This window comes from Trichosurus vulpecula, chromosome 2 (assembly GCF_011100635.1).
Source record: "Trichosurus vulpecula isolate mTriVul1 chromosome 2, mTriVul1.pri, whole genome shotgun sequence".
Lineage (NCBI taxonomy): Eukaryota > Metazoa > Chordata > Mammalia > Diprotodontia > Phalangeridae > Trichosurus > Trichosurus vulpecula.
Window position 1 is genome coordinate 366,403,944 of NC_050574.1, and position 127,606 is coordinate 366,531,549.

General features: G+C 39.7%; 1 protein-coding gene and 2 pseudogenes across 2 annotated transcripts; 2 read left to right on the forward strand and 1 right to left on the reverse strand.

The window, feature by feature from the left end:
* The first annotated feature begins 23,502 nt into the window (after positions 1-23,502).
* EVA1C (eva-1 homolog C) lies at positions 23,503-121,634 on the forward strand. 2 transcript variants are annotated; one of them, XM_036745617.1, is made up of 8 exons: positions 23,503-23,770; positions 60,499-60,695; positions 64,611-64,734; positions 72,496-72,648; positions 89,108-89,251; positions 102,169-102,249; positions 104,315-104,404; positions 121,082-121,634. In XM_036745617.1, exons 1-8 carry the CDS (start codon positions 23,623-23,625, stop codon positions 121,453-121,455), a joined length of 1,311 nt encoding a protein of 436 aa, XP_036601512.1. In that variant the 5' UTR covers positions 23,503-23,622; the 3' UTR covers positions 121,456-121,634. The 2 variants fall into 2 exon arrangements, with proteins under 2 accessions (XP_036601512.1, XP_036601511.1); XM_036745616.1 differs by lacking the exons at positions 60,499-60,695; positions 64,611-64,734.
* Positions 84,384-85,283, forward strand: LOC118840174 (annotated as a pseudogene).
* LOC118840520 lies at positions 105,538-105,636 on the reverse strand (annotated as a pseudogene).
* Positions 121,635-127,606: the final 5,972 nt, after the last annotated feature.

Here is a 127,606-nt window from a genome sequence, read left to right on the forward strand (position 1 = left end):
AGCTATGTGTGATGGTGCTCAGCGACCACAGGATGAAACAGATATTTGTGTAATAGGCCTCGAGTTTCTCCCCACTTTAATCCACCCTCCATTCAGCTACCAAAGCCATTTTCCTAAAGCACAGGGAGTTGAACATGTTACCCACTACTTAATAAACTACAGTGACTCCCTATTTGCCTCCAGGATAAAATGCAAAATCCACTGTCCCTCATAACCTAGCCCATTTCTACCTTTTCTGTCTTTTTACACTTTATTCTCCACCACAGTGACACTGGCCTGCTGCCTGTTCCACAAACAAGCCACTCCAACTCTTGGTTCAGTATATTATCTTTGATCATTCTCCAAGTCTAGAATGCTATCCCTCTTCATCTCTACCTATTGGCTTCCCTTCCATGTTCAAGAATTCTGAAATCCCCTTATCCTGCCAAACTTTACCAGCTTTTCACCTCTTCCTTTGCCCTCCTTTACAAAACCCTCCTTTTCAGGTGATGCTATGACTTGCAAGTGAATCGGCCTCACTTTCTCCTCCAGTCATCTGGGTCCGATGGCAAGATATAAATCAGGATGACTGGAGATGGCCCTGGCTCTATCCTGAAGGTATTTTTTTAAAAAAATCCTAAGATGGGGAAGGGTATAAGCAATTACATAGCACCTTGACCAGGATCACACAGTTAGCACGTCTCTGAAGTCAGATTTAAATTCATGTCTTCTTGACTCCAGGCTTAGTGCTTCATTCACTGTGTCACCCAGCTGACTAGGATCACGGATTCAGTGCTTGAAGGGACCTTCACACTAGAAGGACTTGGATTTAAGAATGCCTCACAGGAAGGACAACAAGGACCAAGCTGCTGTCAACTGGTACAGCGCATATGTGCATACTAGAGATAGATGGCACTGATCACCAGTTCTAACCACCTCATTTTATAGATCATAAAACTGAATTTCAGAGAGGTTAAATGATTTGAGTCAGCCCTACAAGTAAAGAAGAAAATCTCAGAATTAGGTGGCTTTTTTGTTGTTTTTGTTTAGTCATTTTCAGTCATGTCTTTTGGGGTTTTCTTGGCAAATATATTGGAATGGCTTGCCATTTTCTTCTCCAGCTCTTTTTTACAGATGAGGAAACTTAAGCAAACAGGGTTAGGTGACTTGCCCAGGGTTGTACAGCTAGTACGTGTCTGAGGTCAAATTTGAACTCAGGTCTTCCTGACTCCAGCCTCAGAACCCTATCCACTGCACCACCTAGCTGCCCCAGCCTAGCAGCTTAGTCTAATTCAATTCAACAAATGATTATTAAACATCTCCTATATGCAAGGCACTATATTACTGGTTGGTCTGTGTTTCCTATATTTGCTCAAGAGGAGTGCTGATTAATGGAGACTTGCCAGAATGTCATATTGTAGGAGTGGAGAGGGAACCTCGTTATGAGCACTGGTATGATACACACTTTCCAAGACCTTTAGGAATCATATTGGTGGTTCGTTCCTAAAGGGGTTGATATTTTTATTATTTATACACATTGATGAATAAAGTTTAATTGTATTCATTGAGAAGTATAAGCAATGGTGTGCTGGTAAATATTTAATAACTGGTTCTCCAAGGGTAAAAAAAAAACCTCAGCTTTATTCAGGTCATACTTTTAAGTTTGATCTGTATTCTTAACATTTTCTTCATCACGTTATTAAGACTAGACAATCAATAAAACAAATCAGTCTCACAATTCTTCCCTCCTCCCCAACTCTTGCCTTCATACTTGGGGACTTCAACGTACATATTGACTCTCCCTCAAACATCCTAAGCATTCACTCCTTCAACCTATTCACTTTCCATGACCTACTCTTCCACTCTACTGCAGCCACACAGAGATGGTCATATCCTTCAGACTGCCATCATTCACAAGCGTACCACTTCCATGTCCAATCCTTCAGTCTCTCAGTTCTTCCTAGACCATCACTCCTGCACTGGTCACTCTCTCCTTCCTGACCCCTTGATGAAAAAGTTCAACTCTACATTGTCCTCCTCTCTTGTGTCCCTAGCCCTGTGAAGCCTCAGCCTTGGATCACTCCCACCATTTACCACCATTACGTCATTAAGTCTCTCTGAAACTCAATTTTTTCTCACCTCTAATTAAAATGGGGATGCTAATTTCTGTGATTGCTTCTTAGAAGATAACTGTGAAGATAAATTGTAAAGATATATGCATGTATATCCTCTCATCTTCCTATGTATATATGTATGTATCCATCTGTCTCAGACTTTTTTACCCTTAAAGTGCTACATAAATGCCAGCAGTATTAGCCTCTTAACTGGTCCAGTGCTCATTCTACAACATCATAGTGTTTCTCAGCAATGTCATAGTTTCCAAATATCTCATTATTGTCCTCTTCTTCTGTAGCTGAGCTAAGGACATTGTGTAACCATTAAGTCACTTTTCTTCTTTTGTGAAACAAAGGAACCAGACTAGGAGTTCCCTTCCACTTGGATATTCTAATTCTAGGAAATTCCCTTGGGGAGGGGGATAGTACAGTGAAGTTGCAAATGTATTCTTGGTATTCTGACTAGGACAGAGAACAACTGTGACCAATAAACAACAACTAAAGTTTACATCGTAAAAGTTGGGAGCATGAATTAGTTGGTCAGAATACTTTCTTCCCCAACCCAAGATCCAAATAGGCTAAAAGTTCCAAATGCCTGAAGAGGGCAGATACAGTGAAGAAGACCAGGGCAAAACATTAGAAAATTAGTACTGTTGGAAATATATTTCTTTTGCCTCAGGCAGGCATAATCAGTATTCACATAGGCCAGCAATAATAACTTATACGACATATAGTATTTGATTTACAGTTTATAAGGAAATTTCATATCCATTAAATTTAAATTTATTAGCCACCAACTAATAAATTTAAATTTATTAACCAATTAAATTGGCTTTGTTAGGTGGAGCAGTGGATAGATTACTAGATGTGGAATTATTAAACTTGAGTTTAAATCTAGCCTCAGACCCTCAGTAGCTATATGACCCTGGGCAAGTCATATAATCTCTGTTTGCTTCAGTTTCCTCATGTATAAAATGGGGTGATAATAAAAGCACCTGTCTCCCAGGATTGTTTTGTAGTATCTAGCTCTTTTAACCAGTCACTTATTTGTTCCCTGCCTACAAGTCTTATTCTTTGTTCTGTATTCCCCCAAACTGTCGTTCCTCATCATTTAGGATTTTAACTTTGCTGAAGAAGCTGAGATCCTATTTATTGATAAATTTGAATTTTACTAATAAACTAATCATGCTCAGAACTTTTGCCTCATTTTACCTTATTTTGACAATAATCCTCTCCCCCACCCCCATCATCACCTAGCTAAAAACTGGCTCTGGGTTCACTAAAAGCAGTTGGTGAGTAAGCCTGTTCCTTCCCCTATAATTTTTGTGAGAGGGAGGGAATGGCAAAGGATTAGTAGGTATGGAAGGATTGTTGGGTGGCTAGGTGGGGGCAAGAGAGTGCTGGGCTTAGAGTCGGAAAAACTTATCTTCCAAAAAGTTCAAATCTGCCTTCAGACACTAGCTATAAGTCCCTGGGCAAGTCACTTAACCCTGTTTGCCTCGGTTTCCTCATTTGTAAAATGATCTGGAGCAGGACCCCTCCAGTTTCTTTGCCAAGAAAACCCCAAATGGGGCCACAAAGAGTCAGACATGACTGAAAAAGATTGCACAACAGAAGGATTGTCATCTGTCTCGTACAGTACTTACTTTCTATCCCCCCAAACCTACCCCTCTTCTAAATTTTCCTATTACCGTCAGTCATCTTCAGCTTCCCAATTACCCATATTGCCATCCTAGACTCTTCACACTCATAGCCAATCCATTGACAAAATGTATTGTTTTAACTTCTACAACATCTCTAGTATTTTTTCCCTTCTTTCTACTTAAGCAACCGTTACCCTAGTTTAGTCCCTTCAGCACTTTTTACCTCAACTATTCAACAGTCTTCTGATTGGTCTACCTGCCTTGAGTCTCTTCACTTTCTAACCCAGCTTCTATGCGGCTGCCAATGTCATTTTCCTGAAGAGTAGATCCGACCCTGTCACTCCCCTACTTGATAAATTGCTGAGGCTCCTTGTCGACTCTGTGATCAAATGTATACTTCTCTTCTTAAAATTGAAGGCCCTTCACGACCTAGACCTCTCTTTCCAGTTTCATTTCACATTAGTCCCTTTCCTGTACTCTGTGGTTTAGCTAAACTGGTTCTCTTGCTGTTCCCCACATAGGACACTTTGGCTGTCTCCCATGCCTGGAAAGCACTCCCTACTCTTCTCTGCTTCTTAGAATCCTTCTCCCAGAACTACCTTCCCACATGAAGCTTTTCCTAATTCTTCTGGGGCTGCCAGAACTGCCCCCTCCTATCCCCAAATTACCTTATATTTATTTTGTAGCTATTCTGTATGTAGGCAGCAAGTGGTGCTAGTGAGCAAGGCAGGTTAAAGAGATATTGTGCAGAAGAAGGAACTTCCTCCTTTGTAGAGATGTGGCTTTCTTTCAGATCCCTCCTCCCTCATGAGAATGGCTTTCCTTTCAAACCTGTCCTGCCAAGAATGATAGCCAGGTGTTCAAAAGTGAAGGGAAAGGGAAGAAGCATTTACATAGGGCCTACTATGTGCCGGACACCAAGCTAAGCTCTTTTCTAAGTATTACCTTATTTGATCCTCACAACAACCCACCAAGGCAGGTGCACCAGGTAAAGCCTTTCCCGTAACATGTTTTCCTTCCCTTTCCTTTCCTCCCTCTTGGCTTGATGCTGCATCCTACTTGCCAGCTGCAGTCCTACAGGAAGGAGATTCCTCCAGACCTTGCTGTCTATTCTGTCACTGCATCCTCCTGCCCATTAGGTCATAAGCTCCTTGAAGGTAGGACCTGGCTTTTGCCACTTTTTGGACCTAGTGCTTATTAAATGTTTATCGAATTGACTTGAATTCCCAGCTACCTTCCTGCTACCCACTCCTGACAACCAGGAATTGCTGTCTTGCCTTTCCTTAGCTTAGGGTTGGATCCCAAGTATAGTTGGAGGCAGACTTTTACACATTAAAAACGGTCAAATAAGGCCAATTAATTAAAAGGAAATAATACATTAGGTAATCTGATTTCTAATTGGAGGAAAGATTGGGAACTTTCCAAGTTGGGAGGGGGAGAATAAACAGCTACAATTCCTTGAATTCAGAAAAAGACGTGTCTCACTCTCCCCAAGGGTCTGTAAATAAAGGAATGTGGAAATAACGATTGTTGATCAGAATGGGGCCAGTTTCCAGATAAAATATATAGGTTGCCTGATAAGTACAATTGTGAGAAAACTCCTTGTATCAATCTTTGGGTCTGACTGGGTTCCCGGTCAGCATAGCCCAGGTCCTTGGTTAATGGATTCTAAACAACAGGTAGGGCTGCTCCAGTTTCCCAGCCATGCAGAACCAGGTCCAAACAATGCAATGTTTTCTCCCAATTCCTACAACTGAATACAAGTTTTCTCACAAGACAGAATTTAGACTAGACCCATAATTGAATACAAAGGAAAGTGAGCTAGTTCCAGAACTGAGTCACAAGATGGAGTCAGTGTGGTTTACTCAATTCCTACAATTAACACCTTGCTGTCCTAATCCCCTCAGTTCCCTCACTGATACATCATAGCACACAATCAGTACACATCTCATGGCTTAGGTCTTGGCAGTTGGTAGCTTCCATGGTCAGCTTTCAAGCGCCCTCTTTCTGTTTGCCCAGCTCTGATGTCTTCTAGCCATAACATCTTGTTGTTTTTTCCCAAAGGTGAGGGGAGATCTTGAGAGTTATGGTCAGTCCATCCAATATTCAGCCATTCCTCCACATCTCTCTGCCCCAAAGGCAGGTTATTTGCTTATATATATGGCTGCTGTCTCCTGCAACAGAACGTAAGCTCCTTGAGGTCAGGGACTATAATTCCAATCACAGCAGCACACCTGAGGACTGCTGCTGTGAATGATTTTAAGGGTCTAATTGCATAGTATAATGAATTCTCTATTTTTTCAGAACTAAACCTTGTTTAGTAAACTAAATCATAACATTCATAGCAACATTGTTAAGCAAAACATATCACTCAATATATATCTCATAACACTCAGTATGCCATATGACACATGGCATATATCATTGCATTCAGTAGCATTCCCCAAAATTCTTATTTACAAAAGCAGGGGATCCCAGGTCAGGGTCTTCCCTAGTACAACATACCATCCTTAAGGAGTAGCAGAAAATACAAACACCATCCACCCCTAGGTGACAGTTAGTGACAATCTCTTCAGTCAATACAGAGTGTGCAAGTAAAGTCCTCTTTCATCTTGACTCGGGGCTGACTTCCAAATCCCACGGTTCCTTCTCCAAGGGCCAACTGCTCCCGACTCTTGCCTGGATTCACATGCAGGCAGTTCTCTGCTCCTGCTCCTTGTCTCAGCTCACAAGGACTGTTCCACTCCAAGCTCTTCCTGCTGCTGCCTGACAGCAGGCTCTAGGGGCTTCTGCCCATACCTCCTGTTTCTGGGAAAGCAAAGCTTAACAAGGTTACAACAATATTTACACACATTACCAGCACCATCATTAATTCAAATCAACATATTAACACCTTAACAGATTAACACATTAACACAGATCAACAAACGGGGCTTCTGTCTGAGAAATTAATATCAACAGACAGGGCACCAACATCACAAACATTCTTTCTATTAGCCTTCTCCGCAAGCAAGTTCCCCCAGCCTGCTCATGCTTGCTTCTCTCTCTCAGCTCTGCTTCTTTCTCTACCCACACCTCTCCCTCCAAACAACATATACTGTTTCCAATCAAAGACTCTTGATTCAGTCAAAGACAAGACTCAAAGGCACTTGATTGGCTTAGTGCTGAGAAGAATTCCAAAAGAAAAAACAGCAAAAAAATTCCATCTTGCTTACCCTTACAGGGACTGTTTAATTTTTGTCTTTGTATTCTCAGGACTTAGCACAGTATCTGGCACATAGAAGGGACTTCTTGACTGATTTATTGATTGGTCACTGCAGGGAACTTCTAAATTGATGAGATCACAGATCTATCTGAGAGATTCAACTCCTTGGTTTCAACATCTACAAACAAGTGAATCCTCAGACTCATGAAACAACTCACAGCATGAATAATATACGTGTGTATGTATGTATGTATACACACATACATGTGAGTATAATACATACTATGACATACATATGAAAAAGATGTTAGAAAATATGTAATAATACAGCACAAACATATACAGAATTCTAGTATTAGAAAAATACTCCAGACTCAAGTATTCATTATGAAATTTTTTTTTTTGCAAGGGCTACCAAAAGAAACAAGCAAAAAAAAGAAACCCTTTACTCCAAAAAGTTTAATTATGTCTATATTTTCTCTCCTGGCAAAGTAATATAATTATTGACCTTAAAGATGTTATGTATTTTTTTCTTACAAAAAGACAAGTGTCTTTAATTTTCTGACTTTTTCTGTGTGGACAACTAGCTGTCAGTCATGTACTACTAAGGAGACATTTTAACACTAACACACACACGCGCACACACACACACACACACACACACACACACGCATCTAATCTGCACCTTCGAGATAAAGGTGAAATTGCAAGCTAGTCGGTGTAGTGGATAGCTCACTGGACCTGGAGCCAGGAAGACCTGAGTTCAGATCTAGCCTCAGACCTTCACTAGGTGTGTGACCATGAGGAAGTAATTTAATAGCCTCAGTTTCCTTATTTATAATATGCAGATAATAATAGCATCTATTTCCCCAGAGGTTGTAAGGATAAAATGAGATAGTATTCATAAAGTGTTTTGCAAATCTTTAAGTGATAGGTAAATGCTTGCTATTACTATTTAAAATTTTTGACATCTTTTGTTTTTATACATCACTTTCTTTTTCCAGTCTGTCCCTCTCCCTTCCTTTGCACAGAAAGCCATTCATTAAGACAAGAAATAAAATAAGAAGAAGGAATAAAAAAAGTAGTTCAGTAAAACTAACCAACATCAATCATGTCTGCCATCTGGTACAATGTTCCCTATCCATACCTACCTACCTCTGCAAAGAATGCAGGGAGATGCTTTCTAATATCTTTTTGGGGGACCAAGTTTGGTCATTATTATTACACAACATTCAGATTAGATGCTTTGCTGTTTTTCATATTTACATTGTTGCTGTCATCATTTATGTCGTCTTCCCGTCTCTGCTTACTTCCCTTCGTATAAGTTCGCTCCTTGCATTATTTCATGTTCATTATTTCTTATAGTGCAGTAATATTCCTTCACATTCACATGCCACCATCTCTTTAGCCATTCTGCAATCAATGAGCATCTATCTACTTTGTTTCCAGCACTTTGCTACCACAAAAAAGTGCTGCTATAAATATTTTGGTGTGTATTAGCACTTTCTTTCCTTGACATCCTTGGGGTAAGTGCTTAGCAGTGGGAGCTCTAAATTATATATATATATATATATATATATATATATATATATTAATCATTGTCTTAGCATGATTCCAAATTACTTTCCAGAATGGCTGGACTAATTCACAGATCCACAAACAGTATCAGTATACCTATCTTTCCAGGACCCTTACAACATTTACCATTCACATCATCTGTCATCTTTGCTAAGTTGCTGTATGTTAACTGAAAACTCAGTTGATTTGAATTGCATTTCTCTTATTAGTAGTGATTTAGAGCACTCTTTCATATATTTGTTAATAGTTTGCAGTTCTTTTTTTAAATAAATTTTTGTTGGTCTTTCAAAAAATGCATTACCAAAATTTCCCACCAGTTCCCTTCTCTTCCCCCTCAACAATTTGCAATTCTTTTGAAAACTGTTTGTTCATATTCTTTGATCACTTGTCTACTGGGGAATGATTTTTGGTGTTACATATTTGTTAGTTCCCTACATATACTAGAAATTAGAAACAAGGTGATGTTTTGGTACTCACTGAGAAAGTAAATGTTTTTTGAAAGAAGGTCATGTTATCAAAAGAGCTTTTTGGAAATAGATGTTTGGAAGTATTGATATCATTATAATTTTGTTGCCAAAAATGATGCGTCACCTATAAAAACTCTCATATGTGCATACTTTAAAATCCTGTAAACAGAATTTTCTAACCAATTTTAAAACTTTTCAAATGAAGAATTCCAGTAGGTTTTGCACCCATTTGTTAACAATGTTAAAATGCAACATCTTTGGGTTCATTTTTAAGACTAACTGACCAATATCAGAGAAGATACTATTAGCCAAATTTCAACCAAAACCTCCATTGCACAATTGGTAGATGAAATTGAAAATGACTATCTCTATTTAGTAAGTATAGCTGTTGGTACATTTCTTCCATATGAAGCTATGAATCTTTGTGATGCAGCTATTTTTTTTTAGCAATAACATTCAATAAATTGAATTCAGAACCATATACATAAATCTGTAAATAAGCGAACATGCACATATGTTTGAGGTACATGCTAATTTTTTTTAATCAGCAGGAATACAGAACCCCAAAATTTTGGAGACCATTGTGGAAGGGGAATGAGACATGCACAAATAATTATAATGCACAATAATATGTGACAGTTGTGCACAAAGGATATCACGTCAAAATACAGTCAAAAGGAACAAAAAGATTTTATTAGCTGGTAAGATGAAAGAAGGCTTCATAAAGAAGTATCACTTTAAATTATAGGTAGGATTTTAACAGATGACACAGGGAAAGGATGCAAAGACACAGTATAGAGGAATAGAAAGAGGATTGGACTTGGTGTCGGGAGACTGAGTTCAAATCCCAGTGCTGACACTAATCTCTGTGGCCCTGAACAAGTCACTTAACTTTTCTGACCTTGGTTTTTCTTTTATGTAAAATAGAAATAATAGCCGTACTCGTATTCCTTACTTTATCACTATTACAGTGATATCGGCTAAATGCTAGTTAGCAAAGGAAGGAATATGCAGAAGTGGTAAGCTATGATCTCTCAATCCTAAAACTATATCATAGCTCATGACCCCCTTCCAGTACACTTAATTTTAAAAGTCCACCAGATACACAGTAAGTACAAAACAAAAGCTAAATTTTACTAAGATGGCATAATAACAAGAATAGCTATGAAATACTTGTCTTCCTCACCAATCCTGGGGTACGCTCTTCAGTAGATATATACATTGCCTGTGTAAAGATTGTGCACAGACTTAGAATACAATGGCAGTGGAGCACATCTTTGTGGAACATGTGTGGCCATATACAATTCATACTTCTGTTACTACCGTGTCCCAATGTCCTTTCTCTTGGAATCCTGCTCCCCCCATGCCCTCCCCCCTGCATCAGTGCAGTGTCTCTGGTGGGTGTCATTCCCTGGCTCTGCCCCTCTTTGCAACTTTCAACTTTTTTCCCCTCATGACATTATAGTTAGCTCTCTTCTCTGCTGCCAGAGGTTTGCTCTTTAAACCTGCTTCCTCCCTTGAAAATTGTGCTTTTCTGTCCATGTGTCTCTCTTCCCTACTGGATGTGGCTCCATTGTGCCATGAATTCTCTCAGACTGTTGGATTCAAGGTCTCTCACTGGACAAGGAGTTCTGCTGCTCGATGTCACAGCTGATGGAAAATCCCCTTCCCCTACCTACTATCTTCCATTAGCAGTGCAGTGGTCACATTCCACAGAGCTGATATCTGCCATGAAATCTCAGCTAACTTTAGAGTCTGGAACATTCTTTTTAAAGGCCTCCAGGAATAGCACACTGCTACAGGAATTAGTTTACTACAAGGCACATAAAGACAAACACCCTGTTCCTCACGGTTATTGATCATCCCTTCCTCAAATTCAGTTGTTTTTTTTTCTCCTGGTCTGGCCAGCTAATGCTAATGCAGGTCCACTTCTGCCCCTCTCACCAGAGTAGGCTGCCTGAAATTGATGTGGCTGGGCAGTGCCTGCTTGATAAACAAACCACCATTTGTTACTTGCTAAAACTAAGTCTTTTTAGCTCTGTGGAACATTATGTCCCATTCCTCAGAGCTAGAAGGTTTTATTTTTTTAGGCTAACAGACGGTGGTTTATAACTCCCCAGAGCTGTTACAATCTCCTTAGTCTCTATCAGCAGCCAACAGCCTCAACCTGATTTGCTATGGCAAATACATTGGACTTGATATCTCTTTTTGGAGATGCCACCAGAACTGGGCTTTAGTTTAGCAAATGACGTGGTAAATAACATGGAGTTGGAGAATCTTAGAAGATAAGAAACTCCTTGAACTTGTCCATGATAAATATCTAAGAAGAATGATAACAAGAATATTTGTTTAAAATGATTGTCTATAGCCTTTATAAGAAACTAAGCTCTTTATCCCAATTTTTATTCTCATTGGTGAGTTGGATCCCCAAGCAAGCCTACATCTCCTCTTAGGGATCCAGGGGTACCCCAAAAGGTTATGGGTATCTTAATGTTATTAGCTGAAGCCCCCTTCTCAATATCAATTGCCAGTCACAGTATCTCTCTTATATCATCAATACCTTCCAGTGATTAGTTCCTCAAGCACCATTTAAACAATATTAATAGCTTTTACAAAGGGATATTTGAGACGAAGAGAAGTAGGAATAAAAATACAAACATTTCTAGCCTCACATTCAGGGGTACGCTCTTCCCTATGCTATTGTGGCCTCTAGGGAGAGTGGGCTCAAATTTAAAGCAGTTTTCTCCAAAGCATCTTCCCCCATTAAGATCCATATCCTTCCCAAGGCAGGACAGCTGGTGCTATTGCTCCCTCTTGGCTGCCTTCAGTCTGCTGCTAGGCTGGGTCTTTGCTTCTTATTAGGCTTGGCTGTTAGCAAAATCTGGCATGGAGTTAAGCTCCCACATTTCTGGTGGCTCACTCTCCTGTCCTTTTAAAGCTTGCAGAGTCACAGCCTAATTGAATATTCTTTCATCTAAGAGCAGGAAAGAGCAAATGTAAAGAGGCAATGAATAGAGACCCATATTCACAGGCCACATGCCATCTCGGTTGAAGTATCTCTCCCCTCTCAGAAGCTTATAGCTTGTTTTCCTTACTTGCATCAGCCAATCAGAAAAGAGGGCTGAATCATCTACTCCAATGCTGTAAATACTTATTAAGCTCCTACTATGTGCTAGACACTGCGTTAAGTGCTGGGGATACAATTAATAAAAAGAAAGACAATCCCTACCCTAAAAGAACTTGCAATCTAAAGGATTACAAAAAAAGGAGGCAGGAAAGGAGGAGGAGGGGGACCAGACACTAGAGGGTATCTTGTTCCTGTGGGGTTGAAACCAGGCAGGCCAACAGATGCAAAGTGGAATGACCGGAGTCCTGTTTCTGCCTTCCATGAAGGAAGGCACTGAAAGGAGTTTGGTATCCTACCCTACAGCCCTCCACTCAGAGAGAAGAGGAGGCTGAGGGAGGTGGTGTCAATCAAGGTTTGAGTTAGCAGCTTGCTGAGATTAGAAGTGCTGACTTTCTCCCAGGAGGGGCATCTCACTACATAGAGTTGAAACTAGTCAGGGCTTTGATGTTGTTCAGTCCTTTCAGTTGTTTCTGACTCTTCATGACCTCATTTGGGGTTTTCTTGGCAGGGATACTGGGGTGGTTTGCCAGTTCATTTTAGAAATGAGGAACTGAGGTAAACAGGGTTAAATGACTTGCCCAGGGTCACCCAGCTAGCAAATATCTAAGGCCAGATTCGAACTCAGGAAGACAAGTCTTTCAACTTCCAAGCCCAGTAGCACCATGCACCATCTAGCTACCCCCAAAGGTACAAAGTCAGTGGGTGTTTTTTTTTAAAGCATTTTCAGTCTAACTCAACAACTATTTGAAAATATCCTTTTCTTCACATGGTATGCAGACCAGAAACAATACTTACACACGTTCTGAAGCATATGTTGGGGTTGCATTAGCAGTGTATGCTATACATGTTCATAAAGACTGGGCTTATTGTCATTCCTTATTATACATGCATATCTTCCATTAAAGTTCTACTCCAATAAATCACCCAGGAAGATGTGATCTTGAATTTTGAAGGCGGTAACAGCAGAGCACTAATTCTAACAAGTTTTGCCTGTCTGGAATAGCACTGAGCATGGGTCTAGTGACAGATTATCAGTTAACCGAAAGACCATAGAGGTTTGTCACTAGGTGGGTCTCAAGGTGATGAATTTTTCAATCACAATAATTTTTTTTGCAGGGGGGAAAGGCAGGGCAATTGGGGTTAAGTGACTTGCCCAAGGTCACACAGATAGTAAGTGTGTCAAGTATCTGAGGCCAAATTTGAACTCAGGTCCTCCTGACTCCAGAGCCAGTGCTCTTTTCACTGCACCACCTAGTTGCCCCAATCATGACAATTCTTGAAGACAATCTTCTGAGTTATAGAGGAATTGCAGTTTTTGTCATTGGATGTAACATAACAATGAAATTGTAGATCCTTGAAATATTTCAAATTTTGCAATATTTATTGGTATATAATATAACTCTTGAATCAAAGGTCTAAGCCTCTCCTCATTGGTGGAGATTCAGTTCTCCTGCTGACATGAGGGATGGAATCGAAAGAGGAGGACTCTTAGTCTTCTGGCTTCCAGCTATGAGAGAAAAATCACCCTGGCAGAGAAAGACTCTTGGTTCACCAACATGTAGAGAAACCCAGTTGGCTTCTTCCCATGGTTTTTCTCTCCCTTCAGGCACCTAAAGAGAATCTGGCACTTTAAGCCTTCTTTCTAGAAGCTGAAAACTAGAAAACCAGATCTCTCTTCCTTTAATTCCACCCTCATGTCAGTAGGAGCATTGATTAATCAATCTCCACCAACGAAGAGAGTCTTATGCAAATATTCCTTTAAGCCAAGGGCTACAATTATATGTTTTCCCTTCCAGATATACAGAATGAGAGCATCAGATAACTGTTTTTTCAAACTCAAGCAACAGAATCAATGAACAAGAATTTATTAGGTGCCAAGCACCTACTATGTGCTGGGCACTATGCTAATTGTTAGGGATACAAATACAAAAGCAAGACAATTCCTGCCTTCAAAAAGCTTACCCTGTACAAAAGGAAAAGGGAAAGGATAGGCAGACCACAGGGTCATAAATTTAGAATTGGAAAGAACCTTAGAGGCCATTTAGTTCAAACACCTAATTTTACAGATGAGGAAACTGAAGTCCACTTTAGTTAAGTGATGTGCCCAAAGTTATTAAGTGCAGAGTTAAGGTTCAAACTTGGGAAAGGAGGGGTTTAGAAATCACAACGTATGGCATCTTCCTAACTATTGGGCATACTTCCACAAGGTCTAGACCGGTGGGAAAAATTCAGTGTTGGATGGTCATTTCACACTGAGACAAAAGCTAGTTTCTGGAATGCCTCCAATTAAAACTAATGTTATCTACTGTTGAATTCTGGGCAGTGACACTGTGCTAGATAGCAGAGGTTCCATTAGGAAGCCTGTAGGAAGATTATAGAGGGAGTAGATGCTGTTAGCTTATTGTTGACCTATATGGTATGTTGATCAATGTGTTTCAGAAATTGAGTCTGAAAATAGCTCAGAGGTGAGTAACTATAATGATAAAAAAGCTAATAGATAGATCCTATGAGAAAAGTTAGTGTAATTAATGTTATTTATCATGGGGAAAAAAGAGACTGAGAAGTTATTGAACAAATATATCTTTATGTATATGAAGAACTAGATAGAAAATGAATACCAGTTACTTCCCATCTCTACTGAGAATTTAATAAGAACATAAAGCTAAAATTTAAGGAGCAAGGATTTTGTCCCAGGGAAAATTTTTTTCTCATATTAACTGTTAAGTATAATTTAGTTGTCCAAAGAGTTTTTTTTTAAATCCCTTTTCTTTCTTTTTTAAATTTACTTTTAAAATTTTTTATTTTTTATGTAGAAAACTGAGTAAACTTTATAAGAATACAAGTCATTCCCCAACTGATAAATGCTCAAAGGATATGAACAAGCAGTTTTCAGATGAAGACATTAAAGCTATCTGTAGTCACATAAAAATGCTCTCAATCACTATTGATTAGAAATGCAAATCAAAACAACTCTCAGGTACCACATCATACTATCAGATTGGCTAACATGACAAACAGGGAAATTATAAATGCTAGAGAAGATGTGGGAAAATTGGAACACTAATGCATTGTTGGTAGAGTTGTGACCTGATCCAACCATTCTGAAGAGTAATTTGGGACTATGCCCAAAGGGCTATAAAAATGTGCATATCATTTGACCCAGCAATACCACTGCAAACAGATCATATAAATGGAAAAAGGACCCACATAGACAAAAATATTTGTAGCAGCTCTTTTTGTGGTGGCAAGGAATTAGAAATTTGAGGGGATGCCCATCAGTTGGGCAATGGCTGAATAAGCTGTGATATATGAATGTAATGGAATACTATTGTGCTATAAGAAATGATGAGTAGGCAGACATCAGAAAAACCTGGAAAGACTTGAATGAACTGATGCTGAGTAAAGTGAGCAGAACCAGGAGAACATTACACAGAGTAACAGCCACAATGTGCGATAACTAACTTTGATAGACTTATCTCTTCTTAGCTATGCAAGAATCCAAGACAACTCCAAAGGACTTATGATGGGAAATGCTGCCCACATCCAGAAAAAAAGAACTGTGGAGTCTGAATGCAGATTGAAGAATACTATTTGCTCCCTCTTTTTTCTCTTTTTTTTTGTTTGTTTCTTCTTTCTTGTGGTTTCTCCCATTGATTCTAATTCTTCTGTACAACATGACTAATGTGAAAAGAGGTTCAATTTGAATATATATGTACAGCCTATATCAAATTACATGGTGTCTTGGGGTAGGGGGAGGGGAGAGGTGGGGAGAAAATTTGGAACTTAAAATCTTATGGAAGTGAATGTTGAAAACTAAAAATAAATGAACAAATCAAACATTTTTATTTTTTCCAAGTATATATAAAAAACAATTTTTTAACTTTAACTTTTTTTTGTTTTTTTGGCAGGGCAATTGGGGTTAAGTGACTTGCCCAAGGTCACACAGCTAGTACATGTGTCAAGTGTCTGTGGCCGGATTTGAACTCAGGTCCTCCTGACTCCAGGGCCGGTGCTCTATTCACTGTGCCACCTAGCTGCCCCTTAACTTTAACTTTTAAAAAAAAAATTGAGTTTCAAATTCTCTCCATTCCCTCTCTCCCCTCATTGAGAAGGCAAACAATTTGACATAGGTTATACATGTGCAATCATACAAAACATTTCTATATTAGTCAAATTATGAAAGAAAATGGACCATTACCTCCCCGCAAAAGAAAGTTTTTAAAAGTATGCTTTGATTTGCATTCAGACTTCATCACTTCTTTCTTTGCAGGTGGATAGCATTTTTTCATCATAAGTCTTTGAAATTGTCTTAGATCATTGTATTGCTGAAAATTGCTAAGTCATTCACAGCTATTCAGCATTGCTGTTACTGTTTACACTGTTCTCCTGGTTCCACTCACTTTACTTTGCATCAGTTCATGTAAGTCTTTCCAGGTTTTTCTGAGAGCATCCTGCTTGTCATTTTTTATAGCACAATAGTATTCTACCATAATCATATACCCCAGCTTGTCCAGCCATTCCTCAATTGATAGGTACCCCCTTCAAATCCCAATTTTTTGCCACCACAAAAAGAACTATAAATATTTTTCATACATAAAGGTCCTTTTCTTTCCTTTTTAAAAATCTCTTGTCCAAAGTGTTTTTTTAAAGGAAAACACCAGTACCCAGATGTGGTTTAATACTGTTCTGCTTGAGAGATGGGGTGTAGAATGTTCAGGGAAGACTAGTACTTCTAGTGTGAGGGCTCCTGAGCCCTTTTCAGGGCTGTTTTCCATCTTTGATGGAAACCAATTCACCCGATTCTTACCTGTGGCTCCAAGAAGCTGTAGAATGCACAGGAACCACACCCCGGTAAACCATTTCAGCAGACAGGCTAAACCAGGTTGAAGGTAATTGAGGGGTCTCAGATCCATCAGTGAGTTAGGGGAGTGTCTGTCTATCTGAAGCACGTGAATACTTCTCCCAGTAAAGTGGTTAGATGTGAATGATTTGTTCCAACTGCCATGGAGGCAGCTGAAGCAGGCACTATGGAGCACTTAGAGCTTGGTTAGACATTGAAGATGCCAGGGTCAACCACTGTATCCTGAGCCATTGTCAATCATATTGACTTTTGTCTTCCCACTTGTTGGATGACTCTGAAAGAGAAAGTGAGGCCAATGACTTCATGCAACTCTGCCTTTCTGAAATCTAATTTATGCATGAGCCAAAAGACATCACCCATACCATTTTACCATTTTTACCTAACTCAAAGTCCTGTGGCAACAGACAAGTGACAGAGCAGCAGGTGTGGATACAGTGGGAGCTGTAATCACAACCCTGCATACAGGTGACTGAACTGAAACAGCAGTGGGACTTGGAAGCCCCTTGAATGTCTGAGCGGCTATTTTAAGAGCTGTACTGCTCACCTCCTGGCATGAGGAAGTGGATAGAAAAGGTGCCCCCAAAATTATGCTTCACCCAACCCTGGCCTTCTTGCCACTACAGGTGGGAATCCTACTCAGTGGCTGAAATACACACACGCACACCACACACACACACACACACACACAAATGTACAAAAACTTTTGCAAAAATTATTCCACTCACCATCGGTACATGGAATGTGTACACACTTATGGACAGCACAAACTCCGGTAGATCTGAAAGATGAACAGCTCTTGTGAGAGAACTCAATAGGTATGTCATCCAAATAGAAGCTCTGGGTGAAACAAAGCTTACTGAGTTGGAACTGGATACATATTTTTCTAGAGTGGCTATAGTGATAGAGAGTGCCATGAAATTGGCTGGTGCAATCAAAACTAATCTAGTCAACAAGCTTGTCTGCCTCCCAAAAGGAGTGAATGACAAAGTTGGTGACAATATAATTTCCCCTTGCAGGAAAGTGCTATGCTACCATCATCAGTTCATTTGCTCTTACCATGATGAACCCTGATAAGGTCAAAGAAAAACTTTATGAACACCTGGACACCCTCACCATCAATATGCTGAAAGAAGACAAGCTTGTAATTCTAGGTGACTTTAATGCCAGATTAGGCACAAATTATCAGATATGGCAGAGTCCTGGGGAGGAATGGCGTCAGAAGTAACAACAGCAACGATCACTTACTACTGAAGACTTTTATGTCTCATGACTTTCTCATCACAACACCATCTTGTTTACCTAAATACAAAAAAATTGATTGATGCATCCTTGTAGCAAAGACTGGCATGTAATGGACTATGTCATTGCAAAGAGAAGAAACAGAATCTATTCCAGCTGAGTTTACAAGGCAAGGGGTCTGCTGTTCATACAAAAGCTGATAGCTGCTTTCATTTCACATACCAGCAAGATTATGCTTAAAATTCTGCAGACTAGGCTTCAGCAATATATGAACCAAGAATTACCAGAAGAACAGACTGATTTTCAGAGGCAGAGGAACTAGAGACCAAATTGCCAACATTCGCTGCTGGATTATGGAGAAATCAAGGGAGATCCAGAAAAATATCTACTTCTGCTTCATTAACTACACTAAAGCTTTTGACTATGTGGATCACAACAAAATGTGGCAAGTCCTCAAAGAGATAGGAGTACCAGATGATCTTATTTGTTTCCTGAGGATCTTGTATGCCAGTCAAGAAGCTACAGTCGGAACTGAACGTAAAACAAACGACAGGTTTGAGATTGGGAAAGCAGTGCGGTAAGGTTGTATATTGTCACCTTATTTATTTAACTTATTGCAGAATACATGATGTGAAATGTCAGACAGGATAAATCAAAAGCTAGAATTATGGCTGTTGGGAGAAATATCAACATTCTCAGATATGCAAATGATACCACTCTAATGGCAGAAAGTGAAGAGGGATTGAGAAGCGTTTTGATGAGGGTGGAAGAGAAGAATGTCAAAGCTGGCTTGAAGCTTAACATAAAAAAATAAAGATCTTGGCAACTGCTCCCATGACTTCCTGGCAAGTAGAGGAGAAGAAATGGAAGCAGTGTCAGATTTTATCCTCTTGGGCTCAAAGGTCACTGCAGATAGTGACTACGGCCATGAAATTAAAAGATGCTTGCTCCTTGGAAGGAAAGCTATGACAAGTCTGGACAGCATCCTAAAAAGCAGAGACATCACCTTTCTGAAAAGGTCCATGTAGTCGAGGCTATGGTTTTTTCAGTTGCAATATATAACTGTGAGAGTTCAGCTATAAGGCAAGCTAAGCACCTCAGAACTGACACTTTCAAATTTTGCTGGAGAAGATTTTCGAGAGTCCCTTAGAAAGCAAGGAGATCAAATCAGTCAATATTTAAAGAAATTAATTCACGCTCTACACCGGAAGATCAAATGCCGAAGCTGAAGCTTAAATACTCTGGCCACATAATGAGAAGATGGGACTCATTGGAAAAAACCCTGATGTTGGGAAAGTTTGAAGGCAAAAGGAAAAGAAGTTAGCAGAGGATAAGATGGATAGATACTGTCATGAAAACAATGAACATGAACTTGCACAGACTTCAAGAGATATAGTAGAGGATAGAAGGGCCTGGTGTACTATGATCTATTGAAGTATGAAGAATTGGACATGACTGAACAACAAAAACATTTTCTTTAGTATTTTTTGTGCCTCTTTTACCAAGCTGTTAATTCTCTTTTCATAATTTTCTTGCATCGCTCTCATTTATTAATTTTTTTTCTCTACCACTCTTATCTTTCTCTTTTTAAAACTCTTTCAGGAATTCTTGTTGGCCTTGGGTCCAATGAGCATTTTTCTTTGAGGTTTTGGTTGTAGTTGTTTTCATATTGATTTTTTTTTGGAGGGGGGGAAGGCAGGGCAATTGGGGTTAAGTGACTTGCCCAAGGACACACAGCTAGTCAGTGTGTGAAGTGTTTGAAGCTGGATTTGAACTCAGGTCTTCCTGACTCCAGGGCCAGCGCTCTACTTACTATGCCATCTAGCTGCCCATTTTCATAAATTTATGTCTTGGTTTTCCCTGCCACCACAGAGCTTTTTATGTTAAAGTTCTTTTTTGTTGTTGTTTGCTCATTTTTCCAGCCTGTTTCTTGACTTTGAACTTAATGTTAAGGTTGGGCTCTGCTCATCTTGGGGTGGATAGGCATTGTACCAAGCTTTAGCCCTTTTTTGTGATGCTATTTTCAGAGTTAATTCTGAGGGTCTGCAAGTTTTCAGTGCTTCCAAGGTGGTATGGTCTGGAGCAAGGTGTTGTCACTGCTCTTCTGGTTTGCACTCTGGTCTTTACCCAGGAAGGGTCCTTGATCCCCTGTAACCACAAGTACTAGCCTCCTCTTTGCCTTGGAACTGAGACCAAGGCCCTTGCTTCTTTGTGACTGACCCTCCAGCATTCCTGTCTACCCTAGAACTTTGACCCAGAGAGCTCCAGAAGCAGCTGCTGATGCTGCTAAGGCCACTGTTGCCACCACTACATGTGTGGCTTCAGGACAGGCCTATACCCTGTTGTCACAAACTTCTCCTGTTGACCTCCTAAGTTTTCTTAGGCCAGAAAATGCCTTACCCTGACCTTTTGTTGGCTCTGCCACTCCAAAATTTGATGTGAGGCATTATTTTAAAGTTGTTTGTAGTGGAATGTTGGGAGAGTTCAGCTGGGTTGCCTCTAACCCGCCATCTTTGCTCTGCCCTCCCTTCACTTGGAGGGTTTTCATTGGCTGTTCCCCATGCCTGGAACTATCTCTTCATGGTCCCCACCTTCTGCCTTCCTTTAAACTTCTGCTAAAAGTCTTACCTTCTGCAAGAAACCTGTCCCAGTCCTCTTTAATCTTAGTGCCCTCCCTCTGAAACTACCTCCAATATACCCTGCATTTCTATTGTTTGCACAAAGTTGTCTGCATGTTGTCTTCCCCTTTAAACTGTGAGTTCCTTGAGAACAAGGACTGTTTTTTGTTTTTTTACCTTTCTTTGTATCCCTGCTGCTTAACACAGTGCCTGACAGGTAGAAGGTACTTAATAAATGCCTGTTCATTGAATGAGTGCCATCTGTTGGAAGCTGCAGAGTATTTCAGGTACAGTGATGAATTACACAGAGCACATAATTAAAGACCTTTTGAAAGGGAACCCCCGGTGAAAATGACCACAAAAATCCAGGTAACAGACATTATACTCAGGAGTCACAACAGGAGCAGCTCCAGCTGGGACTCTATCCAGGACTTGCTTCTAGTGACTGCATTGCTCATAGTTAATTAAGTAGCATTATTCCCCATAAACTCTGCTTAAGCCCCAGACAAACTGTAAATCAGTATATTCATTCTCCAAGCTTTGTGAACTGGGTGTTTTCAAGGGCAGTTGGTGACAGCCCTCTAGGTGGTGTCAGGTTGTGAAATTCCCGGATGATCTGTATGAGGGCAACCACTCAGAAGTGAGAAGGGTGCTGATGTCTTTTTCTGTCACGCAAGAGTTTCTGAGCCAAGGGGAACATCCATAATTTTAGGATTTTCAAGATTAGTGGTGATGGAGTGATCACAATATCGTAAGATTTAGAGCTGGAAGGCACCTGAGATAGAGCCACCTTATTTTAAAGATTAGGAAACAGGCCCAGAGAAGAAGACAAGCGATGGTGTTTATTAGTTTAAAACCCCAACTCCATTAGGACATAAAGAATAAGCAGGATAATGGAATGAGCAGAGAGGAAGCACCAGAGATTTTTGTTCATTTGAAAAGTTTCTAAAAATCCTTAAAGGATATTTTTAAACTGAGAGAAGTAATTAGTATTGTATTTTATTTGGCCCGCTCTGTTTTCCTCAATTGAAGTGGGGTGGGGGTGGGGCGGGGTGGTAGGGGGTGGGAGCTAGTCAAAAGTACGGGAATCATAATTTCAACAAGAAATAACCACTAGCCATAACATGATGTGTGTGACTGAACCATCCATCTCTTCTGGGCTGCACACCAGCATAAACAGAGAGAACAACAGGGGACTACTGGTCCGGAAAACAAGGCCTCAATGAGTTCTGAAACTTTCCCTTCCTCCCTCCTCCTCCCCACCTCTGTTCCCTCTGTCCTGCCAGTTACTTGAATCGGTGAGTCTGCAACAAACTCTCATCGGCTTAGGCATACAGTCCTCCCTCCTGGGCTTGGACACTCGCTCCCAGGTCTCCTCCCTTTTCATTTTAGCCAAGTTCTCCCTACTGTGGACTCGGTGAAGCTGCAGAAACAGCGGCAGCAGCCCTGGGACTAGGCACCTTACAAACTTGGCGGCCTTTCTTATTGCACATTGTGTGCTAGAACACAATGTTTTGAAACCCTCTTCTCAGCGGCCTATACATACGTCCCAGTAGAACTAGTTCTGCGCCAAAAAGGCTGAGGTCTATATGGTTGGATGATGGTCCGAACCACAAAACACACCTACATTTCCATCTGTAAAATACACAACAGTATCGTACTGCCGTTTCCGTACATTGAATTTACCGATACTGGGGCTAATGCACTATATACACAGTGTGTGTGTGTGTGTGTGTGTGTGTGTGTGTGTGTGTGTGTGTGCAGAGGCATCGAATGAACCAGGTGTTTGACACTTTACGAAATGGCCCATTTAAAAGGAAAGTTCTTTTAAAGCGCCTTTAGCATTATTATGAGTCCTTCCTCGGAGGAAACATAAACACAGCGTCTACTGCTTTTTAGCGAATACAGCATGTCTCTCGAACCGTTCGTCGGTCAACTCCCTGCGTTTAGCTCTGGGATCGTTCGCGACGTATGAACCCCAATTGTCCCCTATCTCCATCACCCAAAGACGGGCGAGCATGCGCCTGAATCTCCAGTCTTCAGCGTTCTCCTCTAGATGGGTCCCGCGGACTTGCAGATAAGTGCGTCACAGCTCCCCATGCTCCTGCAAAAGAGTGGGCGCATTTCTCTGGGGAAGGGAAGGAAGGTGAGTGTAGTACGGGCCAGTGCTCCGATGCCTCTGGCGGGGGGTGGGGGGAGGAGAGCAAGCCGAGTGTTCTAGGGGCGGAGACGCCCAGGCTGGGGGACCCAGGGCACTATAGGCGCTCAAGTTGCCCAGCCCACCCAGAGCTGGGGCAGCTTGCTAGGAGCTTGCCTCTCTCCTTGCGGCTTGGGGAAATGCTGGTTTCGCTTGGTTCGTACAGTAAAAGAGTTATTCTCTTTTTTCTTTACTCTCCCTCTCCTTTTCTTCCTCTCCTCTTCCCCTTGCCTTTTCAAACTCCTCTTCTTCTTCACTACCTCTCCACACCCCCCACAACCTTAGTTTCCTCTACCGCAACAGCAAATAGCCGCGATTTCCTCTTGGGGAAACTACGTGGATCCTTCCCTAGGCTCCTCGCTCCGCCCTGGTGTCCTTTCCCCTCTCCTCGGATGAGACCCTAGCCAGGGTCTGAAGTGAGAAGAGAGGTTCCCTAACTCCCGGCGGGGAGCAAGCAGGGAGAGTGGTGGGAGGAGAGCAACTGGCATCTGACCCATCTCCGCCATGTGACTCTGTCTTCCACCCACCTACCCCCCGCCCGGGCGCGCCCTCCCTCCCAGCGCCCGGGTCCCCATTCTCCGCTCGCCCCGCACCATGTTTCAGCGGGATCGGGGGCAGCTAACGTCGCCCCTGCAGCATCCCAGCCTCCGGAGACAGGTAGAGCCCGTGCTACTATTTCGCCTCTTCTACTGTACCTTCTTGGTGTGCACCAAAGAGATCGCAGCCCTCACTGACTTCTCCGGTAAGAGGCGCCCTCCGTCATTCTCTGTTCACCTGCCTCCCCTCTGAGAGCCACAGGTGGGCCAGGAGAGACAGCAGTGGTGGCAGCAGCGGTGGCCGCCGCCAAAATGGGTATGGCTGAATGGGTTTCTGGGTGGTTGGACTGACGCTTTTCAAGGCTGTTACCTCCCTCATGTTCTTAGCCCTTAGTTTAGGAGGCTATCAGAGAAGGGAGGTAGAATTCCCTTAGAAAGGTGAGATAAAAGATTAAAGAATTTCTAGACTTACGGTAATGTGGAACCCTCCAGGTATGTGTTCTGCCTCATCTCCAAGCTGGGCAACACTAGAGCAAATTTGTTGACTCTTGCTGTTAGGGCGTTAAACACACATATTCTGGTCCAGAAAATTTGTCTGTTGTCAAAGACCGTGGATTTTACTGGGAGAACCCTTGTTCTCCCACCCAGTACCTGCACGTACTCACTTGCCATAGAGGATAGATAGTTTGAACTGGAGACTGGACTGAGAGCGAAGCAAACAGTGGGAGAGACACAAACCCATTTTAGGAAGTTCACGGTTACAGTTCATTACTGGGAAAGTCAAGAAGAGTGGGGGTGGGGGGAGGCAGGTATTCTTCAGACCATCGATCTGTGCACGTAGGGGACAGGAGAAACAATGGGGAAGGAGGGAAAAAGCAATGGACATAATTTTATAACTAAGCTGCACCAACCCTCTGTCTTTTCCTATCCCTCTCCTCTCTTTCGAGCTTAGTGATTAGGCAGTTTAATGGATTTGGGGGATTCTGGTCAAGTCTGGTTGTAGTTACTGTCAGAGCGTTTCTTCTATGCAGGTGCAGCATGTTTATCAAAAGAAAAACATTCCTAAGGTTGGTTGTAGAAACAACACTGTTGTCAATGTGCTAGTTGAGAGAACATACTATAGTATTATTGTTACAGACTTGTGTCCATTTAACTTACTTTTGAGTCTCTGACTTCCTGGAGCTCCTAACTTAGCCGCTATGGTAAATACATAGCATCTGTCTGGAGTTTTGCACAGGGCTTTATACTAGGCGTGGATGGTTGATGTACCCAGCAGCCAGGTCTGGTTGCAGTGGGATATATATAATGTATTTCAGAGGACTTACTGAAAAACATTTCTTGTGTACTGAAAGTCAAGACTTAGGTATCTTATTTACTTATAGAGAATATGTCATTGTTAAATGAGAGAACTTAGGTCAGTGGTTCTTTGCTTTGAATATTTAATACCAACTTAATGTTCCCACGTGGCAGTAACCCTGGCAAAGCAAGCCAAGATATGCCTATTTGGCAAGAAAACCATGGCCCTCAAAATCAAACAAAAAGGCAAGATAGCTTCACTAAATGTCTTGGGAAAATGTACTGTACTTTTTCAAGAATTATTGACTTAAAAAAAACCTCTCAGTTGCAAGAGAAGTTCAGTATCTGTTGTTGGTTTGATCTGTGGTAAGCACTTAGTTTTAAAAAAAGGTGAAAAAGAACTAGTAGGTTCTTCAAGTAAAAACTTAAAAAAAAATAAGTGGCATAACTAATAAACCCCACTGTGTTGACATCATTGAAACTGAACAAATGTTTTAGGTAAACTGGGTTTCAAACCTTAGATTGTTCCCATAGGTTACAGTTAAAGATTGTTTTCTTGGTGTTTTTCTACATCATCAAATTAATGGCATATAAAAATTATATTAATAGGAGACCCATATACCTGAGCAGTAAAGTTCTGAACAGTAATGATTATCAGATTCACTAACAAAAAACCTCTATTGAAGAGAACTTTAAATAAAATAGAGAATATGTTCTGTCAGAGCCATAACCAGGGTACCATGACTGGAACTTTGATAAAGGAAGCCAAAATTTAGAGGGTACAGAATTTGATATCATGATTTTAAAAGATTGAGCAATTTAAAAGCTTGTTACATTTAGATTTTTATAGCATATTCACTCCTTCAGCAGAGTGGAAAGTATTTAGCAAGAATAATTTGTTAAAGTTTTACCCCAAAGAAGTGTGTTGGGAGGGAGCAGATTTGTTTCCCTGTCTCCCCCAGCTAGTTGAGGTAATCACAGAAAGTAAGGGGCATATGACAGATATGCCAGCAAAGTGCAAAGGCACTATATGCCCTGTTTATCCCTTTACAATGTGTGACAAAGCTCTCTGAGTGAATTGGAAGGGGAGCTTGGCCATCGGTTTGGCCATTGATTGGTTATGTCCTTGGTGGGCTTTAAAAAGCTAAGCCTGCTAGACGTAGGGACAGTTTGAGAGTTCAGAGTAGGGAGCAGTTTTGTGGAGTGTGAACCTAGTGCTTCTACCACAAGGTTAGAAAGTGGAGACTTTTCTCTTTTGTCCATCCCATCTCTTTAAGCAGAGCCCTTTACCCATTAGGAAACACTGTGTCCAACATGGAACAGTTTGGAGAGTCAAGCAATTTGAGGTAGGGAGCAGAGACATCCACTCCCCAGACACATGAAGACTACATTCAGAGGGGGTGGAGGATATGAGTACTCTTCTCCTCCAACTTAGCATTCACAGGTTCATAAGTAATTGTTTTCACATTGTCTGTGAGCTCCTTTAGAGTAGGGACTGTCTTTTGCCTTCCTTTGTATCCCCAGAGCTTAGCACAGTGCCTGGCATATAGTGGATTATAAAAGCATATTGACTGACAGCAGGGTGACTGCTCCTATTTGGGGTTCGAGGTTAGTCTGTTGGTTCACCCTCTTTGAACTATATTCCACGAGCTCCCACTGGTGAGTTGGTTGTTGCTGCATCATTTTTCAGTCCTGCCCAATTCTTTGTGACCTCATATGGGATTTTCTTGGTAAAGATGCTAGAATGCTTTGCCATTTCCTGCGCCAGCTCATTTCACAGATGAAAAATAAAGGCAAACAGGGTTAAGTGACTTGCCCAGGGTCACACAGCTAGTATGTGCCTGAGTCTGCATTTGAACCCACAGTCTTCCTAACACCTTGCCTGGCATGCTATCTACTGTGGCACCTAGTTGCTCCTAAATTGGTGAGTTTAGTAGTCAGCCAGTGTCAGGAAATAGACACAATTAGTTCAAAACAAAGGCATTTGCTAAAGAATGCTATTCACAGTGCAAAGAGTAGGCATGAACTTAGACAACAGTAGCAGATATCATAACATTTTAAAATAATAATTTGGTACACCAGGAAGCTACTAGTGATGCCCTCCTCACCCTCTCTCCAAGTAACACCAAATGAAGTCCCTACCCTGTCCCTCCATGTCCTCCCACGGGGAAATGTCTAGCATTTCTCAAGGTAGCTCCCTATGGGCCAACATCAGGATCTCCCCTCTACACCCTGCCCCCTTTCTGCCCTGTCAGTTGATTCAGGGGTTAGTTTAGTGTTGTTTACCCAGGCCTCATTTCTTCCTTTTAGCTCCAGGTGCTGAAAATGGTATTTATGGCTCTATATCATGCAAAGAAACTTGAGCTGTGACTCATTCATCTAAATCACATGGTTTTCCTTCCCCATCATATCCCAACTTTTGCTGTGAAATATGTGTTGGTTCAGGGTACACAGTTCTGTAACTAAGTTGAAGCAGATAAACTCTAGCAGCCCAGGCTGGGTCATAATACTGTTAGACCTTGTTATTATCTGTTCACATTTCTTTCTCAACACATTGGGACAATCCAGGGATCTGCAGACAAGTGAAAAGGTTTTTAGTGATCCTTTTAGGAGTAGGTGGGAAAACTGATTCCCTATGAGGAGTGGCCTCGAGGTCACCTGAGGCCCACTAAGTTCTTGGGTGTGGCCTTTTGATTGAGTACAAATTTTACAGAATAAATCCTTTTATTAAGGGGATTAGTTCTGTGAAGTTTCAATTCAGCCAAAGGGCTGCACTAGAGGACCTAGGGGGCCACATGTGGTGGCCCATATGCCCCAGGTTCCCCACCCCTGAGCCTAAACCATGTAAGTAAATTTAAAAGCAGTTTGTGTGAAATACCCAGAAAATAGAGTGGAGGAAGAAAGTTCTTAGAAAACATCAAGGAATAAGATTAAGCCTCTTGAAATTGTCCTGTTCTGGCCTATTCTAATATCTATACTGATCATAATTTTTAATGACACCTGTGTCACCACAGAGGATAGCAAGGAAAACCAACCTTGTCTTAAGATAAGAATTTGAGTATTTTGGGGGAAGGTTTTATTTGATTCTGACCCAAGAACTCCAAACCCGCTTGAACTTCAAAGCTGTCCAGTCATTGTTCAGGGCAGGCCCTCTGGTTTGCTTTTTATAAGCTTGGCAGGGTTTATGCAGTAACAAAGCTGTATGCTATAAAGAACCCTCGCAGCCTTCCCTACCGAGAGCCTTGCAATAATAACTGTATGTAAGAGTTCAGTCTTTTGTGATGTACTTATACATTTGTTTTGCTAAATAAGGACAACATTAAAAAAAGAGTCAGAAAGAGGGAGGAGGACAGAGGGAACTCCATGCTGTCCTTTATCTTTTTTTCCCCAGGGGTGGAAAAACCACATAAAAAGGCAGCAGCAGAATGTCAAGAGGTCACAACCATCTTTGTGCAGTATAAAATCCAGCAGCAAGACATTAGCAATGCAGGGTATTGGAAGGAAATTTGCTTAAAGTTTTTTCTCTTTCTTGCTGCTCTTTCTTGAAGTTCGGTGACTGTCAACTGGCATGTTTTTTCCTGTTATTTCTGCTTTGGGTGATTCTAGCATCAGATTCCAGATCCCTGCCTTTTCCTTCTTATGCCTCCCCCAGCCCCTCAATTAGTTTTTATTTCCCTCGATTTCTCCACATAGCCTCACATGCTGGTAACTTACTCTAACCATCCCTGAGTTTGTTTTGAGACCCTGTGTGAAACCCTTCACGTACTTTTCTTTTCTGAACATGTTATAGAGGTGCTGCCGGAGTTGACTGGAAGACTTTCACCACTACATTAAAAAAATATCCCAGGGAATCCCAGAGAATTTCATGCAAAATTGGTACTTCTCTTCTTTAATCCTATACTCAAATGTATTTGGACTTCATCCATTTTCCTCTTCCCAGACTAATTCTATCCTTTTGAACACATTCCTAATCTGAGAACTGAGCTCAAGAAGTACAAATTTTTCAGTGACTTTATCTGTAAGACAGGAATAACATCATTTCCAAAAATCTTTTCTGTTGAGAGAGCAGTACGATGAAGGAAGGTCCAAGTTATAGCATGAGAGAGAAAGATAATGAAGACCCACCATTTTGTGCATTGTAAGAAGAGCATAAAACAGTAGGGTCTTTTGGCATCCTCTAAGGATGCTTTTAAGACATTCCACTCCTGAAGCCTGAGATTGTGACAGCGCTTCCATGCTTGGGGCCCCTAGGGGGAGCATATAAAGAAAGGAAGCTGTTGATGGCTTAAATTACCACTGTCCTTTGGAGGGAGCAAACTTCCTTATCTCCCTTATGTACCTCTTCTCATCCCTTTCCCAGTTGCCTTACCAAAACCGCAAGTAGTTGGTGAGATTGTGAGGTCTAGGGGGAGAGAAGAGGAAGGGGAGAGTTTTTCCAGGTCCTCCTTCCTCTCCTTCACAAACACTTTTATTTCTGCCCCACCCTCACCCCATCTGTAGGCAGATAAATTATGGTCATGCATGGTCCTCAGCCTCCACTGTCTCTCTTTTCTTCAGTCAGTTGCCATGTGTTGTCAGTTCTACATCCACAACATGTCTTGTATCTGTCTCTCTCCTCTCCATTCATATGGACACCACTATACTTCAGGCCCTCGTCACCTCTCACCTTCACTGTTACAATACCCTCTTAATGGGTCTGCCTGCCTCAAGTCTCTTCCCTCTCCAATATAGCATAGCTATTCTCCACAGAGCTGCCAAAGTGATATTCCCAAAATGGTGGTCCGACCGTGGCATTGCCCTACTCAATAAACTAGTGATTTTTTACTTCTTCTAGGATCAAAAACAATCTCTTCTCTTTGGCATTTAAAACACTTCACATCCAGGCTCCAACCTATCCTTCCAATCATATTCTACATGATTGCTCTTCACATAGAGGTAACTAAGCGGTGCAGTGGATCAATCCCTGGGTTTGGAGTCAAGAAGCTCTGAATTAAAATATGGCCTCAGATACTTACTAGCAGTGTAACCCTGGGCAAGTCACCTTATTTGTCTCAGTTTCCTCACCTTTAAAATGGGGATAATGATGGCAGTTGCCTTCCATCCAGGGTTATTATGAGGTAGAAGTGAAATTATAGGGTTTTTTTATGTAGTTTGCATTTACTTAAGTATACTTACTTGTCTCCCCCTTTGGAACGTAGGTTCCTTAAAGGCAGGAACTGATTCATTATTGTCTCCATATCACCACTGCCTAGTATAACACCCAACACGTGATAGGTTTCTTAACTAACTGATTCAATATTGATGTAGGATTCATGGGGTATGGTAGACAGGGGACTGTACGATTGTTGAAGCCCTCATTTTGCAAAGATGGTTCCCTCTAACTCAAAGAAAGGTTTCTAGATGGTAGTAGTGATTTGTCAGGCCCAAGCAAATGATACTTAATGTAGCAGGAGCTGATAAGGGAACCCCAGATCAATTAGGCTTAGTCATCTGATTGATAAAATTAAAGTGTCAAATCTTGAGTACATTGGTTGTATTTGAAGGGGTTAGCCAAATGCTAGTGACTATTGTCAGGGATAATAGACAATAGATTTGCCCCTGGGTACATTTTTTGCACCTTTTCATTGACTTGGGCAAACTGGTCAGACTGGGAGTTTTAAAGTAGTGAAACTGATCCTGGTCCAAGACTGAAGACAGTGAGTTCTTAGGATCACTTTTAAAAGCATCAACAAGAGAATAGGGAGGGGATTTGGTTTTTTTCCTCCCCTCTGAGGCAAGAGCATTTTGCTGCATGAATTCTCCTTACACAGTATATGCAAACTTTTGTTTCCTATAGACATATACTTCTGCTGTATGTGGACCTGAAAATTATATTCATTTCCAAATACATAGCTATGCAAACTCAATAAACAAAAAATAATTACAAAATTCTCAGAAGTTTCCATGTGTCTTTGTAGATGTAAAGTTTGCCCCAACCAAAAGACAATTAGAAACTTTTTAAAAGTAAAATAAAAAGCAAAAAGAAAAAGGGGGTAGATGGGAAATAACCTTTTCCTCAAAGGGAAAATCTGGTCCCAAGTGAGCTCCTAGAGCACGTGATGCTCTTCCAAGGCATAATAGGGACGTGAGATCAACTAGAAGTCACCTCTCTCTCCTTCAACCGAGAATATAAATTATCCTGGGGGAAAATCCCCAATAGCTTAGCACCTTTTTCTGGCTGCTGGACCACTCTGGTCCAGACTTTCATCATCTCATGCCTAGACTACTGCAACAACTTGCTGGTGGATCTGATTGCCTCAAGTCTCTCCCCACTCTAATCCATTCTCCATTAAGCCACCAAAGTGATTTTCCTAAAGCACAATTCTTACCATGTCCCTCCCCTACTCAGTAAACTCCAATGGCTCCCTTTTGCCTCCAGGATAAAATACAAAATCCTGTGTTTGACATTCGAAGCCCTTCAAAACTTAGCCCTCTCTTACTTTCCGGTCTTTTGACATCTTATTTTCCACCATGTACTCATTGATCCAGTGAAACTGGTCTCCTTTTCGCACAAACAAGACCATAACTTGATTCTGGGCATTTTATCTTGCTGTCTCCCATCTGTGGAATGTTCTCCCTTCTTGTCTTTTGCCTACTGGTGGCTTCCATGACTTCCTTTAAGTCCCAACTAAAATCCCACAGGAAGCTTTTCCCAACCCTTCTCACTTCTAGTGCCTTCCCTCTCTTAATTATTTCCTGTTTATCTTGTACGAAGCTTATTTATACATATCTATTTGTTATCTCCTCTGTTAAACTTCGAGCTCCTTGACAGCAAGGTCAGTCTTCTGTCTCCTTTTGTAGCCTCAGTGCTTAGCTCAGTGCCTTGCACATAGTAGGTGCTTAACAAATGGTTATTGACTAATTGACTATCTCCCCCATTCACTTTCTAGTTAAATATCCCTGGAGGCAGGGGTATTCCGGTGAGTACTTTTTGAGACCCAGAATTGCTCCTCACTAGGTAAGATGTTGTGACTCATTGAATCTCTTTGCTGGATTTAGCTTTGCCAACTAGTCCTAATTTCCATGGTACTGGCTAAACTGAACTCTGACTAAGCACATAGAACTAGAACCCTTACCTAAGGATCAGTGGAAAGCCTTCTCAGTCCCTCAGAGTCTCAATGCTGAGGTTTGCCATCTCCCAGGTAGTAGAATTTCAGTTTCTGGTTGGTGCCAAGCCCTCTCTCTCTCTCTCTCTCTCTCTCTCTCTCTCTCGCTGTCTCCATATCTCTCTGTCTCTGTCTCTGTCTCTGTATCAGTAATTAAGGTGGGACTTTTTTTCTGTTTTTCCTTTTGGAGCACTAAAGTAATCAAGTGCCTTTGTTTTTTTGATTAAGTCCCAGAGTTTTTGATGACCTGCTTAAGAAACAAGAAAGCCTAGTTCACATAGGTTTGAGTCACATGGTTGTGATGCCTGAAGAAGTGTCACATGGTTTTGAGTCGCATGGTGGTGATGCCCTTTGATCCTGAACAGGGTAGATAAACTCAGAGGTTAGCGTTTTGTTTGGGCTCTCACTCACTGGAAGAGCATCACGTGATTTGATCAGACAAGACTCTGGGTAGCCTTTGTTAAGGAGCCTCCTGGCTTGAAAACCCAGATATTGGTGCTTTCCTAGTAACTATATACTGAGATGTTGGACAGAAAGTTAGAAGCCTGTCCACTGGTTTGCATTATTTGATCTTTTCCCCCTGAACTAAGTGAACGCTATAATACATTTAATTAAAATAGGATTGTTAACCTCTTAAAGTTGCTTTCCTTAGAGAAGCAGATCAAAGGACCTGTGTTAGCAGCCTTCCTATGTGCTGGTGGTGTTGTCCTTATACAGCCACAGTAGCTGCAAGAAGCATTGTTGTTACACTCTCTCTGTCCCTCTCTCTCTGTGTGTCTCTCTCTGTCTCTGTCTCTCTCTGTCCCTCCCTCTGAACCTCTCCCAATGCAGGAGACTGTGTTTCAGGAAGCAATGTCCTTGAATTCCCCTCGCATGCTGCATATAAGCAGGTCTTTTACTGTTTCCTGCTTCTGCTACAAGATGCTGTTGCATGCGAAAGTGTGAGAAATCCCCTTTCCCTCTTTGCTGCTCTTTGCTCTGCTTTTCAGCCAGGGTCAGTTTCACCATTTTAAGACTCTGTCGCTTTCTTTAATTTGCCTATCTCCATGAGTAGGTGGACAAAAATCCCCATGGTCATCCATAGGACAAATCTATTGTTTCTGTCAGTCCCCAGTGGTGTTTTCTGATCCCTTAATATGCAAAAAGACTACCAAAATCTAACACCCTTAATTTCCTCAAGCAGCTCAGATCCTTTGATCAGACTCACCCTCCCCACTACAAACATAGTCATAGTCTACATTATGAATTTCAACAAGTCTCTAGGTCTCAATTTCTCCGTCTGTAAGATGTTACCAACAATCTCTTAATTTCCAGCTCTGTTGGCCTTTTCTCAATCCTCATCCTTCACTTTTCTTCAGCATTTGATATTATTAATCACTCTTGTGTCCTGTACTCTCTCCTCTCTGGATTTTTGTGACACCTAACCTCACTAGCTCTCCTGCATATCTGACAGCTCCTTCACAGTTTTCCTTTGCACCTTCATTCTTTTTTTTTATACCATCTAACTGTAAGACTATATCCTGAGTCTTCTTTTTTTCCTCTGTACTCACTCATTTGGTGACCTCATTCAGGTCTGATTAGTTCCATTACTCCCAGATCTATATATCCTGTTCTAGTCTCTCTCCTGAATTCCAGTCACCTAATAGAAACTTCCTACTGGACATTTTGAACAGAATGTATTATAGTTATGTCAAATTCAACATACCCAAAACAGAACTCATATTTTCCATAAAACTCATCCCACTTCCTAACTTCCCTGTTACTGCTGAGGGCACCACTATCATTCCAGTCAGCCATGCTCCCAACCTTGGTGTCACCCTTGGCTCCTCACTTTCATTCAACCCACAGACCAGCCAGTTGCCTAACTTAGCTTTTCTATGGCCATATCTCTTGCATACATCCTTTCCCCTCCACTCATACAGCCACCATGCTCTTTCAGGTCCTCTTGGTTGGACTATTGCAGTTGTTCTCGCTACCTCCACACGGCTGCCAAAATGATTTATCCAAAGGTTAGGTCTTATACCCTAAATCTGTCTCTTCTCTCAATTTGACTATTTTTGTTGATGGTACCACCAGCTTTCCAGTCCTTTACATAGCTTCCAAAATAATCTTCCTAAAGCCACATTCTCATGTTCAAAAACCTGCAGTGGTTTTGAACATGTTGTTCCTTGTTACTTCCGGAAATAATATAAGATTTTCTGACTTCGACCTACCTTTTGAGCCTTAATTCACATTACTTTCTTCACATACTCTTCTATCCAGCTAAGTTGAACTATTATTTTTTGAAATAGCATTTCAAAAAATTTTTAAGTTAGCAAACATTTGTTTTATTACTCTCTCTCACTCAACCCTCATTGGAAAAAAGAAACAAAGCTCTAATAACAAATATGGATAGTCAAGCAAAACAAATCTCCACATTGATCCTATCCAATGTCTCATTCAGTATCTTGAATCTATCACTCTTTTCACAAGGTAGGTAGCATGATTCATCAACAGTCGTCCAGAATCATGCTTGGTCATCACACTGATCAGAATTAAGTCTTTCAAAGTTGTCTTCATAATATTGTCATTGTACAAATTGTTCTGCTGGTCCTCCTCACTTCATTCTTTATCAGTTTATACAAGTCTTCCCAGGTTTCTATGAAGTCATACCTTTTGTCATTTCTTATGGTATAATAGAATTCTCTTATATTAGCCATTTCCCAATTGATGGACAGTTCTTTGTCACTACAAAAATGGCTGCTATGAATATTTTTTCCATCTGGCTCTTTTTCCCTTTTCTTTAATCTCTTTGGAGTATGGGCCAAGTAAAGGTATTTCTGGGACAAAGGGTATAGACAGTAAAGTGGCTTTGGGGGCATAATTCCAATCTAATCACTGTTTTTGGAACCTACTGCTATCTCCTGTCTCCATGCATTGGCACAAATCATCACCATGCCTGCCATACACTCCTTCCTCATCTCTCATTTTCAGAATCTTTATCCTATTTCAAGGCTAAGTTCAGGTTTCAGGTCTTGTGTGTAGTTTTCCTTGGTACCTCTATATATTGTCTCATTCCCTATATCGGTGTTCCCTCCTTCTCTATATATTCGTAGAGTATCTTGTCTGTACCTCTTCCTACCTTCTTTGTACTTTGTATATAGGGGCGGAGCCAAGATGGTGGCTGGAAAGCAGGGACTTGCCTAAAGCTCTCCCCCAGGACCCTCTAAACACCTATAAAAATGGCTCTGAACAAATTCTAGAACTGCAGAACCCACAAAATAGCAGAGGGAAGCAGGGTTACAGCCCAGGAAAGCCTAGATGGTCACTGGGTAAGGTCTATCGCACCATGCTGGGAACGGAGTGGAGCAGAGCCCAGCGTGGGCTGCATCCAGACGAACCAGACCAGGAGCCAGGCAGAACAGGCCCTAGCCCCTTGAATCACTGAGCTGTGGCAGTTACCAGACTTCTCAACCCACAAACACCAAAGACAACAGAGAAGGTTAGTGGGAAAAGCTGCTGGGACAGAGTGAAAGGAGTTCAAGGTTCGGCCACCACCCCAGGGATGGCGGAAGTGGTGCAGCTCTGAGGCTGCTTACAGAGCTACAGCTGCAGTTGCTTCTGGCCCCAGGCCCACCTGGTGGGAGGAATTAAGTGGTGGATTAGAGCAGGAGCGCAGAGCCTGCTTAGATCTGAGTCATGGTCAGGTTGGCGGTTCTTGGGGGAGGAGGAGTGCTGCTGTGGTAGAGCTTGCTGTGTAGGAATAGCTCTGAAAACAACAGCACAGCCCCTCAAGCTGGGGACAAAGTATTCTCTACAAGCAGTAATACCCCGACGAAAAACTCAAGCGTCAAGTAAGTTGGCTGAGAATATGGCCAGGCAGCGAAAACGCACTCAGATTCAGTCTCAGACTTTGGAATTTTTCTTTGGTGACAAAGGAGACCAAAACATACAGCCAGAAGAAGTCAACAAAGTCAAAGAGCCTACATAAAAAGCCTCCAAGAAAAACATGAACTGGCCTCAGGCCATGGAAGAGCTCAAAAAGGATTTGGAAAAGCAGGTTAGAGAAGTAGAGGAAAAATTGGGAAGAGAAATAAGAGTGATGCAAGAAAACCATGAAAAACAAGTCAATGACTTGCTAAAGGAGACCCCAAAAAATACAGAAGAAAATAACACCTTAAAAAATAGACTAACTCAAATGGCAAAAGAGCTCCAAAAAGCCAATGAGGAGAAGAATGCCTTGAAAGGTAGAATTAGCCAAATGGAAAAGGAGTTCCAAAAGACCACTGAAGAAAATACCACCTTAAAAGTTAGATTGCAGCAAGTGGATGCTAGTGACTTTATGAGAAAGCAAGATATTATAAAACAGAACCAAAGGAATGAAAAATGGAAGACAATGTGAAATATCTCATTGGAAAAACCACTGACCTGGAAAATAGATCCAGGAGAGATAATTTTAAAATTATTGGACTACCTGAAGGCTGTGATCCAAAAAAGCCTAGATACCATCTTTCAAGAAATTATCAAGGAGAACTGCCTTGATGTTCTAGAGCCAGAGGGTAAAATAGAAATTGAAAGAATCCACCGATCACCTCTTGAAAAAGATCCCAAAAAGAAAACTCCTAGGAATATTATCACCAAATTTCAGAGCTCCCAGATCAAGGAGAAAATATTGCAAGCAGCCAGAAAGAAACAATTTGAGTATTGTGGAAACACAATCAGGATAACACAAGATCTAGCAGCTTCTACATTAAGGAATTGGGCTTGGAATATGATATTCCAGAGGTCAATGGAGTTAGGATTAAAACCAAGAATCACCTACCCAGCAAAACTGAGTATAATGCTCCAAGGCAAAATATGGACTTTAAATAAAATAGAGGACTTTCAAGCTTTCTCAGTGAAAAGACCAGAGCTGAATAGAAAATTTGACTTTCAAACACAAGAATCAAGAGAAGCATGAAAAGATAATCAAGAAAGAGAAATCAGGGACTTACTAAAGTTGACCTGTTTTGTTTACATTCCTACATGGAAAGATGATGTGTGTATTTCATGAGACCTCAGTATTAGGGTAGCTGAAGGGAATATATATATATATATATATATATATATATATATATATATATGTGTGTGTGTGTGTGTGTATGTGTGTGTGTGTGTATGTATGTATGTATTTGTATGTATATATCATATATATAGAGACAGAGGGCACAGGGTGACTTGGATATGAAGGGATGATATCTAAAAAAAACAAGAGATGAGAGAGGAATATATTGAGAGAGGGAGAAAGGGAGAGATAGAATAGGATAAATTATCTCACATAAAAGTGGCAAGAAAAATCAGTTCTGTAGGAAGGGAAGAGGGGGCAGGTGAGGGGGAATGAGTGAATCTTGCTCTCATCAGATTTGACCTGAGGAGGGAATAACATACATACTCAATTGGGTATCTTACACCACAGGAAAGAAGGAGGAAGGAGATAAAAAAAGGGGACTATAGAAGGGAGGGCAGATGGGGGAGGAGGTAATGAAAAGCAAACACTTTTGAAAAGGAACAGGGTCAAGGGAGAAAATTGGATAAAGGAGGATAGGATAGGAAGGAGAAAAATATAGTTGGTCTTTCACAACATGAGTATTGTGGAAGGTTTTGCACAATGATACGCATGTGGCCTGTGTTGAATTGCTTGCCTTCTTAAGGAGGGTGGCTGGGGAAGGTAGAGGGGAGAGAATTTGGAACTCAAAGTTTTAAAAGCAGCTGTTCAAAAAAAATTTTTTTGCATGCAGCTAGGAAATAAGATATACAGGCAATGGGGCATAGAAATCTATCTTCCCCTACAAGAAAGTAAGGGAAAAGAGGCTGGGGTTGGGGAGGAGTGGAGTGGCAGAAGGGAGGGCTGACTGGGGATCGGGGCAATCAGAATATATGCCATCTTGGAGTGGGGGGGAGGGTAGAAATGGGGAGAAAATTTGTAATTCAAACTCTTGTGGAAATCAATGCTGAAAACTAAAAATATTAAATAAATAGTGATTAAAATTTAAAAAAAGATTTTAATAGAAAAAATAAGAATACACCATCAAAAAATAAAAATAAGTAAATATATATATAATTTACTTATAGTTTTATGTAATATTAATAACATATATTTCTATAAAATATATTTATAATAAGGTGTTTACACCTTATTAGAATGTCAGCACCTTAAAGTGCAAAAAAATTATTTTTTTTCTTTAAAGTCCCTCATATAATACTTGCTTAAAAAATGTTTGTGGAACAGCTGAACAAATAACCAAGGGAAAAAGTAGTGTCCTGATGAAATAGAGAATGGTGGGGTGGAATGGATAGGTGATTTAATTTTTTTGGAAAGACTGTTAAAATTCAAACATAAAAGATCGCTCTCTGGTTAAGTCTTGGGTGAGGCTCATGTTAGAGAAGAACATCAAGGCAGTAAGTAGTAAATAGGTGTCTGGGTCCTGGTTATAGAAGGTTGAAATGGAAGATGGTGCAGGAAAGGAAGTGGACTTTGCCTATTGAGCACCTTTGTCCTGTGCTGGTCCCATAAGATATTTTATCAAGTGTTGAGGATGAATTAAACTGCTTTAACCTCAGATTTCAAGAGGAGGATCACTAGAGGAAAAGGTGCTAGGGTTGAAGTTACTGACATAAGTACAAGTGGAAAATGGGAATTTACATATGACTAATTTGGTCTGCTGGTGTTCTGAGATCCCCCTTTTTTGGCCTAGTGGCTCCCAGGGAGAGGAATGGCTCCCTCTACACCATAGCACCATCCTATCCCACACATACTTTGGCCTCTAACATGGCCTTCCTCTGTTTGGTTCACTGAATGTGACTAAGGAGTCCTGCAAAGTTGTCTTCACATCAAGTCTCAAGAAATGCATATGGCTGAAGAGCTTGGGGACTCGGATGAGGTATGGCACAGTGAAAAGAGCAAGGGACCTACAATCAGAGGATCTGGGTGCTGGTCCTGGCTTTACTACATAACTAGTTTAGGCAATTTATTTAATTTTTCTGGACCTCAGTTTCCTTAATATCTATAAAATAAGAGAATGAGAATAAATGCTTAATAGGGTTCCTTTAAGCTCTAAAAAATTAAAATGTTATTGGCAGTCTATACTGTTGCCACATTTGAACTGGCTTTACAACACTCCAGGCCAAGGGAAAGTTTGGAAATGCTGCAGGATCAAGCCATATATTTGGATGGTTGTGACAGAACCAGGGACTATAGATACAGGGTTATTCAAATGTAGATGTGAACTTTAAATAATAAACTCTATGTCTCTTTGTCTCTATCTCTCACTCTGTCTCTGTCTTTATATCTATCTATATGTGTGTTTATTTCTATTTATATATGTGTGTATATATATGTATGTGTGTGTGTGTGTGTGTGTGTGTGTGTGTGTGTGTGTATATATGTATAGGCTACACTCTATGAAGATGTTAATACATCCAGAGATCATAAATTCCTAAGGAATCTCTTGTTAATTTCTGTCTTTCACTACTTTGATTTTTTTCTCTTTTCTTTAAATTCCAGAGGGCTGCGCTAAGAACAGTGAATTCATGCCTCCAAAAGGCAGATTTAGGCTAGTGGAGCTTCTCAATAATTAGAGTTGAGTTGACTGGGCAGCCTCAGGAGTTAGTGGATTCCTAGCACTGGATGTTTTCAAGCAACATACAACTTGTTGGTATATTGGTATATATGTATAGTGTGTGTGTGTGTGTAATAAGATAAAGAAGACTTCTGAGGTCCCTTGCAACTTTGAGATTCTCCTATTCATAATAGATCATCTGAATTCCTAGGTTTGGCCCATTGTAACAACAAGCTGTGTGAACCTTAATAAGTATACTTAATAGTGCTGCCATGAGTGTTGCTACCGCGACTAGGGACAGTAATATGCAGCCAGCCTTCCCACGTCCTTTGATTTAATTATTTTGGATTTTGGCTTCAGGTGCAGTACCTATATATACCTATTTGTCCACCCCTTCCCCCCACTCCCCACCTTCTCTGAATTTAATTTCTCCTAAAGAATAAGCCCACCCTTATTGCCACTCATTGTCTGAGACCTGGGTTTCCCACACATCAAATACAAGATAGAATTAAAATTCAAAACTCCATCCTATGGGTCTGAAATGTATATTTGCAAACTGTTTGATTCAGTGTTTGCTAAAAATGTGCCATGAATACAAATGATCTAATTTAGGGTTTGGGGGAAGCAGGGGGCAAGAAATATAAGAATGATCTCCAAGATAAGTCTTTAATTCCAATGAGTAGAATAGAATGTAATCCCATTTCAAATCTTTCAGCATTCCTTTAATGAGTACAAATGAGTTCCTTTCCCCCTGCAATGGGAGGTGAATAATCCGGGTAAAATAACCCTTTTTGTCTGCAAGGTTCCGAGCTATCCATATTTGTGACAGCTTTCCAGTAGTATTCAGAGGCAAAGGGAAGTCTTTTCTGCCAAGTTTTCCCTTTTTTTCCCTCTTGACTGGAAAGATTTTTCACTCTTTTCAGTAGCCCCTACTTCCAAACTTCTCAGGCTCTGGTATTGTAAGCAGAAACAAGAAAGATTCATTCTACATTAGAAACTTGTTCTTATTTTAATTAGGAATAAAAGATTCATCACAGTCAATTCTTCTTTCTGGTACGGGGAGAGAGAGAGAGAGAGAGAGAGAGAGAGAGAGAGAGAGAGAGAGAGAGAGAGAGAGAGGGAGAATATGCCAAAAAGCCAATTTGTTTCATTTTAGGAAAACATTTTCTATGTAAATCTGACTGGGAATGTATGTCTACTTTTAGATCCTCTTTACCATTAACACATCTACTAAAAGAAAAAAAAATGGACATAATTTTTAAATTTTTATTTTTTTATTTAAAATTTAATTTCAATTTTCATGTTTTCATTGCTATGTATATATTTAAAAAAGAAAAAGAAAAACAAGACCCTTCTAACAACAATGCATAGTTGAGCAAAATAAATTTCCACATTGGCTATGTCCAAAAATGTATGTTGGGGAAGCTAAGTGGCACAATGGATAGAGCACTGGCCTTAGAATCTGGAAAACCTGAGTTCAGATGTGACCTCCAACACGTAATAGCTGTGTGACCCTAGGAGAGTCACTTACCCGTGTTTGCCTCATTTTCCTCATCTCAAAAATGAGCTAGAGAAGGAGAGGGCAAACCACTACAGTATCTTTGCTAAGAAAAGCCCAAATGGGATCACACAGGATTGAAATGACTGAATAATGACACCAAAAATGAATGTCTCATTCTGCATCTTGACCCATCACCTCTCTCTCAGGAGGTGGACAGCATTCTTCTTGTTATATTTGGTCCTTGCATTGATCAGAGCCCTTGTGTCTTTTAAATTTGTTTGTCTCGATAATGCATTTATTGTAGAAATTGTTTTCCCGTTTCTGCTCACTTTTTCCGGCATCAAAATGAACCTGAAGAATTCACGAAATTGGAAGATTTGTAGGAATTGATGCAAAATGAAGTGAGCAGAACCAGGAATATGAAATATACAGTAATAACAATGTAAATGAAAAGAATAGCAAAAACAAAAAGAAACATAATGCTGTGTAATTATAATGACTAAGCTTGCTCTACCTCCCCCGCCCCCCCCCCCCCAAAAAAGAGGAGGCAGTGGAGTAGAACAGAAACCAGATTGGTTGTGGAGCCAGGGAACCTGGATTCAAATTCCTGCAGTGATACTTAATGCTTACATTACCTTGGGCTAGTCGATTAACCTCTTTGGGCATCAGTTTCCTCAACTGTATAATGAAGAGGTTGAATTAGATGGATACTGAACCCTCTCCAGCTCTAAACCTGTGATCTTAAAAAGTGAGAAAATGTGCTTTCCTTCATTTTTTGCTGACATGGGGAACTATGGGCATGGAACATTGCATACTCTTGTCAAATTAAGTTGATGAGTAGGTTAGTTTCACTAATTTGGTTTTTGTTGTTCTTTTTTTCCAGTAGTTACAAGGGAGGAGAAAGTATATATTTGGAAATAAAGGTGATATAAAAACCAAAGATACTAATAAATTTAAAAAAAAACATATATATAACACAATTTGGTCAAAGTTAAGGCTTAGACTTTTTTTTTGACAATTTAACAGTGAAATTAAAGGCTATTCATTTTCTTTTGGAGGGGGGAAGGCAGGGCAATTGGAGTTAAGTGACTTGCCCAAGGTCACACAGCTAGTATGTGTCACGTGTCTGAGGTCAGATTTGAACTCAGGTACTCCTGACTTGCGGGCCATGCTCTACTCACTGCGCCACCTAGCTGCTCCAAGGTTATTCATTTCTAACCATTCTTCAGGAAAGGCCATGGTGTAGTGAAAATAAGGTTCAGGAGATACTTGGTTATGAATTATTACCTCTTGACACTAAGTAACCCTGGGCGGCTCAGCTAAAGCACTCTGAGCCTGAGGTTCTTCCCCGATAAATTAGGGATGACAATACCTGCAGCAGCTGCACCATGAAGCTCCAGTTAAGGTACTGCTCAGTACTTTCTCTATTCGGTTCAGTTCAACAGTTCTTTATTAAGCTGTTACTGAATACAAGGCAAGATTTGCAATTGCAAGATACTGGGGGTACACAAATGAAGACCAGCTTCTGTTCCTGGAAGCTCATGCTGTCCTGGAGATACAATGTGAAAAACATGAACAGGGGCAGCTGGGTGGCCCAGTGGATAGAGTGTCAGCCATGGAGTCAGGGAGATCTGAATTCAGATTTGACCTCAGACACTAGCTGCATGACCTGGGCAAGTGACCTAACCTCTGTTTGCCTCATTTCCCTCATCTTTAAAATGTTCCTTTCCTTTTCCCTTTCCCTTTCTCTTTCCCTTTCCCTTTCCCTCCCTCCTTCCTCCTTCTTTCCTTCCTTCCTTCCTTCCTTCCTTCCTTCCTTCCTTCCTTCCTTCCTTCCTTCCTTCATAATTTCACACACAACATTGGTTTCAAAAAGGATCTCTCAGTTTGGTGTCTAGGGAACACATTTTATTTGAACTGTACTCTACTTCTCCAAAGCTGAAAGATGTGAAGGTCTGTCTTCTTTGAACTCAAGGCAGCTAACACACATTAAGTATCTGTTACATGTAAGGTGTGAAGCAGCCAGGAGTAGGACTGGACCTCATCAGGAAGACGTAGGCATGAATCTTGCTTCCAGCATTCACCATGGGCATCATCAAATTCCTTCATCTGTAACATGTCTCTAGTGCCATCTCACGGGATTGTTATAGAACTTGAAAAAGACAATGCATGTGAAGTGCTACAGGTCAGTCATCATAATCATCAGTATTAGATGCTCTCACCATTTGACTTCCTGTGATTTTCAAAGGAAATTATATTGGAAATTCGGTATCCTACCAAAACATTGTGAGTCACTCATTGAAGATCACTGCTTTTATTGAAGAAAAGTCCAGTCTGAAGGTATTCTAATAATATAATTCAGCCATTTTTGTTTGGCAGTTGGAGTTAAGTGACTTGCCCAGGGTCATACAACTAGTAAGTGTCTGAGGCTGGATTTGACCTCAGGTCCTCCTGATTCCAGGGCCAGTGCTCTATCCACCGTGCCATCTAGCTGCTCCTACCCAACTGTTTTCCAAATCTAATTGAAATCAGTTCAATAAATATTTGTTGAGCACCTCCTCTGAATGAATGAAGTCCTTTTTATGAGCTGGTAGAACCCAGTTTGAAGAGTTTAACCCCAGCTCCCAGCATGTATGTATATTACGGCTTAACCTTAAACTCAGAGACTGGGCTTTCCCTGTCCTCCCAGTCACTTTTATAGTGTGACTCGGTTAGTTAAGTTAGTTAAGCCCCTTCATTTGTCATTCCTTATATGGCAGTTCATAGAAGTCCCTTATCCCAGCTGCACGCAATACCCCTCTGCCATGGCCCGTTGGTGACAGAGCTGTCTCTTATTAGTTCCACATCATCTCTTTGTCTAAAAGCTATTTAAGTTTGAGCCTAGAGGAGTTCTGAGCCTTTGGTCATAGTGCACATCCCACTGTACGTCAGAGCCACCGGCTGCATGTTTCCCATAAGGCTGTGGGGTAGTGGGGGCCACACACCTCTGCTGTTTTCTTTGACATCCATTGTCCTCCTTTCTTTGCGAATAGCAATAAAACTTTCCCAGCCTCTGTCCTTGTGTGGTATTACCACACTTTGGGAATAACGCCCAACCCTTTTTTTGTACTTCAATTACATGTCAGGCATTACGCTAAGAAGTGGAGATAGGGCATGGGGCAGCTAGGTGGCGCAGTGAGTAGAGCGCCGGCCCTGGAGTCAGGAGTACCTGAGTTCAAATGCGGCCTCGGACACTTGACACATTTACTAGCTGTGTGACCTTGGGCAAGTCACTTAACCCCAATTGCCCTGCCTTCCCCCCTCCAAAAAAAAAAGAAAGAAGTGGAGATATAAATACAAAAAAGAAACAGTTCCTGTTCTTAGGGATATAATATTCTAATGAAGGAGACAAAACATACAGGGAAGTGATAGCTCTGGAAGGATGCTTTGGCTTGAGTAGTTACAGGGAGGATGGTGGAACCATAGAGCAATCCATTGATTTGACCTTTCCACAAATCATGGCTATATTGAATTACTGTGTAATGGGGGACTAGTATGCGCACAAAGTGCCTCTAATAGTGTTGTTTCTACCTGCACCCACCATGAAGAGACTGCTTTCTGCTTCTGGGAAAGTTGTGATGACATGGACTGGCTGGTGCCTTGAAAAGACTGTGGAGCAAGTTAACTGATTCTGGTCAGCTAACTATAGGGGGGAGAAGACTTGGGTTGTGGAGGTATTCAAAAAGGCCTGTCAGCTCCAGGTGTTTTTTTGCCCTAGTACAGTTGTGGTGTGCTATCTCACTTATGACAGATGAAGGGAGTGGAGCCCATGACCTTGTGAGTTCAAAAGATCTGGAAAGTACTTGGCATCCATAGCATTCCATAGTTCAGGTTTGCAACCAGACCTCACAAGGTCATAGACTTCATTCCCTTCAGTTGTAGGTCTAGGAAAAATAATTTAAGAATTATAGAACTCCCCCAACTCACATGATTCCTGTTTCCCTCTCCTAGGATTATTTCATAGTATTGTTTCCTAATTACATTGTCAAAACAAGTCTTAGCATTCATTTAAAAATCATGAGTTCCAGGCTTTCTTCCTCCCTCCCTCACCTCCCAGTCCCTAAGACTCTCCTAGGATTTTGAGAATATTTCCACATGTAAAAAAAAAAGAAAAAGAGGCTTATATATGAAACCACAAACATCTTTTACAGTTTATTTTTTTAAGTACATAATAAATTCAACATATTAGTTCCAAAGGTCTCCTGCTCATCTATTTCTTCCTCTGGACTTCTTTCTGTGCTCTTCTGTGCTTTAAAAAAAGTTTAATTTACACTGTTTCTTTTCTTTTTTTTCCAACACTATCACTAGCTCCCGTTCTCCTCTTTCTAGCTTATTTCCCCACCACCCCAAAAACCTTCCTTGTGTAATAAATACCTTCTGGGCTCACTGTCACAGAGGTACCTCCTTGGGGTTCTAGGGTTACCCCTAAGTGGGTTGGAGTGTCTTTTTCTAAGCCAACAAGCTCAAGCCCTTACCAATTGAGTTCCTCCCACTGTTGGCCACCAGTGAGTGACTAGCATTGTAGTTTCATTTAATAAATTAACATCAGTATGTTTTAGCAAGGGGGACATTTACTTCAAACAAAAGCACACACATTTCTCCCTCAAAACCTTGGGGACACACTCTGTATCTCCTTAGTGTGTGGGGACAGTGGGCTTAGATTTAATACAATTTCCACATAGTATTGGTCCCACCAAGTTTATCGCCAAATGCAGCATTGTTGCAGGATGGTGAGTCCTGGTCTTAGTTATTTGGGGTTGGGTGCTGAAAGTTTTTAAATATATACAAGTGTGTGCTTGCATCTATAACCTGAGTGAGGGAGAGGGGGGATTACATGGTACAACTTAACTTTGGTCATTGATTAAAAAAATAACCTCAATGATAATTCCCCCAAACACACATTTATAATAATCTGTTTTCCTACACCTTCCTTCCTCTCTCTCTCTCTTCACCCTCTCCCAAAACATACACACATTTTAACACATTTAAAGCTTAGGCAGTCTTGGGAATTGGAACCTTTACAATTCTAGTTTGATCAAAAGGAACATCAGACTAATTCCACTGAAATAACCCTCTTGCCTATATCTCTTTATATCTTGACTTAGATTTATGCCTGGCCATTGCCCAGGATACAAGATGCAGTGTAAGCAGTCACTGGCCCTCAAACATTTTCTTCCTCCTTCCCCCATCTTTCTGTCAGTTGACAGGTATAATTAAAATATTCCCCCCCTCTGGCCAAACACAGAGAAAATATTGTATTGTTTCGAAAGGATTTAAAGTGCAGGATCATGGTAGGATGGGTGTGCATTCTTTGCAAAGGATTGTGAGTCACTACCCTTGAATTTCTGAGCATTTTAAGAACTTTGTTGAAAAAGGTCTATTGTGTGGATCTTGGCAGTGGAGAAAATACCATGCCTGTCCAAACTCCATTTCAAATTTAATTTTAAAGTGGGTGAGGTGAGAATGTTATCCAATCAAAGGACAATGGATTTATGCACACATCTTTCTCATTCTGGCTCCTTTTGGTGAGAGAGGACTTAGTTTTTCAGAATCAGTGAACATTCTGAAATGAGGCATAAACAGGGGCCTTTTGATTCATTTGAAAGGTGACTGTGTGGTGAGCTGCTGTGCTGAAGAATACAGCTGGAGCCAGGAAAACTTCTTGCAGTTTTGTCAAACAGCTGCCTGTGATAAGCAGGTTTCTCTCTGCCCATACCACTTGTTCTGCAGCTCTTTTCAGCTCTCTAATCCTCAGTAAAATAACTACTTCATCTTTGTCTTCCAGAAAGCTCCCTTAAAGCCCCAAATTAACACAGAGGGCCCAGATATAAAACATAGTAAACCGGGCCTAAAATAATAAAAAAATTCAATCAAAAAAATAAAATATAAAGTCATTAGTGAAAAACTGGAGACACAGATTAACCCCTCACTAAATTTATTAAGTAATGATCAACAGTGGGACTGTTCCTTGTGGGAAGGAAAGGCTGGTAAAAAGGTTGCCAGTTATAGTATGTAACTGAACATGAAGACTGAGTCTTTTGTCTTTAAAACTCAATCAGAATGTAAGCTAGAATGTAGAGACTGTTAAATTTTTATCTTTTGTATTCCTAGAGCCTAGCATAGTGCCTAGAGCATAGTAAGCATTTAATTAGTGCTTATTGGTGGACTAACGTTGTAAAGGAAAACAACTATGAAAGACTTAATAACGCTAGTCGGTTCGATGATCAGTCAAGTCCAGAAGACTAATGATGAAGCATGTATCTCACCTCTTAGCAGAGAGATAATGGACTGGAAGTGCAGAATGAGACATACATTTTCTGACCTAGCCTATATGTGGCTTCTGTCTGTCTGTCTTTACATATACATATATGTGTATGTATGTATGTATAAAATATAGATAGGTAGAAATGATGTATTATATAGCTATCTGTAGATGGGTATGTATGTATGTATGTATGTATGTGTACACACATGCATATATAAATAAAGGAAGGCTTTTTTGGATGAGAAGAAAGATGATTAGTGATAATGATCCCTCCCCTCACCCAAAGAACAAAAAAGAGGATCAGTGCATCATTTTAAAATAACAGAGAACCAGAAGGAAGTTTAGAAGGAGACATAAACAGTGTAGTATTAGAACCACCACCATAAATTTGAAATATACTTTAAAAAAAAAAAAACAAGCTTAGCGGGGGCAGCTAGGTGGTGCACTGAGGAAAGCACTGGCCCTGGAGTCAGGAGGGCCTGAGTTCAAATGCGGCCTCAAACACTTACTAGCTGTGTGTCCCTGGGTAAGTCATTTAAACTCAGCTCCTCCCCCGCAAAAACAAACAAACAAAAAACCAAGGTGACATATATTGTGGAGGTTCGTATTTTAATGTTCAGACCTCCTTTGTTTGAGAAAAGAAGATCTTCAAAAAAGAAAAGTATACTCAAAATGGTTATGGAGTTAAGAACCACTTTAATTAGATGGTGAGAAGTACAGCTGCGTCCGGGCAGAGAGTTAGGGACAGGGAATGCAGGATGAGAAATGAGGCAGGTGAATAGACTATGCGATATAAAGATATGGAACGCTGCAAGTTGGAGGACCCAAAATTAGGAGTCTGCATTTTTAACAAGTGACCTCTGTACTTGTGAATGACATCTATGTGCCATACAAGTTTCTTCTACTATATTAAAAGGCACATTTACCTAGGCCACAGTCTCTGTAAAAAGCTGTCAAGAGCAGTGTTTCAGCCCTTTGCTTATCAAAGGTAACCATTCAATTTCCTGGACTATTTTAACTGTTTATCATGTGTAATTTACCGGCAGTTGTTTTGTTAACCTTACACTGAGCATTGTGTACAATGATGAAAGTATTTTAATAACACACATTTCAGTGGCACCTGAATGCCACTTGCCAAACTGGATAAAGTAGTGGTTTGGTTTTTGGTTTTTTTGAGGTTTTTACAATTGGTATTATTTTTTTGAGTTTTCATAGCTTTAACAAAACGAGAGCAGTTTTCTTGTCGGATAGACTAGAGTATTTGTTGAGAAAGAGTGCTTGGATACTGGATTTCAGGAATTTGTAGGATCAAAAAGCAACATGTAAGATGTCAGGGAACTCATCCAAATGAGCACATTATTTTCCTTGGAAAATAATACTGTGTTACTTTGAAAGGAAAATATTTCTGATTCCAAGTACCTTCAACCTGAACCACCTCACTGATCCTGGGATTAAAGCTGACTCCGTCATGAAGATGTACTTTGTCTTTTATGGTTTTTACAAGATAAAAGGAAAACAGTTTGTTCTTTTTTAGGTGCCTTAGACCCAGGGTCAAGTCTCCAAAAAAACTGCAAAACGGACTGATGTTTGTCTTTGGTCTGCCCCTCTGCTTTCTGTAGGCACTTCTCATTTTTGGGATTTCCTCACCCAGTGTTCTCTTCCACAGGTGTATTTATGTAGTTTCTCCACAAACCAGGATCCAGTGGCCCTCATGCCGTTTTATTTTTTCTCTCAAGCAATGCCCTATGCTCTCAAACTACATTCAAACCCACCTTTTATCCATCTTCAGTACAGGATCTTCAGACAAGTTCAAGATTGCTGAAAATAAAAACACCATTATTTTGGATTATAAAAGACCCTACAGGGCAAGGAATCATCTATATTCAACTCACTTTGTATAGAATCTGGGCCAGCATACCACCTTAATTGGAGCTTAATACAGTTTTTTAAAAAAGGTTTAGTGATGTATATATTTGTATATGTATGTATATTGTATCTCTATATATCTATAATATATAATCTCTATATAACATATATATCTCTATAATATATCTAAATAGCTTTATATAATACATATCTATATAATCTCTATATATCTATAATATATAATCTCTATATAATATATGGTATTATATATCACTATAATATATATCTAAATAGCTCTATATAATATATATCTTTATATAATTTCTATATATATAATATATAATCTCCATATAATATATAGTATTATATATCTCTATAATATATATCTAAATAGCTCTATATAATATATGTCTCTATATATCTACCTATATCTAAATCTCTCTATCGCTCTTTTTATCTAACAACTCATGGTTTGAGATGAATCATGGCATAGTCAGTCAGCTGATTAGCATTTTTTAAGACCTTCTATATGATAGGCACTGTGCTGTGTGCTAAGGATTCAAAGCAATGTAAATGATATTCCATGCTCTCAAGTTGCTCACAGTCTAAGTGGGAGGGACACAACATGCAAACAGCCATTTCTTACCTGCACTTTTCAGTCAATTATGTGACTGCAAAATTGTGTCTTCCTGTTCCCTTCTCAAATCTCCATCCAGGATACACTCGGTGAATATGTAGGTTAATCCTTATAAAGATTTTGTAAAGATAGGAGGGAGAGTAGATATATGAGTGACTAGTTCCTTATATTTTTGGTACTGATGAAGTCCATGATTTTTCCCAGGTATTTCGTATTCTCCCCTCTTTTAAATAATCTCAGACTTTATCCCTAGATGCCTCCACATTGTATTTCCCTAGGCATGTGCCACCTCTGTAAATACTTGGCCTAGTCTAGCTGCTCTTCCCATCTTTCTTGTCAAGCTGCCACTCAGGTAGCAGTGTCATAAAGATCTTTACCAGTCTTTAAAGTATTTCATCTCCTTGTTGTCTTTCTGGCAATAAATCATCTACATTTAAAAGACTCTTCTCTATGGCAGGCTAGGGATACAAATACATTAACCTTGGGATCATGTGGCTTAGTTGGGTTTCTTGTCAAGCTTACTCTAAACTTCTCTCCCTTCACGCTTTATTAATTTATTTTGGTTAAACTTTGTTAGGAAATGGTGATAGTCTGCGTCTGTGTCTTTTATCCATTGCCCATTTTTAAGCTTCATCAGATTGATTAAATAGATCATGTTGGAGTTTTCTCAATTGCAAGCCACATATTATTTTTATTTTTTCCTTTAATATGACATTGATTTTGATGTTTGTTCTAACAGGTCCACCTGCCCATGGACCACTCATTCAAAAATGACTTCCGTATTGTTAACCAGTTGCTTCCTATCAAAATAGAAACAGCTATGTGTGTGATATTATTTGATGCTCCCCATGCCTGCTGGTTTTCTTTTTAGAGCAAGTATGTATGATAAATGAGCATGGGGCTATTGTATAGTCCATAAGCCTTTGGCTTCTCTTGTTTCTTGCACCTGAACCAGGTTTTCCAATATACTTTTTGATGGGCTCCACATCAAATGTGCACCTTTGTCCACCTTTGCATTGATGTCACTTAGGACTCAAGTGTGTGTTGACTTAATTTGGAAGATTTTATTGAGTTCTTCTACAACTTCTCTACCTATTCATTCCATACAGCAGATGTTGGTTCATAAGTGAGGCAGCTAGATGGTATAGTGAATAGCATGCTAGACCTGGAGTCAGTAAAAGTAAAAGCTGATTTCAAATCCTGCCTCAGACACTTCCTAGCGCTGTGACCCTGGATAAATCACTTGACCTTTTCAGTTTCGTTGTCTATAAAACGGGGCTAATCATAGCATCGATTCTCAAGGATTGCTGTGGAGATCAAATGAAATAATACATGCAAGATACTCGGCAAACTGTAAAGTATTGTATAAGTGCTAACTATTGTTATTTCAACATTGTTGAAACTGTTAGAGCTTGTACTTACCTGTCATAGCCTTTGAGAATCTGGGGTCCCCCCCCCCAGATAGCACAATGAGCATTTGATGGAGAAGCGCCTCTTGACTAAGCAGAACAACACATCTTCCTCCCATTTGCACAAATGAGATATGATGAACCGCTGGCAGAAAGATTCCCATCACCCTGTGCTGTGAGCATATGGAAATAGACAAGGCAGTCGCAAAGGGATCCATCTTTTAAAAAATCAAAAGGTAAACTTTGAGCTACTGTGAGGTGATAAAAATCATGGACATTTCTGCTTGTACACACACAATAGATATATTTACACAGACATTGCTGAGTTAAGCATTTTCTAGAAATAATGAAGACTGAGAGCCACATGATAAAAGACTAAGAATACTTTATATACTACACCCTGGGTCTTCTGTTTAACAAGATTCAAAACCTGTGGCTTATTTACTTCTGTGTGCTTCTGTCTTCCTTAAGAGCAGTAAATATATAATTACAAATAAACAATGGAATTGTGCAAACCTCTACCTAAGAAATAAAGCTTTTTTGTGATTAAGTATAGGATTTAAAGAAGCTAATAACAAAATAATACAATGTTATTTGTGTCATTCCTTTCTCAAAACTACCAGTCACAAAACAGACAAGGAGTAGAGTGATTTGCCTGCCTTGCCTATTGATAGCAATCTGTCTTTTTTAATGAATAAAAATTGATTTTCTTTCCCCCACCACTAAAAGAAAAACAAAACCAATAAAACCAATATGCATAGTAAAGAAAAACAAATTCTTTCATTGGCCATGTCCAGGAATAAATGTCTTATTTTGCACCTTGAGGTAGGTAACATGCTTTGTTATCCATCTTCTGTAATCATACTTGGTCATTTAAGTCTTTCAAAGCTGCTTGTTTTTATAGTAATACTGTTGTATAAATAATTCTTTTTATTCTGCTCCCTTCTCTCTATATCGGTTCAGACAAGTCCTTCCAGATTTCTTCAAAAACATCCCTTTCATCATTTCTTAAGGCACAATACTATTCCATTCCATTCATATACTATAATTAGTTCAGTAGCATAATGTGTCTTCATCATTCCTCAATTAATGAGCACCCTTTTGGTTTCTAGTTCTTTGTTTTTTATGCTTATTTCTTTCTTTATCATTTTTATTTAATATTTTATTTTTCAACATTAATATCCACAAGATTTTGAATTACAGATTTTCTCCCTATTTCTACCCTCCTGCCCACTCCAAGATGGCGTATATTCTGATTGCCCCGTTCCCCAGTCAGCCCTCCCTTCTGTCACCCCACCCCCTCCCCATCCCCTTTCCCCTTACTTTCTTGTAGGGCAGGATAAATTTCTGTGCCCCATTCCCTATATATCTTATTTCCCAGATACATACAGAAACAACTTTTTTTCAGCATCTGCTTTTAAAACTTTGAGTTCCAAATTCTCCCCCCTCTTTCCTTCCTACCCACCCTCCCTAAGAAGACAAGCAATTCAACATAGGCCATACATGTATCATTATGCAAAACACTTCCACAATACCCATGTCCTGAAAGACTAACTATATTCCCCTCCATCCTATCCTGTCCCCCTTTATTCACTTTTCTCCCTTGACCCTCTCCCTTTTCAAAAGTGTTTGCTTTTGATTACCTCCTCCCCTATCTGCCCTCCCTTCTATCATCCCCCCTTTTTGTCCCCTTCCCCCTACTTTCCTGTGGGGTAAGATACCCAAATGAGTGTGTATGTTATTGCCTCCTCAAGTCAAATCTGATGAGAACAAGATTCACTCATTCCCCCTCGCCTGCCCCCTCTTCCCTTCCATTATAACTGCTTTTTCTTGCCACTTTTATGTGAGATAATTTACCCCATTCTATCTCTCCCTTTCTCCCTCTCTCAATATATTCCTCTCTCACCCCTTAATTTAATTTAATTTTTTTAGATATCATATAGACATATACATATATACATACATACATACATACATATACATATACATATACATATACATACATACATACATACATACATACATATATATATATATATATATATATATATATATATATATATATATATATATATATATATATATATATATATACCTTTCAACTACCCTAATGCTGGGTAATACTGAGAAAGGTCTCATGAATTATACATATCATCTTTCCATGTAGGAATGTAAACAAAACAGTTCAACTTTAGTAAGTCCCTTATGATTTCTCTTTCTTGTTTACCTTTTCATGCTTCTCTTGATTCTTGTGTTAGAAAGTCAAATTTTCTATTCAGCTCTGGTCTTTTCATTGAGAAAGCTTGAAAGTCCTCTGTTTTATTGAAAATCCCTATTTTCCTTGGAGCATTATATTCAGTTTTGCTGGGTAGGTGATTCTTAGTTTGAATCCTAGCTCCATTGACCTCTGGAATATCATATTCCAAGCCCTTCGATCCCTTAATGTAGAAGCTGCTAGATCTTGTATTATCCTGATTGTGTTTCCACAATACTCAAATTGTTTCTTTCTGGCTGCTTGCAGTATTTTCTCCTTGATCTGGGAGCTCTGGAATTTGGCGACATATTCCTAGGAGTTTTCTTTTTGGGATCTTTTTCAAGAGGTGATCAGTGGATTCTTTCAATTTCTATTTTACTCTCTGGCTCTAGAATATCAGAGGCAGTTTTCCTTGATAATCTCTTCAAAAGATGATGTCTAGGCTCTTTTTTTGATCATGGCTTTCAGGTAGTCCAATAATTTTTAAATTATCTCTCCTGGATCTCTTCTCCAGGTCACTGGTTTTTCCAATGAGATATTTCACATTGTCTTCCATTTTTTATTCCTTTGGTTCTGTTTTATAATATCTTGATTTCTCATAAAGTCACTAGCTTCTACTTGCTCCAATCTAATCTTTAAGGTGGTATTTTCCTCAGTGGTCTTTTGAACCTCCTTTTCCATTTAGCTAATTCTGCTTTTCAAGGCATTCTTCTCCTCATTGGCTTTTTGAAGCTCTTTTGACATTTGGATTAGTCTATTTTTTAAGGTATTATTTTCTTCAGTATTTTTGGGAGTCTCCTTTAGCAAGTCATTGACTTGTTTTTCATGGTTTTCTTGCATCACTCTCCTTTCTCTTCCCAATTTTTCCTATACTTCTCTTACATCTTTTTCCAAGTCCTTTTTGAGCTCTTCCATGGCCTGAGACCAACTTATATTTTTCTTGGAGACTTTTGATGTAGGCTCTTTGACTTCATTGACTTCTTCTGGCTGTGTGTTTTGATCTTCTTTGTCACCAAAAAAAGATTCTTGAGTCTGAGTCTGCATCCTTTTTTGCTGCCTGGCAATATTCCCAGCCAACTACTTAACCTTTGAAGTTTTTGTCAGGGTATATATGACTGCTTGTAGAGAAGAGGGTGCTTTGTCACAAGCTTTAGGGGCTGTGCTGCTGTTTTTAGAGCTACTTCTACTCCACTGTCAATGTAGGCTTTGCCACGGCAGCACTTCACCTCCCCCAAGAACTGCCAACCAGGATTGTGACCCAGATCCAAGCAGGGCACAGCAAGAGAACCTGCCTCTGTGCCAGCAAAGCACTCCTTGCACTCCTGCTCCTATCCATACTTGATTCCTCCCACCATGTGAGCCAGGGACTCGGGAAGCTTCTGATGCTGGAACTCTGGAAGCAGCCACAGGAGCTTCCTGCTGCAGCTGCCGTGCCACCTCCACCACCGCCAGGGCTGGGGCCGGACTGCTTTCTAACCCTATTCAGCAGTTTTCCCACTAACCTGCTCTGTGGTCTTTGGCATTGGTGGATTGAGAAGTCTGGTAACTGCCACAGCTCAATGATTCATGGCCCTCAGGCTTGCTCCGGCTGACTCCCGGTCTGGTCTCTCCTGGCGCAGCCCACACTGGGTTGCACTCACTCCCAGCACCCTGAGATAAACCCTTTCCAGCAACCATCCAGGCTGTCCTGGGCTGGAGACCTGCTTCCCTTTACTATTTCATGGGTCAAATGGCTCTAGAATTTGTTCAATGCCATTTTTTACAGGTGTTTGGAGGGATTTGGGGCAGAGCTTAAGCAAGTCCCTGCTTTCCGGCCACCATCTTGGTTCCACCCCCTAGTTCTTTGTTACTACAAACAGAGCTGCTATAAATTTTTTTTAATCTATATGGATCCTTCTCTGTTTTCTTTGACTTCCTTGGGGTATAGGCATAATAAGGGTATTATTTCCATTTGTGCCAATGAGTTTCTCTGTGCCTCTCACTGCAACAATTTTCTCTAGGCGGAAAGATGAGCTGTGTGGATATCTGTATAACATCAGGTAGAATATAAAAGTGTAATTACAGAAGTTGGTATAAAGTCTTGTAGAAGCTTGGAGGAGGGGAATTGATTGACTTCCAACTGGTAAGATCAAAGACTGTTTCATGAAGAAGATAGCCTTTGAGCAAGTCCTTGAAACATTATAAAAATCTTAACCTACGATAGTTTTTCATTTATTAAAGGGTAATTTTAATATCTTCCATACACTAAGACATCTTTATACTTGTTTGATTGGTAGGTAACACAATAATCAGCCATGAAAGGGTGTTTTTATTCATCTGTGAGGGGAGAGAGTATGTATGGGTTAAATAATTTGGTTAGAGGCCATTTACTTCCCCATACTAAAGCTGCAAATGACTCTTAGACATCACCTAGTCAAACCTCCTTATTTTACGAATGGGAAAACTTAGGTCCCAAGAAGTTAAGTGATTTTCAGAATTAGAGGCAATTCGGTCAGACATCCCCACTGTACATTATACTTGCAGGTTGTGTCCATAGAGGAGGGCTACACTTAGGTTCAGGGGCACCACTCCTAACATTATTGTTCAAGGGTCTCCCACCTGTATGCTTTCCATTAATAGCCAGTAGAGACAGCTAGCTCTTAGCAAAGACATTTACTAAAATGGCATATTAAGACCAATAGCTACAAAACATTCCCCTCTTAAATTTGGAACATACTTTCTCACCAATCCTCCTAGCATCTGTAAGAAGAGTGGATGGAGATTTAGAGTACAATGGTCATAAAGCATACATTTCGAAAATGTGGCCATCGCCACTCACAGCTGCCTGGACCTACAGAGCCTCAAATGACCTTTCTTTCCACGTGGACTCATGAAGCTCCACTGAATAACACATTTCTACCAGACTAATTGCTCAGCTGGACTCCCAGTGTCTGTTCCTTTTTGAAGCTTGACTGCCAGGGTTAGCTCTCTTGAGTCCTTAGCTTTCCTCTTCTGTCAGAGGTTGTTCTCTCTGAAGTTGGTTCTGGCTTGGAGAGATAGCCTCCCTGGATCTGTGTCTTGATGGGGATGTGTGTGCTTCTGGGGATTTCTGGCTCCTGCCTCAATTTCCCCAAACTGATGAACTCTCAGCTTTAATCATGAGCTATCTCCTTCTGGGCAGGTAGCTCGACAGCTGGATGCCATGGCAGATGGGGAAAGGCACAGGTCTCCTCTATTGACAACTCTCATTCTGTCCTCTAAACTGCCTGAAGACTTAGCTATTTAAAGCCCTGAGAGATGTGGATAATTTTACTTCCAGCCAATTGAATTTCCCCTGCAGACTCAATCAGAGAGAGGTGATTACTGGGTGTCAGTATGTTGTCCCTGCATCAGCACCTCATACATTCTTTGACTACAGCAAGTAAGTTGAAGGTGGGATGAGGTGAGAGGTGATCAAATCCCTCCTAACATGCAAAGAACTGAGACCCAGAGAGATTAAATGACTTGTCCCAAAGTTATACAGATAGTAAGTGATCAAAGCAGGATTCAAATCCAGGGCTTCTGACTCTAAATTCAACACTCATTCCAATATATCCCACTTTCGTGCCCAAAGTCATCCATTTGTAGGTGGTGAGGTTGAAATTTAAACCCATGTTGTCTTTACTCCATATCTAGCGGTCTTTACACCGTGCCCTCTGCCTTCCCATATTCTCTATATCAAATCAATTAGGAACTGAGGCTGTATAAAAATTCATCTTCAAGCATCTTCAGAAAGGCTAGAGGAATATCAGCTGCAGAACCAGCCATCATTATTCCAAAACAGTGTGGGTGCTGACGTTTTGCATAAAAGTAGTTGCAGAATACCCTGTGTAATGTGATCGATCTGTTCTTCACTGCCCTTCCACACTGCTCTACTAAGTACAAAAGACCTTGCTTTAAATGTAATTTGGGGATTAAGCCATCGTATCTCCCTGAAGATTCCAATCCAAATACAAATCTATTCGCTGGGTGTGATAGCACATTAAAGCAGGACCATTTCAATAAGAATCAATTCATCATTAGTAGTCATCATCAGTAGTTCTTCAGTAATAAGAGGATGTGACACAGGATGGGGTAGAGAGTAGGAACAGATCTGGTGGCACTACAACGCTTTCCTTGGCTAGGGGGTCGATAGTGGAATGAACACTGTGCTAAATGCTTTATAAAAGATTCTCATTTTGCTGTTATTCCCATTTTATAGTTGAAGAAACTGAGGCATAGGTTAAATGACTTGTCCAAGATCACATAGCTAGTAGGTATCTCAAATGGGATTTTAAATAAGGTCTTCTTGGCTCCAGGCCCAGTGTCTATCCATTGTGTCACCTAGCTGCCACAGGACAGCCTAAAGGCACTGAATTCCATTGAAAAGGTGGGGCAGGGGAAGCTAGGTGGCGCAGTGAGTAGAACACCAGCCCTGGAGTCAGGAGGACCTGAGTTTAAATCTGGCCTCAGACACTTGACATACTTACTAGCTAGTGTGGCCTTGGGCAAGTCACTTAACCCCAATTGCCCTGCCTTCCCCCCTGCAAGAAAAAAAAAAAGAAAAGAAAAGGTAGGGCAGTTGGGAAAGAGAAGGTGGGGAACCTGAACATCAATTTGGGCATTTTGTCCAGTGCTGTCCTGTTTTATATATACCCCAATAAATAAAAGAATGGAGCTTAAAGGCCTGTCGATTTTTGTGTGATTACTTGTCTCTGGCCATTTGTGCAGTGTGAAGAAAATCATGTTGGTCTGGCTAGTTATTCTGAATCACATCCAAGCCTTGGGTGCACCTTTCATTATATTTGTTTCTGGTATAGATTATAATTCAGATGTGTTCATGTTTGCCTTTATCCTGATGGTTTTCCAAAAGGAGAGGGTGTGAGAAAAGAGAGAAATGAGAGCTTAAGATTTGAGACCCAACGTAGGACTTGAGTGTCTAACATAACACATCTATTAAACACTCCTAATTGGGCAGAGTATCTCCTTCAGAACAAAGTTCTCGAAGTCATTTGGAAGTTTGAGTCAGATTCAGAGAACCAACAGGCTCACTTGGAGGCATTTTGCTACTGAATATAGTAATTTGAAGGATTTTAGGACAATTGAAGAAACTTCAAGCATACATCATTTTCAGTAGAAATCTAGGCATTTGGAAGAACTTGCTCCACCAAGAGAGGACTCTTGTCCTTTTACTTTAAGAGAGACTTCTCCTTTTTAGAAGCCAACGGTTGCCAAGCTTATCTCCCACACACCTCATCAGAAAGTCCCTGGCTCTCTTCCCAGCTACCTCATTCTCTTGACCTCATTAGGTGTGAGAGGGAGGAAAGGGATTCACTCAGCTTGGGTGAACTCTTTTGTCCTTATGAGAAATATTCCAGACCCTCCCATGGCTTTTCACTCTTGCTCAAAGTGGGAAAAAGGCCTCCCTCATACTATCCCAGTAGCTTCTGAATGGTGTTCATTCATTCTCTACTGCCAGATGCCAAGCACCTTACATACCCTTAAAAGCTCTGGAGCACTAGACTGTTTTTGTTGTTGTTGAAGCTATTAAACACCATCACAATGGAGAAAATATTGGGAAGTTGTGACTCTTCCTGTTCTCCCCATTCTTCTACTTTCCCTCCCATCTCTTCTTCAGAGATCTTAGCCCCAACAGGTCTTCATTATGTGTAACTTTCCCAGTCTTTCATGACCCAGTTGTCACAGGAACTGTTCTGTAATAAACACATATCCTGTCCATACAAGAATGCATGGCACTAGCCAATGGACGAAGATAAGAGAGTTTGAGTATGACTCACTTGGGGCAGGCAGCTACGTGCCTAAGTGGCATTTACGCAGAAATCCTTGAGTTTGTGGGGGTGTTTCTTCCTGTAACAGTAGGTACTTCAGAACCTTCTTGATAACGCTGGGTCTTGACTTAATCCTCACTCTTGAGAAAAATTGTCTCCAAGCATTATAAGGCACTGGAGCCTCAGGCTCTATACATTGTCTGAAAGTTTGTAGCCTCCTGGTGACACAGGACCCCTGACTCTAGGAAATGGCTTTATTCGTACTTTCCCATTGCAGTCGGGCTTCATTTTATGAATATCTCCAGACCTCCTAAAATCATGAGCCAAGATGAATCTACTGCTATTCATAATGAAAAATAAGCTTTTGGCTGTTGAAAATAATAAGATTTCACATTTTTATAGTGTATTAGTTTACAGAGCACTTTGCAGACATCATCTCATTTGAGCCTTGCAGTAATCCTGTGAAGTAGGTGCTTTTATTATCCCCATTTTACAGGTGAAGAAACTGAGGAAGTTAAATGACTTACTCCTAGTCACAAGCCAGAAATTGTCTGAAGTGGAATCCAGACCCAAGTATCCCTGACTGCAAGTCAGATGCTCTATAGCCAGGGTTTCTTAACTTTTCTTGTGTGCCATGGACCCCTTTGGCGCACTCTGGTGAAGCCTGTGAAGCCTTTCTCAGAATGTTTTTGTAAGTGTGAAACAAAATACATGGGACTACAAAGGAAGGCACTTACAGTAATAGCTAACGTTTGTTTAGCACTTACTATGCACCAGACTGTGTGCTAAGTGCTTTACAAACAGGATTACTTTTGATCCTCACAACAACCCGAGTCGGTAGGTACTGTTATCCACATTTTACAGATGAGGAAACTGAGGCAAACAGATTGAGTGACTTGCCCAGGGTCACACAGATAGTAAATGTCTAGGCCAGATTTGAACTCAGGTCTCCCTGATTGGATTCCAGGTCCAGTGTTTGCTATCTGCAGTGCTACTTCGTTGCCAATTATATTGAAAAACGGTTATCAAATATTTTTTTAAAAACAAGTTAATGCACCCCAGAGTAAGAACACTTCAGTCTCCATTGTGCCTCTTCTTTTCCTAATATTTGAAGAAATTGTGTTCCTGGGATCGTTGTTAACTGTTAACTATTTTCTAGGTTATCTAACCAAACTTCTGCAAAACCACACTGTGTATGCTTGTGATGGTAACCGTTTGAGTCTTCAGTGCCCTCGACATTCTACAATTAGTGTCCAGTCAGCATTTTATGGTCAAGATTACCAAATGTGTAATTCACAGCAGCCTGCAACCATGATGAAAGACCACTTAACCTGTGTGGCACCCACAGCTCTGCAGGTATCGCACTTTATAGATTTTTTTTGAATGCCAGAATGATTTTTAAAATACACACACCTATGTATACATATATATATTAAATATACATGTAATGTAAAATTCGGATGTACTTCACTTTAAAGCAAACCCGATCTGTAAGATTCTAGATTTACATAAACAATAAATTGGTGGTTGGGAGTGGAAGGATCATTTGCTTTACAAAGAGATTAGCAGTGGAATTCTTTCTACAGAAAGCTTCCTGAGAATAATTTAAGTATTATTCAAATTACAAAAATTCAGTTTAGTTTACACATTGTATTTATTGTATAAAGTGAGGTACAAGTATATTAAGTTTCAATTTTACAGTTCCATAAATACTTTGATAAGAAGAGAAGGTTAGTGATACTTCTGGATAAACAATAAATATATTTTGTTAGGCAAGCACTTAAGCCCTAGAAAAATAAACTGCATTTGTGCAATGTCACACAAGGAGTGAGGGGTCGGGTTAGCATTTGAACCCAGGTCCTTTGATTCCAAATTCATTGCTCGTTACATTATAGTGCATTGCCTCTAAAAGTCACTTGACTTTAGATAAAAAAAATATTCCTCAAGTATTCTTTTAATTTTGTTGAAATTAATGTGGTATGACCTGGCTGTACTAGAGAACAAACAGGAAAATACATTGGTTTTAATTAGCCATAGGAACCTTAGGTAAAAAATGAACCTGTCATATTTAAGGGCAGGGGAGAGGGAGAGATAGGATTAATAATAGCAACAGCAATGAAAATAACCAATATTTAGATAAGGCTTTAAATTTTGCAAAGCACTTTATATACATTAACTTATTGGATCCTCACAGTAATCCTGGGAGCCAAGTGCTATTACTGTTCCCATTTTCTACATGAGGAAACTGAGGTTCAGAGTGGCTGTATGACTTGCCCATAGTCAGATAGCACATGAACATCGGAGGCAGGATCCAACTCCAGAGGTCGCCTGAGTCTAAGTCCAAAGCTTTTTCCACTATGCCATCTACAGTGAATTAAGTGTTGGACTTGATTTCAGGAAGACCTGAGTTCAGATCTAGCCTTAGTAGCTGTGTGACCCTGGGCTGCCTCAGTTTCCTCAGCTGTAAAATGGAGATAATAATAGCATCTACCTTCCAGGGTTGTTGAGGATCAAATGAAGTAATATGTATAAAGTCTTAGCTTATTGCAGTGCCTTGAACATAGTAAGTGCATAATACATACTTCCTCCTTTCTTCCTTTTTCCCTTCTTCCTCCTCCTCTTCTTTTTCTCCCACCCTCTTTTCCTTCCTTCCTTCCTTCCTTCTTCCTTCCTTTCCTCCCTCCCTTCCTTCCTCTTTTCTTCCTTCCTTCCTTCCTCTTTTCTTCCTTCCTTCCTTCCTCTTTCCTTCCTCTCTTCCTTCCTTCCTCTCTTCCTTCCTTCCTCTCTTCCTCTCTTCCTTCCTTCCTTCCTACCTATAGTGCAGTTTCCCTTCAGACTCAGAAGTATTCCTCTGAAATCACACCTGACATGAGAAACCTATACATTTTTTTCACTCTTCTTTATGGCTTCCATTGAGTGGCTAGAATGAGTATGTTTGAGATGAATTTACTGGCCTAACTTCTAGACTTTGCTACTGGGTCTTGGTGTCAAACACCCAGCCAGAGGGCCACTCCTGAGTATAAACATAACCAAATTAAAATGTAATTGGAAAATATTTAACAAAACAAATAAAAATAAATAAAACATAGATAACGTTGCATTTTAAAAACTAAGCAATATCTGTCCCACAGGGGTCCTTAACTACATTTCCTCTTGGCATCCTTTCCTCTTAACTACCTATTTTGAAGGTGGTATTGACTTATGGTCTGTTTCTATTGCTCTCCCCTGTCACACTAATTCCTGGCATACTGACCCATGGCATACAAACCCTGGCACCTAGGCAATTTACTGCCTTCCTCAGCCCAATAAAAAATTTTATGGGAAACTCCAAAAAGCTGAAAGTTGCACCCCTTTCAAAGTTTTGTGTCTGGTACCTTATAATTCTGTAGTACAAGCAATTAATTGCCTCTCTCACTGGTGCTGGCTGTTGACCAGGAATAATAAAAAAAATTATTTTTAGACTATTTTTGTTTGTTTGCATCTCAAAATTTAGTCAGCTTATTGCAGAGACAAAGGATTATTTTGGTGCCTTTATTTCAACCTTGGTAGCTTGAGGCTAGGCTGAATGTCACCACAGAGGGCATATTGAAGTGTTCCCACAGAAATGATAACAGTTGTTGGAGTCCATAAGTGAATGTCAACAGGAAATCCCTACTCAGAGTATTTACCAGCCAAGAAGCGATGGTAGTGCACTTTCAATAGAGCCTCTTCTGAAAGTACAGCTTGCTTCTCCTTCAGCATTATCTAAAGACTGGATAATTTAACAATGACCCGTAGGCCATGTGAAAGTACAGATAATCATCAGGAAAAAAATGCAGTCTCATGAAATTTTGCAGTTTCCTGAGTCAGGTTCTTGACTTAGCCGTGGATCTTGCTTTATAGCTGATATGTAAATAGACATTGTTTGATGTGGACAACCAACAGGCCCACGGAGATATTTAGTGCATCATGACGGAAGAAGTAAGGCTGGAAAATATTTGGTAATTTAAGTCTGACATTCAGCCAAAGGAATACTAGAAGGCATGGACCGAATTCTTAAAAGAATAATTTTATAGTAGTCAATGTCCTTTTACTGGAATCAAGTCTAAGATGCGTGTGCTTATTAGAGACTAGTTTTGTTACATTTTGTGACTAGGTTTTGGAGTACTGTGCTATAACAGGGCCTTATCTGGGACAAAGAGTCCTCAGTGTGCATTTGCAAAATAGATTCATTAAGAAACACGCAAGCTGATGGTAACAAAGAGAGACATAGACAGACACAAAAAAAGCTTCTAAACCAAATTTTGGAAAGAGATTTGAAGAGTGTTCTACTGGGAATGTAAAAATTATATCATAAAAGAAATGCGTCCCCAAAATTTTTCATTTTAACATTTGGAGGGTAAAGTCAATATCCTGTGTAACTTCGTGTCTTGGTTAACAGTAATAGAAGGCAAGGATAGAGTTTGGATTTCCAAATTGCTGCAAATGGCCATCATTTCATCCCATTGTGAAGGGATCATGTCTAGGAATAAGGAATTCACTGTGTGACATTGACCAGGCCACTTAACCTCTCTAAAGCAGTTTCCTTATCTATTTGACAAAAAGAACTGGAATAGATCATTGTTAAAGTCCCTTCTAGCCAGAGGTGTGCTGAAGCCCACTCGTACCACTTTGAGAGCCCATAGTTAAATTTTCAGAATGAGCAACACCTCCAAAACTGGCAAACACAACTCATAAGGACTTGATTTATTATTGACATAAGAAAGTGATGGAGAAAATGTAAGGATGCACACTAAACTTAAAAGTGTGTTGTACGTTTTGTGTGTGTGTGTGTATACACACATATATATATATATATATATATATATATATATATATATATATATGTATGTATATGTATATGTACACACACAGACCAATTATAAAACATTTATCAGCATGGCACTGCTCCTGGCTCAAACCTTCCGTGATTCTGCTCATGTTCTCTGGTACTCGGTTAGCCTTTGGCTTTTTTTTTAAGGATTACTAGCAATGATGTAATAAATAAAACCTGATAGTGGGTGTTTTCTCACCTGAGCTTGCCAATATTTGACTAGGTATTTTTACTTATGCACTATGAGACAAAGAGTCAACCTGATTACCCACAACCACCACAAAAGCCAACAGTTACTTTACAATGTATTCTGTAGCAAAATGTTTCCTTCTGCTCAGAATATAATTGCAGCTCAGGTTTTAGCTGTGTTACAGACTTGTATATTTTTCAAGGCTATCCTTTTTTGCTTATTATTTTAGAAAGTACTGGATGAATGCCAGAACCAGAGAGCCTGCCAACTTCTTGTCAATAGTCGTGTTTTTGGACCTGACCTTTGTCCAGGAACTACTAAATACCTCTTGGTCTCCTTTAAATGCAAACCTAGTAAGTACTTTTTTTGGTGGGCATATATTTGAGGGGTGTATGATTTGTTATAGTTATTTATTTTATTCAAGCTCATGATGAAAGCTCTGTAATTCCCAATCTATGTGATTTTTAAAAATACTCTATGTTATTATAAAACTTTATGAACATATGTAAAGTCAAGACTAGGGTTGGGAAAGGTGTAGCTGCCCAGGGTGCAGAGGGGCATGATGATGAACATTTGAAAAATATAGCATTGTACAAATCTACATATAGCTAAATGCCAGAAAGTTCTGATCTCTATGACATGTAGATATTATTTTTGTGATATGAAGTTGAATGTATTGTGGTGAATGGCCAAATCCTCTATGGGGACAGTGATAAAGGAGTACACAATTTCTCAAAAGTGTAGTCAGAGTACAGAAATGCCTTTTCTTAACTCTGTCTTCCTTCTGATTGTATTTCGCTGCTTCAGTTTGGACAGGAGAGCTCCTGGATTTAATGCTTCCTCCTACTTTAAAAATCAATTTGAAAAACTTCCTCTGGCATTCTTAGATAATAGAATGGTACTTAGTGTTAGTTTTGTGCTATGTTCTTGTCAAACGTAACTCATTTGTTCCTTTTAGTAAACTGAAGTAATTTTTACTGTAGTTCAGCAGATTTATATCATCAAGGTGGAGACTCATTCCACTGATATAGACGCACTACCTTTTTAATGTTCATATCTTGGCCATGTTTTCCCATAAATCCTTCACAGACAAGTTATGCAGTAAACTAAAGACCTTCCTCTGGCTCTTTTAATGATTCAGTAATTGTCAGTTCAAGATGCTGAATGTCCAAATGTTGACTTTCACTCTTGCTGCCTGACCAGCCCATCATAGATGTTTTTCTTTATTTGACTTCTAGCATTCAAGTCATTATTGGTAATATACTGCACCTTATTTATTCCTACTATCTATAGTGAGTCTGTTCCCTTTGGTTCAGTCTTGGAGAGCCAAAGATAAAAGTAATATTGATAAATATATATTACAAGAAACTTTTTAATGAGCATTATTATGCACATTTTATTGTTAAAGCTTAGAGATGTTTGCAGACTTTTCCTTGATTAACAGCTAAATTACAGGAATATTTTTTTAATACAGGTTTCCTGACACTAGGTCTAGCTCACTTCCCATTCTTTCACCTTCTTCATGAAACTTTTTCTAATCTCCCATCTGCATTTTAGCATTGTCATTTTCTTTATTTTTTAATTTATCTTAGTTTTCAACATTTGTTTCCACAAGATTTTGAGTTACAAATTTTCTCCCCATCTCTATCCTCCCACCACCCCAAGATGGCATGTATTCTGATTGCCTCTCCCTCCAGTCTGCCCTCCCTTATTCACCCCATCTCCTTCCCCACCCTTATCCCCTTCCCCCTTACTTTCTTGTAGGACCAGACAGATTTCTATACCCCACTGCTTGTATATCTTATTTCCCAGTTGCATGTAAAAACAGTTTTTAAACATTTGTTTTTAGAACTTTGAGTTCCAAATTCTCTCCCTTCTTCCCTCCCCACCATCCTCCTTGAGAAGGCAAGCAATTCAATATACGTTATACATGTATCATTACACAAAACACTGACTATATTTCCCTCCATCCTATCCTGTCCCCCTTTATTCAGTTTCTCCCTTGACCCTGTCCCTTTTCAAAAGTGTTTGCTTCTGATCCCCCAGTGTGCCTTCCCTTCTATCATTCCTGCCCCCATCCCCTTTCCCCTTACTTTCCTGTAGGGTAAGATACCCAATTGAATGTGTATGTTATTCCCTCCTTAAACTACATCCAATGTGAGCAAGATTCACTCATTCCCTTTCACCTCCCCCCTCTTCCCTTCCATTATAACAGCTTTTTCTTGCCACTTTTATGTGAAATAATTTACCCCATTCTATCTCTCCCTTTTTCCTTCTCCCAATATAATCTTTTCTCACACCTTAATTTAAATTTTTAGATATCATCCCTTCATATTGAACTCATCCTGTGCCCTCTGTATATATGTGTCTCTGTGTGTGTATGTGTGTGTATACATATATATATGTGTGTATATGTGTGTGTGTGTGTGTGTGTGTGTGTGTGTGTGTATTCCCTTCAACTACCCTAATACTGAGAAAAGTTTCATGAGTTACAAATATCATCTTTCCATGTAGGAATGTAAACAGTTCAACTTCAGTAAGTCCTTTATGATTTCTCTTTCCTGTTTACCTTTTCATGCTTCTCTTAATTCTTGTATTTGAAAGTCAAATTTTCTATTCAGCTCTGGTCTTTTCATCAAGTATGTTTGAAAATCCTCTATTTCCCTGAAAATCCGTATTTTGCCCTGAAGTATTATACTCAGTTTTGCTTGGTTTTAATCCCAGCTACCTTGACCTCCGGAATATCATTATTCCAAGCCCTTCAATCCCTTAGTGTAGAAGCTGCTAGATCTTGTGTTATCCTGATTGTGTTTCTACAAGACTCAAATTGTTTCTTTCTGGCTGCTTACAACATTTTCTCCTTGACCTGGGAACTCTGGAATTTGGCGACAATATTCCTAGGAGTTTTTCTTTTAAGATCTTTTTCAAGAGGTGATCAGTGCATTCTTTCAATTTCTCTTTTACCTTCTGGATCAAGAATATCAGGGCAGTTTTCCTTGATAATTTCTTGAAAGATGATGTCCAGGCTCTTGTTTCGATCATGGCTTTCAAGTCGTCCAATAATTCTTAAATTATCTCTCCTGGATCTAGTGTCCAAGTCAGTGGTTTTTCCAATGAGATATTTCACAGTGTCTTCCATTTTTTCATTCTTTTGGTTCTGTTTTATAATTGCTTGAATTCTCCTAAAGTCACTAGCTTCCACTTGCTCCATTCTAATTTTTAAGGCAGTATTTTCTTCAGTGGTCTTTTGGACCTCCTTTTCCATTTGGCTAATTCTGTCTTTTAAGGCATTCTTCTCCTCATTGGCTTTTTGGAGCTCTTTTGCCATTTGGGTTAGTCTATTTTTTAAGGTGTTATTTTCTTCAGTATTTTTTAGGGTCTCCTTTAGCAAACTGTTGACTCATTTTTCATGATTTTCTTACATCATTCTCATTTCTCTTCCCAATTTTTCCTCTACTCCTCTTATATTGATTTTCCAAATCCTTTTTGAGCTCTTCCATGGCCTGAGACCAGTTCATATTTTTCTTGGAGGCTTTTTATGTAGGCTCTTTGTTTTTGTTGACTTCTTCTGGCTGTATGTTTTGGTCTTCTTTGTCACCAAAGAAAAATTCTATAGTCTGAGTCCTTTTATGCTGCTTGCTCATTTTCCCAGCCAATTACTTGACTTTTGAACTCTTTGTCAGAGTATGACTGCTTCCAGAGTGGAGAGTGCTCTGTTCCAAGCTTCAGAGATTTTGAGCTGCTGTTTTCAGAGCTACTTCTAGACACCTGTAAATTTTCAGTTCTTCTGAGGTGGTATGATCCAGTGGGAGGTCCTCCTCTCCTGGCCTGTGCTGTGATCTGTGAGTGATCTCAAGCACTACTTTCTGCTGTGTAACTACCAGGAAGACTCCGTCTCCACAGCCACCACAAGCTCTGCCACACCAGCGCTCCTCCTCCCCCAAGGACCCCCAGGCAGGACTGCAACCCAGATCCAAGCAGGGAAAAGCAAAAGAAAGCTGCCTCAGTGCCAGCAAAGAGATTCCTGCACTCCTGCTCTCATCAGCCACTTGATTCTCTCCACCATTTGTGGTCCTGGAGCTCTGGAAGCAGCGACCTCTGCTGCTTACAAGCAACTTTAAAAGCTTATCTGATTCTAGAAATTTTGATTAAAAGCAAGTAAAGGAAACTATTGTCAAGTTAGGGATGGGTTTTATTGTTTTATTTATTTTAAATATTTTTTATTTTTATTTCTTTCAGTAGCTCAAAAGAAACATGAGATATGCACATTTAGAGACATCTCCATCTCAAATGTTCACACAGATTATTTGTGTCTGAACTGTGGTAGAGCCTTCTAAGCTTGTGTTGGTCTGATCAGCTATAGTTGGAGACACTGTATATTGACCCCAACATTTTGTCATTTTGGTGCTCTTCAGGTATGAAAGATAGCAACCATTTTTCGACCAGTTGACTTGGAAAGGCATTTAAATTTCTTTCTATACCATCATATTTGGAAGAATAAGTTATTTTTTGTGTGCCTACACTGCTGTCTTTTAAAAACAGGCAAAACTTTGGTATTATTTATAAGGCACACAGCAGTAACTTGGTTTTAGTTCTTCAAATTTTTGAAAAGTACCAGGTCCCAGCTCTGGGCTAACATGAATCTTGTTCAATCCTTAAGAACCCTAACCGCAGAGGAGGGAGATTCAGGCTTTTTCTTACACTCATGTGGCTCATTATGCTCCCATCTCAGAGTCCTAGGGAAATTCTAAGGTATCCCAAAAGGAATGAAATTCCTTCTATAAAAGTTGCTCAATGTACAAAGTAATGACTATTAAGTATGGGACTGCTATTTATTACCTCCACCACCAAAAAAAAATTATTAAAACGCAAAGGACCCTTAAAGTCCTCTATATACCCTTAGTGCTTTGCACAGTTCCAGAAACATAGTAAATGCTTAATAGATGTTTGTTGCTGATTGACAAATACTTGAAACATGAACCAGTAGCCCATCGCTCTTATTAGACTCTCCTAGAAGATAGGAAAGACTCAGTGGTAACTAAGGAGACAGCTGACCAGATTTCACTTTTCCCTCAGCCTGCGCTGTCTGAGCAACCACTCAAGCTCCAAATCTTCTGGTCAATTCAGTCATGGCTTAGGCTTTCAGGCTTTAGGATGATCCCTGCAGCGGTTAACTCCTATTCCAAGTAGCACTACAGTTGGCAGCACCTCTTAAATTCACAGGGTAACCGTTAAGTGTTGGAAATATTTAAGTCTCAGGATGACTGTTTAGACTGGAAATGATGGAGCCAGTTTGGAAAAGGTTTTACATGCCAAAGAGAGAAATTTATATTTGATTCTACAGGTAATAGAAAATCACTTGGGTTCATGGAGAGGAATGATATCAGATCTGTGCTTTAGGAAAATCACTCTGACAGCTGTGTGGAGGATGGATTTGAGCAGAAAGAGGCCTGAGGAAGGAAGACCAAATAGGAGGCTATTGCAGTAATAGTCCAAGCCTGGTGAGGGCCTCAATTCATTCAGGTACTAACTATGGAAGTAAAGAGGAGAAAACATAGATGAGAGATATTATGAAGATAAAAATGACAAGATCTGGCAACTGAATAGATATGTGAAAAGGATTGGAGATGACAAGGAGGTTATGAATCCTAAGGATTGGTCCAGGCTGCTCTATGGACTTCCCCTGTCATGCCCAGATCTTCATCCTGAAGCTGCACTCCAGCCCTGGAATTCATTCATTGGATGTACCCTCTGCCTTTGTGTCCTCACTCTGGGTGGCTTCTCTCAAAACCCCCATTTAAGGAGGGCTCCAAGGGCAGCCATGTCTCTCCTTCCTCTCCGGGCTGCAATCTGGACTTCCACTATCATATTCCCCTCCAGGGGACCTTTCTCCTCACTCCATCCTTCTTTTCAGTTTCAATTTATGTGTAGTCTTTCCCCATTAGAATGTAAGCTACTTGAGGGCAGAGACTTTCTTTCCATTTGCATTTGTTTTCCCAGTGATTAGTACAGTGCCTAACACATAGTAAAGGCTTAATAAATGCTTGTGGATTGGCTGGCTCATTGAAGGGAAAGATAATGAGTTATGTTTTGGGCCTGTTGAGTTTGAGATGTCCATAGGACAGTTTGAAGTGCCAGTAGGCAAATGATGGTGTGAGACTAGAGCTTAGAAGACCTCCCCAGAGAAGTACCAGCACTTAAAGAACGTTGCATACATAAGCCATTTCCTGACTGGCCAGGAGATCTGGAGCTCATGAGTTGCTCAGAGAGTAAAGATCTGAGATGAAAATGAAATACCTACCTTCCCAGAGAGTATAATGTGTATGACAAGTTATTCCCTTTATGTTTATCTGTATTCATTAAAGAAGAGAGCTGGCTGTGTACTCAAGACAGAGCTATACCTGGTAGCTGAGAATTGGAAACTGAACTCTATAGGTTTGCAGGATGGGTCGTTCGGGCCAGGGTGACTACTTTCAGGTTCTAATATTACCCTTTGGAGTTATAGTCCTAGTACTACAGACCACAAGTCCCTGCTGTTCAGTCAGTAGGCACATTAGCTTTTAGGATGGCAGTAGCTGTACAGTATTTACCCAATTAACTCAGGGTCCACTCTCCCAATACACACAGTATCCTGGGGAAAAGTGAGTTCGAATTCAGAGTACAGTGGTAGTGAGGCACACATTTTCTGTTAGCAGTGTGGTCACACACTTTGTAAAGGGATCACCAAGTGTTAACACTTTGTTAATATATGTTAACATCTCTTCATCCTTAGTTATATTAACTAGCTAGAGGGAAACTGAATGCCCCTTTATATATGCATTGGAGAAAGCTTGTAGAGAGAATGAATGAAAAAGCATGCATTAAGCACTTATTATATACAAAACACTATACTGAGTATTGGAAATACAAATTGAAAAACAGCCAGGATTTCTTTTCATTTCGCAACGTGGCTAATATAGGAATGTTCTGCATGATTTCACATGTATAATTGACATCATATTGCTTACTTTTTCAATAGGTGGAGGAGGGACTAGAAGGAAAGAGAGAATTAGGAACTCAAAATTTAAAAAAAATTAATGTTAATGACTCATGTGAAAATATGTTTAATAAGAATGTATATGTAGAGCCTATTTCGGACTGCATGCTGTCTTGGGGAGGGGAGAGGGGAGGGAGGCGGAGAAAATTTAAAACTTATGGAATTGAATGTTGAAAATTAAAAATAAATTAATTTATTAAAAATGTTAAAAATAAATAATGTGTATATGTATGCATATATATGTATACATATCTGTATGTGTGTACATGTGCTATGTATGGGTGTATATGTATACATACATATACACCCATACATATACATTTACATGCATGTATGCATGCATGCAAGGCAAACCAGTCCCTGACTTCAAGGAGCTCATATCCTAATAGGAGAAAGCAGAAAATGTAGTAGGTTTCAGTGGCAAGTCAGATTTAAAGGCCCTGGAGACCTTAGGATGCCACCATTTTAAAGCAGTTGACAATGCACCTGCTTTCATGTCATTTTCACTGATAACACCATCCATTTCTGACTTTGAATTATTTAACAGGCCAACAACTTCGGTAATTAGAACTTTGTTTTCCGGGTCTTCAGTAGCCATGATGACTGAGGAGGCAGATGCTGCAATACTGCCGAAACAGTTGCTAGTTCACATCTCCAGAATGAAATGAGCAGAATCAGGGAAACAATGTATACAATTTATATTTCCTAGCATATAGTTGGCATGTAACAAATGCTTTTTGATTGATTGAGTAGATTCTTTACAAAAGATTTATGGAAAGACATGGACAAAAATTAGACAGGATGAAAAGTCATGGATCAGTTGTGATCTTCATACCAGTGGAAGATATAGCTTTATCAGTTAGCTAATAGCTCCCTCAAAAGATTTTCCTACTTCACTGCCTCCTGAAATCATTGTGCCAGAGTGACCAAAAAAAAAAAAAAGAGTGAGAGGTGCTAAGAATCATCAAGTCTTTTGTTCACTGTTTGGGTGGCAGGACTGAGAACTTCTAGGAACTTCTAAAGGCAGCTGAAAAAAGCCACTTTCTGATGGTACTACCTCATTTTGTTTTGGTTTCAGATGAATTCAAAACGAAAACTGTCTGTGAAAACCAAGAGCTGAAACTTCACTGCCATGAGACAAAGTTTCTCAACATTTATTCTGCCACCTATGGTAGAACAGCATCTGAGAAGGACATCTGCTCTTTTGAAAAAGATTATCTTCCTCAGTTTGGTAAGTGTTATCATTATAGCATTTTGCCAAAATGGATTAAGAGCTGAGGTAAAATATTTCCCCCCAGGAGATACAGATTATACATAGCCATTGGAAGATGACCCTATGTTAAGTTTATAATAAGTGCGTGGGGAAAGGGGGGAAAATTAAGCAGAAAAGAGATATTCCATTTTCTATAAATTGTTCCACAGTTTGTAAAGGCATCCTCTTAGGTTAAAAATTCAGAATTGAAAGCCAAAAAATCTGCCTTGTATTTCAGTTTCCATCAGGCATTCTTATTAGAAATGTTACTGGGAATTTATTTGTAATTTGGGGCTGAAATCTACTCAGGGTCAGAATTTAGGATTTTCAACACTTTCCTCTAAAAAGCACCCAAACTTTGTTTAGGATTAGTGGGTGTGAGGAGGCACCAGGTTATATTGAAATGAGTCACTGGCTCTAAAATAAATGCCCTGTATTCAAATCCCACAGTATTTTCTCCCAACCCCCAAGTTAACTGGGTGACCTTGGGCAAGTCACTTAATGTCTTAGGTTCTTAGTTTCTTCATCTGTTAGATGAGGGTTCTGTAAAATTAGATGGTCTCTGAGGTCCCTCCCAGCTCTTTATATATTAGCCTAGCCTGAGAAAAGTGTTATTGTTGTTTATCCTTCATTCTTGAAGAGGACCAGTGATGTCTGGAGGGTGGTGGCTTGACTTGCAAGTAAATTGGATTTAGGTGAGCAGAGTTGGGCTGTCATCAGCCTCACGCTCCTCTAGAATCATCAGAATCCAGTGATCTACTGGCCCCAGATGCAATGGGAAACCTCGGCCTTTTTAAGCTGAGAAAAGTACGTTGTCAAGTAGGAACATCTCTTCTTCTGTTAGTTGAGAATAGGGAATTTGAAATTCTATTGCCTAACTAAATCCAAGAGGCAAAGCCAGGAAGTCAGATTAATAGATAAGCACTGGGAAATTTATGAGGTATGGGCATTAGAACAAATGCTACTGAATCAGAAAGGTCTGGAATCCTGAAAAGTCCCTTCTTTACAAGAGTTCTGCGGTGAGCATTATAGATCAGTTCTGCTAAAATATAAAACCAAGTAGGAGCAAGCATTAGCATCTCATAGATATACATTTAAGATGAGCTATTATTCCAGATATCAAAGGGGAACAATTTCCTTCTTTTTTCATCAAGCTGACTGACATTTGGAACAGAGCCACCTTGTATTAGGGCAGTCCTAAGAGCTCCAGAAAGGGGCACCTATTTGCTGAGAATCCAGGAAGACACAACAAGCCCAAAGCAGTGAGACCAAATGAGAAATGTACGGGGAAAATGGAGAACATTCCTTGTCCGCTTTTCTCTGACTCCATGGTCAGTTGATTTTATACAAATCATCATTAATAAGAGTCAGCCAAAAAGTGTTGGACATTTTAAATGTTATATCATTTTATAAGGTCAACTTTTCATCCAGAAAGTAATAGCTGACATTCGTAAGCTTAAATTTGCTAAGTGACCCTCACAATAACCCTTGTGAAGTAGATATTCCCATAGTCATTTTTATTCATATACGCACATGTATTCTTATACACATTTTGCCAATGAGGAAACTCAGACTCAGTGGCTTATCCACAACCACAGAACTAACATGTGTGGGTTTCAAACACTGGTCTCTCCTGACTCCAAGCCTACCACTTTTCCCACTATGCCATTTTTGTTGTGGTGGTTGTTATTCAGTTGTTTCCAATTTGAAGTTTTCTTGGCAAAGATACTGGAGTGGTTTGCCATTTTCCCCTCCACCTCATTTTATAGATGAGGAAACTGAGGCAAACAGGGTTAAGTGACTTGCCCAGGGTCACACAGCTAGTTTGAGGCCAGATCTGAACTCACAAAGATGAGTCCCTTTCTGACTTCAGGCCCAACACCACCTCGGTTCCCTGTACTACATCATATTTCCCTTCACTTTTACCTCTAAGGATCCCTCTTTTTCCCCACCATTTCAACCTCCAATGCTATAATAAATTATGTTTGAAAAAAAAGTAAAGTACTATACAAATCTAAGTTACTTCTTTGGGACCAGAGAGACAGATATTGTAAAATACAATATAAGAGACATCACGGGAGAGTGAGAAGGGGACTGAACTTGGAATTAAGATGTGGGTTCTTGTTCCAGCGGAGCATATAACTAGCTGTGTGACTTGGGGAAAGTTACTTAATCCCACCAGGCCACACTTTCTCCAGCCTTCATGTTCTATGATTCTATGAGAAGGGGATAAACATAGTGAGGGAGGGGAAGCCCTTTGTGACAGGTACTGCTAAGTAAAGTAGAGGTTACTTAATTAGTACCAGAAACCAGGAAAACACAATTGTCTGTCCTTGAAAATAATATGACATATAAAGATGCTTTATTGAACCTAACCCTTGATTGGAACTGACTGCCTTGATCTCAGATTGAAACCAAATCATTATTCCCCTGGGAAAAGTTTCTACTCCACCTGGAATACTTCCCCATTTGTCCTCATACATGCAGACACACCTGTAGTTCATCCTACTACTACTACTACTACACACACACACACACACACACACACACACACACACACACGTATGCATGTATCTATGTATATTTTGTTGTTCCTGTGATTTTGTTTTTGTAGGAAATATTGATGCTTGCTCCACAATTTGATGTTACCATTCATAGTCCTTTTGCCCAGTAGAAGGATAATATTGCAAATATGATCATTAAACCCAGGGGTAAAAAGAGAGCTATTATGTTGCTCCCACTAATCTGAAAGAGATTCCTAAAACCTCAGTATAGACAGAGAAGAAGATGATTAAGAAAAGTCAGCGTTTGCTGCAGGCAAGACCTCAGATCTTTCTGAGGCCACTTCCCTATCCACTATACCAGTAGTTCTCAAACATTTTGCTCTTGGCATCCCTTTACTCTCTTCAAAGTTATTGAGGGCCCCAAAGAGCTCTTTGTTTATGTCAGTTATATCTGTGTGCTCTGTTATAAGAACTTTAAAAAAGAACTTTGAACTTTAATTATTTAAAATTCTTTAAAGAACTTTAAAAACTACGTATGAATTGATATGGACATACAGATATGCAAATACATACTTTAAATTAGGTTTTCTCAAAGTGTGGCAGTAGCAAGATTAGCAACTAGTCTAATTCTGTAGAGAATAGCTTGCAGATATCTGGTGAGAATCTGTACAACAGAACATTTTCTCTGGCTCCATTTGTGCTGTGGAAAGGGCCTTCTTTGAAAAACAACATTCTGGCATTGTGCAGGCTCAAACAAAATTAAGATCAGCTACCTCATCATGAGGTCTGTAGGAGATTGCTGAAAGGCTGCCCCAATCCAATGCATTGAAACACATATAGTCAATTGAAGAGCAGATAGGCCAAGACGGGACCAAAGAACTCCCCTTGGACAAAGATGAATACTGACTTAATCTCTGTTCCAGCATGGAGAGAGCAAAAATAAGCAGTCCAGGAGACATGACCATGCAAGGTATTTGGCAAATTCAGTGGGCAGGTAGGCTGTGCCTCATTTTCTTTAGCGGGCTATTTTCTAGTTAGGCCCTAGGCAATCTGCTATTTCCTGTAAGAAGAGAGTGAGAAAACCAAACAGTGATCATCAAAGGCCTCATTGAGTCTCATCTCAAGGCCAAGTGTGGGCAGGCTTGAATTTTCTTTTAAAGATCAAGGAGCCAGTGGTTTCTACTACCAGGAGCTTCCCAATGAGGAGGGCTTGGCCCAATTATCTCTATAAACATAGGTTGTAAAGTACTGCTAACTTAAGTTTCAGAATTAAGCAGCAGCCAAAAAATAATAATAGTAAAGTGGTTGAAATATCTTGTTATCATGTGTTGGAAATACATAATCCAACAACTTGAGAGTTTGCCCAGAAGAAATTGCGCAAATTTTATCCCAGGAGTAGAAAACTGGTTGGTTGGTTGGTTGGTTGGTTGGTTGATTGGTTTTTAAAGGGTAACAAGTCAGCAGGCACATGACCATAACCAAATCATTTCCAGATCACCATAGAATTATCTATAAAATGTGCTGTGGTTTCACTCAGTCTCATCTCAATTCAATGCATATTTATTAAGCCCTCCTAAGTGAAAGGTACTGTATTGGGTCCTAGGAATACAGAGTCACAAATGACACAGTTCCTGCCTTCAGAGTTACCATTCTACTGGGTGGAGGGGGGGGGATGTACAATATATGCACAAAGAAATGAATATAAAATACACATACATGATATCAAAAGGGAGATAATGCAAAAAAATGAAGGGATCAGAAATGGCTCTATGTGGGAGGTGGCATTGTGTTTTGAAGGAAGATAGGCATTATTTAAGATAGAAGTGAAGAGAGAGTACATTCTAGTCATTGAGGACCACATGTACAATGGAGTTAGATAGAGGTGGGCAATGGAGGGTCCCACAGAAAGAACAACTGGTGGGCTAGTTTGATAGAAGGATACATTAAGAGGAATAATTTGAAATAAGATTGGAAAGGTAGACAGGAGCCATATTGGGAAGTTCTTTAGATGCCAAGCTAAGAATTTTGTATTTTGTTCTAGAGGTGCTGGGGAGCCAGTGAAAATTTATCACCAGGATAAATTCTTTCATTTCCTCAAGAATCCTACTAGTCTAAAAAATTTAATTTTACTCCATAACAAACAGTAAGATTTTGAAAAGATTCTGTGGGCTCATATTATTGTTCTTAAGGAGCCACGTAGAATATAGGCATAGAGATATGCGTATAAGCATACAGAATGCCATTCTGGCATTTCACAAGATGTAAGCTTATTTTAGTCTTACGGAATCAAATAAAAATGGGCTTCCAGTTCCATTTTATTTTTTTAATTAATTTTTTATTATGCATTTTTACATAGCATTTCTATAGATATAGTACAATATGAATATACATATGAAACCAGGAATCTCAATTTCATACCGCTTGCTTTAAAAAAAAGTATGTAACAAATCGTTGTATTTATGTTAAAAATTGTCCTCAATGCTTTCTTCTGAAATTCTATTCTCTTCTGAGCATTTTAAAAAATGTTTCAATGGGCCTCTCTTTTAAGTATCACTATTGTTAACCACTTTCTTCTTCCCTGAAGTCCCTACCATTTGATTAAAAATTGAGAGGGGAAAAATCCTCCCATAACAAATAAGCAAAAGTTAACTCCATATAGTTGTTATTGGTCAGTCATTTGGCTATGTCTGACTCTTTGTGACCCCATTGACTGTACTATGCCAATAGTGTACACCCAGTTTTCTTGGCAAAGACACTGGAGTGGTTTGTCATTTCCTTCTCCAATGGATTAAGGTGCATGGAGGTTAAGTGACTTGTCCAAGGTCACACAGCTAGTGTCTGAGGTGGATTTGGTCTTCCTGACTCTAGGCCCAGCACTCTATCCACTGAGCCACCTAACTGCCCCAATCCATATAGTAGCCATATGCAAAAACATATTTTGTACCTTGAGTCTATAATTTCTCTGTCAGAAGGTGAGTAGCATGCTTGGTCATGCATGAATTCCCTGGAGACATGGTCATTGCCTTGGTGAGAATTCTTAAGTCTTTCAAAGTTGTTTTTCTTAACAATCTCATTGTCCTTATATAAGCCATTCTCATGGTTCTGCTCACTTCACTCTGCATCAGGTCAATCCCACACTTGGGATTCTTTGAGATTATCTCTTTCATAAGTCCTTATGGTGCAGTAATGTGCTGTTACAATCATATGTCACAGTTTGTTTAACCATTCCCTGGTTGATCAGCCCCTTAGGTGTTCTGTCTTTTCTTTTTAAATCTCTCTTTAAATCTCCCTTAAATTTTGAGGTTCTGAATACCAATAAGGTTCTGAAAGGTATTTTCTGAGTTGCCTAATAGGAATGGGGAATGAGGAACAAGGACCCAGGAAACTTAAGTTTAACTGTGCCAAAGCAAGCAATGGTTGGGAAGAGGCCAATGCCCAGTCTTCCAGCTGAACCTTAGTATGCATACATCCTGGAGGTTGTACATCCATACAAGCAAATCTGGAGCCTTACCTGTCTTACCACTTTTTACCAGGTTTACAATGGCACTACGTTAACATACAATCCCTTCTGGTAGATTAAATGAATTTGCCTTTCTAGGTTTCTCTTGACTCTTATGTTTGTATTTCAAAGTTTCTTCTCAGCTCTTGTCTTTTTATCAGAAAGGCTTGAAAGTATATTATTCCATTAAAGTCTAATTTCTCTCCTGTAGGATTACACTCAGCTTTGTAAAGTTATATCTTTTGCTTTTTGGATTATTGAATTCTAATATTTTTTCTCATTTATAATAGAAGCTGTGAGGTCTTGTGCTTTGTGGTGTTAATGTGATTAAAGATCTTCCCTGCCCATTTAATAGGCCTCAGGTGGAACTAGTTAAGGGAAGCTTGATTAGAGGAGGCTTGTTTGTGGGTAGGCCCACACCCTTTTGCTGATTAGGTAGGAAACCCTCGGGAGCCCTTAAAAAGGGTAGCTGTTAAGCTCAGAAGAGAGAACTGAGGGGGGAGAGAGAGAGAGAGAGAGAGAGAGAGAGAGAGAGAGAGAGAGAGAGAGAGAGAGAGAGAGAGAGACTGAGAGACTGAGACTTTGAGGGCTTAAGAGGAGAGGATGCAGGGAAGCAGACAGTTAGGATTTGTGAGTGAGTATTTATTGGAAGGCCCCAGAAGAGGGGAAGGTTATGGGATGGCTTGGCTCCCTGCTATGATATTGTGTTTTAATTTCCTTCCTATTATGATAAAGTAGACTTACTGGTTTTGGGATACAATTGTTATAATGTTGAATTGGAATTATTGGTTTTGAGATTTGATCTTCTGGTGTCTGAATAAATATTTTACTTCTTCTGCCTTCTATATAGTCTCTTATACTCTGTGATTCCAAACTATGAAGGCATATTCATGGTCACCATTGATATCATGAATCTTCCCTTACTGATACATGCTCACAATGTATATGCGTATGTATATATGTATATATGTATGTATGTATATGTGCATGCATATGTATGTGTATAGAAGGTGTGTGTGTGTGTGTGTGTGTGTGTGTGTGTGGGTGTGTGTGTGTTCCGGATTTTGGCTATGATATTCCTGGGACTTTTCCTTCCTTAGATTTCTTTTAGGAGGTTATTAAGGGATTCTTTCTATCTTCACTTCTCTCTGGTGCTGAACCAGATCTGGGCCACTTTTGTTTCATCCCTTCTTAGGACTTCCTTGTGGGGGCCCTCCTTTCTTGCTAGCAATGTCTTCTTCAGACACAGAACCTTACTGGCTATAGTTGTTCCTGATCTTGCTGGGAGGCTAAGGTTTCACTAGTGGTAAGTTTTCTGGTGGTCTCATCCCTGTTGCCTTTGGGCTTCTGGATAAGTTTTTGTGTAGTTATGAATGGAAGAAGTCATTGGCTGTACTTTCTCAATGGATGTACTGATCATTATTGAATCTGGTGGAAACCTCAGGGTTTTTCTAGACTAGGTGTGTGGGAGCTGGGCTGTATGACTCCATTTAGGCAGCCATCTTGACTGATAGTCTTCCAGTTATAATGTGCAGAATACATGGTCCCAAAGCAGGACATCTTCATTTGCTCAATAAACACCTGCTAATGCCCTTAGGCAACAGTCCCCCAATCATCATCATCATCATCACTATGAAACAGCCTTCATCAATTATAATTATTCATGGAGTTGGTAGAAGTAACCTGGGGGGTAAAGATAATAAAAATAGCTAGCATTTATATAATGCTTTAAGATTTACAAAATTTTGATCCTCACAACAACCCTGAAAGGGAGCTAGTTCTATCCCCATTTTTACAGATGAGGAAACTGAGATTAAATGACTTCCTCGGAATCACATAGCTAATAAGTGCCTGAGGCAGCATTTGAACTCAGGGCTTCCTGACTCCCAGTCTTGCTCTGTCCACTGTGCCACTGTCCTAAAGACAAAGGGCACATAATGACTGTGGCTCAACTGTAAGCCCCTTCCTTTCAGCTCATTAAAAATTTATTTAACAACTTATTCTTTTGGGGTTGAGTTTAGGACGCATGAGAAGTCAAAAGTCACTAATAAAACTTTATAAAAAGGTATTTTAAAAGCCAAATCCTTTGGGCTCATTCTTTTAGACTCTAACTACAAGATCCTAAAAATAACTTTTTTTAAAAAAAAGCACTTTTATTTTGCAGTAGGATAACTGGTAATCTAACTCTATGGGCAACTCTCAGTTATCTGTGGGTAAATTATCCACACTTGAGTTTTATTTCTGGCAAATGATTCTTTCAAGTTTAGGCATGTTATGCTGACTTCTTCTTGCTTCATTGACATCCCTGCCTCAGAGAGGCTAAATGACTTGGCCAGAGTTATGGAGCTTATTAATGATGAAGCTGGGGGTAGAGGCTCCTGACCCCCCACTTCCCAGAGGTCTTTCCATTGTGACTTGCCAACTTGAATTCAGTGAAGAGAGATGGACAAACAGAGCAGCTTTCTGGGGCTTCCAAATCAGGTTTTAATCATGTGGCTTCATTTTTAAAAAGAAGTAAAACATTTAAGCCCTAGATTTGAAGTGAAGAGATACTTGAGTTCAAATTGTAACTCTTAACACTTCACTATCTGTATGTATGCACATATACGTGTATGTAGGTAGTTTGAAAGTCAGGCATTCTCTGAGCCTCATTTTCTTTATCTGTAAAGCAGAATACTTATTGTACTTATCTCACAGGGTTATCCTAATGATAAAATGAGATAGTTATATAAAGTGCTCTATTACCATCAGCTGTTATTATAAGGACAAAAACGCAATCTAGAGTCAAATATAAATGCCCTTTTTAAAAATTCTCTTCTTTTCTGGATTATCTGTGCTTCTGCTCCCAATCAGTCAACCAGAAGTTCAGCCAATCAAAACTAACTGGAGGTGCTTAGAGTCTAGTTCATCATGATCAGACAACTAGAACCTTCTCATGCATCTTTAAAGAAAACATTTGCATAAATGCCTTGAATTTGGAGTCAGATACTCCCTCTGCTCTTACTGTCTGTATGGCAATAGCCAACTTATTGAAACTCTGTAGTGGCAAGCAAAGTGGGACTTTCTGTTGTCTTTTGTTTTGGAGTGCTCAGCACTAAGGTAATCAGGTGCCTTTGACTGAGTCTTGCCTTTGTTTGTAGGAAGGCCCACACATTTTGCTGGTTAGGTCACTAGAGGGATCAAGCCCTCAAGAGGTGTGAAGTGCTCTGACCCTGAAGAAGTGTATAAATACTCTGAGGTTAGCATTTTGCTTGGGGGAATCACTCGTTAGAAGAGTGTTGGTGTGGAGACTCTGGGTAGCCATTAAGGCACCCCCCCCTCCCTCTTTGATGTTGGTGCCTCTCTCTCTGGTAACTATGTAATTCTTTGGCCAGATAGCTAGAGGCCTGTCTATTGATAACTGTGTGTGTTTGCTCTGTTTATATTGTTTCTGTGTTTGTATTTGCTCTGGAGTTCAGGGTGCTGGCTTTCCCCCCTGAACTAAGTGAATGATATATATATGTTTGGTTAAAGTGAGATTGTTAACCCCTTAAAGTTGCTTTCCTTAGAAAAGCAGATCAAAGAATCTGTGCTAGCAGCCCTCCTGTGTGCTGGTGTTGTTGGTCTTACACAGCCACAGCAGCTGCTAGTAATATTGTTGTAACAACCTCATTCTCCACTGTCTCAATTCCCTTATTTGGAGCACTAGGCAACCTCAAGCACCTACCTCACAGGACTGTTTGTGAGGATCAAATGAGATAATATTTGTGAAGTGCTTAATTAGCGCAGTACCTGGCATATAGTAAGCACTTAATACATACTTGTTCCTTTGCCTTCTCCCCAAATTTAAAGCAGTAATCCTTTGATCTTGTATGTCCTTCACCTAGCATTATTGTGAATTGCCTTTAAATAAATAACCTCCCCTGGATTATTGTTAGCTTAAATGAGATAGTATCTGCGAAAGGACTTGTAAACTGCACAGTTTCTGTAAAGTGTCCACTTCTAGCCTGCTGTCTCATTCTCTCACTAATCCCCAGGCCTTTTTCCAGTTCTGGAACAACTCTTTTTCAATCACTCATTCATTTATTCTTCCATATTACTTAGTTTTTTCTAGTTCTCTTTGTTTTGCCTAGTCTACTCCAGGTTATCCAGACCAAAAATTCCTTCTCACAGACTCTTGGCTATTTCTTTCCTTAGTGAGCTCTGATTCCCACTCTAATTGTACTTTTTGTCAGACAACTTTGGTCTTGCTCTCTTTCTCCCATGTTTTCCAGTCTACCAATCCCTAACCTTAATTCATTTTTCACCATTTGCCATTTTTGTTTTTCTTCATGAGCTACTGATCACCCCTGAAGAAAATCCATGCTTGCTTCCAGCTCCAACTCATTAAGTTCCCACTTTTTGTTCACAGCTTGGAGTCAGCCTTTGCCAAACCACATGAGAGGAGAACCACTTCTCTTTTTTTGAGTCTCCCCAAAGTCCTCACTGGCTATGTTCCACCTTCAGCTTTTCAACTCTTCTCTAGGAACTCCCATTTTTTCTTACCTTTCCTCATAGCCAGTCTTAGAACCAGTTCTATCTTGCTGGTGGAATCAGGTGGAGAATCAATTTTCCTTTTATTGGTTCCTCCACCTTTTAAATAATGGAAATGTCATTAAATCAAGTCAAAAAATTATTGCTCCACTGTTGACAAAGAGAGAAAGAGAACTCTACTCTAAGAGATGTCTTTTGCCTCATTTTGTATCTCCAGGGCTTAGCACAGTACCCCCACAGAGTAGGTGCTTAATAAATATTGATTGATCAGTTGAGATGTCTAGATAACTGAAGCCTCAATTACTATATCATGCCTCTGTTTTAGGTCCATAATGTGTTTCCAAAACTCCTCCTCTCATTTCTCATTATGTTCGATCTTTAAAATTTTGTTTAAGAAAAGGTAGACACTTTTGGATGCTATCTTCTATTTTGACTTTCCACTCTATAAACATACTGTGGACTCTCCTCTTTCTCACCCGTCTATCACTGCCCATTCTCATATCTAACTGAGATTATGTCCTTGTACCCCAAAACTTCCCATCTACCAGACACTTAAGTTTTCCATTTCATCGTTTCTCTATTCATTTGGTATAGTGAAAAAAAATTTGCAGTCTAGAAAGGAGAGGCAACATGTTCACATAAAGGTAATAATCATAGCTGACATTTATATAGCACTTTGAGAGAAATGATCATTTTTCTCTAATATTAATACTCAATTAATATGGCGGACTTGGAGGGGAGGGAATCCAGGGTTTTTTTTCTTTTTATTTTATTTCAGGCAGTTGGGGGAGGCCTTCTATATTATGCCTTTCCATAGTATCTCAAGAACATTTCTGACCTTACCCAAAAATTTATCCGAGCTAGACCATCTTATCTAGGTGGAATTCTTACCCTGCCCAACTAGAAAACTTCACAAAGAGAATCTAATCTAGGTGAACTCCAGCCCTTTGTGTTCTACTCAGACAGACTTAGGTGCTTGGTAGATCCTTTAGTCTAGATTGCCTAAGACAGGGGGTGATCTGGGTAGAGAGGAGTAAGAGTGACATAGTCAAAGTCAGGTCCCCCAGCCCCTCATTAGAATAGGTCCATCTCACTTTATAATATTCATTCTCTCTTTAATTGTTAATCAATCAGAGTTGATTTCTGCCTGTCAGAAACACACAGTTGAGGCTGGTCCCGGTTCTCAGTCCAAAAGGTCAATGGCTGTCGATATTTAACCAGCATGCCTTGGACTTTATTATGGGAAGACACCAGTATATAAAAATGGTTCAACTGAGATGTATGAAGAATGTGAGGTGTGCCCAAGAGGACAGAGAACAAATACTCAGAAATATTGTCAGCCACGTACAGAGTCCCCAGAACTTTATGACTGGCTCTACGGCTCTACTTCCCCTTGTTCTCCATCGGTTCTTCATTGAGTGGTATTCAGCCAAAAAAAAAAAAGTTCCAGTGCATTATTTCAGCATGTAAGTGCTTTATTTGAATGCATTGTGGCAGCTATTGTTACATTACTTGTGATTCATCCAGTTGGTTCTGCAAATTTGTTCTTGTCGAGTATTGATGCTTTCTGACTGGTACACAATGCTCTCCAACCCAAGCCCTGATTATATTACCACAATACACTGTACTCATGAAGCTGTCTACACAATATATACTATTGTATTTATTTATTATGCCTTTGCTTGGTATTAATGATGCTGCTCCAACCGCTTCTGGTAAAGAAGATTGTCTGTGGCTTAGTGAAGTCTGATTGATTTGGGAGTATTTATGCAGCACTTTACTTCCTCCCAATTTTGACTGTCATTCAGGCAGTTGGGGGAGGCCTTCTATATTATGCCTTTCCATATGTTGTATTAGTCTTGTCCTTGGTTACCCTGGCTGTATATATATCTGCTTCAGAAATAGAGTCCTTCAGAGATCTTCTTCTCAGAAAGAAAAGGCTAATTATTCTCTTCAGCCACTGGTTACTTCATGCCTATGGAATAATCTCCATCTTGCCACTGATGCCTTTGGTGCCAGCCCCTGCCCTTTTTTACATCCTTACTGCAAGGTACACTGAACCTTCTTAGATACTGTCAGAAGGAGCCAATGGACGTTGAGTAAAATGAAATATGCGCCAACAAACTCAAGAAGCATTCTTGATAAAAAAAAAAAAACCAAGCTGGGCAATCAAATGTACATGTCTGAACATGCTGCTTTGTTATGCTGTGGTACACCCTTTGCAGAGCTGGTGCCACCTGATTGCCAGCAAACCTTGTGGACTAGACTTAGAAAATACCAAGCAAGCATCCAAGTGGTATTTGGAAGAATTACTCTAAAGTCCCATGATGAAGCACTGTGCTGTACTACTGCTTCAGTTACATGGCAAAAGACAAGCAATAGCCCTTTGATTATTTCTAGCTTATTTTTCACTGTAATACAGAATGCTATTCTACTCTTAGAATTGTCTGGTTCCTAAAAATGAATGTGTAAATATATGTAAGCTGACAGTGGTGGTGTTATAAAACATAAAAACAATTTTTTTAGTTATTTATTTTAATCTATACAATATTTTGACATAATACAAAGAACAAAATAGTAATATGCAACAGGTTTTCTGTTTAGATAGCCTTATTGAAGAGATGTTGAAATTACTGTTCCTTGAAAAAAGGAAAGAATTTAATGAAAATTCTAAAATAAAAATTCTGAAATTTTGTGTCATTTAAAAAAAAAAGAAACACATACTCATTTTTATAAAATTTTGAGTTCCAGATTCTTCCCTCCTGCCCTCCCGTTTCCCCTCCCCAAGAGAGCAAACAATCTGATATAGGTTATAGATGTACAATCATGTTAAATATATATCCAAATTAGTCATGTTGTGAAAGAAGACTCAGAACAAAAGGGAAAAACCACAAGAAAGAAAAAACAACAAAAAAGTGAAAATAGTATGCTTTGATCTGCATTCAGACTCTATAGTTCTTTATCTGGATGTGCATAGCATTTTCCATCATGAGTCCTTTGGAGTTGTCTTGGATCCTTGCATTGCTAAGAAGAGATAAGTCTGTCAGAGTCAGTCATCTCACAATGTTACTGTTGCTGTGTACTATGCTCTCCTGGTTCTCCTCGCTTCACTCAGTATCAGTTCATGTGAGTCTTTCTAGGTTTTCCTGAAATCCGTCTGCTCATCATTTCTTATAGAACAATAGTATTCCATCACACTCATATACCAAAACTTGTTCAGCCATTCCCCAGTTGATGGGCATCCCCTCAATTTCCAATTCTTTGTCACCACAAAAAAAGCTGCTATAAATATTTTTGTATATGTGGGTTCTTTTCCCTTTTTTATGATCTCTTTGGGATACAGACCTAGAAGTAGGATTGCAGGATCAAAGGCTATGCACAGTTCGGTTGCCCTCTGGGTACAGTTCCAAATTGCTCTTCAGAATAGTTGGATCAATTCACAACTGTATCGACAATGTATTAGTGTTCTAGCTTTCCCACATCTTCTCTAACATTTATCATTTTCCTTTTCTGTCATATTAGCAAATCTGATAGGTATGATGTGGTACCTTAGAGTTGTTTTAATATGCATTTCTCTAATCAATAGTGATTTAGAGCATTTTTATATGACTACAGACAGCTTTAATTTCTTCATCCGAATACTGTCTGCCCATATCTTTTGACCAGATGTTAAATGATGAATGACTTGTATTCTTACAAATTTGTCAGTCCTCTCTCCTTATTTCCCACTATTGCCTTAAACCTGTACCAGTCAGCTTGGTCTATTCACTCTTTTGAGAGTATTCCATGTTCTCTCCTAACTCTCTACCTTTGTGCACACCATTCCCCTTTACCTGGAATGCCTTTTGCTCCTTTGGATTCTACCTGTCCTTCAATATTTGGCTTATTATTTCCTTTGAGAAGTCTTCTCTACCCCCTCCTTGGGAATCTTACTTTCCTCCAAACCAATAGAGCATTTGATGTCTGTACTACTCATCTGACAAATATTTGCTGCCTTATATATTAATTACTTTTTTTCCAGACTATGTTTTGCTTCCCCAGCTATACTGTGAGTTGCTTGCTTTGTGTGTGTTTCCCACAGTGTTTATTATACTCTACTTAAATATAAGAGGTAATCAGTATACATGTATTGATTGTGTGGATGGGGAGGCAACTAGTGGATTATGTGAGCCCATATTCCTATCTGAGAAAAAACAGGCCTGCCTCCTATGTGGGGCAGCTAGGTGGTACAATGGATAAAGTGTTGGGACTGGAGTCAGGAAGACTTGAGTTCGAATCCAGCCTCAGATACTTACTGGCCACGTGACCCTGGGCAAGTCACTTAACCCTGTTTGCCTCAGTGTAACAACGCTACTTGCCATGTATAAGGCCGATAACACTAGCACACAGGAGGGCTTCTAGCACAGGTTCTTTGATCCGCTTTTCTAAGGAAAGCAACTTTAAGGGGTTAACAATCTCACTTTAATCAAACATATGTATATCATTTACTTAGTTCAGGGGGAAAAGCCAGCACCCTGATCTTCAGAGCAAATACAAACCGAAATGACTAACAGAAAAAATATAAACAGAGCAAATAATACAGATCAGGAGACAGGCTTCTAGCTGTCTGACCGAAGCTATACGTACATAGTTACCAGAGAGAGGAGCACCAACATCAGGGTTTTCAAAGTCGGGGGTGCTGCTTAATGGCTACCCAGAGTCTCCACACCAACAGTCTTCCAATGAATGATCCCCAAACAAAATGCTAACCTCTGAGTATTTATATACTTCTTCAGGGTCAGAGCACTTCATACCTCTACTGACCTAACTAGCAAAACGGTATGGGCCTTCTGACAAACAAAGGCAAGACTCAATCAAAGGCACTTGATTACCTTAGTGCTGAGAAGCACTCCAAAAGAAAAGACAACAAAAAGTCCCACTTTGCTTGCCGTTACACTCAGTTTCCTTATCTGTAAAATGAGCTAGAGAAAGAATGGCAAAGTACTCTAGTATCTTTGCCAAGAAAACCCCAAAATGGGTCATGAAGATTTGAACATGGTTGAAAATAACTAAGCAATAACAACCTCTTACAAATACCATTTGTCAGTTCTTCTGAATTCCTTTTATGATACATACACTATAACACTTATATTTTTAGATTGATATTTGAGTACATTTGGGGTTCCTAAAGGCATAAAATAACAATGAAGGTGTGAATTTCTGTTGGCTTCCATAATTTGTATGGGTTAAGACTAATTTCAAAAGCACAGCCTTAGCTTTTGAGATGACTATTAGATGATCAGATGTTACAATAGGGATTCATTTTGTGCGTGGTATAGACGAGATGGCGACTGAGGTCCCTTCCAACTCTCTAATCCTGAAAAAAAGCTCTTTCTATCGTACAAATAACTAACATCGATTGAACACACCATACATAGAATGTTGGTTATAGAGTTAGGGCACCTAATGGCAGATCTAAGCTCTGCTATTCTTACTACGCTTGTGATCTTGGGCAAATTACTTAACCTCTCGAGGCCTTAGTTTTTTCATATATGAAATGAAGGGGTCAGACTAGACCAGTGGTGTCAAACTCCTAGAAATGAGGGTCACTAAACCAACCATACGTAAGGATCCTGCAGGCTGCATATTAGCTTAGAAAAACGCATGTTAATATTATCTAGGGTTTATTGTATTTTTATTTATTTTGTTAAATATTTCCCAACTATGTTTTAATCTGGTTCACTGTTGGGAGTGTTATGGGCCACATGTGGTCTATGGGCTGCACTTCGCTAGACTAGATGATCTCTGTGTTTCACTTTAAATTGAAATCTAGAATTCTTTGAACACTAGATTCCAGTTTGAACCCTCAAGGTCCAGGTAGTGGTACATTGAGTTGGCCTGAAAAGTGGGCCTAAAACCTGTGTAACTGCTTCTTTTCTTACAGATTGTTTATCTTATTCAGCCTTGGATGTATTATCAAAGAGGTGTTATGGAAAGCAGAGATGCAAAATCATTGTCAACAATCACCATTTTGGAAGTCCTTGTCTGCCAGGAGTGAAAAAATACCTCACTGTGGGCTATGCCTGTGGTAAGAGTAAATTTTGGACTGTTTTTTAAAATCCCTTGCCCCTTTGGTAGGATGAAATCATGTAGAAAAATGTAATAATAGCATTCTTCTGAAGTCTGCACGTGACGAGCCAACCAGTCCGCAACTCAGGTCTGTTCTGTTCTCCCACAAATCCCGGAAAGAGTTTTTTTCTCATTCTTTGTTCCCGGTTATTATATTCTTATCAGATAAGCAACAGTCTCCTCTTTAGTCAAAATTTGTTTTAGAAGTCTTTTATAGCAATCAGATTGGCAACAAATTGGTAAGGTATTAAAGAACAAGCAAATGTAGGTAAAATTAATGTAGCCAAGTATGATGATTTAAATCCAAGGACTTAGAAGCCTCCAGAATGTACAGATTTGTCAGGAGAGTTTAGCAAAAGCTTTAGCAATCATTTAACCCCATGAGCTAGCTTGTGTATCCTAGGTGACTAGCTCTTTCTCTTGCTAGCAATTAATCAATTAATATGTATGTCTGAAATAATAAAGATATTAGGTGATGGCACTTGTTCTGATTTTTTTGAAGTCCCCTTGAAATAAGATAGAATAGTGTTTGTTCTTTCCCAGATTCTGGTTAATTCATTACAGTCACTTAAGCATTGACTAGATGTTTTAAGTCCTCCAGGAACATCATTGCTTCTCAATTTGTATTCTTTTATTTAGTAGCTTTGAAATAGTCAAAGAATAAATTGTCTTATTAGTAAAGCACTCATAGCTAAACTTCCCTTATACTTTCCCCACCTCCACCCAAATGTCCCTAAATGATTGCTATCTATAGCAAGACCAACACTAGCATTTACAAGATACAGGATGCCCTCAAAAGTCTTAGTGCAGTTTTAAGTTTTAATAGCTTAAAATTGCAGGAAGACTTTTTGGGGTATCCTGTATCTTTACAGAATTAAAATTTAAAACTGCATAAGACTTTTGGGACACTGTATATTTACATAATGTTAATATTTGTTATAATGTTATATATAGTATTGTTTGTTATATTAACATTATTAATATTGCACATCATATCATATATTAATTAAGCTATTAAAACTTAAAACTGCACTAAGACTTTGGAAAGAGCCTGTATACACAACACCTGGATGCCCTTGTTTATGCTGATCCTAGAGAGATCATCTAAATTGGAGCAAATTTTTTTCCTTAAGCATTTTTTTCTTGCTACCTCAAAGGATCATGCTTACAGCCCTGTGTGTGTTGATTTAGGAGGATTGGATCCAGAATAGTTTCAGGATTTTATTTCCTTACAGACCTATTCTCATATATTTGGGTTAGATTATAGTCTTACCATTACCTGTACACAAATTCTATGATCTTCAGATCTCTTTTGCGGATACTCAAACCAATTCTAGCATGTGTATTAGTTGGCTTCTCAAAAAAAATGTTTTGTAAGTCAGAAATCTATCAAATATTTCATTTTGAGGTGAACATACATATTCACCAAGACCATTATTGATGTTGGTCAGTGACGAGATGGTTTTTTCTTCCAGTGTTGTGCTTTAATTTGTCCTAAAGATGATAGTCTCCACCTCTGTGGGTGTTCTTCGCCTTCTCCCTGCTGCAAAACCTGAACAGCCTGCGGAATACTCCAATGTGAATTATTCCTGAGGGAGGAGATTTTTACTCTTGGGCATTTTTGTGTTTTTCCAAAAGCAGACAGATTAAATGAGTCAAATCTTCTAAGTAGTTGGCTTTTTAAAACATCTTTGTCTCTGCCAAATGTCCCTTAACTGTGTAACCTGAAGCATTCAAAAAAGATTTGCAGCTTTTAAGTATTTTTCAGCTAGCTTTAATGGCCTCACAAGTTTTGACATTTTTGAAATTCACCCAACAGAGGCAAGAGTTCATGTTGATAAAAAAAAGACTTCAGAGAGTAATTCAGTAATCATTTTTCAAAGCAGACCTTTGTGAAAAAGATTAAACTTAAGAGTTTAATTAGTTTTATTATTTCTGCCCCCTTTTTACCTTTTGCTATCTCCTAACCACGCCAGGTATTTTGCCCTGTGATTAGATTATAGCCCTGTGTGTATGGGGGTGGGGGGAACAATATGTGTCCCTTCCACTTAACCATTTTTGCAAGGCATGCTGGTGGTATTGTCGGAAACCGCCAACAACTCATAACATGCTGGACTAATTTGGGGTATCGCAAAATTCACTTTTCAATAAATAAGGAGATGTTCTATGAATGACTGTCAAAAGGTCGGAGTCTTCCTTTTTGTGGCCTTTGTTGGATTCTTACATGCAAATACTCTGGACTCCAATCAGCTAGTTATCTTGTGGCAGGAAGAAATGTTAAAATGTTTATTTATTCATAGTTTCACTCAGCTTTCTGTCCAGGGTTATTTCTTTCAGGCATGTTTGGGGACTTGTGCTCATTTGTGTTGGCAATAAAGTTTAAACTCTAGACATTCACGCGTTAGCTAGACAGGTCATACTGGTACTGGATCTTTCAAAGAATAAATAAGGAAGTTTGCTCATTAATTAGTCTTTGTCTCTCAAACACTTTAAGTGCTAATCACTGCTTAAACTTAGCAAATGGTTTTCATAAATTGCTACGGCTAAAATAAATAATTTTCTGATAGCTAATCTAGAGATGACAAATGGTTCCTTGGGCATGAATTCAAAGCTTTTCCAGTTTGGTAAAATGTAGGTACTGCAAAAGCCTGCACTCCACCACATACCTTGGTAGAATCCAGTTTCACCTTCTTCTACAAAGGAAACATCAGAAGAGGATTTCAGTGGTTGGATATAAGGGGGTGGGAGGGAGGCAGGGTGGTCCACTGGAAAGAACACTGTCTTTGGAGTTGGAGGACCTAAATTTGAATTCCCATTGGGCCACTTACTCCTACTACCCATGTCACCACTACTGGGCAGGCCACTTAATCTCTCTGGTTCTCAAATTCCTCCTCTGTAAAATGAGAGAGTTGGACTAGATGAACTCTGAGGTCTTCTTCTAGCTCTAAATCTACGATGCTGCAATCCTTCCAAAATACAGTTTTAACATACCTCTCTGGCTAATGTTGACATTATTGTAATTTTACTTCTAAATATGACACAGAAAGAACTGTACATACGTTTGTTTCAAGCCAGTTTCTTTCGCAGTCAATTCCACAGTGTACAAATGTGTACCTGCTGGAGCTCTGAGAGAGGGAATTCCCATGTCCTACCATATTATGGGCTCAAATGAAACAGCCAGAACTCAACACCTATGACTGACACTTTCTAAGAGCCAATCAATAGTCTGCCTTATCACAGAATCAAAGAATCTCAGAGTTGGATAATGCCACAGAGGCCATCTAATTCAACCTATATCTGAACAAAAACTATTTCTACAATATGTCTTATAAGCGCCCCCACAGCCTCCACTTGAAGATGTCCATTGCAAGGTAATCTGTTCTCTCCTGAGGCAGCCAGCTTTGGAATAACTCTAATGGTTAGGAAGTTTTTCCTTATAGCAAGCTTAAATCCATTACCCCCCCCCACCCCGCCCTTTTCTATTCTAGTGCTACTTTTGTGGTCAGGCTGAACAGGTCCAATCCCTCCTCCAAGTGACAGCCCTTCAAATAATTGTAGACAGCCATTATACTGTGCATTTCCTCAGTTATTTCTTCTCTAGGCTAAACATTCCTTGTTCATAAACCAATCTTCTATAACATGATCTTGATGCCTTTCACATCCTGCTCTGTCAACAAGCATTTATTAAATGCTGACTGTGTGCCAGGCACTGTGCTAAGTCTTGGAGATAGAAAGGCAAACACACACACATTTCCTGCCTTTGGGGAATTTAAATTCTGATATAAATAAATACATATATTCAAGGTACACACAGAGTGGAAGGAAGGTAACCTTAGAAGGGAAGACACAGCTGGTTGGGAGGACAAGAAAAAGCCTCTTGCAGAAGGGAGCGTGGGAGATGAGTCTTGAAGGAAGCCAGGGATGCCAAGGGGCAGATGTGAGAAAGGAGAACATTCCAAGTATGGGGTACAGCCAGTGTAAAGATACGGAGATAGAGTTTCATATGCGAAGAATAGAAATAGGCTATATCACTGGAGCACAGAGTAGGTAAAGGGAATAAAACATAAGAAGACTGGAAAGGTTGGAAGGTTCCATGTTAAGAAGAGCCTTAAACGCCAAAGAGAGGGCTTTACATTTGATCATGAAGGCAGCAACCATTGGAGTTTACTGAGTAGATGGGACATGGTCAGACTTATACTTTAGGAAAATCACTGACAGCTGACTGTAATGTGGATTGGCACGGGAACAGGACTTGAGGCAGGAACCAATTAGAAAGCTACTTTAATAGTTCTGGTGAGAGATAAGAAGGATGTAAACTAGAGTGGCAGCCACGTGAATAGAGAAAAGATGATGTAAATGAGAGAAATGTTTTTGTTAAGTTGTTTCAGCTGTGTTTGACTCTTCATGACCCCATTTAGGGTTTTCTTGGCAAAGATCCTGGAGTGATTTATCATTTCCTTCTCCAGCTCATTTTACAGATGAGGAAACTGAGGTAAACAAGGTTAAGTGACTTGCCCAGGGTCACACAGCTAGTAAGTATCTGAGGCCAGATTTGAACTCAGAGAGATGGGTCTTTCTGACTTCAGGCCTAGTAATCTATTCACTATGCCACCTAGCTACCTTCAGAGATGTAAAGAAAGAAATTACAAGATTTGGCAACTGACTAGACATGTGGAGTGAGCAGGAGAGAGGAGTTCAGAATGATGCCAAAGTTGTGATCTTGGGTGACCGGAAGAATGGTGATTCCCTCAACAGTAATAGAGAAGCTTAGAAGAAGAGGGAACTTGTTAGGGAAAGATGAGTTCTGTTTTGGATTTGTTGCACTTCAGATGCCTGTTTGTTGTGGTTCAGTTGTGCCTGACTCTTCGTGACCCCATTTGGGGTTTTCTTGGCAAAGGTACTGGAGTGCTCTGCCATTTTCTTCTCCAGCTCATTTTTACAGATGAGGAAACTGAGGCAAACAAGGTTAAGTGACTTGCCCAGGGTCACACAGCTACAAAGTGTCTGTGGCCACATTTGAACTTGGGAAGATGAGTCTTCCTGATTTCAGGCCCAGTGCTCTATCCACCTCATCACCTAACTGCCTTACAGGACATCCAATTCAAAATGTCTAATTGGCAGTTGGTTTTATAGAACTGTTGCTCAAGAGAGAGATCAAGACTAGATAAAGAGATTTGTTTGCCACATGTATACAGGGATAAAAATTGAACCTATGGAAGCTGATAAGGTCACCAAGTGAGATTTGAGAGGAGAGAAGAAGGCTCAGGACAGAGTTTTAGGGGGAGGATATTCACAGTAAGTGAGTGTGACATGGATGAAAATCCAGCAAAAGAGACTGAGTAGTGGTTAGACAGATAGGACAAGAACCAAGATATAGCTCACTTGCAAAAACCCAGGGAGAAAAAGAATATTCAGGAGGAGAAAATGGTCCACAGTATTCAATGCTGTAGGAAGGTCAAGAAGAATGCGGATTGAGAAGAGTAGTTTTATTTGAACCGTGTTCACTCTCCTCTGGATGCTCTCTAGGTTACCAGTGTCCTTTCTAAAATGTTTCATCCAGAATTGAGCACGGTAGTACAGATTGGGTCTGACCAAGACAGAGCATAGTGCTATTACCTCCCTATTCCTGAACATACGACCTCACTTTATGCATGCTGAGGTGACATTAGCTTTTTTTGGCTACCATATTACACTTTTGACATACATAGAAGTTATGGTACACTAAAATCTTCAGATCTCTTTCAGATGAACTGTTTTCTAGCCATTCATCTTAAACTTCTGAAATCTATTAAAAAAACCGAACAAACCTGTGTAAGACTTTACTTTTAATCCAGTTAATTTCATTTTACTAAATCAAGCCCAACTTTCTAGGTGCCAGGATCTTTTTGGATTATAATTTGAAACTGAACTTAATAGCCATTCCCCCACACCCACCCCCACCCACTCCGGATTTGTGCCTTCTGTAGATTTGATAATCATGCCATTTATTCCTTTGTCCAAGTCATCAATAAACTTGACAAACAACATAGTATCAAATACCAATCCCTGGGGCTCTCTTCTGGTCATCTTCCAAGCTGATATTGAATCATAGTGACTAGTTCTGGGGTATAGATGATATTCGACCAATTCCATTCCCCTTGCCAGTCCCCCTCCCAACTGTCCTTTCATCTAGCTCATTTTTCTCTATCTATTCCAGAAGAATGGGCATCTAGGTGACACAGTGGATAGAGTGCTGGGCCTAGAGTCAGGAAGATTCATCTTCCTGACTTCAAATCCAGCCTCAGACACTTACTAGCTGTGTGATCCTGGGCAAGTCACTTAACCCTGTTTGCCTCAGTTTCCTCATCTGTAAAATGAACTGGAGAAGGAAATGACAAACCACTCTAGTAACTCTGCCAAGAAAGCCCTAAAGGGGGTCATGAAGAGTCAGACATGACCGATACAACTGAACAACAAATTCCGGGCTCTGCCCTTATCTACCAGTTTAATAAACTGGTCATAAAAAGGAATATCATGGGGCAGCTAGGTGGCGCAGTGAGTAGAGCACCGGCCCTGGAGTCAGGAGGACCTGAGTTCAAATCCGGCCTCAGACACTTGACACATGTACTAGCTGTGTGACCTTGGGCAAGTCACTTAACCCTGATTGCCCTGCCAAAAAGCAAAAAAAAAAAAAAAAGGAATATCATTAATCTGCCATGATTCATTCTTCATCGAGCCATGCTGCCTCTGTCTCATTGCTTCTTCCTTTTCTAGGAGTTGTTTCCTAATGATCTATTGACATATTCTAGAATCTTGCCAGCGAGTGACATCAAGCTCCCCAGCCTATATGTTACTAGTTCCATTCTCTTCCCTTTTTTGAAAATAAGGGCAATGTTATCCTTTCTCAATCCTATGGAGCCATGCCTATTCTCTACAGTCTTTCTGTCATAACCCAAGGATGAGTACTGGGGGACTGGAACTCATAAAGAGTACCCAGGTACTCTCTATTCTTACCTTCTGTCTCATGGCTATAAATTCTCCATTAGCCCTTTATTGTTCTGTGCTTTGCACGTGCCTGAAAAGCATGCTCCTTGACAGAGAAAATGAAAGCAAAATAAGAGTTGTGCACCTCTTCCTTCTCTCCTTCATTGATTATTATCTCATACAACTTCACCTCTTCCTAGATCCTTCTCTTTAACCCCATACACCCAAGGCCTCTTGTTGTCCGCAACATTTTTTTACCATGCTGGGCATATTCTGAATTTAAGCACTACAGACACTATTCTTGTAAGACTCTGTAAGATGTGTAAACTCTTTCTCTGTTCCCTGCTCTTGTTTTGACCTTTTAAAAAAATGAGGTTGTTTAATGAGTTGCCAATATATCCACATTGGTCTCTCTCAGTTGGCTTTCCTTTTCCTTCTTGTCAGAATGTTTTCTTTCTGTGTCTTCAGGATTATATTTCTGAGAGTTTCCCGTACATCCAGAGCCAACTTCCCTGGGATATTTTTAGTTTGTGGGATCCTACCCATCCTTTTTTTATCCCTTTTGAAATCTACTGGCTTTCCTCTCCACTATTACAGTTTATGAGATAGAGAAGTCACATCCCTTCAAAGTTCCTGTCATTTCTACATATCCACATTAGTACTCTCCTCTTCAGTCCTACCTTCTATCCCTGGCCAATTTCAGTGTGCAATTATCTTGTATTGTTTTAGACCAGGTGCACAATGGCTCAAAATACAAAGTCAAGATTTGTAAAGTTTGTGTCAATGAAAAACAAACAAACAAAAAACTCTTTTACTAAGTACAAACAGTCAGCAAGGATGTACATTAACAGGTGCTACTCTTCCAGTTCCCCACCTAAGGGAGGTTAATAAGAGCAACAGCTGTCATGGGAACCAAAAGTTCCTTAGGTCCGAAGAGCCACACTGCTTTCTCGAAATTGGTTTATGTAAGACTTCTCCAAAAACTTGGCCTTGGTGCATTTAGTCTATTCCCATTCCAGGTCTCTAGGACAAAGGACTTTTCATTCAGGAAAACCATGTGGCCTGGTTAGTCTTTCAGGACTCTTTACCTTGAGCTCAAAGGACAAACAAAACAAGACCGAAACCTCAAGCCCATTTAAGGTAGAGCCACAAGGCCTAAGGGAAAGGGAAGGGAGATCCTTCCTCCACCCAGCTTAATCACGGTGTATCAAGGTGTCCGGTGTCCATGCTTCAGATGAACAGAACCTCCACACTTGGATGCCCTTGGAAAGAGATTGTCCCAGGTTGGTAGTTCTAAAGAAGGCAGTTTCTGTTATACAACCAATGGAAAAAAAAGCTGCTCCTATCCATGTTGTAGGGAAACACAGAATATCTTTTCCCACAAGCAGATCCCTGGCACCATCTTGGCACAGGTGTGTGTGTATGTGTATGTGTGTGTGTGTGAATATGTGTGTCACATATACATATATATACACACAAACACATATAACATATATATACTACATATATTTTATTCTACATGTATACATGTATGTGTGTATATATGTATATATACATGCATATATGGGTGAATGTATTCACATATATACACAAACATAGACACATACATGTATATACATATACAAACAAGTATGGATGTTTCTTATATACATGTACATTGTACCTATTCATGGTATAACCTATACATATATTTATACACAGATGTATACGTATGCAAAATGTGTGTGTACTATGTATACATATCTGTATACCTGCCTATGTGTATACATACATTCACACACATATAAACATAGAGATTGTCTCATTTTCGTATTTGAATTCCGAAGGCCTAGTGCAGTACTTGTCATATCACAGGTGCTTGAAAAATACTGATACATTGATTTATTGGTAGGAATCAGATCCTGAAGTTCTCCTCATTAGCACCTCTACCTTTTGAATGCTGAAGTTATTACTAAGGCGAGCCAAGAAAATATTAGGCACTCTGCTTTGGGCAGTTGATTTCTAACAGATGTCTCCATAATTGAAGTCTTCTATTGCTTATCTCATGCTTCCAAACCAAGTGATTTTTTTTAAAAATCTGTTTCAAAAACTCTTCATCTGTTTTCTCTTTCTATCCAGGTAGTCTGTTAATAAACACCAGTGAAAATCTCACTTTTGTTTTTGCCTCTCTTAATCTTCTCCCAAAGGCTCTCTGCCATCTTTCCGCATCTGGGTTTCAGATTTCCTCATATAATATATATACAGTGTTACTTTTTACCTAATTTTCAAGTATCCTAGTCCTATTGAATAAATTATTACCTTTCCAGAGTGATAATTTCAACTGGACAACTTTTCCCATCAAATCTCAGTGATATCTATGCAGGCCAACTTGTCTCATTGCATCAACTCATCTAGCCCACTTTGCTTGTTATCCATGCTTTCTTCATTTGTGTATAACTATCTAAGCCCATGGATTTTATATCCTTTAGATTTCTAGCTATCTTTACTGCTATTCTTCTTTCTATACAGTAGCTATAGTCTTTAGGTTCAGGTAGGTTCTTTCCTGTATATTTATGGTCAGTAGAGACATGTCTCCCAAAGACATACCTAATCGGAGAGAAATAATTATTAATAACTAATGATTTGGGGAGATCCTGCGCTCTCCCTTTTTCTATAGTCCTCATTTCAAAGTTCAGTCTCTTGAAGGACATTGAGGATAATGAAATTTGATTAATTTTCTTAGCAATCTTGTTCAGACTCCACCCAGTTAGGAAAGTCTATCGTGTTCTACTCTGGTTTGGGTGGGGGTAAATTCTTTGAACAGATTGTCCAAGGCTGGGAGTAACTTAGAAGTAAATGACATAATCAAGTTCATTAGAATAGGTCCAGCCCCTCATTGTAATGTTCATTCTGTCATCAATTGTTAGCCAGTCAGAGTTAATTGTCACTCTCAGGAACAGCCCTCTTCCAAGGGCTTATTTATAAGCCCATTCATTTGCCATGATTGTCTTTGGCATTCCAGAATGCCATTGACCTTTTTTTTTATTAAAATGCTGGCATTATTAATAAAATGACTAATTATCTAGAAATTACATCTCTCAAACTTTTTAAAAGTCATAAATCTCTTCGCTCTTCCAAGATAAACCAGGAACACAGCACCTTATAGAGACCCGCTTTGTTACTGATGAGAAAGAAAGAAAGGAAGGAAGGAAGGAAGAAAGGGAGAGAGAGAGAGAGAAAGAAAGAAAAAGAAAAGTGAGGGATTAAGCATTTTTAAACTTGTAGAGATATATTTCCTAAGGTTTTTTTAAGCCCAGACTTTGACCCATGCAGAAAGTTTTCCTGCTTGAAAATAGCTGGATGGTAAAACCATTTAATGTAATCTCATATCATTAGCATTATTAGCTCAAGGTCTAGTTAAAATGGACTAAATCCGTCCCCCTTTGAATGTGAACTACTTCCGGTGGTTTTCTGCCCTTTTTAAATTCAACTAAACAAAGCTAGCAAAGTCAGAATATCTCCTATATCCCTCTGACGAATATGTGGTTTTTTTATGGCAGAACAAAACCTTTACTTTTGAATTACTATCGAGACTTTTTAAAAGGTTGCTAAGACTAGTCTATTTTTGAATGACTCTAAATAGTTTGCTCCAAACCTGGCCCTTTGCACATAGTAGATGGGTAGGTTTATTTTTTTTAATGTGTTACCAGGGTTGGTATTTACATAAATCATCTTTGTGTAGGTTCTTCTTTCAGAAAAGGTCATCTTGGCATTTCTACCACTTTGAGTTTCATCTCTGATAAATCTGATTTATTCTCTCTCATCCCTTAAAGTCTGCCAGTATTCATCAAGGATTAAGATGCTTTTCTCTTTTGGGCCATCTTTTGAAATATACTTTGTGGACAGATAGATATATGAGAGCAGGCCACTTCCTGGCAGGGAGAGATCATGATACTGTGCCAAAAAATTAGGAACTGAAGGGAACCAGCAGCTTAATTTAAAGAGCTTTTTGTAGCAGTGCAACTGAGTTTCCTCATTCCGTGCACTGAACCATGAGCCATCATTTTGTCATTTGACCAAAGAGCCACTTCTTTGCTAGGTAGCTAGGTGGCACAGTGGATAAAGTACCTGGCCTGGAGTCAGAGAGATTCATCTTCCTCCGTTCAAATCCAGCCTCAGACACTTAGTAGCTATGTGACCCTGAACAAGTCACTTAACCCTGTTTGCCTTAGTTTCCTCAGCTGTACAATGAGCTGGAGAAGGAAATGGCGAAGCACTCCAGTATCTTTGCCAAGAAAACTCCAAAAATGGGATCATGAAGAGTTAGACATAACTGAAATGACTCAACAACCACTTTCTTTGACTGTAAGAAAGACAGATGCAGCTGGTTTGAATCTCCTACAAAAGATGTGTAAATACTTGGGTCCACTGCATCTGAAAATAGCACAATTCAAAGGTCTTTTATTAGGTTGCTGCCCCTGGGTCAGTTCCCAGGTTTCATTTGAATTTCTCTAACCTCAAAGCCAAAAAAAACAAAAGAAAGAATGACTGTCCCTGCCTCCCCCCTTCTCTCCCCCCCCCCCCCACCCAGGCACCTAGGCCTCAAGTCAGAAAACCTGAGTTCAAATGCACTCTCAGATCTTTACCAGCTGTGTGATCACCTTTGGCAAGTCACTTAGAAAGAAATCCCCCTACCTCAGTTTCCTTGACGATAAAATGGGAGTAACAATGGCACCTACCTCCTAGAGTCGTGAGGACCGAATGAGATGTCGCATAGTAGGCTCTTAATAAATGCTTTCTCCCTACCATTAGGAGAAGAGGAAAAACCAAGTACCTTCAACAGACAGAAACCAAAGATGTTCTTTCCCTCTTGATGCCTGGTTTCCATGAACTCCACTGCAAATTTCTGGACCATTGATTACAGCTACTCTCCCAGTTGCATTAAAGCTATTTAAAAAGAGCTATAAAATGAATTCAACGGTGGGCCATAGAGGGCCCTAATGAACCTCAGTGTGCTGTTTGTGAGTCTTCACTCACAAACTTTTGGTGAAAAAGGAGGTGAAAAACTTTTATGTGGCAGTTTTGCTTGGCCATGTTCTTTAATCACCTTTTAACTTTCTTCTTGAAAGCTAGAGATCAGGTATACTCTTAATGTCCAGCCTCGGTCTCTTGATCATTTTTTGTGGATTTGGCTGCATTAGATGAAAGCACTGATCTAATGAGAAACGCGATGTGTAATTTCCAGGAAAATCTTCATATTTATCTGAAAGGAGGAGTTATGTAAAGCACTAAATAAAAAGCAGATTAGACCAGGACAGGTGTGGGAGGGAAGAATTAAATCTTGCCATCATTGACTATTGATCATTTTAGTAAAAGTAATATCCCTGAAGTGAACTAATTGGCCTCTGTGCTTTAGGGAAACCCATGTTCTGAGAAATTTGTTATAGTTTTCTTTCCTTGTCCTTTTCTTTTCCTTTCTATGTGTCTCTATAATTTCATTATGGGGAAGTCTTGGTGTGGAAACTCCCTCCACCAGTGCAGATTAATACCTCCTCTGTAACTTAGAGTCATAAAGAGAGGTAAGGTTACTTGCCCATCGTCACATAGGCAGTATGTATCAGAGGCAGATCTTGACCCTAGGTCTTCCTAACTGCACGGCTAGCCCACTATTTACTATCTTGAGACCACTTCTCTGGATTTTAAGATAAAACTATAAATGCAATTGTCCGCAATAGTCAATTTCAATTCAGTTCAGTAAACATTCATTAAGTGCCTACTATGTACATATACACATTGAATTTATGTGACTGGTAGACACAGTGACTCAAACACTGTTTTGAAAAATAATTCCCAATCTGCATTGCAATTCAAAGAAAATCTCAGGTATAAGTACTTTCAATTGACAGTTCAAAAATTTCTCTTTTTTATTTTTAGTTCCCCAAAACATACTTACAGCGGTTGATCCAATGGTTTCTAATCTAAACCCTTCTTTGAAGCAGAAAGATGGTGACTCTGGTAATATTTATGGCTTTACTTAATTGACATCTCTTTAAGTAAAGGTAGATAGTCCATGTGACCACAGTTAGGCATATACCTGTTAAAAGTAAAGGAAATATTTGGAAAAGGCATGCATTTGATTGGCTAGTAGTGGTTAGTGATCATGTTGCTGCTAATAATGAGGTTGGATGGTGGAGGGGGGTGGCATTAGTCACAAAAGCCCTTTTGTACACATAAACACACATACAGTACCTCCACATGAAAAATAGGCACAGTTTACCCTCAGGATTTTGAGACCTGAGGTTAGTTCTTCATCCAGAAGTCTGATAAGCTTTTTGGTAAACTAGCCACAATCTATAGAAACCTGCTTAAACTAGTCAAGATGGCAGATAACTTTATGCATCACTGGAAGAACTAGTTGTCATTTTCCTCTTTAGGATTTCTCCCGAAATCTCATCTAGTTCCCTTTTCTTTTTTCCGTGGATGAAGAAAGAGTCAGGCCTTCATATCTCATGTAGATTGGAATTTCTGTGTCTGGAATTCCTGAAAGAAAATTACAGCATTTCAGGAGATCATCGTTAAAAAATTTGAGCTTTTGGTAGCTAGAAGCTCTTACAGGACAGAAATAATGGAAGCAGATGTGTGCAGAGATGAAACTTGCCTGAGCCGTCTGTACTTGGCTGCCCCATCCATATATGCTATAATATAAGCTTGTGAATCCCAGCCAGGTGCCAGCATCATTCATTTCTCCCCGGGTGTTGCTTGTCACTATCACCCAGTGTGAGTAGTTGCATGTGCTAGGAGTCCATCAGAAGCAGTTAGGTCCTCCCAGAACATCCATGGGTTTGCCAGGATCATTTCACTGATTAGATCCTGGTCTTTTAGTTTCTGAGCATCTCCCAATACTAATGAAACTAACCTGTGTTTAACACAAACCTTAGTATAGAACAAGTCAGAGGTGGAAATCTCAAGTCTCATAGTTCGATGGGAACTCTGAAAAGGAATGCCACCTCTCTCTCTCTCCTGGGCCACTAGAGGGAATAGGAGGTGGAGAGCCCTTTGACGTCTCCATGGAAAGATGAGAAGTCAGTAAGGGGATTGAAGGAGAGGATTTCCTTCCCAGGACTTTATCAGCTTCTTTATACTTCCCCCCACCCCAGTACTCGAGACAGGGATCCCTGCCCTTGCTGTCCAGCCCATTTCCTCCATAAGAACATGGAACACCAGGATATTTCCCACCCAGTTTTTCCTTTTGTCTCCCTTTGTCCTCCTCTTCAGTGCCCCATAACCTGCAGCCCCTACAGCTGTCCTATTAGATATGGATAGGGACTGAATTTGTTACTTCCTTAGTATAGATTCCCTGTGAGGAAACTGCCCCTACTGATGCTGGGTGGTACCTTCGTTGCCATTTATAATCTTAGAAGATCTATTAAAAAACTGTTTAAAAAGTCACGGAAGAAATAATCTAAAAGTTTTCTTAAACTTGAATTTTTTATAATTTTTCAGTCATTGCCAGAAAGCTAGCATAACACAACTACTCTTTCAGCTGTGGTCAAGAGATATAAACAGCAGAGCTTGTTTGTGACTGTTTTTATCTGCCGCTCCCTCAACCCTAAGGATGTCCAGCCTGGGAGATTTAATAAAGTGTACAGCCTTCCCAATCTAGATAGATAGGCAGACAGACAAATAGACAGACACACAGACTAGATAGACAGAGCTTTTATTAAATGCTTCCTATGTGCCAGGCACTGTGGCAGACCTTGCAAATGTGATGCATGCTTTTCTTGTCATCATTTCTTGCCATGGAATGGATGAGGGATAGTTCGCAGCATCACTGCCATTTAAAAGTGAGACCCTGTGGCTTTTTCTAACACATTTCTCTAGAAATCTTGTCATTGCATGTGTTACAGGGTCCACTTATACTCTGGCAGACTACGCTGTTGCTTTGTAGCTTAGTTAGAAGCTTTATTTTCTTTTCTGTGCTTTAATATTATATAAATGATCATGATTTAACAGCATCATTTATGGGTGTATGTCATGTGAATCAACTGTGATTAATCGGTCTTACGTCTTCATAAAACAGATATAAACTTTGATCCAAGCAAATCAAAGGCTCTGGCGAAAGATGGAGTTATTGTCAGCAACTCTTTGGCCACATTTGCTTACATTAGAGGTAGGTCAATGAATCGAGGTTATCTACAATGTGCGAATGGGTTTATCTAAGTCTTACTAACAAATGCACTGTTTAAAATTACAGTATTATTCTAAATAATTAAAGAAAAACGTGCTGTTTCCTTTGATCTTTTAGTCTTTCTTTCGCAACCCTAAACCACAAACCATTCAGATGTAAATCAGAAGATGAAAAGGGAGGACCAGGAGAAGAATACTGTAATGAAATAACTCGTTTTAGGGCTAGTAGTCAAAAGATTGTGTTCTATCCTTTAAAACCTCCAAAGGAGCTTGAGGACTATTGGCACCCTAACTTTAAATTGGGGATGGATGTTAGGGATATTCAGCCCCCTCACTATAGCGGAGAGAACAGCAAGGTGAAAGGTTAGTTCATAAACCAAAGACACCATACCTCATTTCTTTAGCCCAGTGGCAGAATCATGGGATGCCAAGCTTGCTTCACCGCCTGAACCAACAACATTATTTCTTGGAGCTGCCATAGTTTTCAGTATTAAGCCTCTTCAAGTATTATTCAGACTCAACTCTTCCGAATTAGCAAGGGCTAGTAAATTTATAGCTTAGGGTAGGCTAACTGCAGATTTTCTTCAGTGAATGAACATTCTATGACAGCACCCTCCCTGCTCACTTTTTAAATGACCACATTTTGGAGTTTTACTCCCAGGAGTTTCCATAATGCCTGATTCTCTTTCTTAATTTTAAAAAATACAGTTTGTTTGCTTGACTAATGTGGAAATATGTTTAATATGATTGTACATGTATAGCCTGTATCAGATTGCATGCCATCCTGGGGAGGGGAAAGGAGAGGGAGGGATAAAAGCATTTGGAACTCAAAATCTTGTAAAAGTAAATGTAAAAAAGTATGTTTGCATGTAATTGGAAAAAAAGTAAAATACTATTAAGTGGGAAAATATAGTTTGTTTTATTATTTTGCCATTACAACACAGTAATTTCTGGGAGAAAAACTCTCCTTTTTCCCAACTGATCCCTCTCTTGGGACAAATAGTAACAATTAAACAAAAACCACCTAAATCTGTGATTATGTCTGACCGTATATGCCACATTCTATCCTAATAGTCCTCTGCCCCTCTGCCATGAAGAGAGAGGTAGTTTTTATTTAAAAATATGGAACATTTTGCAAATTCGTGCCATCTTTATGCAGGGGTCATTTTGATCTTCTCTGTATCATTCATGTAATGTATGTGTTGCTTTTAAGGCATGATTTTTAAATGTATAAACATACATACACATATATACACATATATGTGTGTATATATACATATACATATATATATACATACACACACACACATGAAAAATTCAAGAACTACTGAACTCAGTTTTTGGATAGCAGTATTGTCATTAATGTTTTGGTATATTTTGACATTAATATTCAAAGTGAAGAGAGCTATGATTGTTCAGTCGTTTCAGTCATGTCTGCTTCCTTGTGATCCTGTTTTGGGGTTTTCTTGGCAAAGATGCTGGAGTGGTTTGCCGTTTCCTTCTCCAGCTCATTTCATAGATCAGGAAACTGAGGCAGACAGTTTAAGTGACTTGCCCAGGGTCACACAGCTACTAAGTGCCAGGGCCAGACTTGAACTCAGGAAAATGAGTCCTCACTTCAGTCCTAGTGCTCCATCCACACAGTGCCTTCTTATTGCCCAGGGCTACAGTAGTAAGGAGCAAGACTTCTAAGGAGAAAAGAAAAGCTTTAATAAAATGGTTTAATTATGGGAAATATTGCAACTAATTTTAGACTTCTAAGACTCCCTCAGTTTCATATATTGGCATAAGAAATTCTTCATGATTACTTTTCCCCTGTATATTTTCTCCTCTCCCCACTCCAGTTCCAAATCTTGCTGTTCCCTCTCTTCCTGATAATTTTCAAAATACATCATTATATAGAAATACCATTATTATTATTGCTCCTAAAATGTCAAAGTTACTCTTTGTAAGAGCCGTAACAAGGATAAGGTCACTGGGGCTTTGCCCAAAGATATCCAATTTGAAATCCTTCAGAAAAAAAGAATAGCAATTAGAATTTAATTTGTAAGAATGATTAGTTAAAATAAGGTACCGGATAGTGGGCTGGGGTGAGCTATTCCTTTGCTGTAGCCTACTCCCCCACCCCTCAACTGAAAGTCTACTTTGTACAGTGTCTCCTGGGTGCTGTTTGTGGTATTTATTGTAGTTGCAGAATTTCCCAGCTATGACTCCATTCTACAGTGTCCTTGGAAGAAAGGCACCACTGAAACCTTCTAAGCAGATAGTGTAAATACAAAACAACCTAGTTTTCTTTACGACTTGGTATGGAGTAATATAATATGTAAGGTGGCCCTTTTGTGTGCTCTCTGTAGTTATAAAATAAAACTTGCCACAAAGTTACTGGATTTTGTTGTGGTGCAAGAAAATTGTCCTTAGTAAGCAAGACACGTTTATATTTTCAAGCTCCAACCAAACATAGATATAATATCAGAGAGAGAGAGAGAGGAGGAAGAAGAGGAGGAGGAGTGAGAAAGGGATAAAAACAGAGAGATAGAGAGATTGCTTAATGCATTATGTGAGATTTTAACTACATGAATTCAACATGAAAAGCTCATTTATGTGAGGCACAAAAGTCGGGGGGGGGGTCAGATATCCATAAGGTCTAGGATGGTTAGAGCCACTGAATGTCTTAGTGACCTTGAAAAGGTGCCTTACATTTCTGTGTCTTAAGTGCTGTGTTGTATGAGAAGAGAAGGTGTGGGATATGCATTGATCCACAGGGACCACATTTCTGTCTCTTTATAAATGAACTTCATTTAAAAAAACTTTTACCAAGTGAACAGAATATGTCATTAGTCTCTGTCTTGTATCCTCCTCAAGCAGACATTTTCTGTTGTTTGGAGTAGAACTTTCTCCTTCTGATAGATAGTGAGCCATGGGGTGTATGGGAGGTGGGGTAGGGTCAGGAGTGCTGGTCTTGGAGTGCTGGTCTGAAGACCTGGGTTCAGGTCCCAAATCCAACATCTATGACCATGATCTATGTGACCATGGGCAAGTCATTTAAGTTTCCTCATCTGTAAGATGGAGAAATACCGTACTTACGCAACCTGCTTAATAGGTCACTTATTAGGAAAGTACTTTATAAACCTTCAAGCATCAAGCACTATGCAAATGGAAATTGTTATTAAAGAAATGTGGTCTATTATGTAAGGAAGAGAGTTTTCCTCCTCACCTCACATTGTAGTCACACATGATGAAGTTTGAATGTGTTAACAAGGTGTATATATGAGATGCGTATAATCTCCCCTTCCTTCCACCATCGACCATGTTATGGGAGCTAGTGGACCAATAGGAGACAGTGTATACAGCAGAGGGTGAGGACAGAAATGGAGACAGAGATAGTCACCCAAAGGAGCAAGGAGCTTCAAGAACCCTTTATAGAAGAGAAGAATGCCAGCTCTGGGGTCATTAAGGAAGCAGACCCTGCTAGTCCAGCTGACCCCCCCACCTGGCAGAGACCTGCCCTGAAACAGAAAATCATGAGGACTCTGTGAAAAGAGAAATGACTTCAGCTTGTGTGGTCCTGGGACTTGTGAGTTACTCTTTGCCACATGTGTATTCCACACATGATGGATGTTGATGCTGTTTGTGTGGGGGAAATTGTGCCTCAGGTTTGGGGGAGATACCTTTATAATCCTGCTGTTGTTACGCTATTTGAGTAATGGCTTTTGATAAAAGCTCATTAATTCTATTGGATAATTGTTCATGGGCTGCTGTCCAACACTGGTTGGGGCTTCAGTGCCATAGTAGGAGTAGCCAGCAACAGAATGTAAGCTCTTTGAGGGGAGGGAAAGTGTTTTGTTGTGTTTTTTAATCTTTCCTTATATCACAAGTGCTTACCACAGTGCCTGGCATATAGTATTTGCTTTTAATAAATGTTTGCCGATTAACGGACTGAGAGAGAAGAAACCCATGACTAGATAAGAGACTGTTAGAATAGTCTAGCAGGGGTGGGGAACTTGTGGTCTCAAGGCCACACCTGGTAGGGGGTGTATGGAGTGTGTAGGGAGGACTAGTGCTTCTGCCATGAGGGCTTTCTGAGTCCTTTTCAGGGCTGCCCATCTACCTTTGGTGTCCCCTTGTCATCCAACTCTCACTTGTGGCTCCAAGAAGCTGTAGCATGCACAACAACCACACTCTGGTAAAACTATATTGGCAGATGGGCTAAACGAGATTGAGGGTAACTGACAGGTCTCAAACTCATCAGTGAGTTAGGGGAATGTGTACCCCAACTATGTGAAGACTTCCCCTCCCCAGCAGAATGGGCAGATGAGAACACTTTGTTCCAAGAGCTGTGAAAGTGGCTAAAGCAGGTGCTGTGGAGCACTTAGAGCTTGGTCAAACATCAAACACAACAAGGTCATCCATTGTATCCTTTGGGGCATCTTAACTTTTGTCCTGCCACTGGACTTCAGTGACTCTGGAAGAGAGAGTGAGGCTGATGACTTTGTGTGACTCTGCCTCAATTAAATCCAGTTCATGTGAAAGTCAAGACATCAACCATGATATCATTGGTCCTCTTCAAAAAACAAAGGTCAAAACAACAGGAGTAGTCACCCTTGGGGTAGAGTCCAAGATAGTAGCCACCCTCTGGAGACCCCCAACTGCAAGTGAGAATAAGTTGGAAAATAATTCAGAAGGGATGTTTCAGTTATTGCTGCCAGAAAACAGTTATGTCTATGTTGAAAGGCCTGGATATTCCAAACCAAGGTTCATAGACTCAGAAGAATGTGGCAAATTCAGGGCTAGTTCTTGGGAAGAACTTTGAGGTTTGGGCAGCTGGCTCTCATGTGTACAATGAGAAAGGACAGAGGAAGAAGACAAAAGGACGGAGCCATGAAAAAAAATGAGAATGAGCAGAGAAGACTTGAGGGTGAAGATAAACCGGATGAACGGGATGAGTCAAGACAGCCATTACCTGCCCAGCCTAAAAGGCAGTGCAGCTATCCGGGAAATAGAGGAGCCACCAGCCCCATGTAAGAGGCATCTGTTCCATCCAGTGACCTTTAATCAAAACTGTTGTTCCCTGGAACAATGTAGTATGGCTAGAAAGATAGAGAAAAATGTTTAGTAAACTATCTCCTTGGGCTATTTAAATCAACTTTCAAGATCTTTTCCTGCTGAGTGCAGAGCAGCATTCTCGAGATCTCGAGTTTGAATTGACATTTGGTCAGTAAACACATTTTTATTCCTAGATATAATTTTAGATCAGAGTTTTATAGAAAACCCTGAAGCTTGTCAGTAGAAATAAGGTAAAGGAAGAAGATTTGAAAGGGAAGTTCACTAGCAAATTCAGTAGATGAATTAAAAAGCAATGAAGAAAACCTCTCAGTTATTCCCTTTATGGTAGCTTATCTTCAGAAAACCTTTTATTCATATTCGGACAACACCTATTCGACTTCATTACTTGCTTTTTATTTTAGACAATTGGCCCTTTCTATTTACCTTGCATACAGGCTGCAGGGAACCCTAAATATGAATAGTAAACCCTTTTCCTTTGGTGGGTTTGAGGAAGGACAGTTAGAACACTTCTAGTGCCTTGAAACCATAAAAGAAACCATGTTTTCTGTCTCTAGTGGGGTCTGCCAGCTTTAATTGATTGGGTTCGGGTGAGGATATTATCGAGCTTTTTCCTCAATGCTTCTTTATACTGTGACTGTTATTTTTTATAAAGTTAATTCCTTGGGTATTAGACATATCCATTCTCAAATACAAATTCTTGAATTGGGATTTTTTGGGAGGCAGGAAGTGTTTGTTGTTCGTCTTCCTCTGTGAAGAGAATACTGTCTATTTTTTTTTGTTTGTTTAATTTACTTAAAGGCAATCCTGTTCTCACAGAATGTTCCCCTTACCCTCAAAGTTCTACTCCCCCCTCCTATTTGTCACCCCTTTCTCTAGTTTTTGCTTAACATTAATTCCTTTTTTTCTTTCTTCTTTTTATCTAGTTATCTAAGTCTTCCTTTCTTTTTTTTCCTCTCAGTTAAACCATAAGGTAAAACCCCCTTCTTCTCTCTCCTCCCCTTCAACTTTTGTCAAATTTTTTTTAAATTTTCTTCATCTTTTTCTAAAAAAAACTTCTTTCCCTCATTCTTTTTATTAATTTTCTTCTCTATTTATTCTAGTTTCTTATTCTTTGATTCAAGATCTTCATGTTTATTTGTTTCTTCTTTAGTTTCTGTGTTTTTCATGTTATTAAGCTCCCTCTTTTAAATAGTTTCTATGTTATTATTTTGTAGATCTTAGCCTCTTAGCCTCTTTAACTTTTTTTGCCTCATTCTTAAAGACAGCAATTTCTGGAAGAGTTAGAGAGTAATAAGAATATTCCTGCAAAGAAGGAATTTTCCTATGTCCCTGACTGCAGTTCATGATGATTTCCCTTCTCTGGGTCCGTGCCCTCCCACTCTTCTGGATGTCACTTGCCCCTCAGGAGTTCTCTTTCCCCTCCTCCTGAAATAGGACACTGTCCATGGGGGCATAACACTCTTATAAACATAATGGTCTTTCTGAGCACCAAAATCTCTGTAGATTACACCCATTGTAAGATTCCCTTCTTCCATTATAGAATATTTTTCTCCCACTCCGTGGGAGCATTCTTCAGTGGGACCTCCTCCTTCCTTTGAATTGAGATTTTCCCCTTTATTTCCCTGCTTCAATACCTCCCTTTGCCATCTCAGCCGTTCTCCCATAGCCAGTCTTCTTGAGAGAACTATAAGCGTTATTTTCCCTTCATTTGTTTACCATTGACTTGATTAACATACACCCCACATTACCCTCTCTTCTTCCTCCTCTCCCTGCTTTTATTTATCCTCCCATTCTTCAATTTAGTCCCACAAGAAAACAGCAGTTCCCCTATATGCGGGTGTTATGTGTTAATCCACAGTGTTTCAGGCTTGTTCCTTCCCCTTCAGTACTTCCATTAAAGTTCCACTTTCAACCTTGTTTCTCTTATACTTTTAGAAAGAAATCTCTCAATGGTCCCTCTCTTGTGATGATGTTGTTTTAAGCTCCATAGCAGGGATGTATTGGACCCAGTTTGTACCGGCTTCTAATAGCTGATTGTTAAATTTTCAGCGTGTACATCTACACCATAGAAATCCACAGACGTTATAAATCTGGGGTTGATTTATTGTTTTATTGATTGTCTACCCTTAAGGAAGTGATGGAGAAAAGGTTAATAATGCAGATTAAACATCTGTTATGGGTGCATTTCCTTCCTCTCCTCCCCCAAGCTGGTTATTAAACACTTACTAGCATACTTCTATTTAAGGCTTAGTCGTATCTGCTACTAATTCATTGGGTTGTTACCTCACTAGGGTTCTTTTTATTTGTTCATTTTTTTACTTAATATTTTTAGTTTTCAACATTGTTTTCCACAAGATTTTGAGTTACAAAGGTTCTCCCCATTTCTACCCTCCCCCCCACCGTAGCATGACATAAATTCTGATTGCCCCTTTCTCCAAACTGCCCTCCCTTCTATCACCCCACTCCCCGCCCCCCATCCCCTTTCCCCTTACTTTCTTGTAGGGCAAGATAGATTTCTGTACCCATTGCCTGCATATCTTTATTTCCTAGTTGCATGTAAAAACAATTTTTAAACATTTGTTTTTAGAACTTTGAGTTTCAAATTCTCTCCCTTCTCCCCTCCCCACCCACCCTCCTTGAGAAGGCAAGCAATTCAATATAGGTTATACATGTATCGCTATGCAAAACACTTCCATAATAGTCATGTTGTGAAAGACTAACTATATTTCCTTCCATCCTATCTTGTCCCCCTTTATTCACTTTTCTCCCTTGACCCTGTCCCTTTTCAAAAGTGTTTCCTTTTGACTACCTCCTCCTCCAATCTGCCCTCCCTTCTATCATCCCCCCTTGTCCCCTTCCCCCCTGCTTTCCTCTAGGGTAAGATACCCGATTGAGTATGTATGTTACTCCCTCCTTAAGTCAAATACGATGAGAGCAAGATTCACTCATTCCCTTTAACTTGCCCCCTCTTCCCTTCCATTATAACTGCTTTTCCTTGCCACTTTTATGTGAGCTAATTTACTCCATTCTATCTCTGCCTTTTTTCTTCTTCCAATGGATTCCTCTCTCATCCCTCAATTTAATTTTATTTTTTTAGATATCATCCTTTCATATTCAACTTACCCTGTGCTCTCTGTCTATGTATATATATATATATATATATATATATATATATATACGTATATATATATATATATATATATGTATGTATATGTGTGTGTGTGTGTGTATATGTATGTATGTTCCCTTCAACTACCCTAATACTGAGAAAGGTGCCATGAATTACACACATCATCTTTCCATGTAGGAATGTAAACAAAGCAGTTCAACTTTAGTTAAGTCCCTTGTGATTTCTCTTTCTTGTTTACCTTTTCATGCTTCTCTTGATTCTTGTGTTTGAAAATCAAATTTTCTGTTCAGCTCTGATCTTTTCACTGAGAAAGCTTGAAAGTCCTCTATTTTATTGAAAATCCATATTTTGCCTTGGAGCATCATGCTCAGTTTTGCTGGGTAGGTGATTCTTGGTTTTAATCCTAGCTCCATTAACCTCCAGAATATCATAGTCCAAGCCCTTCCATCCCTTAATATAGAAGCTGCTAGATCTTGTATTGTCCTGATTGTGTTTCCACAATACTCAAATTGTTTCTTTCTGGCTGCTTGCAATATTTTCTCCTTGACCTGGGAACTGTGGAATTTGGGAACTCCTATTCCTAGGAGTTTCCTTTTTGGGATCTTTTTCAGGAGGCAATCTGTGGATTCTTTCAATTTCTATTTTACCTTCTGGTTCAAGAATATCAGGGCAGTTTTCCTTGATAATTTCTTGAAAGATGATGTCTAGGCTCTTTTTTGATCATGGCTTTCAGGTAGTCTAATAATTTTTAAATTATCTCTCCTGGATCTATTCTCCAGGTCAGTGTTTTTTTTCAATGAGATATTTCACATTGTCTTCCATTTTTTCATTCTTTTGGTTCTATTTTATAATATCTTGATTTCTCCTAAAGTCATTAGCTTCCACTTGCTCCATTCTAATTTCTAAGGCAATATTTTCTTCAGTGGTCTTTTGGACCTCCTTTCCCTTTTGGCTAATTCTGTCTTTTAAGGCATTCTTCTCCTCATTGGCTTTTTCGATCTCTTTTGCCATTTGGGTTGGTCTACTTTTAAAAGTGTTAATTTCTTCAGTATTTTTTGGATCTCCTTTAGTAAGTTGTTGACTTGTTTTTCATGACTTTCTTGCATCAGTCTCATTTCTCTTCCCAATTTTTCCTCTATGTCTCTTACTGGATTTTCCAAATCCTTTTTGAGCTCTTCCATGGCCTGAGACCAGTTCATATTTTTCTTGGAGGCTTTTGATGTAGGTTCTTCGGCTTTGTTAACTTCTGCTGGCTGTATGTTTTGATCTTCTTTGTCACCAAAGAAAGATTCTATGGTTTGAGTCCTTTTACATTGCTTGCTCATTTTCCCAGCCAATTACTTGACTTTAGAGCTTTTTGTCAGAGTATGACTGCTTCCAGAGTGGAGAGTGCTTTGTCCCAAGCTTCAGGGGTTTTGCGCTGCTGTTTTCAGAGCTACTTCTATTCTAAGGTGGTATGTTGCTCCTCTCCTGGCCTGTGCTCTGGTCTGTGAGTGCAGGCACTCCTTTTTGCTGTTTAACCACCAGGAGGACTCCCTCTCCACAGCCACCACAAAGCTCTGCCACACAAGCACTCCTCCTCCCCCAAGAACTGCCAAGCAGGACCTCAACCCAGATTCAAGCAGGGCAAAGCACAAGAACCTTACCTCAGTGCCAGCAAAGCAATCTCTGCACTCCCATTTTGATCAGCTGCTTGATTCCCTTCACTGCGTGGGCCTGGGGCTGGAAGGGGCCAGCAGCAGCCGCCACCACTGCTGCTGTTTCTGTTGCTATTGCAGCTGCTGCTCCCTGCAGCCATCTCTGCCACCCCAGGGCTACAGCTGGACCATGTACTTCCCTCACCCAGATCCAGCAGTTTTCCCACTGACTTGCTCAATTGTCCTTGGCATTTGTGGGTTGAAAAGTCTGGTAACTGCCACAGCTCAGTGATTCAGAGCCCTGAGGGCTACTCCACTCAGTCTACTCTGGCCTGGTCTGTCCTGGCGCAACCCACGTTGGGCTGCACTCTGTTCCCAACATAGTGTGACAGACCCTTCCCAGCAACCATCCAGGCTGTCTTCAACTGGAGACTTGTTTCCCTCTGTTATTTTGTGGGTCCTATAGCTCTAGAATTTGTTTAGAGTTATTTTTTACAGGTGTTGGAGGGATGTGGGGCCTCATTAAGGTTCTTGGTGGGTTTGTTTTTGTTTTGGTAATCCTTATTTTGGAGGGAGTCAAGAAGTGAGTATTGGAGAAAATGTCTAATCCTTCATCTTATTGGTCATGTGAGTCAGTTCCTAAAGCAGAAGTTTGATAACATATTGCAAAGCCAAATATAAGTATAAATAAATGTATGGGTAATTGATTTCATTGGTAGAGTTGACTTTCCTTTTGTCATACTGTAGAGATCTGAATGCTAGTTTGCACCCAAGTGCCTATAAGTTTTGGCTTCCATGACCTATCAGGGAAAAATTCTACACAATTCACTCTTCTTCAGGGAGGCTCCTATACTTAATGTTCCTGCCTAATTTCTCCAATGGTCTGAAAGCCACACAAGTGGTAGAAAACCAGACAATATTGCTCATGAATTTTAAGTCATTCATTCAACATTATTAACCAATAAGTGTATTCTTACCACATAAAGAGTGCCTTCCTTATAGCCCCAAAATTTAAAAAAAAATACATTCTGGAAGATGGCGGCTGGAAAGCAGGGACTAGCATGAGCTCCCCACCGAGTCCCTCCAAAAACCTATAAAAAATGGCTCTGAACCAATTCTAGAACTGCAGAACCCACAAAAGAGCAGAGGGAAGCAGGGCTCCAGCCCAGGACAGCCTGGATGGTCTCTGGGTGAGGTCTATCCCGCACGGAGCTGGAAGCAGAGTGGAACAGAGCAGAGTAGAGCCCAGCGTGAGAGGCGCGGACCAACCAGACCAGGAGCCAGGTGGAGTGTGCCCTAGCGCCCTGAATCAGTGAGCTGCAGCAGTTACCAGACTTCTCAACCCACAAACACCAAAGACAACAGAGAAGGTTAATGGGAAGAGCTGCGGGAGTAGAAGGAGTTCGGGGTTAGGCTACTGCCCTGGGGGCAGCGGAGGTGGGAGAGCTACAGAAGTACAACTGCAGTTGCTTCCGGCCCCAGGCCTACCTGGTGGGAGGAATTCTGAAGATCTAAGTCCAGTCCGGGTTGGGGGTTCTTGGAACTCTCATCAGATTTGGCCTGAGGAGGGAATACTATACATACTCAATTGAGTATCTTACCCCACAGGAAAGAAGAGTGAAGAAGATAAAAAAAGGGGGGATGATGGAGGGGAGGACAGATGGGGGTGGAGGTAATCAAAAACAAACACTTTTGAAAGGGGACAGGATCAAGGGAGAAAATTCAATAAAGGGGGATGGGTTGGGAAGGAGTAAAATACAGTGAGTCTTTCACAACATGAGTATTGTGGAAGGGTTATACATAATGATACACATGTGGCCTATGTTGAATTGCTTGACTTCTTAGGGAGGGTGGGTGGGAAGGGAAGAGGAGAGAGAATTTGGAACTCAAAGTTTTAAAAACAGATGTTCAAAAACAAAAAAAAAAAGTTTTTGCATGCAACTAGAAAATAAGATACACAGGCAATGGGGCATAGAAATTTATCTTGCCCTACAAGAAAGGAAGGGAAAAGGGGATGGGAGGGGAGTGGGGTGACAGAAGGGAGGGCTGACTGGGGAAAAGGGCAACCAGAATATATGCCATCTTGGAGTGGGGGGGAGGGTAGAAATGGGGAGAAAATTTGTAATTCAAACTCTTGTGAAAATCAATGCTGAAAACTAAATATATTAAATAAATAAATTAAAAAAATACATACTGGTATGGAGAAGAAATATTGAAAAATGTTCAGTATGTGGAAATTACTTCAGGAAGACAAGAACAAAGTATTTTAAGAATATTCACTTTGCTGGCCCCAGAAACAGTTGTTTCAGATGTGAATTAGGTAGCCTGTCATTCTAGGAGGCATCCCCAGCATTGTCCATTTTCTCTTGGAGTTGAGGATGTCAGGTAAATGACTTATAGATGATCAGTGGCCAACTTCTATTTTAAATATATATATGTATATATATATATATATATATATATATATATATATATATTCCTTAAGTCTTTCAGTTATTTTCCTTTGAAATGTTATAGTCACTATAAATTGTTCCCCTTGTTATTCTCCTGATTATTTGCTCTGCATCAGTGCATATAAGACCTCTCATAACTCTTTGAATCTGTCCCTTTTGTCATTTCTTATCATAGTCTTTGAATGTTTGACAAAATTCTTTTAATCTGGATAGTTTATAGTTTTGTAAATATTTATCCACTTCATTTAAGTTATTTTGCTCCATGATGGGGCAAAATGTTTTCTGATAATTTTCCTTATTTCCAGTTCATTTGTTGAATGTTTCATAAATAATGAAGTTTTTTTGACTATCTCTTTTAATGATATCCATTTTTGCAATTGCTTTTTCTGTGATCATGATTGATGCCTCTACTCCCACCCCTCATTTTAATTCTGTGGGAATATTGGTATTACATGTATATTTCTTGTAAACAACATATTGTTAGATTCTACTTTCTAATCTATTCTACTACACTTTTATATTTTATTAGTAGGTCTATCCCATTCACATTCACTACTATCATTGTTAATAACGTATTTAGCTACATGTACTTTTTCTCCTTATACTTTTTCTTCTTTTCCTCCTGCTCCCCTCTTTACAAAGAAAAAGAGAATGGAGAAAAAGAAGGAATCTGATAAACAATAGTCAGCTATAATTGAAGTCATCTTTTCCTATACTATTATCCCTTCTCTCTTCACCAAGCCCAGACAGAGATGCCTGGATCTTACTCTGTTTTCTTTCCCTTTAATCAACCTTTATGATCAGCCCTCAGAAGCTGACATTACTTTTGCTTGTGGCTATTCCTTACTTTATTCTAGATTCTCTTAAGCCACTTCCTCTCTTATCTCCTTGTTACCTGTCTGTCTGCTGGGTTAATTTTTTTACACCAGACTGCGGTGTGTGTGTGTGTGTGTGTGTGTAATGTATGCGTACGTGCACATATGTAAGTAGGGAATTTCTTTTGTTCAAATCTCTTTTGTTTGGTTCAGGTAAGAGTGAACTTTGTGTGATGCTCATTCCTTTACCTTTTCTTCCACATATGTATACCTACTTTTTTCAGTTCTTCCCTACCATGTTCCTTTTTCTCTCCCTTTTATTTCCTCTCTTAAAACAAACAAAAAAGAACATTGCCATAATGAGGCTCTATTTTTTTTCTTATTTAAATAGTTCTGTGCCCCTTGAAAACATTAACATTCTTCAGGAACACTTGTCTTCTCTCCCACAATTAGAATATAAACACTTCATCGTAGTTTAGCCCCTTTTTAATTACTCAAATATTATTACCTTCCTAGGTATCTCTTGAGTCCTTCAGTTGCTTTTCAGCATTTTTATTCAGCTATGGTCTTTCATCATCAGTGCTTGAAAGTTATCTTGTATTAATGATACATTTTTCTCCTTGTAGGGATTATACTTACTTTTTCAAGGCATATTATTATTTTTTCTAAATCTTTATCTTGCCTTTTAGAATATCATGTTCTTGGATTTTCTTTCCATTATAGTAGTAGCTGCCAAGTCTTGTGCATTTTGAAACTCCTTTTTGGCTGTTCATAGTATGTTTTCTATGACTTGGAACCCCTAGATTTTGGCTATGACATTCTTGGGTATTTTTAGAAAGGTTTTCTTTGAAGAAGTGACCAGTGAAGTCTTTCGTTTTTCACTTTTCTGTTGTTTTGATAGATGTAGGCAGTTTTCTTACATGATTTTTCAAAATTATGGTAGCCAGAGTTTTATTTAGTCATAGTTTTCAGAGAATATGATGATTCTTAACTTATCTTGACCTTTTTTCCCAGATTGGTTATTTTGATAGTAAATACCTTATATTTTCTACTATTTTTTTCGTCACATTATCTTGTTCTAGGTATTGTAGGTATCTCATGGAATCATTGAGTCCTGCTTTCTTCAATCTTTTTTTTAGGAAGTTCACTACTTGTGTACAGTTTGCCATCTTCCATTCTATACTATTTATTCTCCTTCCATTTTTCCCTCTTGAACTCAAATTTCATTTTATTATTTTTGCTTCATTTCTTCCAACCGCTCTTGTAGTTCCTGTGGCCAAGAAATTTTTTATTCTAAGACTCCACTTATAATTCTTGTGTCATTACTTTCTTCTGACCTATTGATCTTTCTTAAGCAATAGTATTTCTTCATTTTGTTCAGTGTTTTTGTTTGTTTGTTTGTTTTTAGTTTATACATGCTTTCATCCCCAGTTCTTGGATTATATTTTGTACTTTGGCCAGTTCCCTCTCTTCTACCCTCAGCACCATTGATTTGAATACATTGTTGCTACTCTTTACCATCTCCCTCAATCTTTGGCATCTATTTCAGGGTCCTGGTAATCCATTGTAGATGTAATCTTCTCTTTGCAAGATCCCTAGCTTGGAGCTATTTCTGTCCCATGCTGTGGACTTTCTAAAAGCTAACTGTATATACTGACTGGTTTTTAAGGGGGAAGTGCCCCTAGGTGGGCTCATCAGCCCATGGAGGTACAGCCTTGTGAGTTGAAGGAATTAGCTCACAGTGGATATCACAGTAGATGGCAGAGACTATAGCTGCCCATTAAAGGCCCACAATAAGGGATACAGTGAAACAACCCAACCAGCAGAGATACTGCATGCTGTGAAGACCCAACAGCAGCAAAGAAATCTGCCCTGCCTAGTCTGGTAGCAATTGACGCCTCCTGAGCCTCAGACAATTGATTTATTTGATAGGAACTCAAGCAAGATAGTGCATCAGCTTTATGACCCAGACTCCTCTGGTATCATTTGCCTAATAAGTTTAGGCCTGCCAGAGCTAATCTGGCATTCAAACAGAAGAAGAAATTGCCTGGTCTCAGCTGCCTGATGGCAGAGCAATCTTCCTTTCCCATCCTGGCATTGGCCAAGCTGAATGAGGTGCCAGCTCAGCAGCTAAGTGACCTGCTTGACTTTGCCCAGCAGCATGTTGACCCATCCAGCCCCAGTGCCACAAGCCCAGCTAGCCCCATCATCCAACAAAGATTCTGTGCTTTGTGAAGAGCGACCCCAGCCTAGCAGTGGAGCAACGTGGCTCTCACCAGTGTCAGTGCACCCCCTTCACAATGAACTTCATGAGGAATCCCCAGAGAAAGAAAGGATATCAAGATCCTGCTGTTCCTAGGTTGTGAGTTGCCTTGCCCACAGGAATTCCCTGCATGTCTGCCTTGCTGCCGCTGTATTTAAATTTGTTCTCACTCTTTCCCATGTGGATTCTGTGTGTGGGAGAATGCATCCCAGGATTTAGGGGAAACTGCTTTATAACTACTTTTCTTACTTTGATATTTGAGTAGATAGCTTTTCTAAAAGCTAATTGTGTCTATTGGCTGATTTTTGAAGGGAAGTGCCTTAGTGTGGGCTCATCAACTTCTCACAGTGGTAGAAGGTTAGCCACCCACAAGGGTACCCTACATCCTAAGGTCGCAGTTGCCCTACTAGAGAGACAACTTTGTGAGTTGGGGGAATTAGCTTGGAGTGGTTATCACACTGCCTTAGTGACAGGGATTAGATTTTGCTTTTAGAGGCGATGGGCAGGTAGGTGGATAGAGTGCCAACCCTGGAGTCAGGAGGACCTGAGTTCAAATCCCGCCTCCGACACTTACTAGCTGTGTGACCCTGGGCAAGTCAGTTAACCTCGTTTGCCTCCATTCCTCATCTGTAAAATGAGCTGGAGGAGGAAATCGCAAACCACTTCAGTATCTTTGCCATTGAAAACCTCAAATGGGGTCATGAAGAGTCGAACGTGACTAATTGACTACACAACAACATTACAACATTAGAGGCGACCACGGCAGTAATAAACATATTTCAGTCTAATAAAAGGATGATAAAAACTTTGACGATAAAGAATTGAATGTCACAGTTTTAGACTTTGGTAAGTTTAGTTTACATCACTTAGATGACTTCCAAGAATAAGAAATTTACCAATTCTCAAATATTTTTTATTTGTTGTGCTGTGTGTGTGTGTGTGTGTGTGTGTGTGTTTAAACCATCAACTCACTCTCTCAGGAGGTACACAATAAACAGAATCAGAGTTCTTTGTTATTCTTCTATAATACCATTTCCTAGAAAGTAAGATCTAGTGGTAAAAAAATGAAGATTATAGTCTCAGGACTCCTCGAGCTAAGTGTGTGACGCAGAACAATTCCCCTTACCTCTATGGACCTCTGTTTTTTCATCTCTAAAGTCAGAAGTTTAGACTAGGGTTACTTAAACAGATATGCAGCTATGTGTTTTAAAGATTGAAGTCATGGATGCTGTTGCTTCACATCATTTTTTTTCTGAATGACCAAGATCTCCTTTTTTTCTTCATGTTTCTTTCCTCAGCTCACTCCGAAAGAGCTGCTCTGCTGTTTGTGTCCAGTGTTTGCATCGGTTTAATCATCACGCTCTTTGCTGTGGTGATCAGAGTGTCATGCTCCAAAGACTTCCAGAAACTCAACCAGAGGAAGAAACTCTTAGTGCCAGAAATGGACAAGGCAGAGGAGGACAGCGAGGATGAGGAAGTGGAAGATTCTTCAGACTCAGACTTTCCAGATGACAGGACGGGATTTTTCCGGACTTCTTATCCAGTTTATAGTTCTACAGAAGCTGCCGAGATGGCAGAAAGGATAGAGCGCAGAGACCAGATCATTCAGGAGATATGGATGAACAGTGGTTTGGATACCTCTTCTCCGAGAAACATGGATCAGTATTATTGAAAGCCGAATATGGACCGAGAAGTATGTGGATGGGGGTGGAGGGAGGATCACCAGGCTGAGATTTCCAAATCCTCCTTAAGGTTTTTGTCGCTTGTACCTTCTGTGAAGGCAAATTTGCAACAACACCTAATATTAGTGAAAATGGGAAAAAAATATAATAAAAGGAATGATTTTAATTATTTGGTACCATGAAGCACCTTCCAGAATAAAGGATAAGGGGGAAAGTATTCCTTAATTGTGCTTACTTAAACACTGAAGCTCCTGAAACATCCTTACACCTTAAAAAAAAAACAATGAAGAAACCAGGACAGTAAATAGGAACTTAGATAAGGTGTTTGCCAGCATTAGATTTTATCCTTCTCTTTCATCTAATTCCATTTTAACTCATGTACTTCTTTTAACAGAACATCAAGTTACTGTCCTTTCCATAATCCTAGCAGGAATAATAAAAAGTAACTCAATTACAGAAGGTCAGAGTAAGCAATGACCAGAGATGAGTCATGGCATATTAAGCAAGATTAAAGAGCTCTGCATTGGGAGTCAGGAGACCTGGGTTTTAGTACTGGATTGATGTAGAAATAGGAGGACTACTTGTGTAGAAGAAGCTAATAGTAATCATATTAATTATTATTAATTGTGTGAGTTAATAATAGTTTAAGATAAGCTGTTTGAATAGCGATATTGGCATTTATATGGTGTTTAACATTTAGATAGTGTTTTAAGCTTTGCAAAGCACTTTACAAATATTATTTCATTTTATCAGAACAACCCTGGGAAGTCAATGCTCCTTTTTATAAAATGGTATCCCCATTTTAGATGAAGAAACTGAGGCAGATATAGGTTAAGTGACTTGCCCAGGTCACACAGTTAGGAATATCTGAGGCTAGGTGTAAACTTAGGTCTTCCTGACTCCAGATCCAGTGTGCTAACCACTGCACCACCTAGAAGAGACTATTCTTTTTTCATTGGATACCCATGGCCTCGTACAGTACTTTGGCACATAGTAGGTGCTTAACAAATGCTGGTTGAATGAATACACCCAAAGTTTGGGGTATACCAGGTAGCCTCTGAAGACCTTTCCATTTCTATGATACTGTGATGTTCCTTATTAACTAGCTCTGTGACTGCTCACATAACCTCAGTAGGTCTGTTTGATCAAGTACAAAACGGAATGGATTAGACAGGCAAGATTGCTAGTCTCCTCCAGTTCTAAAGTTCTTTCTGCTGTTCCCTAATTATAAAATCTACTGGAACAAGGAGCAGAAGATTCTTGTAGATGGTCACCCTAAATGAAATCCAGCCAAAGTGTGGAGGGGAAAATGAAAGGGGAATTCTTGCCCTAGAGGGCCTGAGGGAAGCTCTGTTTCTCCTACAGTTAGAAGGAAACATTTGGTATTTCCCATATATTGACCACAGCAGCTGGGGAGAGGGCAAATTCTCCTCCGTTGTGGAGATGAAAAGGCCTCACCAGCTCTTTGTTGTGTGGACTGAGGCAAAGCAGCCTCCCTGTGGGCTGGCTATTCTACTGCCAGTCTGATATTAGAGGATCATATGAACCTGGATTTATAACGAGAACTGCCTTTAGAAATCATATAGTCTACCTCCTCCTCCTCATTTGACAGATGAGGAAACTGAGGCCCAGCATGGGTAAGGGATTCACAAAAGTAGAGAAGAGTCAAGATTCAAACCAATATCTTCAGACACTCAATCCAGCACTTTCCCCACTGTGCCCTATTGCTTCCTCCACCAGTGTGGCCTGATGCTGCTGCATGAAATAATTAGACATTAATTTGGTAGAGACAGAAGTCTGGCAGGAACACGTTCGGTTTGCTCATTCACTGAGCTGTGGGTAAAAATTACTCTGCATCCACAGCTGTGTGTGTCTAAAAACTGCTTTCCAAACCCTCCTTCTGCTTTAAATTCGTAGAGAGCCCCAACTCTACATAGCAGACCCAGTTCCTCTCCACTTGGTTTTACCCTTGTTAAAGTAGATGAATGAATGAATAAATAAATAAACAAACAAAAATGCTTAGCCCGGTACCCGCCAGCTTCTTAATAAATGCTAGCTGACTGGAACTGTGCAAGCTTAGCTTCTGTGGGAAGAAAGGAGTTCCGAGAGAGGATGGGGTAGATGTGGGAGTTAGTACAAGCTAAACCCTGTGTGAAATCCCACAGATCCTGCTTTCAGTTAATGTTTCCATTTGAAAATCCTTTCACACGTTTTCAAGATATTACTTTGCTATATTCACAAAGAAGGCAGATGGGGGAAAGTGAAAAGGTAGCCCTAACACTTTTGTCTTTGGAGGCATTTGAGGTTAAGTGATTTGCCAAGGGTCATGCAGCTAGTAAATGCCTGAGGCCAGCTTTGAACTCAGGTCTTCCTGACTCCAAAGCTGCCGCTCTATCCACTGGGCCACCTGGCTGCCCTAGCCCTAATACTCTTTAGTCCTTCCTAAATCACAGTTTGCTCTCCACTGTAAGCAACATTGAACCCACCTATCACTGTCCCAATGCAGGTGACAGTATCTGTCTTCAACATCCATCATCTTGCCCTCTTAGCAATTCTTATTCCTCAGCAACATCTCATTGGGATGGTAGGATTCCTGGTGCTGGAAAGAAGATGGAGGCTGCTGGATTGTCCTCCAGCTACTGTGATTATCAAATGATGTTCATCTTATCCACTGAAGAAAACCCTGTTACTGGAACACTACCAGCCATGGAAGCCTTTCTGTAGCCCACATTTCCTTCCTAGCATCAGAATCTTCCAGGGCCCCTGCTAGGCAGCCCTGTGGAGGCACCTGGATAATGGGCCTGATGCTCCTTGAGGCCCAATTGTGAGAACTCAGTCAGCATTGCTTTAGGAATTACACTGCTTCACATTTTGTGATACTTGAATTTCATTTAGCACCAGAGAAAAAGGCTTGGTTTTGTTGGTCATGAAAGGGTTTTTAAACATCCTGTCATGGATGTGTTTAGGTGGGCAGAAAGCCCAGAAAGAAAACAACCAAGACATATTTGAATGAGATGGAGCTGGCACAATGCAAAAGTGGGGTGAGGGGTAGGGAGAGAAAACACCCAGAGGAGGGGATAGGGTAGCCACACAGCTGGGAGCTTCTTCATGAACCTTTAATGCAATTGATTGGTGTGGTCCTGTCACAACAGGAGCCCAACTGCTTCTGAGCTAAGAGTTGGTAAAGCTTCAAAGAAATAAACCAGCACTTGGTGGGGCCACATTGTACATTCTCTATATCCATATGTTTGTGAGAAACATGCTTTATTAGAAATGGTATGTTGTATGTTGGCCATTCTTGCTGTAAAACCCAGTGTTTTCCAAGTATGGTTAAGTGGGAATCCACCAGACTTATGCAGTGTGTTAGAATGTGATATTAGCTATCATTTTCTTTTGTATGAGTTATTTTTTAAAAATTAATTTGTTTTTAGTGTTCAACATTCACTCTTATAGGATTTTGAGTTTTAAATTTTTCCCCTTCCCCCTCCCCAAGACAGCATGCAATCTGATGTAGGTTATACATTGTAGGAGTTCTTAATATAGGGTTCATGGATAGTGGATGTGTGAACTTGAATTGGAAAAAAAAACCCACTGTATCTTTATGTTCACTAGCCTTTAACTGAAATTTAGTATTTCCTTTAATTATAAATGTAGACATCAATCCATAGTAATATTAGGTTTTACCAGACTTTCAAGAGTCCATGGCACAAAATGGGTCCAGAAGCCACAGTCTATTAGCTTTACCACTTGTACATGCTGCTTTCATGAAAGTGAAGTGCATATAGGAAAACAAACATATGCCATGGATACCCAAGAACCACATCATGTTTAAGGAACAACCCCAGAAATAACTACTGCATTGAGGCCACCACAGTATTAAGGAGCATCTTTCGAACCATTCATTTCTTGTACAAATACATAAAAGCATAAATAACTATAGTAAGAGTAAATAACTTCAGTAAGAATAAAGATGGTGTAGTGAAGTGAAAGCTGGCCTCAGCATCCCAAAGACCTAGGTCCAATTTCTACCTCATACAAATTGGGTATGTGGCCCTGGACGGGTCACTTGATCTCTCACTGCCTCAGAGAGTTGTCTAAGAACAAGTTGCAGGAATGTTGCTGCTCTATATAACCCTCTTTAGATCCCTGTTCTTACATTAATTGCTGAAGGAAGTAATAAAAAAATACTGCCCCTAGGTAAGGCAGACATGACTAGATTTTTAGAAAGCCTCAGGGACAAACACCAGACACTGAACTTTCTTCACTCAGATAGCCAAGTTGCTTGAATGACACTACGATTACCTGGAAGAGGTAGCTTATCTGCAGTCAGAAATCTTATACTACAAACACTGAATTTTAAACTCAAAATCCCATTTGCCAAGACTTACCCCTCTGCTGGGAGATTAATATGCCAAGGTATCCTTTGATGAATGAACTCCACGAAGCCCAGAGATACATCCAATACATGGCAAAAAAAAATAGCCAATCAATAAGCATTCATTAAGCAACCACTATGTTCCAGGCACTGGGATACAAAGAAAGGTAAATACAGTCCCTGCCCTTCAAGGAGCTCATGATCTAATGGGAGAAACGACATGAAGGCAACTGTATGAATAAGATATACACAAGGTATATTGGAGTTAATAGAAGAAAGGCATAAAGCTAATTCTATTAACTAATTTATTAATAAATTACACATTATATGTTAATATATATTAATTAACTAATAAATCTATTAATTAGTTAATAGAATTAAAGGAGAAAGGCTTTTCACGGAAGATGGGATTTTAGCTGGGAGACACAAGGCAGAGTCCACATACAGATAAAAACAAGAATCCAAGAAGCTGACAACTAAGTGTCACAGTGATCCTTAAAGAGATAAAAGGGGGGATTTTAAAAGTTTCTAATAGTCATACTAAATAACGTTAATGTGTTTGAATTACTGCAGTACTCCACTGCTTCAGTATATTGGTAATGTCATCCATGTGAACATTCCCTCCAGTAATAGGATGTCGATTATGACCCTTCCATGCCTGCCCATCCGTGTGACTCTTACTCAGCACAAAGAGACTAACCAACTTGCCGGTGCTTCTTCAAGTTTGATCTTTGAAACATCTTCGTTAAATTCAGCTCAAGTAGAGAAACTGAAATGGACATTGTTAGAAAGAAATTTTTATGTCTCAGTCTTGTGGGCATTTAAAAAATATCATTTTACCAAGGTCAAATTCATAAATCATAATTACTAGCAAATCTCTTTGAAATGGGCTTCTAGCTTTTTGCCTAGAAAGTATTTAGGGCCTAATCACATCTTACTCAGATTGGTCCAACAAAGAATTCAATCAGGAATTTTTTTTTCTTTAGGTGAAAATTCAGCCTTCCTGCTCTGAAATTGTAAAAGCTGCCTGGTGGGATTCAGCAGAACAAAAGGAGGAAAAATGTCACTTCCTATTGCTAATACTTATTAGTTCACCATACTTTCTATGTTTAAAACCCATGGCTCCATGTATCAAATCCTTTAAAGAAAAGGAAAATAGAGCCTGTCATTTCCTATTGTTTAAAAGTAAAAATCCAGCCTGGGAAAGATTTAGAAAAGAGGAAGTGACTCTAATTCAAATGTGTAAGTCAGCACCAATCTCACACACTAAACTGGAAAATATTTAGGCTGTTTCCTGGGAAGAGAGGAAAAGAGCTTCAATAAGAGAGGCATGTAAAATAATGATGGCATTAGCTCACTCAGTATATTTAAAACTTTTTTATTCTCAAATCACCCACAATAAAATAGCAGAAGGATATGTTTCTAATCCAGTAAGAATTTGCAAATTGATGTCACCTTCTAACTCTGAACTTCCGCACTTCATAAAGCTCTGTGACCTCAGTTTGTGATAGGTGATAGATATGGGAAGATGTGGTATGTGGAGGTCAGAGGAGAGATCAAAACCCTGACTTTGCACTGGCATGGGATGAATTTTTAGATTGTTAAAATTTTTTTTTGTCTGTATAAGCCAGATCATTCACATGGGAAGTTTCTTTCTCAAGATTATAAATCTTGGGCAGGATTCTAACTCCAAGAAGAGACTAGTGGGAAGCAGAAAAAAAAAACGTAAGAAGTTGTTTCTGGGGAAAGTGTAAGTATGCAGCATC

Bases quoted from the DNA above. Each gene is read 5' to 3' on its own strand.
- EVA1C (XM_036745617.1), top strand. From the start codon at position 23,623: ATGTTTCAGCGGGATCGGGGGCAGCTAACGTCGCCCCTGCAGCATCCC. The intron at 102,250-104,314 runs GTAATATTTATG...TTCATAAAACAG, and splicing joins GCAGAAAGATGGTGACTCTG to ATATAAACTTTGATCCAAGC. The intron at 104,405-121,081 runs GTAGGTCAATGA...TTCTTTCCTCAG, and splicing joins CACATTTGCTTACATTAGAG to CTCACTCCGAAAGAGCTGCT.